Raw genomic sequence first — 144179 nt, 5'->3', positions numbered from 1 at the left:
ATATTGCACGTAGATTGGCATTTACCATATTTCTCCTCTTTAATTAGTTAGTAATTGAGTCCCCTGTCAGCCATTCCATTACTTTGCTCCAGATCAATTTCAGACTGACAGGACTGTAATTATCTAGGTCATTAAGTTTATCCTTCTTAAATATTAACACAACATAAGTTTTCCTGCAGCTTTCTGGAACTTTCCCAATTGTTCCAAGACTTGGCAGAAAGCTGTAATAACAATAGACGTTCCTTTGTCAGCTTTTTTAACAGCCATTGAATACAAGTTACCTGAAGTTTGCTATACAAATATTTCTTACTTCAGTAGCTCCTGGTTTCCTTTGAAGGCTTTTTTTGTTGCCTGGTAGTTCATCATCCTCATGGAGCATCACTAATTTTCTGTCTCTTTCTTAAATACTGAACACAAATGCTTATTGAACACTTCATTCTTGTCTTCATTACTCTTAACAAATCTTACACTTCAGTCTGATAAATAACTGGCACCATTGTCAGGATTCCTAACATATTTGAAAAGTATTGTCCTTAATTCTCTGGCCATAAATTTGTCTTTATAACTTGGCTATTTCTATTGAAGAAATTATTTATGTAATTCCTTAATTCCACTCTACATGCAGTGTTACCAATTTTCTTTCATTTCATTGATTTACAATTATGTAGAGGCTTTCATTAACCCTTTGTGCTAGGTATTTTCTTAAACACATACCGCTTACTTTCCTAATCTTTTGGCTATTAAATACTTGTATTTTCTAGTTCTAGATCAGTTCTCTCTCCTAGCTGACTTCTTTACAATAATTTTCAGTATGTAAAAAGACTACATCATCTACTGCTTATGCTTCATTCTCATGATGTTCATAAAGAACAATCAAGCTATCATGATAGCCACCAGTGTTTAGCTCTCATATCAATTCCTCTGATCTCTTTTCATCATTTGTAAGATGACATAAAATTCTCACTTTTGGAGAGTTTTGGGTTTTTAGTTAAGAAATGTCCAAATATATAATGTTCAGGAAAATCTCCATTGGTTTTAGTACCAGCATCATGAAACTTCAGGCATATGTCAAGCAGGCACATAATAGTGCTGCAGTTTTGCTCCTACACATTACTGAAGGAGCAAAGGCATTCAGTCATACTGCCCTCTTCTGTGATTTGGTGATTTGCATGCAACAGCTACTATCCCATCTAGTGTTTTATCTGTTAGAGTATTGATCCATCACACTCAAGATAATTTGCTTCTGAGCCACCAGTGTCCTGAAAACAGACTATGTCTTTTTTTACTGTGGAGTTTCACTCTTCTTCCATTTCTCTCTACTTGATCTATTGAAAATAGGTTATAACCATTGATTTTAGTGTTCCAGTTATGCAGTTCTTCCCATCTTGTGTCAGTAATATCAGCTACGCTGAATTTATAAATAGGTAATTCTGATTCCTCTCCTTTTTACTCAGACTATTTAGCATTGGTTTATAGACAATCTATTACTTTTACATCCTTGATTAATTTTGTGGTCCTGATTTCATGCCTAATGAGGACTCGTACGGCTTTTTGTTTGTTTGGGTTTGTTGGGTTTTTTCCCATCAATTTCCCTTTCAGCATTCACTTTTAGCCTCCTTCCTAGCAGATTATTTGACTTTCTGCTGTACAGGAGACCACCCAAACTGTACCATCCTTTCACCTGCATCAAAATCAGATGCTCCATGTCCAGAATCTGTTGATTCACAAAATTGATTTATCAAAATCTGCATCTTTCTGTGGGAGAATTAAGTGCAATCAGCTGGCATTCTTCACTGGAAAAAGCAAAACATTCTACCAGAGAATTTCTGATTAACTCTTCTCCTGTCCAGAGGAGAGCTATCTAAATTAATTGCCTTTGACAGGTGAGGTCTGTCCTCATCTTGGCACAGGAGATAAGATAGTGGTTACAACACATCTGGGTAGACCTGCACAGCTTTTTAATTACAACAAAAGCACTTATCACAGTTGTCTTGTAAACAGTGTGTCAACAGAGTTTGGATTGCAGCTGCCTGGCCGTGGGATTTAATGGCTTACCTTTTTAATAGATACAGTGAAACATTATACTGCACTGCATTCTGTGACCAACTTTGCCTTCAACGTATTCTATAGACAATAGTTCATCAAGAGCTACTGCTCATGCCTTGAAATAAGGCTAATCAAATCCATTTGGTCTCACATTGCCTTTTTTGTCAGCACTTCAGGAATATGTTCAGTTCATTGTTCTGACACACTACAAGTTGCATTGCTTTATCATCTTAGCGACTTGATTGATGAAAGTCACTTGATGCATGATGAGGTCATCCACAAAAAGTCTGATCACTTCCTTGTCATATGCTAGTTCTGAAGAACTAGCACAAGAGTAAAATTTGGAAACTCCCCCAGCACTTAACTTTGTAAGATATGTCCACATGGCACAGCACAAGCCCATGCCATGCAGAGATGCTCTTGTTGGCTCCAAATGAACAAAACATGTCTGCACTCAAATGACATAGATTTTTTTACACTTTTGCAAGGAAAAAAAAAATGAGGGGAAAAAAATGACAGAGTACAGCATCACAGCTCTTCTTAAATATCTAGTTTCTATGGCCTGTGCTGTGAACAACAGATTGAGTTACTTGGAATTGTGAATCACTTTTGGTATTGTGCTGACGAATTCACACAGTCACATACACACATGAAATGCTATGGTAAAAATCTCACCCATTAAAACACCACAGATCATATCACTGCTGCACCTTTTCCCCCCCCCTGTAAATTCTGGAAGGAAGGGGAGACTACAGAGTTTATACTTGCTGAAAGTTGTATACAGTAAGCAACTTGAGATCTTCAAGCAATTGTGGGGGAAATTACCATGAACACTAAAATGAATTTATTTTTTGTTATCTCTTCCTGCTGTCTTGAAAAAAATAAAATTGCTTCTTTTCATCAGTACCTCCAAGATTTTTCAAAACAAAACTATGAAGCAGACTAACAAAGATGTTTTGAAGACGTTTTCAGTTACATGAAAGGAAGCAGTGGGAATTTAAGAAAGGCAGAGAAGAGAGTGAATATTTAAGCTAAGGACATCAAGCCATAACATCCCAGCGCTTTATGTGCTGCATTTCTCATTGGTATCAATGGGAGCGCATTCTTAAAGCTTAGTACAGGACTTGAGGTTCTTTTCTTTGTATCTGCTAATGGCTATAAAACACAGGGGGGAAAAGGCCAGTTGTTCTGCTGCTGAAGCCTTTGTATTATCTTTCATGATACTCGAAATGGCAGCCAGCTGTAGTGAGGATTCAAGCAAGTGTCAGACTACACTTTTTTCAGGAACAGCAGGGCCAGGGAGTCGAACTGCATCATTTTTCAAGAGCAGCTTTGCAATACTTGGGAATTTTAAAATATGGAAAGTATCCTATTAATTTGAGTATGTTGGTGGTGAATGGGATAATTTAATAGCACCTTCCGCTCTCAAGTATTTCTTTCCTTGAATAGATTATTAGACAGCAAGATTTGAGGATACATACCTGGAATCATGAAAGCATGTCTACATGCTGAAAAGTTATTGCAATGAATTATAAGCAGTGGTAATAGTTTGGGATCCAAAGGGCTGGTGACCTTTGCTTTTAAAAACATGCTTTAAACGTTATCATTCCACAGCACCATCTCCTCAACTCTTTATCTCCTAAATGCTTTTGGACACACAGACCATGGGATTAATTATATACTGCAAGCAACAATTCATGAATATTTAACACACTCATTTATACTTAATGAATAAATTTGCATTTTGACAGTGTTATTTAATGTGGTTTAAGGAAATACTACTCATTACCTTTCAATTTTGTAGATTAGGAGAGTGTAATTGGAATGATAAGGTAGGAGAGAGACCGCATGATTTCCATGCGATTGTTCACACGGTTTGTTTCCACAGGTTTTTGATCAAAACAGCTCTGTTTGCTTTGTTTGGGGGAAGTTTCTGTCTGTGTCACTTACTTCATCTCAGTCTGAGAAGCGATTAGGGAGCTGCATTCATGCCAAGAGGCTGAGGCATAAGTCATCAGCCTCAGCCCTACTCTGACATTGTCCCAGCCAGCTGACTTTGGGGTGGGACATTCCCCACCTGACAGAGAGGTAGCCTTTCATTGGAGAAGAGCAATGTCACTCTCCAAGGAAAGCAAAGGAGGCAAACCCCAAACAGTTCCTTTTCTCTTTTTACATTCTTAATTTTTAAGCCTATCTCCTAGTTTGCAGAAAGGGAAAGCAGTGGGGTTTTTTCCTGTCAGTAGTCCTGATATGACAACTCTCTTCCATTTAAATTTCTAGGATTTTTTTTTTTTCCTGGTTGATTTTAATAGGACTAAGAACTCAACCTTTGGCATCTTTTCTTTGCTTGTTAAGCACATATTTAAGCAACTCAAATGTTTCCTTAAGGCTAGACTTGCCTTTAAAGATTTCTTAACCAGTACAAATGAGAAGTCTAAAAAAAATCAGAAGTAAAAATAGAATTGACCAGAACTTGTCTCAAATATTTCTGTACCTGAACAGCACTGTGCACAACAAAATATCTCACAGGTTTCCTCTATTTAATACCAAGGGTTGATTTTGTAAAACAGTTTTAAAAATGGCTTACCATTTTCTTCTTTAACAAAATATATGCATTGCTTCCATTTGTCATTTTGAAGTGCCATATGGTGGCAGATACTAATCCACAATATGTTGCCATAGTTCTCTCTGATCACTCTTGAAAACAACATAATTACCCAAATGGAGACTTGACCTTTCATTCCATTTTAATGGACTGTTTTCTGAGCACATTTCTAATCAAAAAGAATTGCACAAAATGTTATTGTCAAAGTTGTCTACATATAAATCATCTAAGAGAGGAAAAAATTTCAGGTCAGAATAAAGCTACACACCAACTGTTCAGCACCCAGAGTAATGATGTCTTGATCCTCACAGAGGGGCTATGGAATAACTTTGATGTTAGGGAAAACAAAGGTTTGAAATCTAAAAAATTTGTTGAAATCCTCTCCTCTGGGCAGCCACAGATAAGCAAAGCTGGCCTGTCTTTGACATGCTCCTCCTCCTGTGGGAATAGTCCCACAGTATATTAAGAGAGGTACAGGTATCAGTCAAAGCTTAAATCTGTACTTCAGTATTCTTCTCCTTTAAACTTGTGCAGCTTGAAATCTTAGATACTGTTTTTACTGCATTCAGTGAGCTGAGAGGACTATAGTTTGCACTCTGTATTGCTGAACGATGGGATTCCAAGTAGAAACATGGGAAGGAAGGAAAGGCTCCCGATCATAATTTTCTACAAGGTTCCACCTGTGCTAAACTTCAAGAGATTCCTCTGCAAAAACATCAAGAGCATTTATCTTTGCTTAAATACAAACCATAACACAATACATTTATCTTTTGAACCCTGTCCATGGTGCCAGCATATGTATTGCTAATTGACAGGGTTAGCACAAGGGACACAGACATAAAGAAGTTATCTTTTACCTAAGCATAGAGCAATAAAAGAACAAGCAAAATAATAATACAGCAAAGGTAAAATACACCAAGGTAACACAACTAATCATTACTACAGTGTTTACAGAGTTTTATTCCTGTTTTGGTCACCCAAATAAATTAACATTCATTCTTTTGAGTACATTTTTTTTGACAAATATATTACCCTTTAGGTCTGGATTTCCCTTAAAGCAATTTTCTCTCTGGAACACAGCATAGATATGGGCTTAGCATACTGCCTTAACCATTCTACCAGTAGCACTAAATCCTAAAATTTCTGAGAACAGCAGGATTGAACCCTTAGTATATTTCCCAAGATATTTGTTGCTGTAAATGTGTGTTGCTTGTCTCCATTTTGATAAGGGATGAAAACAATAGAAGTCCTATCTTTAAAACTTTTCCCACTGGGAAATCTTGAATATAGTAACTGATTATATGCATCACAAAAACCCAAAAATGCATAATTGAACAGCAGCAACTGTCTGAAAATAATCTACTGTATCAGGCAGTTGAAGGCCCCAGTGTGACAAGTCTCCAAGTATTTAAACTCTCTTACTGTGATCAGTCTACATATTAACTAGATAAAAGATACTAGCTATGAAGACATGAAACAATCAGTTCAATTTCTCCCATGCCACACTTTTGAGTATTCTTAGAGCCATGTTTGATATGGGCACAGCAGGCATGTTGGGTATACTTTTTTACAATAGTAAAGGTTTGGGACAGATTAAGGAGTCTATAGTTTCTCCTGCATTTTATTCCAGAATTTTTTATTTTTATTGATCAAGTTTGCAAATTGTATTCAGATACTTGAGAAATCCATGAAGGTTGTTTGCTTTGGATTTTCCAAAGCAGTGGTGCTCGCATCCATGTCACACAAAATCAGTATATTCTTTTTATGCACACAGAATAGCTAATATCAAACTCTCTGGCTATAGGAATCAAGCCTGGGGGTAGTATTTAATTGAGCCATGTTTCTTCTGATGGCAAAGTGAGGTAACTTTTCTGAGGCACAGAAGTCACTCTCATTTTTATGCTGTGCCACAGATCTTTAAGCCCCATGGAAATCTTCCTCACTGGAGCATTATTCCTTCCGTTACTGTATTTCCTCTTAACAGGATATTGCTCTCATGCTATTAATGTCAGTGACAGCATTAAAATCTCTTAATAAAAAAATGTTTGAATTAATAAGAACTTTGCCATTGCTGTCTGGGTCAACCTGATTCCATATGCAGAGATTTCAGTTTTACAAATTCCTTTATTAGTCCTTGCCAAGGATCCTCTGGAAACCCTATGTTTTCAGGGAATAGCATGAATACTGTAAACATTCTACCAGTAAATTCTGTATATTATTTCAACCTAAAAATGTGGATATCTGAACAGAGGAAGTGCTGATAAACTCATTTATAATGAATTAACTAGACTTGTCTGAGCTGTTGAAGGTTATGGAACTGCTTTTATTGATCTCATTTCACTGATACCAATAAAAGATGAAGCTTTTTGTTACCCCATAAGACCATTCATGCCATTGTCTTCCCAATTCATTTGAAGCTGTTGACTTTGATTCAGGAAATTTATTAATCTGAGTGAATCCTTAGAAGCTCTGTCTGATACAGTTGCTGTACTTATTGCCAATAAAGGTGTATAAGCCATAGGCTTATTACTAGTGCTGGGAGTAATGAAATCTGGTTAGCAATGGATTTGTCCTTAATGGTCTTAATTTCTCCATTGATTTAGGTCCAGATTCCCCCATGTCCCTTAAAAATCCTCATAATCTGGGATATCTCTATGTTCTCTGTCTTTTTCCACACTACCTCTATCCTTTTCTTGTGTCCTCAGATGCACTTTCTGCTGCAGTAGCTTTTGAGGTTACAGTGACTTCACAGAGCTCCTTACTATATTCTCTACCTGTCTCTGCCCTGTCTTCTGGTCAAAAGAAAACATTCTTTATTCTAAAGTTATGTGTAGGCTTCTTATCCACTGAATAAATGTGTGATGGCTCACCTGTTCACCAGTTCCTCCCAGCCTCTGGACAAAATGAACAGAAGAGAGACAATTTAACTGTTCCTGCCCTTCTGTCAGAGTGATAGTAGAGGCTCTCTCCTGTTATCTGGCTGCTGAGCTTCATGAAACTCATGTCTATACTTGAGACTTTTTTGTTCCTCTGTGAAATTAATTTTAAATTATCAAGTGAAATCCAGAGACGTCATGCAGGGGCAGACAGATTTGCAGAGCAGAGTGCCTGTGATCAAGTAAGTTTTGAATGCATTGAGATGTTAAACAAGAAAGAGTGGGAAGACGGATGCAGCAATTCACCATTTCTATGGACATCTTTAAGTTTCAAGCTCAGTTGTGAGACAGTTGCTTGTATCCCCCTTGGTCACAGAGATAGATGGGCTAAGAGGAGTCTGCAAGAGAAATTTGGTGAAATTGTTTGAGGGGTGTATTGCATTTTGCTTTAGGTGGGTTTTATTGTTCATTTCTGACAATAGGGCAAGTGTTAGTTATTTGTTTTTTAAGAGGTTGTCTAGGTGCCTAATTTTTGATGTATTAGTACTAGAACAAAAAAAAAAATATATATAACTAAAGCATGCAGGGAGATATTGGGCAATATAAAACTATGGGAAGAGATTCAAAGAAGTCTGGACTGCCAGCTGATCTGTAGGAGAGGCATGAAAAGAGCAGCCTGACCTTTCTGTGCTGGCCTTATAAGAGGTCAAAGGAACGAGACAATAATGGCAGCCTTCAGTCTTGAAAAGGGCAGCAGGAAGAGAAGGGCAGCAGCAGAACTCTGCTATAGCTGTATATTCAATTAACATTTGCTGCCCACAATCCCATAATTTTTCACTGAGTAGGAGCCAGGATAAAAGCCATCTTACTTAGTGTCCATTTCACAAAGTGAAATCTAATTAGTGAAATGTTTAAAAGTTAATGAAGAATACACAAATGTCAGAAAATATGTTCTAATCAAGTGCAGTGCTCTAATACAAGCACTTGTGCTGTCATAAACTCTTATTATGTAAGTAAGGTCTTGGTGTTGATGCTAATAAACCACAGTAAATACAGGGGCAGGAGGAGGGGTATGCAGAATGTCTAGCCAAGTCTCTTTAAAAGTTCAGCTTTAATGCTAAGGAAGACTCCCTGTAGACACTTCCATGAAAGTGAAAGGATTTTACTAGTTTTGAGGGGTTGCCTGCCATTCATATCTGTGGCTGCAGAACTGTGGGCAATAAACCTATACAGATGTTTTATCTAGGCATGTGGGATGAAAGCACTATTTTACTTTTGAACTGCTGTTTTTACATAGGTGAGGTCTGGTTTGAGATACTTCCCCCAGAAATTCCCAGAACTCTTTTTTTTTCTTTTTTTTTAATTTCCCTGAGAATTGCCTGATGAGCTCCAGATATCACTGGAGTTCCTGAGGGGTCCAGCTGACAGAGCATTTATCTGGCAGTTGAATACTTGATGCTTGAGTACAGAAGCTGGAATATTGAGTTTTGGGTGCTGTAATATCTTGAGATGCATATCTCTGATATGAGACTAAAATTCAATATTATATAATGCAATATTTTACCCCTACACAGTGAAATTTCAGCACAGTCATCTCTGTAAGAGCTTCCAGGGAATATTATGCATCTGCAGGAGATGCATCAGAAAGGAAATGGCTGTTGAAGGCCTTTGAGCTTGCTCATGGAGTCTGAATCAAAAATTGTCAAGCAAAGAGTTCATTGGTTGCATTTTAGCATTATGAGCATAGATGATTGTTTTTAAATAAAGAAAAGCTGCTTGAATATTAAAAAAAAAAATAATCCTTTAATCAGATGAAGGTAAATCTGTAAAAATAAACAGAAAAGAAAAACCAACAAAAAACAACCAAACAAACAAAAAAACCCCACCACCACAACAACAAAAACTTACTGGGTGTAACAGCACCACAGAGAACAAGGCCAGACTGTGTGTGAGAATATGTCAGCATTGCTCCATTGAAGCCAAACAGGGGATCTGGCCCTGAATGCTGAGTCCTGCAGAGATCTTAGGTAATTTCTTTCTGAGGCTCTGTTCTGCTGTAGTCAAGCTGGTTGATTGCACCTTAATAGAATCTAAATATTAGCATTTCGGTGTGTCTTCTTCCTGCAGCAAATATTGTTCAAAGCTCATTTCAAGCTCTTGTTAAGTCCAAACCTAAATACAAATAATATCCATCTAGGACACAGCAAAAGTATAGTGATAATCCGTTTCTCATTATTTATCTATCAGAAACACTCTTAAAAAAAGCTGCAGTAAGAAAGACATTGTCTGCTATTTTGATCTATGAGTAATTATATAAAATGGAAGGGTTTTCAGAGGGAGCTGCAGAATGGTAGTTGTGTGACTTGAAGATAAAGGAACAAAAGGTTGTAGTTGGAAAAATTACATTCCTTTTGAAGAAATAAAAAAAGACAGAAAAGAATCAAACTGCAACAAAGGAACTAGACGTGGTTAGAAGAAAATATTATAAAAGTGATCCCTAAAGAGAGGAAAGTAGAAGCAGCTCATCTGAGAGGTGTCTGAAAGGTAGGGAAAAGAATCATCTACCAGATTTCTCTAGAGGAGATATCCATAGCAAAATGCTGAAGAAAAATTAATAGAGACTTGCTGTGTAGTATGTATCCAGGCTCAGATAAATATTCACATTTCACAGGCTTTCCAAGAGTAGGTCCAGTGAAGATTTTACCACTAACCTGGTGTTCACTTCTATCAGATAACACTGTGAATTTATTTCATACTCTCTGGCTGGGTTTGAGTTTTTTTAATTTAAACTGGCAGCTGTGGTTAGGGTGAAAATCCTGGTAAATTAATTAGGAATACCTCCTACTTCAAATACAGTTGAGTGGGTTTACCAGTAGGATAAAATATTATGGCAGATTTTGATTTAAATTTCATACCCTTTTTTGCTAAGTAGTTTATCAGAATCAGACCATGTACTATGAGGTGGAGCCCAGTTTGGTGAGAATCCTGTGTTAAGGTGTTTGCATTCTCACCAGTCCTTCACCCTAGGGCAAGATCCTGTATTTTAGCAAGGATTTCCACAGCAACATTTGGCTAAAACTGCTGTCTGCAGTGTTGGGCTGGCAGTGAGCAGAGGGTTTGAGCGCTGAGCTACAACTTGTTGCTCTCAGCTGAGTTAAATGGGAGCAGAACTAAACCATTCTGTAAATGAGTCCTTGTATTTGAGTACCTGACAAATTTTATACTACCTCTACATGCCTAAGTAGCAGTAATGGCAGATCTGTGGCATTAGATGGAGAACCAGACAAGGTTTAGGAAATCATTAAACAGTTAAAATCTGAATCACCTTCTTTTTGGTTGGTTGGATCTGGAGAAGCATGACATATGCAAGTAATGCAGCTGTGCACCATGCCTAGGAATAGACTGCATTTGATAAGAAAGAACAAGATTTCAGAACCCTTTCTTAGTTTTAAAACTTTTAGGTTGAGTCACTTGGGGGGGGGGGTGTTGACAGTCTTAATGCTACAGTTCACAAAGACTGACAGAACACTACTTGTAAACCCTGGATGTTTGTGGCATTTTTTCTGCTGTACTAAGCTCAGTGCCATTTATGTGAGGTTTAAACCTTGGCCAGTCAAGTATTTTGAGCAGTTTTACCATTCGGGTAGGATAGGAAATTGGGAGAGGAGAAACTGGCTGAAGGTGGCTCCTTTCATTGTTGACAACTCCCTACCTCCCAGGGTCACAGGATGTTAGGGGCTGGAACGGACCCCCAAAGATCATCAAGTCCACCCCCCCTGCCAGAGCAGGACCATAGAATCCATCACAGGTCTCACAGGAACACATCCAGATGAGTCTTGAAAGTCTCCAGAGAAGGAGACTCCACAAACACTCTGGGTAGCCTGTTCCAGTGCTCTGCAACCCTCACAGTGAAGAAGTTCCTCCTCATGCTGATGTGGAGATTCCTGTGCTGTAGTTTATGTCCATTACCCCTCATCCCTCCCTCCACACCCTCCTCTTTCTTCCCTCTGTCAAATCAGGTAAATATCCTTTGTTAGTACATTTATTGTTAAGGTATTGTTAACACATTTTCACGTGGACTTTTCGCTGTGAATTATTAGCATTTGAATAGTGTGAATGGATCACTAAATAACATGGTGTTATCCTTGTTCCTTGAGTGGATAGCCACAATACTTTCAATAGGAAAGTTAACTTTGATAGGGTCTATTAGGGGGTTTATTGCCTTAAAAAATAATAAAAAAAAATTTTAAAAAGAGACAACTGTTTAAAAGAGAAGGATAGCCAAAAATACACAGGCAAAAGCTGCAAATGGAAGAGCTCTCAGCACAATATTCTGCTTGTATTCCTGATTACTAGATAGGAAATAGCAATCTGGCTACTTACTCTCATTTTTAGCTATATAGTACTTGTATTTAGTTGACAGATATTTATCTTTAATTGTTCTCTCTCCAGTGCCCCTCCAAGCTCCTCTTAGCACTTCTTACAGAGGGTATCATAGGTGGCTACATAAGCTTTTGTGACATACTATGTATTTGTGTGTGAATAGACTTAGAGGGTGTCCATGAATACTAGTGTGAATGAGACTACATTTGCACATACACAGAAATACTTATCAGAAGAGGAAAGCAAGAAGACATTTTACTTTATCCCTTGTTTCTGAGGGAGGATGAGCACACTAAGGAGAGCCATGACAAGTGCACTTCTAAAATCTTTTTGCAGCAGGCAATTCATTCTTAAGGGTAGAGTCTCATTTGGTGTAAACCATGTACTTCATTCGTTAATTTTACCATGCTGATTTTTCACTGAGAATCTTCTCTGTAATTTTTAGAGGGTTGCCCTGTATGTTTCTCGCCTGGATTACTGTCTCACAGGATGGTCAGATTTGATGACAATGCCTATGGTATAAATAGACAGAGACAGATCTCTGTAGGGATCATTTTGAAAGAGCCAGATGGCAACAACCACTTCTTTTTTTTTTCCCAGTGTCACAAATATGTTTTGCAGTAGGGCTGTGCCTTTTCATTCCAAATGAACCCAAACAAAACCCCATGCATCTTTTCTACATACATTTCAATTCTTCTGGGAGGCATCTGTGGCCCAAATTATACAAAATCCAAGCATCATTTTACAGACATACCATCCAGGAAATGCAATGACATAACCAGATTGCTTACAATTGTGGGGCTTTAACTGGCTTCCTGAAACATTAAAAAACAAACAAAAAAAAAAAAAACAAACAGTGAGAAGAAGAGTTACTGATAAAAGGCCCCATGCATACCACTGCTGTGGATGAATAAGCCTCTGGTTAATTCTGAGGTCCATGTACACATCTTAGTCACCCCAAAAATATAAACAGCATTTCGGTATTCAAACTAACATCTGCAACACTCATTTAGTAGTACTTTGCTTTCTACTTTCCTCTCTTATATTCCTTCAGCTTCTCTGACAAATTTTCCATTCTATCTTGGTGTCATTCCTAAATTCAGGCTTTCTCCTTGATATTTCTTGTGTACAGAAAACAATACCTTCCATGTAACTGAAAGCAGGGTTTTTTTTCCCTTTACTGTGTCTGTATAACCAACTGAAAACACTTCTGTCTGTAGTGGAGGTAACACTATGCAATCAAGAGTACGTGTACTTTTGGCAGTAAGGAGTGTAAAAGCATCAGCTGAATCAAGAGCCTCATTAACTAAGAGGTAACCATCTTCTATATCAAATTATGAGTGTCTAAACTTCATACTAGACACAGGACCATACGTGTGCCTCTCCTGCTTTTGCCAAGTTTTCACTAATTATCTTTAAGAAAAGCAGCACAGTTAGAAACAGCATTTTTAGGGTAAGTGTCTACTAGTTTGCTTACATGAGAAAAAAAAAAAAAAAGTGATTTTTTTGGAGGGTTTTGTGTGTGTGTGCTATAAAGCAGCAGGGAGGAAATTTCCAGTCCCAGATTCCCACTAAAACAAAGCTCCTGTTTAGTACAGAAGATAGAGGAGATGAACCAGGTTCCTCTAGCCTGCCCTGTTCTGGTGGTTATTTACACTGACACTCAGGTGAGGATACACAGCTACCTTTCAGAATGAAGTTTAAGGATTACTCTCATCCAGTGTCTGCTGTGACAGCTGCCTCTCTGCTAATCTGGAAAGTATTTTGAAAGACGTAATCCCATTTAGGATGTTTGCTTCTCCCTTCCCGTTGCTGTGAATTCGCTTTCCTCTTTAATGAGGAGCTGTGCAGGCAGCCAGAAATGCTAAATGCAGCAAGATGATAGAGAAATCTGCATTTTGCCAAGAGGGTTTAACACACAGGCAGGTTCAATCTCAGACACTCTCTCTTTTAGGCTCAGAAATACAGGCTTTAGTGCTATCTTTGAGCCAACTCTGTCAGGTGATCACACTGTCAGCTATCTAATCTTTCAATATTTGATACTGGCCTGAATACAGTATGCAGTACACTGGAAAACAAAGAGAAATCCATTTCCTTTTATTTTCAAAGTGTTGTGTGAATGGGGAAGCAAGTGATTTGGGTGATTTTTTTTTTTTTTCAGTTTTATTTCTGCTTGGGGAAAGGTGAGGGCCATTTTTGCTCCAAGTCTCTCTTATATTGGGGAACAGTAAAATAAAGGGCGCGATAAACCTCTGTAAATACAATTTTCTGGAGTATGGTGGCAGTGGTACTGATTAGCAATAAGTGTGCTATTGTTCCTTGATATCTCTGTGAAGTGGAGGCACAAGCATTTTACTCCCTGGTGATCACTCACTTGGGGATAATGTTTGGTAGGAATTTATGCTCAGCTGTATTCTGCCCTATTTCCTGGTATTTCTGGTAAGTCAAACTGGCACCTTCAGCACATTTGCCTTTGTACTTAGAAGGGATTGTCACTTCAGAGATGACAAATCCTTTATACAAATTTGAAGAATAACAAACTCTGTGTGCCTTTTATATTCAAATTTGTTTACAGAATGATATTTGCAGATAACTATTTAAGTCACCCTTTTTTCTTTTTTTTTCTTTTTTTTTTTTTAATCTGATGATGCAGTCAGTAGTTTGTTCTGTGCTTGGAGGTATATTTCTTTCATTATGTTCATTATTCATGATGATTCTGTAGTTATTCCTGTGCTGTGGGGATCTGCTGCATTCATTAAATATCATTTCATAAAATTGATGGGCTGTGGCTGGCACAAGTTTATCTATCAGATTTTCAAAGAGAATATATCATGTAACCGGCTTGTAAGATAAGCTTATGAGTTTTACAAAGTATGCATATTCATTATGCATTTCCTCTCTGCCTTGCTGTGTCACCTCCATTACTGGAGGGAGCACATGCCTCCAAACCAAGCCTAGATGCCTAAAGATTCTTGAAGCTAGCACTTGATTCCGTTAGACTACTGAACAAGCTGCTGACATACAGCAAGCCCTCTAGGATTTCCTCTCCTGTGTGACCTCATGCTTAGTTTTTGGAAAAGTACAAAGTTTTCAATTGCTGTAACCATTGCATTCCAAGATAAATCCTTCTGCTAACTCTAGCAAGGGAAATGTCTTAGTTTCATGTCACAAATATTTTTGATGCAATTTCAGTGTTGCACTTACGGTTTAAAGGTGTATAGACACTACAGCATACAGAAAAAAAAAATACACATAGGTTTGAGATCCCTAGGGTTTCAGTTTTGTGTACATGTACAAAGTGAAAAAAAAAATTCTTGCTGAGATGCATTAAGAGGAGTGTGCTCAGCAGATCGAGGGACATTCTCCTCCCCCTCTAGTCTGCCCTGGTGAGGCCACACCTGGAATATTGTGTCCAGTTTTGGGCTCCCCAGTTCAAGAGGGACAGGGATCTACTCAAGAAAGTCCAACAGAGAGCTACCAGCATGACTGAGGGACTGAAGCATGTGTCCTATGAGGACAGGCTGAGAGACCTGGGGCTGTTTAGTCTGGAGAAGACTGAGAAGGGATTTAATAAATGTTCATAAATATCTGAGGGCTGAGTGTCAAGAGGGAGGGGACAGGCTCTCGCAGTTGCACCTTGAAATAGGATAAGGGGCAATGGATATAAACTACAGCACAGGAGGTTCCACATCAGCATGAGGAGGAACTTCACTGTGAGGGTCACAGAGCACTGGAACAGGCCTTCTCTGGAGACTTTAAAGACCCATCTGGATGCATACCTGTGTTAGCTTCTATGGTCCTGTTCTGGCAGGGAGGTTGGACTTGATGATCTTTGGAGGTTTCTTCCAATCCCTAACATCCTGTGATCTGTGGTAGCCTGAGAATACAGATAAGGCAAAGTTTTCAAGAAAAAGTCATATACGTTATTACAATAGCTATTTTATTGTTGAGGGGAAGAAAAACCCCTTGCCTGAAGAACAACTTGTGCTCAGAAAGCTGTTTGTCTTTGCAGCATTTGCTTCTACAATAAAAGATGTCAGCTCTCCCTAATGTGTCAAATTTACTTTTTTTTTTTTTTTTGTAAAAGTTGAATTTTCTTTTGTATTCAGCAAGTGAAATTTTCTCATAGTCAGCAGTTGTAATCATACTGTCCACAAAAACCACTATAGTAATGAATTAAAAACTACATAGCAAAGGAGATGTATATATATATTGTGGACAATACAATTGAAAGATGATTGTTTCTGCACCCATCCCTGTAAAGGTAAATCACAGATGGTGGGAAGTGCTGTGATCATCTGATTATATTAATGTGGTAGTACATTAGCTTAATGTATTGAAGATCAGGAAGTTTACATCTCAGTGGCACTGAACGGGAAATCTGCAAAATGTAATATAATCTAGCAACAGGTATTGTAATTGATTGTCATTAAGAACTTAATTTAGGAAATTAGAACTACTTCTAAGCAGTAGTGAAGAGCAGAAAACTATAGACCTGTATGCAATTTTACAATTGCTTTGTCTTGAGAAATGTTTTATTTGCCAGATGCTGCTCCTCCTGCAGGCACAGTTAGATCAGATTTCACTTACAAGTATTGGTCACGGACATCTATCCATGAAGAAATTGGATATAAAGGATCAGGGCAGTTGATTGAATATTGGTGATTGGTGTTTTGGTGCTTTGTATGATTTCTCATTTCATTCTGATTATTTTGTAGGTTGGGCTTGTATTTCCTAGATACATATAAGCATACATTAAGCAAACAGTGGCAGAAGAGCAGTACTTAGGTTGGCAGGCATGGTTCTGGAGATTTATAACCCCCACAGGAGTGTGGGTTTCCTGTCTCTTTGCCTAAAGGCTATTGCTGTTGTGATTCTACTTGTTTTCCAAACCTGGAGGAATTACAGTGTCTAGAAACACACTGTGGATTCTGTGCACACTCAAATTTACTTGACATTTCACAATGCTAGAATTTGTTAGGCTGTTCTTTGTTGGATGCAAATTGCCTTTGGTCACCTGTTCATGAACAGACACAAGAACATATAAAGCAAAGAACAGAATTTAATTCATTTGCTTTGCACTGAACAGCTAATGGACCAGAAGACACGGCAGAACCAGAGAACCTTGCAACTTCAGTATGTTCACGATATGGTACAGGGGCAATAATGACCAAAAAACACGCTTGGCAAAGCATTGCTTAATTCTAGGGTCATTTTTTCTCAGTGAGCTTAAAGCCCTGAATATTCCGAAAGCAAAATATTTCACTTTGATAGATCTTGCTTCACCTTTGATTCTCATTTTGCTTAGCACCCTTGGTCCAAAGAGATACCTCCTTCCTTTTCTTCTTCCAGCTAGTTCTGCTTATTAGCTGCAATAAAATGGCTTTTGCTTTTCAGACAGCTCCTTAAGCTAACTGTTCAGGGAGACAAACTGCTTCTTTCAGAGGAAACCACTGGAGAATTTCCCTTCTTTCCCATGCAGGTTTCTTTCAATTCAAAGACTTTACTATCAGGAAACTGTATTTCAGTGGGGAAGAGAGGTATACAGCTGAGATCTCACAGTGACTCTCAAGTTTGTAGTGGTTTATGTGACTTCTATCTCCTGGCACAGTACAGATGGTTTAGTCCTAAATGGAGCTTGTAACACAACAAACCAGTGACAAAACACTTGCCTTTAGCTTTCAGTACAGGGCTTTCATCTTTCAAAATGGACAAGTCAGAAATGCTGATCTCAATGTCAGAGCACTTCTGAATGTTTTTTTGCAGTTAGTAATACTTCTACTAAATTTCATTATTCTGCTTTAATGGCCCAGTGATTAAGAGAAATTTCATTCCATCCACTGTAATCTGAAATGTGTGACAGTCAACAAGGCTACAGGATTGCTCAGTTTATGACAGGTGAAGAATTTGACATTGTGGATACTGTGCAGTGCTTTTCCAGGATTTACAACTACATCATAAGTATCCAGTTATCATGTTGCAGTTAATTTCTGAACCAGTTTTGAGGTGCTCTGGAGAAGCTGAAATTCCATCTCATCAGTCCCAGCTTTTGTTGGTGTTTTAGTGGCTAAATTAGCAGCATGTAAAAAAATAGTGATTAGAAACATTTTGGAAGTACCTCATAGTTATGTAGTCTAGTAGTTTCTGAAACAAGATCTTAGGAGAATATATACCTGGGTTTTGGGTTTTTTCCCCCTCTTTCTTGTCTTCAGTCCAGAAGACGCTGTATTACTGGATGTTTAGTACATTATGTTTTGTAGGATAATGTTGCTTAGGAAGATCACAGGCAGTATAAATTCAATGAGAATATGCAAATGTCATGCAATATGACAGTTAAAGTGGAAGAACACAGACTGCAGATCTCAATTTTATAACAAGGTGGTTTGTTTTTTTAATAAGGCCATTGGGCAGAATAAAACGGGTGTGCCTTTATTTTCCCTCAATGCAAATGTATCTCTCTGATCTTTGTTATCCTCTTATCTTTGGATGAGCTACTTATAATAGGAGCCATCAGAGTGCTTTGTATTTCTTGAGCCTGCAATATTTTCACATCTGTCATCCGAGAAATCATCTTTCTTTTCTTATAACAGACTTTTGAACATAGCCAGAGCATTTATCTTCCTGGCCTGATAAACTGCTTTTTCAGATGTATTCTGTTTGTCCAGTAACCAACAGAGCTCAGTCTGTCACATTTCCCAGTAACTCTCTTACAGTCTGAAACACATCCTGCCTCAGAACTCATAATCCAGTGTGCAGACATTACCACCTGCTTCCCTATTTCATTACTCATTGACAATTACATGACTCATGCATGCAAATTAGGGATGAACAATTCTCATGAAATTTGAGTTTACCCAAACTTTCCAAACATTTTCTGATGTTTGTGGATGTACTTCAAGTTTGTAAGCCTTTGGGAGGCATGATTTTTTTTCTTTTATAACAACATCATCTTGATGCTAAATGTGATAGTACATTAGAGGTTAGAAGGGACCCCAAGAGATCATAGGGTCCAATCCCCCCTGCCAAAGCATGATCACTTAAGGTAGTCCACACAGGAATGGAGCCAGGTAGGTTTTGAAAGTCTCCAGAGAAGGAGACTCCACAACCTCTCTGGGCAGCCTGTTCCAGTGCTCTGTCACCCTCACTGTAAGGAAGTTTCTCCTCATGCTGAGGTGAAATCTTTTATGTTCAAGCCTGAACCTGTTGTTTCTTGACTTATTACTGTGCAGCACCAAAAAGAGCTTGGCCCTTTCCACTTGACACCCACTCTTCAGATATTTATACACATTGGTGAGATTCCCTCTCAATCTTCTCTTCTCAAGACTAAACAGTCCCAGGGATCTTAGTTTGTCTTCACAGGGGAGATGCTCATCCTTGAGACCTCAAATATGAAGATGCCAGTCCAGCTCTGGATTTCCAGAAGCTAAGCAAGTAATGTCTTATAAACAATATAAGCCTAGTCGTCCTCTCAAGAAATGTAACAGTGCTTAAAAATTTGCTCCTTACTGTCTGCAAGAAAAAGCACACATTAGAAATATGTGAGCTAATTGTTCATATTTATTTCCCCCATGTAGTCATAATTCAGGAGTTTATAAGTTATTTCAGTTATCAATTTGGTGACACAGTCTGGTGTCGGGGAATATTCAGCTTCTTATGGACCAGACCTGAGAGTGTCTGTCACACAGTCAGTACCATTTGAGCTGGTTTTTTTCCCACTCATTAAATAGGTAATGGCTTAGAGTGCTGTGGATATTCCACTCAGCCTATTTAAAGCATTGCTTCACTATGCACTGTGATCTTCCCAGGTACAGCTTTGGATGCATTTTTAGCTGTGTGGATGGAAACATCTTACTTTTTTTCCCTCAAGAGTTTTTGTCTTACAATTTAGAAACACCTACATGCACGTACACAAAGCAGCATGGATCTAGAACATCACATCCCCTCAGTATCACAGCAGGGATTCTCAGTTGGGTCACAGACCACTTGATCAACACCATTCTGCTTCCAGATGCAAATAACTACAGGCTACCAGCCTTCAATTGCCACTAATGTAGATCTGTCCTGTATCTCACTGCAAGACTTCACATGCCCCTATATAGTAAGCAGAATTTCTGTAGGTGTTTTTTTTTTTTGTTAAAAGACAATTTTCCTTTGAGAGGAACCTCTCAAGAAAACAGGGCAAACCCTTGGTCACCAAGCTCTTGTGTGCCACTAACATGTTTAATTTAAAAGGTTACTGTAGAAAGAAGGCTCTTGTAGACGTTCTACCACATAATATAACCATGTTTGAGGCAGAAAGACAGAGCTAAGTGAACCAGGTGAACATACAGCTCATTAAAAAAGGTCTGATGTAGCATGAGAATTTAAAAAAAAAAAATGGGGAAAAAAGGAAGCTTTATAGGATAATCATTTTCCTGTCCCTAGTGTATTGACTATCTGCATGGCAATTTTTAGAAATAAGGAAATCAATTATATCACCACATTTAAGATGATTCAAAACTATCCAGTCCAACTTTATCCTGCTGTAAAGGATTTCTTCACTTCTGACTTTCAGTATTATCTGAAAGTTAACTATACTGCAGAAAGCACACATATTGTAAGAACTTTCAGAAAGTGTAAGAGCATTCTCTCTAAAGAAGAATGAGCACAGAGGCACCCACATAAATATGTACAGCTTGTAGAGAAAAGCACAAACTTCTCTCAGCAATTTCTTAGGAACAAGTTAGTTAACGAGAAAGAGAAATTTTATATAAACAAACTGTCTCACTCATACAAATGCTGAATTAAAGCATTTAAAAGATGGCTCTGCATGTTAATGCTACTTCAAAGACGGTCTCTCTGTTCTTCTCTAGTCTCACACAATATGTTTCATCTCTCTGGAGCTGAGAAGTTTGAAAGGAGGTCTAAGCAATACTGCCCCTCCTTGTGCAATGAATTATTCCTTCCAGAGATAGTTAACTAATACTATCTGTTTGCCATAAACCAAATGATAGCCTAAACCTGATTGCAGTAGCAATGTGCTTTTCTGTAGCACCATTTCAAAGAGATGTTTATTTATTACTTGGTGAACAAATATATTCTCAGCAGATGACAAGTGAGGGTAATGTGCTGCTTTAATGGCAGCTTTTCCTGTTGTGTTTTTTTTCTTTTTCTTTTACCACTTACCTTCATATGCAGCTTCTTGGATTCTCTATTTGTTGCTAGTTTCTGATGCATGCATCAACACTAATTAAACAAGCTATGCTTTTAAAGCTGTGTTCTTAGTCATGCTTGGGTTAAATGTGTGAAAACACCACCTTTTGGGCCAGAGACACCACTGATAAAAAGCAGTCTAAAAAGAAGTTGAACAGTTTAGACACTGGTAAAACAGCCACTTGCACACCAAGAGACTTAAGCATAGCTTGCATGCTAGTGCAATATGCTGCCAGTGTATGTATGGTCTCAAAACTCTACAGGAGTGTCTTGGGCAAACATCGGGGAAACAAGGAGGGAGAGTTTGTGGCAAGAGAGACCTCATTTACAGTATGACGACATTTTGTCTGGCAGCCATGCATGAAGAGTGATGGTATAAGTGTAACTAACTTCAGTGTATATTTTAAAGTAAAAAGAATTCTTTTTTTTTCAAGGGAATTACTATACTGTATTTTCACACTCTAGCACCCTCAAGTCATATGTAAATTTATAGATATTTATGTAATTTGAGAAAAAAACAGCCTGCATTTCAGAAATAATGGAGTTCTGATTCTGGACAAGTAAGGTTATGTTTACCTCAGAACCCCTTTGTGGTCTTCTTTACTTCTGTCTCTGTAATGTGCTTTTCCATAGCCTACCTGGTTTCTACTCCTTAAGCTTCAAAAGCCTGTTTCCTCAAGACTGATACCTCTGGTGCCTTCCCAGTGATGTAGGGACTTATCTTAAGGAAATGAAACTTTCTGAGCACAGTCTATATGTATACTAATGAGTTAGTTCCACAGGGTAGCCAAGGTGTTTAACAAAGTACCAGCGTGCAAGGTGGATATTTGATACACGTTGTGAATAGCTTGAACCAACCTTTTTACGTCACTAGGTCAAATTCCAGCATCATCCCTTTCATTCTCAACTTAATTCTCACACCAGCAAACTGATAGCTGTAGCTCAAAGCCACTTTTCATACCCATGTTCCTGTAGTGGGCTTGGGCCTAAATGACTTATTGAATAACCTACAGCAAACTGGAATATTTTTTACGGTCCCTTACAGCCGCATCCCAGCTATTGTGAGCATCCATACATGTACAAATCGGTTGAAGCCAGTCCCAGAACCTGAAGCAAATACACACAGGTTGCTAATCATGCTGTTTAAGCCAAGAGTAAAACTATTGTACATACTAATTTCTGTGATGGAAGCAAACTTAGGGCAAAGTCCTTGAATTTTGCTTTTGCACATTGGTTTTGGTTATTTTAGTTCTTGGTTTTATGAAGTCACTCATAAGGCACTGTTTCATGTGTTTGAAGACTCTATTTCTTAATTAATTGTTATTTTCAACACCTTTTAAGGGCAAGTCTTCATTGTTTTCTGTTTGCACCAAATGATAAGATGCAGGCCCTGAGGTTCTTTCTTGACTTCCACTGACTGCCATCCAAATTTAGACCCATATTTAAGTTTTGAGATCTTTTGTGGGAACATTTAACTTTCCCCAGAGCTTAACGTAGAATCACCAGTTAAATCATCGATCTGGGCAAGGCTAACATAGCTATGCTCTGAATTTCTGCTGGATTGATAATTATGTGGGCAACCAACACATCCTGTGTCTTCTACTAGCACTTTGACAGATTTTCTACCATTAGTTGCTGACTCTGGCCACCTAAAGGAAACTGAAATTTTAAAAATTACATACTACTTTAATCAAATATTACACTTCCATACAAGATATCTGAGGCTTTCTTCTACAGTCTTCCTTCTTTCATCTGTGCCACACTTCGCTACTTTCCTTTCGCTTATATCTATGCCGGGATGAGTACAGCTGAAAAACGACGCAAGCCAAATAAATTATACCTGAATCCCAATGCAGGAATTTTGTAAGCGCCCTAATGTGTCTGGCAGCTAATCTGTCTTGATAAGAGATAACAAACATTTAACATTTCCATTCATGAAGAGTAGCTACTTAGACCACTTAGAGGGTACCTTAAATTTTTGTGTGGTATTTATTTTTCATTTATGTGTGTTCTCAAACATCTTCCTCTGTCCGCTTGTTGGCTGATAAATCTATCTGTTATAGTCTTAGTGTAGACATCATTTATACCTAGAAAAGCATATCTGAAAATGCATTACCTTTAAATAGTGGGATCCATCACATCTGAGCTCCCATGTCTGATAGCCAAAAAGCTCCATTTCATTTCAGAAGAAAAATTGCTTCTGTCAAGGTAAACAGAATGCATTATGCCCCTTTAATAACCATTTTTAAGCATGCTTCTGTATTACTATTTTTTCACAGCTGTATTGCAATAAGCCTTAGAGTAATTGCCAGTTCTTCTGTCTAATAGGTTCATTATTCTTTTGCCATAATTGCAGCCATTAAATGTCCAATTGTTAAATTTCCACTCCTACATTTACTTAGTGTTACATTTTTATAATGGGGTATGTCATTACAGCACCCCAGTGGCTACAGCTGTTGTTCAAAGTGTTTCTAAAAGTCAATGAGATCTATTTGAGATATGTCTGTATTCTTGATTTTTCACAGATTCTCCCTACTGCACTATGTGTGTCATCTTTTTTTAGGTTTTTTCAAAGGCAGCTGCATTTAGGTACCCTCTGCAGAAAGTTTAAGGACCTGACCTATTCAAGAAGACATAAAGCTGTGACTTTAATAATTCTAAAGCACCATTTTTTCACTTTTATGAAATGATTCATATATAGCAAGGTGATGGCGCAAAGATTTAACTAAGGGAAATTAACACTTATGGCTTAATAGCCTTCCAAGAGCCTTGATTTATCTTTTGTCATGTTAAATTTGTTGGGCTTTTTCTTTGTTGCAAAAGAAGGCCTGCTCCCAGTATTAGCTACAGTCATGGTAATAAAACAATTTAGGTAAATTACTAAGTATGCTAGGGTTTACTTCTTATTTATGGGAGAGGGACTTATTTGTTTGAATTTTTGACATCATATGCAAGATTTATTAAAAACAAGTAAAATCCTTTATAATTATCACTCTGCTTATAATAATTAGCAATTCTTTTTTGTTTGCTTTGGGGTTTTGTGGAGGTTTTGTTGTTGTTTTCTCATGAACTATACAGTTTGTGTGTAGCGTCTGGTCTCAGTTAGTCTTTTTATAATGACACTGAAAAATGGTTTTGAGACCTCTATATGAACACTTGCATTAGTTTATGTTGCTGGCAAGCATGGAAGAGCTGTTTTGGCCGTTGCTGTTACCAAAAAATTGTCAGCCAAAATCAATTTCCTGAGAAAGATGATAACCCATGCCCAATAACTCTGTTTGTGAGGGTATCCAGCCTCTTTTTAGGCTATAACTTCATGTCACTTTAAAACTCTCATAGGGATATGTAATTTTCATTACTTAGATTTCACACTCCTCCATAAGGGGTTCATAAAAACTGCATTTGAAATGTATACCACATAACATTTTTATATGTAACACATTTTCATTCTTAACCTCATTATCAAGCTATAATTTTTTCCCTGATTAACCTAAAATTGCAACATTCTGTATCAATATATACAAGATTTTATATCCTCATACACTATAACAAAAATAATATGGTATAGCACTGGAGATATTTGATGTATAAGATTCTATTTCTGTATTTTTAAAGAGAAACTTTTTTGTCATCCAAATTCCTTCCCATACTGTAGAGCATATACTGAAGATAAAAACAGAAAGAAAAGAGGCTTGTTTTTTTCTGTACAGAGGTAGACTTTCCACAGGCAAAGAAAAACCCTCATGATCTCTACTTCTAGAATGTGGATCAAATCCACATCACTATCAAAGCAGAAAGTTGTTACCACATCATGTCTGTGTACATGACATTTATCTGCTTGTTATAATCATGTTTTCAGTACTGAACTGAATTAATTAATTCAGTGTCTGGCACTAGATTACAGTTATACTAGATATGCCAAGGTGTTGAAGATGCCATTCAGATGTTCTGTTCTCTTGTGGGGGAGTTCTTTTTGAGCAAAGTAGATGTAGCAAATTTCAACTATAAATGTCAGTTTTACAGCCATAGAACAGGCTTCGCTTTCCTGGAGCTCCCTGGATTGTAAAACTCAAGGAGATACAAAAGCATAGAGAAAAAAAAAATACAGAGGTAGCAAACTTGAAGGAAAAACAAATATTGTTTACAATGTGATTAGTGTTAACATCAGCAAATAGATAGCAGAAAATGTGTGTTCCATTAATCTTACCATGTTTTCAGCTGTTTGGGGCATTGGATAAAAACAAACAAACAAACAAAAAAACCCCAAACCAACCACAAACCAGCAAACCCACCCCCTCCCCCCATTCTTCATTTGCAGTCCAAGCCAAAAGAGAATTTCACAGTCAACAGATTATCAGATTGTGAATTTCTGATCTTTCCACCACATGTAGGATTCACATCTAAATCATAAATCATTCTGCAAGCCACATAGTTAATAAATATAGTTTGTATTTCACACTGGCTAGAAATAATTCCCATTTACATTTTTCATTACCATAGTTACAGGTATCATCATCTTCTCTCTTATTCCCACAAAACATCATGGCCTCAACAGCGCTATTGTGTATAAATCATCTGTTCAATAATTTCATTCTTCTAGTGTGATCATAAAGTTTCATTAAATGGATATAGATTAAATAACTTTGTACAGAAGGCCTTCACTGTTGTAGTCATTAATAGTGTAATATTAACTGCAGTCAGCTGATCAATGTATTTTGATTTTTTACAAGTGTAATCCATTCTGGAAAATCAAGCCTTTGAGTACAGGCTTTTCTTTTATTATGCATCCCCACAAGCGACAGGAATGGAACTGAAATAAAAATCTGGAGCAAAGCAGAAATACAAGCTGAATATGCAGCTTTCAATCAAGAAAGCTGAGTGCAGTCAGATCTGACTCTAAAGGTCAAAATTTGAGGCTTCTTTCCTCCAACTCTCCACCTTTCCTCTGTGATGAAAGCCTGGAAAGCTGTACAGCTGGTAAAAGTTTAACTCTTGTTGATGTCCATTGAGGATGGCAATCTTCCTATGTTATCCACCAGGTAATGGCTATGAATGCTTCAAAAAAAGGGTAGCACTTTCCCAGTCCTTCATGGAATTACCTGCTTTGTTTCTTTAACTCTCAACAGAGTCAGATGCATGGTGAACTCAGCAGTGCTGTCAAGAACAGGGGGCACACACTGAAACTACTGCTGGCTAGTTGTGGAGGCCAGAAAACTCACCGTGCTCTTCAGGCTTTCCCTAAGATTGTAATAAGTGGTAGGTAGGGTTATGAGGTTGGGGGATTAGTTTCTAACATAATCTGAAAAGCATAGCAAGGCTTTCACACATTCTAGCTGTAAAATTATTAGTAATGGAGACACAAAGGACAGAAGAAACATAGTTTAACTTTCAGTTCTTGAATATGACACATGTTCACATTGCATTCATTTTAAATAAGGCCAAGCCCTACTTCTTCTGGACTGTTAGTTTAAAAAAACCCAACAAAACATCTCCTGTGGCTTGGGAGTTGAATGGCTTTGATACAGTATTATCACGGTAGACTTTCTAACTTGCAGTTGATCTGCTCTTGTTTGTATTGAAGTCATCCCAAAGTCATTGTTACAGTGACTTTTTCTGGCTGTGACTGTGCTTTCACTCCTTTTCTTTTCTCCCAACAGTACACCAACATATCAGCTTGAGCTTGAAATAATAATAACATTTTTGATAGTTTATGACACAGCCTTAACCTTCCTTAATAGCATTTTTATGTATTCAATATTCTGCTGCTCTATTTGGCTTGCAAGTCTTCCAGAAGCATTGGTCACTAAATAAAATAAAGTTCATCTTTATTGCTCCATGTAGTCTAAAAGCAATCCCTCAAAACAAGAATTATAAGATCTGCCATAGATGGAAATGTTTTTTATGACAGAAGTGGGCAAGGCCAATCTGTTATCATGAAGCACGGAGAAGAAAGGCCAGTGTTCTTGACTGTTTAGTAAATGCACTTATTTTCCTTTTTGCAATTTTCATTATGGCAAATTGGTTGACCTAGAAGGGAGACATCGTCTCAAGGCTGGGATCATATTGTTTTTCTAGTATAATTCCATCACAGTCAACAACAGACATAAATGTAAAAATGAGGGGGAAAGGTACGACAGTATTGGATAGTATGGTTTCAGATCAGTAATCAGTGTCTATTTAAAACAAAATAGAAATAAGTGGCATGAGATGCTTTTACTCCATTTTATTAAGGTGAAGTGAAGTTTTATTACTGCTGTTATGAAAAAATAAAGGGAAATAGAGATGGTGAGAGCTAAGCAAGCAGCTAAAAATCTGTTATATTAATCTAACAGTTCTTGACATTCTGTAATGTCACTGAGATGTGATTTTTTTCATCCACAGGAGGAAAAAAAAAAGAAGTTTCTGTGATAGTGTTAGTTAAATGAAAGCAGGATGGAAGTCCTGTGCAGTAGATGCATATAGCTGATTTTCTTTAGGGCAGCATAAAATAATAAAAATGTAAATTGTCTACTCTAAATTCTAGAGACTAAATAGCAAAACAGTAGCAAAAATAGTAAAAATCACTTGCAGAATAGTAACTCCTACAAACAGAAGCACTGCTTTTTCCATGGCCTTACCAAATCACTTTGGCAGTATTTAACTGAATATTTAACTTCCTTTTTTGGGTTTTGTTTTGTTGATATTTTAAGGTAATGAAAACATTGTGCCTAGTTCACCTTTTCTTGAATCTTTGTAAATTAATAAAGGTTATTTTGCAGGTTAAACCAGTATGTGAAGGAGCATCAGCTCTTCATTTATTGTTATACAACCAACTACTTGTACAGTGACACTGGGCCAAATTTAACATTCCTAAAGGAGGAAAATGGATGCAAATTGCTCTTGCAGCCTTCTAAAGACGTGGGCCACTTGCTCATGTCTGTAATTCCATGAATGTTAAACTGAGTTATTATACAGATAAGACCACATTTGTACATGCTGTCAGGTTCCAGTTAATAAAAGGCCTTACTCCTCTGTTATTTTCATGAACTATACAAGGAAGATGCTTATGTAGACTCTCCTTAAAATCTAAATAAGGTTTGCTAAGAGATGAGAGGGAAAAAAAACCAAAACACATCACCACACTAGTTAATCTGGCTTACTCTGGATCAAACTGCAAATATGTTTTCCTTTCTGAATTGTTTTAATTACATCATGAATTTATCTCTATATGGATATTGACATGCCTTGAGACTGTATTTATTAGCCACTTGAATAGGTACTGTCCTGATTTTTGTTGGGGCCTGATTCTAATTTAGATGAACACCTGTTGAAAGATGAAAAGGGGCCTGTAAAAAGATCTGCTTAGCTGAGATTTACAGCCCCATAACATGGTCAAAAGCAGGTACAGCTACTTTAGTGCATGTTAGAATCAGACCCAGTACTTCCACATAACTTTATTTTGGATCCTGGCATGGCAGGTATAAATGCATATGCATGTTAGAAGAGGGTGGACACTTAATGTAAACTTGTATTTTATATGCCAGTGATCTCTGCAATGAACCTCCAAAGTATACACATACATATGGACATACATAGACAGAGGACTGGGCTTTCAGCATATACAAGTACCTATTGGAATGTAATCAACATAGATGCACGAGGCTTATGATAACCCTCAGCAGCTTTGCCAGCTCATTTTTCAATACTCCTCAAGCATATGGCTCAGACACTCACAAACAGCCTAGACATAGTGCTTTGCTTCACATGACCTTTTTATCACAAGTGATTTGTCTTCCTGAGAAATGCTGAAGGAAGCTGTACTGCTCTGGAAGTCATTCTAGTCTTTAGTCTCGGTATCATCTGGATGTGCAAGGAGAGCAAAAAGGTATGATAAAAAGAGATCTGCCTTGCCATGTCATGTTCAGACATAACAGTAGTTTTGACTACTGCAATCTAGCTCAGAGAAACTGAAGGAAATACTGCTGTACCTTTTCTGTCAAATCCCTTGACTGATTTGTTTTTGTCTAGCTCTGCAGTCATAAAGAGTGAACATAAAGTGGAAATTAAGCAAAGACTTAATAATGTAAGGTTATTTTATTCAGTCACTGCTTGCCAGGATACTTCTTTAAAATAAGGAATCTTTATTTTAGTTACGCTTTTTAGAACAAGGTGAAGGCCTTTTGTTGTTGTTGTTGTTTGAGACTATGACAGTTTCTACTGTTTCACAATCTGGTTTTTAAAGATTTATTTCTGACTGACTTGTGAATTACAACTCAACTCAATGTTTTTATTCTTTGTTTCATTTTTGAGATATATTGATAGCGATGAGTCATATGAAAAAGAGCTCACATATGTAAGTGGTTACTGGAAGTGTTATAATGAATTCAGCAATGATTTGCCACAGCAATGGATTAAAAAAAACAACCACACACACACACAAAAATAAGTATTTATGGAAAAGGTTTGTGAGTGGAAGAGACAGCTGAAGAGACAGTAAAGAGTCTCTTGAAGTCTGCTGTAACTAATTTCTAGAAACAGTTGAAATCATTTGTAAAGATTCCATTTAGGAAAAAGGGTGAAGGCTTTTTTTTTTTCCATTTCAAAACACTGAAATTAACAGACTGGAATCTGGAATTTACTGAAGAAATATATTTAAGCTAGAATAAGAAAATATCAGTTCACATTTTCACTTTGTTTCAACCCTACTGACTTCAATGGGGATTAAAGAATAGAAAGATGATGATCCTGAAAACACACATACGCATGATCTCCTACCATTAGTTTACTACTGATCAGTCTATCTGAAGTCCAGATGTTGTCTGTATGATTCCTACCACCATTTTCTACATCTACTTGCTTTAAGTTTGATGTAAGCAAATAATAAATTGCAGGTACTCAGCTGGAGCCCTTAAATTCGAGAGATGTTGCTCACTTAGCTGTTTATGTATGAAGTACACTGCTTAACTGAAGTAAGAGCAGAATCACACTTACTGGGGTGGGTTTTCAGTGTTTGTTAGCCTGTAGATACTGTCAATATGCTTTTCCCAAATGTTAATGAAGGTTCCTTGCCATTTGCAATGGACATAATCCAGATGAATGTGTCCTTTGCTACTTTGCTATTATGCATTCCCATCAGAAATCATTCAGGGGAGTGAACATTCAGCCTATTAAGACCAATGGGCACAACCAGTTACTGACAGCATTTATCACAAATTTTAGGAGAAAACACAGTATCAAATGGAGTAATTAAGTGTGGCTTTTCCATATCTTACAACTTGTGCTGAAAGGTATTTATTTTTAAATCCAAAGTAAATTGAAATTACTGTATACATCTGACAATCCCTAATCTTAAACTTTCCAAAACTGGATTCAATTTTATCATCTTTTTAGGCTCCAAGAACAACATTATAGAAGCTGCTTAACATACTATCTTATCTTCATGATTGAGAGGCTTTTTTTGAATCAGATCAAATTCTTCAAAATGCATAGAAACTATGTGCGCAATAATTCTGTTTTGAGTGTAATTGGTAATTGTGACACAGTTGTGATAATTGTGTCGCAAGGAGTTGTGACTCTATAGGAATGGATGACAAAAGAATAGTTCCTACTTGCTGTTTAAGTTACCACTGAGAACAGATGAGCTGTCATATCTTTAAGTGACAAAAGTCACGTCCACGCTACTGAGATTCCAATTAGGCAGCTTTGAACACAGTCCATTTGTCAAATTTTTAGGTAGCTAACATTGCTGTTAGCTGGAAGCAAGAGACAATTCTCTACAGGGAAAGCTATTACTGGCATAACACATGGAAATATTCAATTGTTCTCTACAAGCTGTAGCTTTTGTTTCATCAGTAAGTATGGCAGAAAACCTGTCCAGGCTTCCTGCCTAACAATTGTAGCACAGCTTTCTTTCATCCGATTTTGATGTGTTCATCAGAGATGGGTAGCAGACTCTGGATTTTGATATTGACCACTTAATCTAACTATAGAATATCTTAAACAGATTAAAAGACTCTGATATATCACACCTTTTAATTTTTTCTTTATGTATTTTGTGACTATCCCAGGGCACAATATGAATATTAATAATAACACATAAGGTAATACGGATCTGTCTGACAAAACACACAATTTCCACTCTTCATCTGTGTTTTGCCTCCTCTATCAACAGTGGTTACTGAAGTACAGAAACAGACAGGTACCTAATCTTTCTCCAGGTTTGTCAGGAAAATGTCCACCAATAAGTTGTGTGAGTTACTACAGACTGAAAATGGTTATTTAAAACAAAATTTTAAAAATATTTGAAGTATAGGGGGTTTTAAGTCAATAAATATATGCAGACTGCAGTTCAGCCAAGTACTTAAATGTGTGAGTTTTCATTGTGTGATTTAGGTTTTAAAAACAGATTCAGACAGTATTTTTGAAACAACATGTTGTGGTAGAAATAAGGCAAATACTGGGAAGCGATTTCTTTCATTGAAAAAAATGTATCATGTTCATTAACTAAAAGGGTGCTATTTCTCTCTTGTTTAACCCTTTTATATATATTCTCTGAACCTCCATTTAAGTCCTGCATTGGTTACTTAAGTCACTGCAAAAGGCCAAATCTTGAGGGTAAGCAACACTTTCAAATGTTTTACTCTCAGCGAGTGTTGCCCAATGGGCTGCACCCTGTTACCCAGACTGAAATGACAGTGATAACAAATATATGCATACTCGTAGAGATTCCATTCTTTCACTTTTGAAAGTTGCTGTGGCAGAAACTGGGCTCTGTTGTGTTGTATCAGCTGTGGCATTTCTTTCTACGTAGCACCTCAAGCTGCTCTGCTAGAGATCATGTTAACACTTGCCACTAAGGACTGTTAGTTCCTTAGGTCTTGTCTTATTTGTTTACAAATCCCACCCCACTCGTAGTCATCAGTTGACTTCCATCTCACTTACAAGGCAGGATCATTTATGGCAGAAGGGACAGCCTCTTCTCACTTGCGCCCTGTGATAGGACAAGGAGCAATGGAGCAGCACAAGAGGTTCCACCTCAACATGAGAAAGAACTTCTTTACTGTGAGGGTCACAGAGTAGTGTAACAGGCTCCCAGAGCCATTGTGGAGTCTCTGGAGACTTTCCTGACCCATCTGGATGCATTCCTGTGCGACCTGTGCCAGATTCTATGGCCCTGCTCTGGCAGGGGGGTTGCACTTGAAGATCTTTAGAGGTCCCTTCCAACCTCTAACATCCTGTGATCTTGTGATTTACTTAGTAACATGTTCTTTATTTCAGATGAAGTGGGTGAGCTCACCTAATGTGAGTATAAACTTTTTTCTCTTCTGTGTGCAGCTACCTTTTGCAGCTTTTACCTCAATTGGAACATTTCACAAGCTGAATATAGAATTCTGTATGAACATAGAAATTCCAACAGATTTTAGTTCCACTGGCACAGGATGCTTGTTGACAGGATGAATTGTAGGTCCAGATAAATAAGATATTTTGAAAATAGGAAATCTCCTAAACTCTCAGTGAAGACTAAAAGACAGAATCCTTACTATAAGTGCAGCTGTGAGCCCTGATCTTTCTGTTTCTCAGTAATCTCACTGAATCTAATCTAATTTTATCATCCATGTGACCAGGATAGTCTTTTTTTTCCTTTACTAGCTTCTTCTGCTTGGTGGTCAGATGTTCAGACAAGAACAGAACTAAACATTCCATTTGTTCTTTAACAGCAGCAAGCAGTGATTGTTCATTAAGTCTGGGAGATATCTTTAATAGTGGTTTTGCCTAATTTAATCGTGTTTTGCTGCCTTCTGGATATAGTTAAGGAAGTTTAATGGAAGTTAGTTAATGCTCTGTCACATGCTGAGAAAGTTCATACAGGTGACATCCATTTCCTAGCTTTCATTGAGCTTCTCAAGGAAGTTATGCTACTGCTGACAAAGGGTGTTTCATTAATTCCCAGTACACACATACCTTGGACATGGAATTAGAAAGCTTCTCCTGGAATTCAGGTTATGTTTGCTTTTTTGCTTTCATTTTGTAGCTCATTATTATGATCCATTGTATAACTCCAAAAATTTTCACTTGTTCCTTGTCAAATATTTGTAGATATTATAGTACTCCCTGTAGTCATCCCTTAGCAATCTTAACTTAGTTATTTTAATTCTTCTTCAAAAGTATCCTATCCTATCTACACATAATCTGAGGGGGTTTTGATTAATTATGTGTAGTTCACTGACACCTTTACAGTATTAAAGTGCCAAAAACTGTATACAGAATTCTATATGCAGTCTCATCAAAGCTGCAAGGGGAAAGATCATCACCTCATTGGGCTGCGATACAGTATTTCTACAACCCAGAGTCAGTTGCTGTTTTGGCTGCTTCAGCTCTTCACTGTAAGCTTTAATTTGCCATGCTTGGCTGTCTCCTTGGACATTCCATTATGTCCTTTCTACAGAATTGCAGTGCTTCAAAGGATTATAAAGCACAACTGGTTTTTGAAGGAAGAATTTAATTCTTGTTATTTCTTCTTTCATTTCTAACAATTAAGAGTTTTTGGTGTAAGTTTTCTGTCTTTGACTAGAATAAAAAAGTGCCAAACTATGACATTATATAGAAATATACAAAATATGTCTTTTCTACTTCCTTTAAATTGTCTGTGTTGTAGATGAAGCCTGCTAGCCTCCTGCTTGTAGCAATTCTTGCATCCAGTTATTAAGACAGTGATAATATCCAAGATAATTTCAATACCTTTTTAATAAGATCTTGTGAGAGGTATTTTGCTACATCTGTTGGTATATCAAACTCTGAAGACTTAGTACATGGAATCCCACAAGAATCATTCCCATGTCTAGTTGTATAAGTATTTCACTATTGACTGAGATTCTGAAACAGAGGGTAAAAAAGAAATAGATGAGACCAAAAGGTTGGGAGGGTCTGCAAGGGGGATATTAGACCTGAAAATGGTGATGATAAATTGGGAAAACATTCTGAAATCAGTAAGGTGGCATCCAATATGGTCAGACCTCTAGATGGAAACACACACCCTGTGAAGTGATTAGCTATGCAGAATCACTGCAGATAATTATCTGGCTATAAACTGAATAGGAGTCACTGCACAAATGTGATGCTAGATGAAAAAAAGAAAATGCCAAAGGGAGTGTGATCTAATTATGCTGTGATTTTAGTGCTGCTGGGGTTCTCCAGGAGTACTGCACATCATGTGCAACCTCATAGTTAAACATGTGGACAATTCTGAGAAAGCCAAGAGAATGCCAACAAGAACAATACAAGGTATAGGAATGAAAGGTTGATAGAACTGATTGTTAAAGAAGGCAGCTGAGTGTAATAATCACCTGCAAGAAATATAATGGAGAGGACAGTGATAGTGGGTTGGGGGTTTGTTTTTTTTTTTATTTCTGTGTGTACTTAACAATGAAAAGGAAGAAATGGGTCTGTTTGAAACACATAGTGTGTTCTGATGTTAGGAAAACATTTTGATTTATAGTACAAAACATTGGGGAAAGGCTCCCTCTGGAAGGTTTGTGAGCTTTTCCCAAAGGATTTGGGAAAAGGAAAATAGGCTAATTATTCACAATTCTGTCACAGAGCAAGAAGAACTCCTCCTTGTCTAGCTTCATATGTTAGTGAAACACTGATGTAGTATTAAGAAGCAGACATTTCTTTGCTACAACACCAGGTGCATGGTGGTCATTCCACAAAGCAGACATGCCAGCGAGGATTTCCTGTAGCTATTAACATGTGAGTTTTGCAAAGTAATGCCTATCTGATACAATAATTCCTCCTACATATTACATATTCATGAAGCATGACTCAGCAAAGCATTTCCGTGCTGGTGTGCTTGTACTAGTGTGGTGGTCACTTGGGCAGGTACCTCTGTCCTTCCATTATACTTTTATGGTATTGAGGACACTTAAATGTTTATCTGACTTAACCAACTTCCTCTACAAGGATGTTCCTTAAACAACCACAGCTTCTTTCTTACCTAACAGTGGTTGCCATGGTTTAGTTGATTAGGTGGGTTGGATTGGTTGATAGGTTGGACACAATAATCTTGAAGGTCTCTTCCAACCTGGTCTATTCTATTCTATTCTCTATATATGACGCACATAGATAGTCTTTCAGCTGATTAACCACCTTGCTGTCTTATATTTCAAGACTAAAAGCTTCCTAACTAACTCCCTAGACAAATGTTAAAAATATTTGCAATGCCTTTTGTCATGGACAAAGAAACTACATAGTCATACATTGATTCAGTCAGAAAACCTAAGGCTTTGCACTTTGAAATGCAGCCTCAAGGTAACATTTTCCCCCTTGTGAGACTTCTTTATTTCATTAAGAGATCTCCACTTTTAACATATATATATATACACACACACACACTTCCTATTTCTTATTTCAGTCCCTAAAGTAGAACAATATACATGCACTGTATTATAACATATATACAAAGGTTAATAAAGCTATGATTACTAGTCTATTTAGTTACTTGAGTGGAGGGCCTAAATCAGGGATCCACAAAGTTAGCCAGTTCCAGACTTCTGAAAATCACCAGGTCATGTCAGCCTTTTGCACTTCATATGGAATCTTGGTTTGTTATTATATCTCATCAATATCTGAGGATATCCTGCTGCTCTGGTCTATATAAATACTTTGTATTGTGCTTTCTCCTTTTGGGGATAAGACCATGTCTAGAGCCATTGGATCCAGAGAGGCTCTTTCTGGTAACTGCCTTACCTCTTTCTGTAAAGCTAATAGGGTGTTTGCAACTTATTCCAAACCTTTCCTAAAATAGCAGAAATATTTAATGTCTCCTTTCATAATTCACTTCCTCCTAACCAAGGTACAAACCTTGTGAAAACAAATGAAAAGCCCTAGACTTTTCAATTAAATGATGTTCCATTTATATGTTTTCAGATATGATCATACCCAACTTTTAGTCTCTAACTTGTCAATCACAATCATGTTTGGAACTACTCCAGGAGTACAGATTTCTGACCAATTGGTCAGTAATATCTTTCTGGATTTGGTGACACATATCCAATACCATCCCTTTCCTTCTGGCGCTGGCCATCCTGTCTATTTGTTTCCTGCTATGCCAGTATTGACTGCATGATTGGATGCACACCCTGATTGTTTTCCCACGAAGGTGACCTTATTTCAGCAGTCAATTTTTGCTAGTCCTTTAGGAGCATTGCATCTTTGGATACATCTACAGTATTTTTTTTTCCTCTGGGCTGGGAACCTCCTCTATCTCCCTTTCCTGTGCTTCTAATTCCACATTGTCTTTAAAAGAAGTTTCTTTCCACAAATGTGTCCAAGATAATATTAGCAGGTATTGGAATGCAAAATAATGGCACTCCTTTCTTAGCACTCTCAGGGAAGTGGGTACATTCACAACAATTGCTCTTGTTAGCTATCTACATTGCCCTCTTCATCAACACATAATGTATATTTTCTTTCCAGAGGTTTCTTTTAAAGTTTACGTCCCACGGGGACTCCTGGTGGGATTTTAACTCTCTTTTCTCACTATCTCCTGTCAGGCATTCCTTCTCCTGTGTTAGTACTAGCAGGGACAATATTCATATAATTAAGAAGAATCCACTGTAAATTGTGGGTAAGCCTCAGATTAAAAAGAGGTAGTTTGCACAATGCATGTTTGCAAAACAGTACAAATCCTGCAATATTAAACTGAAAAACTGTCACGCTCCTTTTGATACAAGGGATATCCCAATATGAAATAACAAGGTTCCAGCTACAAATTATAAAGTGCATCTAATTCTTATTTCTCGTACAGCTTCAGCAACAAAATGAGGACCCCTGTCTGATGACATTCCTAGACTCCAGATCTAGGTGTTATCTCTTTCAAAATGGCTTTTACTACTTTCCAAGCTTTGTTGGTGAGTGGGAAAAGCCTCTGGCCACCCCAAAAACATGTATACAAGCAGCAGGAGATATTTACGCCCTTTCTTTCAGAGGCAGTTCATTAAAGTATACCTGCAAATAATTTCCTGGTGAACTTCTTTATCTAGTGGGGCCTAAATGGGGCCTTCTAAGGTTGGGGGGGTTATTTCTTTTAACAAGACTTTTGCTAATTCTGAATCTTAGTTGGTGTGACAGGGAAAGGCTTCAGGGAATCCTGAAAAAGTATCAACAATTACCAACAGCTATTTGTCACTATTCCCCAGGTGTGAATTCCCCTCTCCTGTGCAAGAGTTTTTTGGTTGGGTTTTTGGGTTTGCTTTTGTTTTGGAGGGGGGAAGGTGTTCTTTAATTTCTAGATTACATATTTAATACTTCTAGCAATTGGCATAATTCCAGTTCTTACTGCATATCTTCTGATTGTCTTCATTAAAGCTTCATCTCCCATGTGTGTACCTCTGTTAGTCTATTCCATTAATTCTTTACATTCTCCAATTAGAGTTCTATGTAGCTATTAGTCCTTTTTCCTTCTGATGATGAGTCCAAGGCTTGGGTCTGAACAATCAATGTGAGTGAGTGAGTGAATGTGTTTGCTGGTAATGGTCTCATCTTGATTTTGTCCTCCAGGGTGACCACAGTGTATCGGTCAAGTCTGTTCCCAGTTAGATCATCTACATATTGCAACAAGGCTGTAGTACTGTTCTTTCCTTGCCATTGCTTCGGTTCTTTTGCCAATACATTACTTTGAAGGAGTATTTTCCAGCATTCATTATTTTGGGAGGCATCTCCCTCTGAGCTTTCTTTTTTATTTTATTTTTCTTTATGCACAGTGCTGTTTCTGCTTCCCAGAATTAAAGCAATACAAACTGTCAGGGAGGTCTGACATGAGACAAACTCCTAATTTTATGCCCCAGCCAGGCCCAAGACCCCTCTTGAGAATGTTCATATAGCTTGCTGTAGAAATACAATGAAGTCAAACTTCATTGATAACAACAGTTCATTGAAAAGGTTTGGGTTCAGCAAGTTTTCCCTGAAGTGAAGGTAGGGATCTGGGGAAAACACACCTACCTTTGGGTGAGTATGCCCTAGGGAAGGGTGGTAAAAGGCAGCTCAGTCAACTTTTGAATCATTAGTAAGGTAATCCTCCTGAACATTTATTACCTCATCTAGTTTCTCATTAGTGTATTTTTTTTTCTTCTTGATGTCTTCAAATATTCATTTATTCACTGCTTCTTCTTTAACTAAAGTTACCTCAGTGCACATTTGCTTGGTCTTATCTTCATCCAGCTCTGCTCATTTGTATAGAATTCTTTCCATTTCCAAAACATTCTTGCTGCCCTCCATTCTTTGAGTAGGCATTTGGGAAGCTGTATCATCTGCCTGGTATTTCCCTTTCTTTATCAGCAGGATTAAATTGTATTCTGATACCTTTCAGGAGTCCAAGGGCTTCTTATATTTTTATGTCAGAAAGCATCCTTGAACTTCAATATCCACCGCTCTGCAAATCCATTCTTTAGCATGCACTAAAGAACTAACGGGCACTACCAGGGAGCATCTCTATTATTTAAAATCAGTTCATTGTATGAAAGATTGTAGTAATGAAAGCCAGAGCCATGATGAATATTCTTTGTCTAGAATTTTTACTTCTATGACTCATGATGATGTTTTCCATATAATTTAATTTTCAGATTAAGATTTAAACTCCATGAGACCAGCTTTTAAATTATTTTTCTAACTTGCAAATACAATGGAGCTATATCCAGGCCCTATGTAGCTTTCTATAGATATTCAAGAACTATCACCAAGCCCTAGAAAATATTCCCTGTATATAGGAAAGGTCAGGAGAGACATGTTCCAAAACCATACCTTAGCAGTTAAAGCAGTATGAAGAAGTAGCCCCCAGCCAGTTATCAAACAGGGAAACTGTGATCTGCACTTTGCATTTTTTCCATTGTGTTCCTCAAATGAACAGAAATCAGAGAACCAACTGGAGAACCAAGGCTGGTCAGTAATTTGCCCTAGTCATCCAGAATGTTTGGACAGCAGTGTTTATGTCTATGGTTACTATAACCCTCACTGCATGACTCCACTGATATTATAGAACTCACCTGAATTCTTTTGAGGCCACGTTCTAATAGTATCAGAATGCCTCACAGCCATTAAATCTCTCTGTCCACACACTGCTCCCATCAAGGCACTGTTACTTCTTTCCAAATAGGAAAATTGAGTGCCGGTTAAATGTCATGCTTAAAGTCATAAAGGCTTGCAGCAAATCCCAGGTCTGTAGCAACCAGACTAACAGTCACAAAGCAATGACATATCCAATACCTCTTATGTTGCTTCAGATTATTAAGAATTCAATACCCCTAGATGGAATTAGATTAAATCACTTTTTAATACAGAAACAAATTAATAATTGAATGTGGCCACTGTGTGTCCTACTTCTGTCCCCACAGGAAGCAGCAGATGACCTCCACTGATAATTGTAATGAAACTGAAAAATTAAGTTTGACAAAATCAACAGATTTTGAATGTCCTCCTCAACTTTGTTTTGCAACATCACCATTTTAGCATTTGCAGTCCTTTTAATGAAACAAAGACAGTCAGTTCTGCAGAAAAGATGATATACCAGTCCTAGCTAATAAAACCCAGAATTTGTTGGGTCAGTAGATATACAAGTTCACAACTCAGTGGTTTAGAAAGTAGTTTTTACTTGCCCTGAGGAGCCATGGAAAGAGAGGCAGCAAGAAAGGTAAAACCATAAGATGCGGAGGTATATGTCATCAGGTACTGATAGAGTCATGGATAAATGGAGCTGCTCTACTTCTAATTTAGAATAATTTAGTAATAGGGGGTTTTGTACACTTCTTACCACATTTGTATCTACCACTATACTATGGTCTGTGAACTGAAAACAGGTAGTACTTCTGGAAACTGGGATTTTATGGCTGCTGCAGCCTTCACTTGAAGGACAGTAGCCACATTTTTAACTTGTTGGTCTTTTGATTTACAGAATTTATGATGCTGTAGGAATGTAAATATACAGCCAAGGGGAAAACTAGGAACTGTATTACAATCTTGGTTTACAAAAGCAAAGAAAAGCTGGCAAACAGGACACGTAATTCCTTGTGTGTTGTCTTATAGGAAGATCCATGTGTTTTGGACAAAGGAAGTAATACCACATAGTCCACTTTCAAACTAGCTCTTAATGCAGCCAGAAAGAGCTATGCAGCCAGAAAGAGTTGTGTAGATGAACGCAGGAGATAGTGGGCAAGTGCTGACAAAGTCAGCTCATGAGCCATGACAGTCAGTGTTCAGAGAACAAAGCTGAGACATCCCAAATAGTTGTATGGAGTGAGGTGGACTTGCAATAATACAAACTGGTGTTTGTGACCTCCTATAAAACACCTCTTTCTTCAGATTATCAACTCGGCCCTACTGATAATTGTGTATGTAGAAAGAAAAGAGAGAAACTACTGTCTTTTGTCATATACCTAGGCATGAGGAAGTAACGGATATGTTTAAATGAACTATTGGATTTATTTTTCTTTGCATTGGGATGACACTTAGACCACTCAGTCAAGCCAGACATGAGTAGCTAATGGGAGCTGCAGATCTGCATTAGTCACATATTTTATCTGTTCAGTCATACATGTGACTGAAACACCAGGTGCCTGCAGATGAAAATTGATTCTTAGTATATTACAAATTCAGAATAATCTAAGGCTAAATGTAGACCCCATGGGCTCCTGTTGCTTTTAAATGAACATCATTTCAAGTCCAGTGACATGGGGAGCTAGTGCAGAGATCACCCTGAGCTTTGCACTGAAAGAGTAATGGGATACAGAACCACTTTCCATGAAGCTTTTCAGATGCTCAGGCTGCTACACATGAAGGATGGAACATGGACTCAGATTACATGTGGATTATTTCAGTATGGACACGGGGAATCCTATGCACCTAGGTTTAAGAAGTTCTTTTTCCTGTTCTTGTCTTACTGCTTCCCAAGCCTTAGGCTTCTGTCTCTGTTACAGCACTCTGCCTTAGCCATTCATTTTAGCTATTATCATTTTTGTATTCTCAGGACTGAAGTTGTTCAGCACACTGGAAAGAGACTGCAGGCAAAAACCAATTATTTATGAAAATATTAACTTACATTTCATTTCATGAAATTGGATGAAGAAGCTGAGTGGGAAAAGACACTTCTCTCTCTGTCCTTTGACCTGTTCTTTCCAGATCCTCAGCTCATGATCTCTGTAGATCACTCAGTGACTTGCTTCTAAGGAGCTAGGCTACATACCTTGCATCACCACTAGGTTTCCTTCCTGGGCCTGATAGCAGCTTCAGGTTGGGACTCAGATTGCAGAATTACCAAGGTGGATTAATAATAAAGCTAACTGCTTAGTCAGTTGATGAAGTTGCAATTAATTTATAGAAAAGTGGAAGATTCCTACTACAGGAATGAGCAAAATAGAAGACTCATTCCTGTACTAAAGCAAGATAAGTGTGAAGATAGATAACTTTATTTCCCAAATCTCTTGAGTGAACCCTAAATCAATCCTACTAAGCAGACAGTAAATACTGTAAGATTTGATTAATACATAAGCTGATGGCTTTATAACCTTAAAACTACTATAACACATCTCTATAGGTAGGAAGAGTGTGTTTTGACTTTTTCCTGGATTACAGTCTACAGTTACTAGAGAATGACTGACGGCTTAGAAAATCGAACCATCAAATTTTTGTACACATGTACATGTGTATGTACTGCAATCCATAAAACTTTGAAAAATTCAGGAGCAACTTGAGCACCATATTGATCAGCTTGTATGCAGGTTTTACTCAAGTAGAATTCCTTTTTGGTCCAGAAAAATAAATTGGGAAAAGATGACAAAGTCCTGTCTTAATCACCATAATAGCACTATAGCAATTTACATCCCTGGTTGGTCTGCATGCAAAACACTTATAGCCACATATGGGTCTGCTGAAGACTTTCACCAGGCTTGACTCTGAGCACAACAATTATCATTTAAACATAAACATATCTGCTAAATTAAAGGAAGTAAAATATGTATATTTGTCCTTGCAGGATGAGGGCTTTAAACCATGCGTGAAACTTCAGAAGTTGTTTTGTCACTGAATTGTTTTAAAAGACTTTGTGAAACACCTTCAAGTACCAAAACGAAATAATTTACAGCATATGTTAGTTGCAGGAAATGCAGGTCTTTACACAGGACTGTAAGACCTCAAAAACCTCTTAAATCAACTGGGTAAGGTGTAAAAAGGCTACAAAAACATTGCAACTCCATACCATTCTTCAGTTACTTTTAAGCTCATTATTATTGCTTTTTTTATAAAATCACTATAAATAGGTGTTTTTAATAGATCTGCAGATAGATCCTGAACCAGAATGACACAAATGCCACACTGTAATTAGACAGGAGGAGGGGGAATGAATTTGATGTTCTGCCAAAGCTCATTAGTACTGGTCATGCACTCTGGTGCACAGAATATTGCTGTTGACTGGTAACAGAGGAGGATACTACTAGCTGGACAGGAAGGAGAATGTGAAATTCTTTATCTAAAAACTGAGGGAAGTATTGGAGAGAACAGAGAAGTAAAAAGGAGAGTACATCTTCTTTTCAAGGACTGAGATATTGCTGTTCCTGACCATATGCCAGTAAAAAGAATGCCATTTAGCTTTGCCATTTATTAGCATGGCAAAGGTTTACTGCTCAGAGGTGCCAAGGCCAGAGTCAATGTCTGTATTGCCTAACCTGACTGGCATTTATTTGGCAAGCTGCACAAATTTTTTGGCAGATTTGGTGTTCCCCTTGCTAATCATGTGCTATATATTCCTGTGCGTGTATGTTTGATGGTATATAAAAAAACCGTGTGTGTTGCCTGGAGCTGCCATTTCTTATTAAAGCTGATGCAGGTTTAGAAAGCACTTGACTTTGGTATAACTTTTGTGCATCCTTATTCATCCTTGCTTTCTAATGGCCAGTTTCTGACCCTGAAGGATATTATTACTGTGTAGATAACACACATCACCACTTACTCCAGCCATGCCAAACAGAATGCAAATTGCTAACTGGCAGCTTTGGGTTTACTGTGTTTACTACAAATTACACCAAACTGGGTGGAATTTGTGATGTGCTCAAAGGTATACAAGCTCTAAAGAGGGATCTGGACAGGCTGGATTGATTGAACCAAGGTGCATCGTATGAACTTTAACAAGGCCAAATGCTGGGTCCTGCACTTGGGTCACAACCAATCCACGTAATACTCCAGGCTTGGGGGAGAGTGGCTAGAAAGCTGCCCACCAGAAAAGGACCTGGAGGTGCTGGTTGACAGCCAGCTAAACATGAGCCAGCAGTGTACTCAGGTGGCCAAGAAGGCCAACAGCATCCTGGATTGTGTCAGGAATAGTGTGGCCAGCAGGACAGGAACATGATTGTGCCCCTGTAGTACACACTAGTGAAGCTGCACCTTGAATATTGTGCTCACTTTGGGGCCCCTCATTACAAGAAAGATATTGTGTTGTTGGAGTGTGTCCAGAGAAGAGCAACAAAGCTGGTGAAGGGCCTGGAGAACAAGTCTTATGAGTAGTGGCTGAGGGAACTGGGATTATTTAGTCTGGAGAAGAGAAGGCTGAAGGAAGACCTTATTGCTCTCTACAACTACCTGAAATGAGGTTGTAGTGAGGTGAGGGTTGGTCTCTTCTTCCTAGTATCAGGTGGTAGAATGAGAGGAAATGGTCTGAAATTGTGTCAAGGGAGGTTTAGATTGAATATTAGGAAAATTGTCATTACTGAAAGAATGGTCAAGCACTGGAACAGACTATCCAGAGAGATCGTGGAGCCACCAGCCCTGGAGGTGTTAAAATAATGTGTAGCATGGCACGCTGGGACATGGTTTCATTGCCATGGTGGTGTTAGGTCAGTGGTTGGACTCAATGCTATTAGAGGCCTTTTCTAGCTGAAACAATTCTATGATTCTATGACTCTCTTCTATGACCATGCATGTTGTAGCATAAGAGAAGAGAAAAATATTGTTGAATGCAGCAACTCACCTGTGAAGTTTATTCTGAAAACAAATGTTCTGTAGTTCACAGAAAGGTAAAAAACAGTGAAGCTGGGGTGTATGCAGCAAAATAGCCTTAGGTGCATCAAATACACACTAAAAATATGATAGAAAATAAATACTGTATAAAACCCTAAGAAATGGTGATAAATGAGAGCAAATATAGACTTTAAAAGAAGGGTTAGGGTAAGCTATTTAATAACCAATTAACAAAATTACTGTAGTGAAGCTTTCTGCTAAATGGCAAGAATATTTCCTTTCTGCTGAGTCCCACCTAAGAGGAAGCTCTGAAGAGTTAGAAGATTATTGCAGTCATAGCATGCCAGGGCAGGAGGCAGAATTTCAGCACTGCTTCTGTGCAGGTCTTAAGGGGGAACATAGATCTTTAAAAGTCTAGCATGATCTATTAGATTCTTCTTTGGCTTTTGTAAACTTCTTCTTAGCCAGTATAAGGTATTATATAAAGCAGGTGAGAGTTGTTTTCTTCATTCAGATGCTAAATGTTTGGTTGAGCTGAAGAACTGAACACAAATTTCTTGAGTCTTCATTTGGTGTTCCTTAGTGAATGATGTTTCCCAGCAAACTAATTTTGGGATTTCTTGTTTAAATGCTGTTGTCATATCCTATGCACATATTGTGCCCATATTACTTGCTGGCCAGAGACAATAAAACTCCCTGAATCAAGGTCTGATTTCAGCTGTACTCCTATAAATTTAATGAAACAGCAAAGCTGATAGCTTTTTCTCGGTAGGAACCAGGGAATCCAGACTTGAACGCTTACCAGCTGCTCTGTTGCTTTATGGGTAAGTTGCCAATGTCTGCCTGTCTCAGGACCCAGGAGTTTTACTGGCACTTTTTGGCAAAATTAACATTTGCCTCTCCTTCAAGTGCCCCAATAAGAACTTGCTCTGACACAAGTTCAGAAAGTTAAAGCAATTAACTTCTTTAATTGCTCAAAGGGACAGATACAGCAGATTCAGGACTCCCTGTGATAAATGAACTAACTGCAAAATGATCTCAGGTTAATAAATCCTGGGTAACATCTGACACAGTCACAGTCAGAGATGCAAACCTTTGCAGTAGCTCTAACAGAAGAGAGAGGTTACCAAAAGTTCAGCCATGTATTGAAGTTGCAGTTATCACCAAGAAAGGTGTCCCTGTTTTGGGTGGAGAAGGAGCACAGTCCACCAACCATCCTTATGTCTGTCTTTTCCTCCCAAGTGCTGCTGCTGTCCCATGCTGCACCCCTCCTGCTGCCCCCTGCTGTACTCCTCTGCTGGTGCTGGTGCCCCTGCAAATTCGCTGGTGCAGCGCCCCCAGTCCACGCAAGAGAGACGTCCCTGTTGTGGGATTTATAACCTAAGCCCAGGCTGTCTCTGCCTTCTAGGTGATGTTTAGCAGATTTGGGAGGAAAGCTGAGTAACAGGGTCATATATGTGTAGCATGTACTTAATTTTCCTAATTTGCATATTGAGAAGTGTCAACTTTAATATTACAATTGCAGATAATTAGGCAAAAGTCTTCATTTGGGCACCCTGGTCCTCAAAATCTGCCTTAAAAATTGTCTCTGGCCATCAAGTAATAAACAGGGCTAATAAAGTTTGTGTTATTTTAGCCCTGCTTCATTACTCTTTTTTACCAAAACAGGGCAGTCTTATCTTCATAAGCCTCCCTTCCTCAGTTCTTTGTCAGTCCAGCTTTGCAGATCTTCATTTTACAGAACTACTTTCTGATTGCAGATGACCCTGGTCCCCAACCATACTAAACCTTCCTCCCTGTACAGTAGGCCAGGCAGTTTTCTCACACACTCCTAATCCAAATCATGAATAAATGACCACATACCATCATGCCAGTGTAAGATGATATACAGCAGAGATGAAGTACCAACCAAAATGCTGATGAGAAACAAGTCTCTCTTCTGGGAAAAGTAAAGAGTAGAATCTTCCCTAAGATTCACTTTGGTAGCTGCTTTAGAGGTGATGGCCCTATGTGGATTGACATTTGCTGAGAATCTGGGATTGAGGTTGTCTTGAATTTAGTAATTTGTGTCTGGGGGTTACAAACCAAGAAAACAATGGAAATTGGGGGCTATTTGGAAATGATAGTTTTCAGCCTCTCCGCTTTTACTGCTGTGTTATGTTCTCAACAAAGGTCACAAGTGCTTTCCCTCTATGCCAATGGTTGGACAAGCCTTGCAAAGAAATGAAAACATTCTCATGCCAAAAGCCAGGGAATAGCAGATGAAAGTCCTGGCAAAGGTGAATTTTCAGACTGTGAGGCATGTATACCTGATGACTAGTCTTTAATGAGTGGAACCTGCAGGTGCTATAGCTGGTTTGTACAGTGTATTTGGAAGCCTGGCACAATCTTTGTGTGATAAACATTTATCCACCTGAGTATTCGAGAGCTGCTAACTCCTAGGATGCTTGGTTGCACCTCTGTCCCACCTGGAACTACACTGTACAACCTTGAAGCCAACATGGCATGTGAGTATAAGTCTGGATAGAGGCAAGGAAATAAATATTTTCCTCTGCTGAAGTCAGAAATAATTTTGCCCTCAAATTCTGGAAAAAATATTTATCCAGTGTGAGTGACTCTGATTTCTTTTGATCAGAGGGCTCTCTTGAGATTAATTGCATGGCATGACCCACTCAGAAGCAAAGCGCTACTGATATGGGTGTCAGTTATTGTGATGATTTCCCAAGGTAAATTCCAAGCTCTGGATTCTTTTGTTAGCTTTTGGTCCTATACAGTGATTTTTGTTCCAGTTCTGGCACATTTAATATCAAAAAATGGTGTTTGTGAGACAGTTGGCATTAATACCAGAGTGAGTAGGAGCCTTACTGACCCTGACATTCGAAGAAGACTTCATCTACATACATAAATCAGCTTAGTTACTGTGTTGTGTTTATTTCTGAACAGTAACACAAGCCAGATACATCAGTAAAGTGAAAGAAAGAAAACATCAACAGGAATCTGAATGGAAACCAAATACTGCTGAGAATGAAACCTTATCACAGGATGCAGGAGTTGGCATTCCCTGCTGCCAACAGCTTTCACAAACCAAAGAAGTGAGAGAAATGTTTTATGAGAATTAAAAAGAAGTTAGGAGACCCCTTTAGATAACTACCCACCTACATGTAGCTGTCACTGAAAAACCAAACAGTGGGAATGAAAAACAATAAATGCTTATTCTTCTGTATGGCCAAGTGTCAGCCATGGGGCTCCAGTGAAATGAACGTGCTCTGTCTTGTGTAAATATATATATTAACGGCTTGGAGCTGCACTATCAAAGAAAAGCAGCTGAACAACAGAACAGCAAAACAAACTCTGAGGCCTTCCACTGCCTACAGCAATATGCAGCTGAAGTTGAATACTTTGCTCATTTCAATTCTGAGCTAAACTCCATCTTCAATGCCATCAATACCATCAGTGTCATTACTGCAACTGCTGTGTGACTTTGATGCAATAACTATTAATTAGACTATTTTGCCCTCTCTCAACAACAGCCCCAGTGCTTCAGTTCCTAATGGAGTTTATCTTATTGTATTTTGATTTTGTTCAGAGCAGCCTTTCTGAATTCTAAGTTACTGTAAGGTAATTGAATGTACAGCAAAGGTTATAGAACACCCTTCATACTTTAACAGCTCATCTGCTTCACAACATTACACATCAGCAGCATAAACAGCCAATTCAATAATGAACAATACTGACATAAAACTCGCGCCCTACAATCCACAGTCTTCTCACTCCTCTCTCAGAGGTCAGCAAGATGAACAAATTTGGGAACGTCAGATCAAAGCAAGAGAGTGCAAACCAGTGAAAACCATTCACTTTCACAAGCAAGAACTACTCATCCTTAAAACAACATTAGCTGTTCCATTTGTCTTGCATCACAATGGTTGTCCTATATACTTCTGATACTTTTGCATTAGTCTGAATCTAATGGTTTCTTTTGTCAGCCAATAGGTATAGTTAGCATGTTATCTAACGTGCTGGTGTCAGTCTTTCCACCGGTACATGAAACGGCAGTAAGTTAATATGCATTGTAGGAACTCAAGTTCATCATCACTCTACACAGGGAGCAATGCACATCTGCCTGTACTGACATTGCTGTGGCTCCTGCCTCCTTTAGTTACTGAGTAGAGAGAGGACAAAAAACGCATGTCTTTTCTTATCTACTTCTGTCTCACCTGTTCCTTTGTGTTTTCACAGTCCCCATCACAAAGTTGAGCTACTCTACTTAGCAAAATGAAAAAAGCTTGGGGTATCTTCTGAAAAGCTTCATCCTGTTGCAGGAGCTAGCCCCAAAATGTTGCAAAGATTTACTGATATTCCCAGTAACATTCAGCTAGGTCTCTTTACCTACACTATGAAATTGATCTGTTTCCTGCCTCTCGATTGGGGTATATTTTTAATGAAAGCACATGCAGGTCTAATTCCATTTCAGAAATTAGTGAGCTATATAGATTTGAGTTGTTTCTTTTTAATGGAAAAGAAAGTTAGATGGAACTTAAGGTTTTGAAACGCAAAATGCTAAGCCTCAAATTTGGTTTCAGTTTCTACTTTTGGGGTTTATCACAACCAGTGTGCCAAAATATAACTAGATAACATGCATCTAAGCCCCCAGTGACTCCCACTGACTTGAGGGAAGTTTCTTATTGCTACTGTTGATGAGTTTGAGTTCCTACCAGTGTGAAGCTTTAGGTCCTAAAGTGCTGAGAGGCTTAAAAATATCCATGAAAAGAGTTACTGATAATCAGTGTTGTTGAAATGTCAGAGAAGCAACTCAAAAGTGTCACAATGCAGTTTCCTTATCACTGAAGTTATCCCTGAAATGGAAAAGGACTACAGGGGCTTTCTTAATCTTTTTATAACATCATTATGGCCTCATCCCTTTAGAACACTTGATACTCTTGGCTCCCAGGAGTGGAGCACGAATGAATCGAGCACTGAGGATACTTGGCAGTATCACAGTTGCAGTCATGAAATCTTTGATTTTGAGGTTCAGTGCAAGTTTTGCCTGAGTGATTTGTGAGGTGGATGACAGGAAGGATGCTTGAGGATTTAGCCCTATATGTCTCTTTGGTTTGGTGTCATAGGTATCTAAAGCTCCATTATTGTTTTGGTAAAGCTGTGTAAGAATTTTCTGAAAACTCTGTCTCCCTAGATTCTTAATGTCTACAGAATATTCCTTATGATAAATATTAATAATTTGCAAGGACATGGATGAATGCACTTTTATAATTATCAAAAAACAGTCATCCTGGTTTAGTGTTTAAAATTAATTATAGTAAGGAAACTAGCATTCCATAAGGGAATTGCATGAACTCATCAGAGTGAGTTCATTTTGCCTTTCAATTTACCTTTGTTACAATTTATTTACTGACTTTGTGTTTAACTTCTAAGCACTTAGTGAAGTCTCACTTTTTTGTAACTAGAGGGCCTTATTCCTAAATATTTGAGTTTCTGTGTATTTAATTTATACAACTTGTTACAAGTCCATAAGAGGAGAACAAGAGTAACAAATATTTAAAAGTTCCTTCCATTGCAACGTTCTTTCTGGTGTGAGAATGGAAAATCAGTCTATAAGTATTTTAGATTGTAGATACTCAGTTTTTACCAGGCAATGGAAAGTCAAGTTTAACCAAGAACCAGTGGCAGTTAGAAATTGTTGATTTCAGGGACAACTAAATGTCTTATTACCTTCTCTGGTTCTCCTGTGTCCTACCATATCACTGGTATGCAGTAGGTACCACATCATAATGTGTGATCACGTTCCACCCAAGAGATGTACTTCCTTGGCTATACAATGTTATCTGCAATCTCTTTTTGTTGTTGTTGTTTTTGGATTGTTTTTTTGTAGTGGGAATAATGATCTGATCACACTTAATTGCAGAGACCTGAGATAAATTGTAACCAGCTGTTTAGATACCATCAAGCACCTCTCAGCATTTCACCTGTACTTTGATTTCTCTGTTGCCATAGGGACTAGCTCTAGTTTTCCAAATCTGTAGCAGTGAAACTGGTGTGGAGGTCACACTTCTAAGTGAGCTGGCAGTGGAAGGATCTTTGCCAAAACCTATCTGCAAAAGCTCCAACTTCATCTGGTGCATGACAGAATGAAAACAGCAGCTAGGTATGGGAAAGACTCAAGTAAGGTTTGATGTGTACTGGAAAGAACCAGTTTCAGAGCACATTCTCTCAGCATTGTTAATGTGAACATAGTGCAGGAAAGCAGTACAAGAAAAGTCTTGAGTCCTGAGATATCATAGAATAGGGTTTCAACATTTAACATGGTGGAAACAGAAAGCCAGGAAATGGAGGAAGAGCTTGCTTACCTGATGCTTGGTTTGACCGGAGGTATTCTCTTTCCGTTCGTAGAGGCAAAGGTTTATTCATTCTAATACTGCTAGTATAGTGTCTGACTCTTTCAGAGCACTGATGAAAAGTAATTAAAAATTGTATAGCCTTTTGAGGTTGCAGAAGCATTCTCACTTTTTCTTCATGGTGATATGCTTTACTGCAAGGGGAGGAGACACTTTTTTCTTCCATCACCCCAATGATTACAGCATAGGAGAACAATCTATAGTCTTTCTAAAGAATTCTTCCTTTATAGAATCATGTGAAAATCCAATTCTGGAATAAAACAGTTTTTCATTTGAAGCCCCACTGTACCCCCTGCAGGCCACTAAGAAGGTCCTCTGGCTTTTAAGTTTCAAATTTAATGAGTAGCAAGATACTAGTTCCACAGCTATCATCACTTCAGCTCCAAAATCTTTGACTGAATCCTAATCCACTGCATATTTTGGAATTTGTTTAGGAACTGTAGCTCCTTACAGAATCTGTTTTAAAGTCTCCAAAGGGTTACTACTGCGTAACAAAATGGGACACCATTTTAAGGGCAGTTCTGCAAATACAAGCTTTCATCTCTAATGCATTCTATTTTTGAGTCTCCACCCAATCTCCCTACTCTTTTAAAGACTGGTTTGCTTCCATTAGCAAAAATAGCATTGAAAGTGGGCACCCTTGGTTAGTCTCCCTCAAAAGCCAAAATTGAGATCGTATTGTGACATTAGTATGCATCCTTGCTCAGAGCAGTGTAACTGATGCAATACATTTACAGCAAATTTTTAAATTTCCATCTTAGTAAAGAGAAACTGCCATTCAATCCAGTGAAATGCTTTCTCAGCGTCAAAAGATGCTATTACCCCAGGACTGGCACCATCCTTCATCTTAAAGAGGATATTAAATAAGCACAGCAAATTCGTGCAGGTGAGCCTACTGTACTAAACATAAAATAAACCTACGCATTGTTCAGGATGAATTATTTTAATGCTTCTACTTTGAGTCGATTGGCCAATAACTTTCCCAATTTGTTAATATCTGCATTTAGGAATAAAATGGATCTATATAACCCATATTCCTCTATGTTTCAGACTGTTTCAATGTTGCCACACTCAGCACCCTGCAGTCTGCAAAGTATGGCTGGTCAGCACCTGGTTTGCATAATCTAGTGCTACAAAGACACAAAAAAGAGCCAGCATTAGCTGGGGCGGCGGGGGGGGGGGGGGGGGGGGGGGGGGGGGGGGGGGGGGGGGGGTGGGGTCTCTTTTAGAAATGTGAAGGCTAACCTTGTCTAATGATTGCAAGATTTATGAACTATTCAATAGCAATAGACTAGAAAAGTGAAAGGTCAGTCCATGTGTACACAAAGACTAAGCAGCTTTAGGAGAGATGAAAGATAAAATGAAGATCCAGCTTGGATTGTGAGATGTATTTCAAAGACAGAACAACATGATGAGGAGAATCCCTATACAGAAATATTGAGGTTTGAGTTTAGGAATATACTTTAATCACCCCAATTTTAATACACAATCCTGCTCCTTGTGGTTCTTGAGCCCAAAGCAGAGTGAGACAGCAATATTATGTCCCTTTACATCACTTGCTTCTATTATATTTGTTATGATTAAAGATCACGCATTGCATACCATGCTTTCTCTGTGTACCCTCTTCTACTTTATTTGCTAAATCCTAATTAGCTGGCTTAAAATGTCAGGAACCCAGGGCAACTTTTAGGCCCCAACCCTGTCTTTTCTTTTTGTGTGAGTGAAACCATGCAGATCAGACTTAATACTTTTCTTAATATCTCTTTTGACTTCTTAACTGTCTGTGATGGTATCTAAGGCCTTGTTTATCCCTGACATAACCCTCAAAGTGCTTCCCACTCTGCACTGTATCCATATTTGCTGCATATACTCTTTCTCCTGTATTATAATCTCTTCTTCTCTCACCTCCAAATGTGTAAAGCTGCAAATAGGGCACTCTTTCTTCTGCACGTTATTTAATAATACCCAGACTGTGGAAATACAGTCATACAGCTGCCTTTCTAATTAATCAAAAAGACATGCAGTAATAATATAGCTACAGATAAGTAGCTGAGCTAGCAATCACCCAGTGCTCTATTGAAAGGCGCCTTACTAAGTAGACCCATCATTAGCCAGTTACATCATGGACCGGTTAAGTATGTGGTGGAGTAGGTTGTAGGAAAGAATAATCAGGGAGAAACCAGTCCTACTACTCAATGACTGAACAGAAAAGAAAGAAAAATCTGTGAAAGTTGTTCTGGTTGAAGATGGAGAGTGGGTGGGTTTGAGAAAGATTTGTGGCAGGTGCTAGTGCAGATGTAATGTGTTGGGATAACGAGTACAGGGTAATTTGAAAGTATTGCAATGATCATGGGCTCCCGGACATTTTTGGATCAGCTCTGCATCATTCCTTGTAGGTCCTTCTGCCTTGCTGGCTGAAGAGGTGATGTGAAGCAAAAAGGGCTGAGCAAAGCCACAGAGGAAACCACCATTTGTATGGGGTCACTTTCCACCCAATTCTGTTTGAATCTTAACTATAGATTCAGATGGGAGGTGCTGCTACCACATCAATCTTCAGGTGGTGCCGAGAAATAAGAGAACTCTTGGGTTTGAGAAGCTATTAAAGTTCAGATTTCTAAAAGAGTCTTCAAACTTTCAATAAGTAAAATACTAAATATTTATAGGCATAAGGTGACAGCTGGAGTTGAGCGAGCAGCATTTCTTACCCTCACTACATAACAAGCTTCTGAATTGAAGCCATGTGTATTTTGTGACGACTAGTTACTGTGTAAACAACGCTTGAAGATGGACAGTGGTTAGGATAAAAAATGTTGAGGACCCTAAAGAAACTGACAGTCAATGGTTTTTTGATTTAAATAACTGAGCCAACCATACAAACAAGACTGGCTGATAATTCCTCCTCTCTTCACTTAAGAAAAAAGTTCCAGCACTATCCACACTTGCTTACCATCAGGGTATCATATTATATATGATATATATATATTTAGTGTGTCAGGTAGATGATCCTTGGGGTCCCTTCCAACCCTAACAATACTATGATTCTATATACAAAAAGAAATCTCAACATCAGTGACTGAACAAGCATTGAGTAACTCTATGTTATTTTATGATAATGTACCATGCCCATTGTTTCACTTTGCTGGTAAGCGTTTGTTCTTCTTTACTATTTGCCAGTTCTTGAACCACAACCCACAGTGCTTCAACTTATCAGACTGCTTTTGAGTTGTATCTGATGGGCAGATGGATCTGAGCTCTCTGCTGCACATGTTCCAAGCTGGGTGATGTAAGCCAGCTTTATCCCAGAAGGCTTTAGCCACAGTACTGCACTTCTGTGTCTGTGTTAATGTGCCAGTATGGACATGCTTTCAGATTCCAAGCTCTGCATTTTCTGCACTGATACTGCTTAGAAGCAGAGAAGGTCTCATTTATCAATGGACAGAAACAACCCGCCAAAATGGAGTAACAGTTGCTGGAGAGTGATTCAAGGTTGTGACAGAGATGGAGCAGTAGGAGTCTGAGTGGAGGAAACTCATACAATGAGCAAGAACAGCTTGTGTCACGTTACCACCTGTTCCTTTGACATCTGAATTTATGGTCTAAACCATAAATGGCCTAAGGCCTCATTTATTTGAACTTGGGACAGAAACAGCACATGCCCTACAGAGCTTAGCTTCACATTTCAAGTAATGATCACAAGAAAAATTGAATAAAACTCACAGAATTTGGGGGATTTTGGTAACAAACAAAAGCTATTGTAGAGAAAGAAGGTATCAAAATAATCCTAAATTGAAATAAATTGTTAAAAAAGAAAAAAAAAAAAGAAGAAAAGAAAAATAAAGCAGTTAGATAAATATGATTGTTTGATTAGAATGCCTTGGTCTTTGGAGAAATTCAGGAAAACAATAGGCTAAATTCAGTTATCACTAAGGAAATAATCAGAAGACAGTAGAAGAACTGCAGCAAAACTCATGTCAGTATGTTTCTTGGTGCTGTAGCTTATGGGAGGTAATATATACATGTTCATCAACTTGAATAAAATATTTACTGTGGCTGGAAAAAGTGTAGGATGTTTTTGAAGTTCTGCCACTTGAATGAAAAGCATGAGGCAGGTGGTGGTGACAAAGGCTAGGGAATATGATAACAAATATTAATAGCAGTTCAAAGAAAGGAGGCTACAGCTGCTGCAGAAATGTTGGATCCAGCTCTGCAGCTAAGCTGAACTTGGTCCTCTGCCCTGAAGTATAAGAAAGAAAAATGAGTGCATATAACCATGGATTTGCTCTAATCTATGATTTGAGGATGCCAGTAGACACACAAAATATCTATCCTGCACGAAACAAAGCAGACTTATTTTCTGTATTTGTTTAAGAGTGACAAATATCAATAATATGGCAGAAATGTTTAAACAAGGACACAGCACATTGCAAAGGAAGACAATTCATCTGTTTTAGCAGCTGGTTTGAAGCATTCTGTTAGCTATCCATTGCAGTGAAGAAACTCCCACAGTTGCAGTTCCTATAGTGCTTATTCATCCTGGCTAGAAGACTTGTCTAGGATAGTTTGCAGCAGCAGATTTGGACATAGGAAATAATTTTATAGCCATTCTTTACTCTCTTGTAGGTCCAGGTTTCATGTTCAATTGCAATTAATCAAGCTACATAAATGAGGTCACTGTCTCCATACCTTTAAAATGACTGGACCCTGAGCTCCCCATGATCTCTGATATCTCCTACAAGAAATCAATCTATCCCCAGATGAATTCATAAATTGCTAGTACTAATATTATCTTTAACAGGCAGCTCACTTGAATGAAGAGATGCCTTCTCAATTCCTGTTGACTTCCCTGGGAAACAAGTACTCAGGAACTCTCAGTAGGAAGCTCAGTACTTCATTCAGGTAGCTGTGTCTGGAGTATGCTGAGTAAATGGAAGATATTCTTACGTAACAAAGGTGGGCACTATGTAATTTCAGAAGCACACTGGACAGAAATGTGTAATTGCTATCTGTGATAGGAGCCACTGGCAACTACTCTCACACTGTACAATAATTGATTTATTGCTATGAATTTGCATATATGCTTATATAGGGATATACTTTATGAATAGTAAAGATGGTTTCTATAAAACCCTAAATAAGAACAGTAGCTATTACCAAAAAAAGGTAGATATATATAGCCTGGCTACTGAAGGACTTTACTTGATTTTGTGAGTGTGCCTTTTCAGTTTGATGGTAATGGATCCCCTTGTTGCTATAGTTGTTGTTCAGCCTGTCATCATAAGTGATGTTTGTGTTTGTGTTAGTAATAGCAGGAGAGTTTTCTATCGACTCGCTAATAATACATAAAGAACTGCAAACCAATCCATAATAAGCACTTATCTTTCTTTGCTTCCTTTCCCCCTCTAATGCTTAACTTCTGATATTTGATTCATAATTTTTTTAATTTATTTTTTAAGTTTATAAATTCTGTCCCATTTGACACTTTGGCTTTCTGAGGGTGTAGATCTTTTTTTTTTTTTTTCTCTGCAAAGGAACAGACATGCATACACTGAAAGTGAGCCATTCAGGATCCTGCTGAGAGCTCTTACACTATAGCAAAGGTAGCCAGAGTATTCATGTGCATTCAGTCTCTTACAAATTGTAGTAACTCTGTCCTCAGTTTCTTTAGTTCATATGCAAAATCTGTGCTATGCTTATAAAGATTATGTATGTCTTCCTTCTTTCATTTTGGTGATGAATGGTAAAACAAAACACCGTGAAGAACACTTTCTGGTCATGCCTGTTGGCTTCCTCGGGTGGTACTGGTTACCCTCCACCTGCAGGCTCCTGTGATAATTTCTTAACCTTCAAAGTTTCTGACTTTAGATATGGAATTTTGAGTATGCTGTGTATTGTAGGATGTCTCTTGTTTAACTTCTACCCTCTTCAAAATTATTAGAATAAAGCACAGTGTTTCACATGTGATCTTGCAGTAGCTGAGTCCATTCAGCTGAGCTAGAAAGATTGTTTCTGAAATATCAAATACCTTTATTTATGCTTCCTAGACTGAGGAGAAAATGAAGAAATAGAAAAGAAAGAAAGAAAGAAAGAAAACACAGCAGATTCAGCAGATCCAGCAGATCTTATCTCACTATTTTCCCTTTCTGTTTTCATTTGCACTTCTATTTCCATGCAATATTTCATTTTTTTATGCATCTATCACTGTTTGCTTCTGTCAAAAGTTCAAAGGCAGTCTACTTTCATAAAAGAGAGACAGTATTGACTGATCTATCATATTGCTTCTACCTTTTTTGACCAATTCTCAATGCATATTTCCAGTTTTGAAAAGCATTTCATGAATCACTGGACAGTTTGAAAAAATCCATACTGTAAGTTCATTACTTTGCTGGCTGCTGAATGTTTTCCATTGGCTGTGTTTGTGATGCAAAAGTGCAGCCCTTTCTCTCAGAAAAAAGAGGTTAAAATTTCATATACACATAAATAATAAAACAACATGGGGAAGTGATATCAGAGTGATGTATTTCATTTCTTATATACCTTTGACTGCCCCGCTGTCCATTAATTCACACACATTTTCAGCATATTTCAACCTCTTTAGCACCTTTAGTCTCATTTTTCTAGCTAGTCAGTCAAAAACCGATTACTTCTCCCCCATGAGAAGTGGCACTCCAAGTCATCTTCCCAAATGTCACTGGCTAGAGGCCCAGGACAAGCCATATTCTGTTCTGCACTAACAGTCATGGTTTAAGCTCACACCTCATGAGGCTGCAGATCTAGAAGTGGGAGCTTTAAACTTGCTGGTGAGCTCCTTGCCACAGCAAGATGAAGTATAAAAGATGTATCAGAGTTAATTTCAGTGGGGTTAGGATTTCACTCTTGAGGAGGCAGATCCAAGGCCTCACAGACCACAGAATACAATAGAAATGACAAAATGATGCCACTTTAAAAGGAGTAATTTTATATCTTTAACAAATATCTTTTAATGCTTAGCCACATATAGAATTTCATATTCTTCAATTCAAGAGGCATAAGAATATCAAAGTGGTCCTGATACAAATAAACTTCTTCCTCCAATCTATTTTAAACACTTCTATCACAAATATTATTCTGAAAAACATCTTCATACATACAGGAATGCAAGTGCTTTCATCATTCCTGCAGAATACCATGTAGAACTCAACTAGAGTTTAACTACTTGTATCACACTGGATCTCTTTTCCTCTCACTTTTTTGTGAAAAGTACTAGATAAACTCTCTTAGACCTGTGCCAATTTTAAAATCGGTTCTCTAAAATAGTCTATTTATTTTTTTTTTCAGCAAAAGAGCCACACTGCCATCAATGAGTCACAAAATAATTAAACATTAAAGACTGTCTGGGCTTTCATTCTGAGAAGGTGACAGGGCTGAAGAGTAGATGCAGCTTCCAGTTAAGCATTCCGTGCACCGCCTGCATCTGCAAACACCTTACCTCCAGTTATGTTGGAAAGGGGAGAGGGACAGCATAGTCCAGAACAGTATTTGCTGAAGTCACACACAGTTACACAGCCAGTGTGTTCAGGGAAAACATCCTGGCAAACAACATCTGGGTCATCAGCGGAAATACTGAGTGTTGCCCTCATCCTAAATTGCACTGAATATTTCATCTACCAGTTGCTGAGAAGCACTGTCAGAGATGACAAGGCTCCTCCTCTTGAATCCTCCAGGACAACCATAACGTAGAAAGTCTAACTGTTTATCATATTAAGGTGTCAACTATGCTATGTTCTTGCTATATGGACCTGAGGAAAGATCAGCCATGATTTAAAAGAGTGCTTCATAGCTATGTAAGGAAATATATGAAAGACAACCTGACTTAAATTGCATTATAAAAAGTTATGTCAATCTGACAGCTCAGGGAATGATGTTGAGTTGCTGGAACATGTCCAGAGAAGGGCAACAAAGCTGGGGACGGGTTTGGAGCACAAGCCCTGTGAGGAGAGGCTGAGGGAGCTGGGGTTGCTTAGCCTGGAGAAGAGGAGGCTCATAGGAGACCTTATTGCTCTTTACAACTACCTGAAGGGAGGTCGTAGCCAGGTGGGGGTTGGTCTCTTCTCCCAGGCAACCAGCACCAGAACAAGAGGACAAAGTCTCAAGCTGCACCAGGGGAAGTTTAGGCTGGATGTTAGGAAGAAGTTCTTCACAGAAAGAGAGATTGGCCGTTGGAATGGGCTGCCCAGGGAGGTGGTGGAGTCACCACCACTAGAGGTGTTTAAGAAGAGACTGGATGAGGCACTTGGTGCTGTGGTTTAGTTGATTGGATGGTGTTGGACTTGATGATCTCGAAGGTCTTTTCCAACCTGGTTGGTTCTATTCTATTCTATTCTATTCTATTCTGAAACTTCTGTTCAAGCAGTTGTACTCAGGAATCAGTAAAAGAGCTCTGCTGTTGCATGTCCATTTTCAGTTTGGAGAAGTTTGTATCTCTTTGCATCACTACTGCTTACATTACCTTCTTACTCTGCAAGGATTTTAATTTTGTCATTTTCGTCTTAGGTCCTCCTAAAGCTGCCACAAGCAGATTTTTATTTCATGTCATTGTTTTGTCAGCCTGTAGCTATCAGAAATGCGAAAGTGAGAAGGGTACAAGAGGGGAAGAGACAACAACTTAGTCCCTTCCATGCAGATGGAAAGCTCTCCTCAGTCAGACTTTACTGTAAAACCTAACTAGGCTCTGCCACTTTTTCTCCTGGGCTAGGGAATGCAGCTGTTGATGTTTTAATCTGTCTTTGCCCCTAGCTCTAAGGAGAAACAGTTTGGTATCTCTTGCATATTGAAAATAAATTGGTTGAAGCAGGAAATCAGATGGACTTTAAGATATTCTCTGTGTTGACTTGTTTCCAAGTTGATTAAATGCTTAGAGTTCAGCCTATGCTCTTATCCTCTTTGCAAGTTGGGTATACAGATGCCTATCTACATGTATGCAGATTTCAGCAGTGTTAAAAAACAAATATCCAAATAGCTACAACTATTAATTCATAGGAATTTAAAATTAAATTGAATAGCTGGGCTGTTTTCCAGATGATTTCTAAAGTTCCCATGCTTACACATAAAAACCTCCATAGGATTTACGTTACTCTACTGCATTTATTTCAGTGAGCATTTGACTGCCAAGAATACCATCTATGACCATCATGGCAATCTAATTAAATATTTGACGAGCAGAAAGCTGGAAATTATTCAAGCCAAGCATTAAATTAAAAAAATTTAGTTTGTCTCCTTTATCAGTAGATTTTTAAATCAGCCTATTCTACCAAAACCCATAAGTTTAATGAATTTGGTCTGTAACAGATGTCTAACACAGAGCCACGAGCCTAAATCATAAAGATGATGCTTCAGTTTGGCATGGCAAAATATATTAGAAAGGCTTAGAAAGGTCAGTCACCAGCAACCTGCTTGCTGATAGTTGAGAAATAGCACTGTAAAATGCATGAGCTGCCTTTTGTAGTCTCTTGCAGCAAGCCTTGGAGAGCCACAGATAATTTGCTTTCAATGATTCATCAAGTTGGCCCTTTGTTTCACTAATTTGAGTGTCAAGTGCAACCACATAATAAAGAATTACCAAGACCTGATAAGATTCTTCTTATATTGCTTCGTTTGTCTTAACAACCGCTACTCTTGAAACCAAACCCACAAACTGAATAAATGGCTAGCACCGTGCAATATGGCATTCTTCTCTAAAATGATAAAGACTGTTTGCTGTGCTGTCCGCTGATGTACCATACATCCTTGTTTCTGCTAACTTTCTTAAAAGGCACTAAATGCTGCGTGCTGTGCCAGGGCTAGAGATGGCACTTGTGTCACTGTTAGTCCTCCAATCAATTAGTAAAGACAAAAAATGGATTTCAATGGCAGTTCCAGCCTTGAAAAAGTTGCTACTGTGAGCACGGTTGAGTTGGTCTGCAGATAGTTTTCTCTTTAATGTAATCTTTAATGTTATATAGCTATAGGTTAGATGTGAACTGTATACTAGAACTATTATTTCCATTAGTAGTTTCAAGAGAAATATCTTCATGATTAGGAGATAATAATAAAAAAATGCAATGCTGTCAGTTTAATAACTTTGTAAGAAATCATCCTTAAAAGGGCTGGTGTTAAAGGGGTTCATTTATAAACGTGGAATTCCCAGAGCAAGAAATCTATGTGATTTGACGTCCGTTGCTAAAGTTTTCACAACTGAACTGTACAACCTCAACACAAAGAAAGAAATAATGATAAAATCTTCAGAAGGGTGCTTAGGAGAGTGGGAAAGTGTCCCTGCTCAGAAACCAAAAAGCCTGTGAGATTTACGTTAAAAAACGAAGAAAGGTTACATCAAAAGGTTCTGAAATCAGTTTTTAGGGCTTGGGAAAGATTGTCTGGGAGGGTGTTAGCGCCGCACAAGGAGTTGAGGGCGTCGACTTTTTTGTCAACGTGAATGTGAAGTATTGCCTGAACGCTCGCTGCCAGATTCAGGAAGCCCAGCTAGCGGTGGGAGAATGACGAGTTTTCTGCCAGGGAAAAACACAAATAACGCAACGTGAGGGTTGTGCCCCGCTGCTGTAGGCAGGACAGAAGCCTGGGCCGAGGGAGGTAGGGAGCCCCTGCCCGTTCGCCCGGCGCCCACCGCTGGCCGGGGGGGAAGCACCGCCCGCTGCCCGCCGGGACCGCGATGGACGCCACGCTGATCCCCGCCGTCCGCTACTCCCCCCCTACGCCGCGCCGGCGGAGCAGCGCGGCAGAGATAGAGGCAGAAGTTAACTTCCACCTGCCCTGAAGCCGCTGCTGCGCCGGCGGGAGGAGGCGGGGGCGGAGGCGGAGGCAGGCGGGGCAGCAGAGGACCCGGCTCTGGCAGCCTCCGAGGGTCCGGCTGGGTGCAATTCCCCCCTAATCCCCGCCACGGCGGCGCTTCTCTGGCCGAGCCATGTCTGCGGCTTCCCCGCCATGCCGAGCCTAGTGGAGAGCGGGAGGACTGGCGGCCGAGAGGCGCACAAAATGAAGACCCTGATGGTAAGCGCATTGTTGGCACTGCTCATCCCGGCGCGGCGGCGGGGAAGAGAGGAGCGGGGCTGCCCCGGGCACCGTGCACACGCTCCAGCGTTTCCCGGGCTGCAGCCCCGCGGTGATTCGGGATCGCGCGAAGCCGAGCAAAGCCCCGGCGGCAGCAGCGAAGAACTTTCCGCCTGCTTTTATTCGTGTTGCTCGTGGTTTGGGGGTTTCGTGTGTCTGTGTGCGTTTTCAGGAGCGTGTAGAAAACCTATTTGCTTAAAGGATGAGGCTGGAGGTAGCTAAGCGAGGGGGGAGCGCTACAATCCCCAACACTCCTTAAAATGCACGGATGAGGTTCCCGGGAGGGAATACGGCTGCTGGGAACTGAGAGGAGCGGGGGAGCGGGGCACACAGAGGGGAGAAGGGGCAAGTAAGCAGGTCTGGGGGAGAGGAAGGCAGGAAGGCAGGGTAGCGAGCTAGTAAGGGGGCCGGAGGAGGAAGGAGGGGGTTCCCCACTTCTCGCACTTTTGCTGTGTCTTTGGTGGCGTGAAACTCGCGGGCGTCACGAGTGCGGCGGCGGGGAGCGGTGCGCCCCACTGGGCCCCGCGGCGGGGGGAGCCCACTGCCCCGGGCGCTGAGCCGCCTCTCTCTGCCCCCCGCAGCGCCACGGGCTGGCCGTCTGCCTGGCTCTCACCACCATGTGTACCAGCTTGTTGCTCATGTACGGCGGCATCGGCGGCAGCGGGGGCCACCCGGAGCCGCGGCGGCGGCAGCAACAGCAGCGGGTGGCGGCGGTGCCCAGCCGCCCGCCGGGACGCGGCCAGGACCACCCGGCGATCCCCGTCGGGGCTGGTCTCCTGGAGGGCTACATCAGCGTCCTGGAGCACAAGGTGAGCCTCGGGCCGCGGGGCCGCCCGTCTCAGCCGGGCCTCGGGCCAGCCGGGGTCACCGCGCTGCCCCGTCCTCCCAAGGGACAGCCGAACAGGTACTTGCACCGCTCCATGCCCGCGATCTGACCGGTCCCCCTCGGCGAGATCGCCGTGTCCTGGTTGCCTCGTTGCCTGGGCTGTCTTTTGCAGGCTTGGGATGCAGTCGCTGCTGGCCCCGAGTGCGTGGGTTAATGGGGTCAGGACCCGGTGCCCTGCCTGAGGAGTGTCCTGTGAAGTGTTATTTCCTCCCTTACTCAGTAGACTATATAAGGTGAAGCATTTTGTTTCAGGGGATGGATGATAGAGGTACACTGCAAATGTATGTTTATAGCAATATCTGGAAGGGTTAAAGAATTAAGTTTAGTTACTGGAATGGAAAGTCAATAGGTAGGTGTTTATTCTTAGCTCTTTTCGTGTTGGGAAACAGAAGAGAAGTGTATCTCCTACACAGATGACCTTTTTATCTTCCTTCTCCTGGGAAGCAGAAGTTGTCAACCATAGTCTCTACTCTGGAAATTTGGGGCACATCTTTAATGGTGAACAAAATTATGTCCCTCCCCTTGCATCGGTGGATTGTCAGACTATAGTACCCATTTACCAGGGATAGGCAGAGTAAGCTTTGGTATCTCACAGGACAGATGTAATGACATAAAGTGAGCAAGGTGGCACATCCATGCTGAAGAGATACTCTGCTTCAGTAATTTTCTCAGAAGGCAGATTCCTCTTCTTGTGCAGTGTTCAGTTTGTTGCATTTACCTGGAAACTCCAAGGACCTCTGCCAAAACCAAAGATAATGTTTAGTACACACAATTCTTGCAGTAAAAATTTACTGTAAAAAATAAACAAGGGAAGAGTGGATTCTTAATTTTGTCATATTTTCACATCCAGACTGACAGCCTTTTGAAAGATATGCTGTCAAACAAGTTACTGGACTCCGTTTAGAGGCACTGTGTGGAGACTAGTGACCTTGATACACAAGAGATTTTTATTGCGCCTTCTGGCTTCACTTTCTATGCAAGAGTTATCTGTAGGGCTCTTAACAAAGAGAAATAGCTCCCGATGGTTCCTTGTGGGCTTTATTTGCTTTCTTACTTTTTTTTTTTTTTTAATTCTCAAATATAATGTCTGTATAGAAAAAGTAATTTTGGCCCTGGGGCTTCCTATTGTGTGAGGTATTCTCTTGTAATTCTTTTGTTCTTGAACATGACTGTAGTGATGGAGTGCAGATGTATGTGCATACAATTTTGTCAGCAGTAATAACTGAAAAGACATCTCTTGGGTTTTTTGGGTATATATGTGAGTAGCCCTCTGACACTGGTAACACTTTACATTGGTTTCTCCTGACTCCCAAACCCTTGTCATTAATAGAACATACTTTAAATTTCTATTTTATGTTGCCCTGTGTTTTGGAGAAAGCTGATGCTCTGGGTTTTTAAGGTATTGTAATATGGTCCAAACCCCACAGACGGTCCATTTCATATCACAATTCATTCATCCAATTTCATATCACATAGCTCATACCTCATAGTAATAATCTCTTGAAGGTTTAATAACTTTTTCACATACCTTCTGTAGGTCAAAAAAAAGAGTGTGCAGCCCCTGCCATGTTCCCAGCTTGCTTTGTTTTACTGTAATGCACACGAGATCATGCAGAGAGCTGTGCGAGTGTGGTATACAGAGCAGTGAGGACAGTATTACCCGTAAGGAGATGATGGGGGAGAGAAGGGCTTTGACTCTTAGTAGTGTATTTATTTTAGTAATTTAGAAGACCCATGGATTTACAATCCCAGAATACGTTGGTTTCCTGCAGAATAAACAAACAAAAAAGCAGGGAGAATGCAGAGGATCCCAAGCATTGATGGGTTGGAAGAAGAAGGATTCAGCATTGATGATGAGAATAGAGAGAGAGATTGCAAGAACAGAAAAATTGTGAAAAATTTTCAGAGAATATGTTCTTTGGGTGTGGGATACTGGAGACTGCAAAGAAGAGAGGTTGTATAGCAAGCAGCATAAAGTTCCAGCCCAAAGTGAGAGGAAAATGGAACAATCAGGAGGATTTAAGGAATATTAGAAGACTTTCAAGAAGAGATCAAGATAAAATTCTTTACCTGTGAGAATGACATGGTGTTTGAAGAGACAGGAAGGTCTATAAGGAGATGGAAAAGTAGCTATTTTATGAGGACAACAGTCTTGGAAAGGTAAGGGACGACTGACTTCAGCAATGCTACATGTTATTTTGATGGCACAGAGGTGACAGTGTGAAATGACAATGGGTAGTAGTTTTTTCACAATCCAACTTCCTTAATTTCCCATTTGGAATCTTGGGACCATCTGTCAGGATGACTGACCTAAAGCAGCGTGACCGTTATGCAGAGTTCATCCTTGGTGTGTGTCCATTCATGAATTGGCAGTCAGCAGTAGACTAAATGTCTAGATCATTTAGATCTAGGAGCTGAAACATGTTATTACCTTTATAAAGCCTTTGTTTCTGCATCCCATGGCTTTCTTTAGAAGGAAAATCTAGTTCCATGTTCATGGTGTGGTACCCATTTTGGTGCTTTTAATGATAGTAAGTGTGGACATATTTGTGGACGCTATATAAAGTATTGGAATTCTTAATCTATAATTACAATATAAGTACTGACACATACAGGAGGTGTTCTATGGTTACATGTTACATAGTAGCATAGACATTTTTCTTCAAGGATAAAATATAATACTTGTCCACACTGAAATACCTTGTATTGCAAATGTCTGTCAGTACTAGCAGCAGGACTCCTTCAGTAGTGCTGGATGATCATGCGTGAAGACTGCTTGCCAGAAAATCAAGGTACTTAGTAAAGTACCAATGATTTTGAAATGTAGCTTGCAATATTGTAATTACCAATTACTTTCCTCCTTTTTGTTTTACTTTTAGTAAGAAGAGTAATTCCTCACCCATTCTGTCAAGGCAGTCTCTGAGAATACAGCTAAAATACACAATATTCTTTTTACTGGTTTGAAGACCATTTTTGCAGGAATCTCATGTCACTTGGTCAGATTTGTAGTGTTTTGTTCTTAGTGCTTTGCCTTCATGGTTGCTGCAAGCCCATTTTTCCCAGAATCAAGCAGCAGAGCTCAAAACTGATGTTCTTAGCTTTAGTAACCTTGTGCAGTTTAGCAGTAGTGGTTTTGTTGGTTTAGTGGTTTTGTTGAATGGAACACTTAAAACCAGAAAAATCACAAATAGAGTGGATTTAGAGTGGTTCTTGGTGTTTCACCTCTGCATATCCCAGAGCAACAGCAGTTGACAGTTATTGTTGGAAATTAATTCATGATGCTCGGTTTTATTCCCAATAGTGAGATGTTTATATCCTAAAAACATTTGGGACACAAACAGGGTTTGCTGATAGTTGCTATTGAGAGGTCAGGGACTGAAATGAAGTATCAGCTACCTTTCTGCTTCAAGGAGCTGTTGCTTCCTACAGAGGCATATCAGAGGCATGTTGGCAGAGTGTAGCACCGCTTATCTATTGCATCTGTTCTGCCATTGGAAAGGACAGGAGTCTCAGGCTGCTGACTAACATCTTTCATGAATTCTTTGAATGTAATCCTGAAATTAAAGAGGTTTTCACACTGGCATCAAGGGAAGCAGAATTATTCTCTTCCACGGGGAGGCATGGGGATAAGACTTTCTGTTGATTTATCATAGTGCCAGCAAGAAATTACAATGCTAATATTTTTAAAGCAATTACTGCATACAAATAAGAGACTTTTAATGAAAGTAGAAAATCTAATAGTATTCCAGAACTTGCAAGAAATAAATATTTAACCATTATATTACTATTCTGAAATAGATGTGAGAACATGTCTCTGGATAGTTAAGAAGCTTTTTTTACCCAGTATTGTCTCAACAATTGGTATTACAAACAAAATACGAGTTTGTCATGTATGTAATTGAATAATATTTCAAGCCATCAAGGGTTTTGTTTCTTAGAAAATTTGGAAAAGAAACACCAAAAAGCAATTTTGTAGGCAGAATGCATGATTTATTAGAACCATGTTGAAATGCCTTGAGATCAACATGATAATTCAAGTGATCACAATGATCTCCTTATTTATGATAATGTAAATTATATGCAAAGAAATCTTTGTGATCCTTTTAAATTAATGCATATCTGAGAATAGTGTAGTTAATGAAGTGTTTGAGGAAGAGTCATTCTGCAAATAGTGCTATAGCTCCTTAATCTCTGAGATACAGTAAGTTGTTCTAGGACAAAACTATTTTTTCCTGGGATAGTAAACTTGGTGAAGTTCAGTAGAGGGTAATAAATATTAAACGGAAAGAGTTTGGTATTTGAACTTTTATCTAAATAGTTAAACCATTTACAGATCAGATCAGATATTTGGGGGGAGGGGAGTACTAAACCACCTTTCATAACTAACTTATGTGAGATGGAAAGAAATCAATTTGGAGGATTTTAGTGTCTTTCAAATTAATTTGTCACAGTATCACAAGGTATCTTTACAACCAAGTTGCTTCTCTTGCCTGAGGTGGGATCAAGCCCACCGAGTTGAAGTAAGCCTTGTCCCATGGTTTCAGTAGAGGTTTCAAAATTCTCACCTGTAAAGGAAGAAGCAGGGACTCTATTATGTGATTAAGCATTTGATGGAACTTTTGTATTTGAGAGATCCACAAGGGGGAGACTTTATTCTGGAATAACTTTGTTGGGGACACTTCCAGCTGTGGGAGATCTCCCAGGTCTAAGTGTTTTGTTGGTTTCTTGCCACTTTTTAAATTTTGAGGTGCTGTAGTTATCTTTTATGCTGTAGGTTCATTAAAGCCCTCATAAAGTTGACAGAGTTTAAAAAGAAAAGACCATGTTAGAGAATATAACTGAATATCCAACACACAGAGCAGAGACAATAGTTCTACCAGATTTACCCACCATTTAAATAATGACTGCCTTATGCTTTATGTTTTCTTGCTTTTGAGCTACTGCAGTAGTGTGCTTTTTCAGGCTAACAAATCATAATGTTGGATTTGTTCATTTTGGTGACCCTTGTCTAAAATCTTTAGCAGCTTTTATGTACACTAAATTGCAATACCTGGTGCGCAATACACAGCACACATCGATGATAGGTATATTTTCCTGTTTCCCATGTTGCTGGGCACCTGTGCAAAGAACTAGCAGTCCTAGCCTGGCACTGTTTCTACTCAGAGCGTCTTGAAATGTTTTCAAATGTTTACATTATAGGTATCAGTTATCTGTGCAGTTTATGCATTTGTTTTATGAAAAAGGCCATATTCTGTAGTTGGACAAATTGTTTGTAGGATTCTGAATCCAGTGTCTGCTTGAGAAAGAACACAAATATTGGCTATCAGGATAATCAAAACAAGAATTACTTTGCAGTTACCACCATAGCCTAATTCTTTGTAAGATAAGTGCTGGTAAAGATGAAACCTAACTAGTGGATGTAGTGACTCCAGACAGAGTTCAGGACCTGTTGCTTAAATGATTTGTCTAAAAAGAGTACAGGTGTTATTAAATACTCTGATATCCCTGAAAATTAAAAGATGTTTGGTATGCATTTAATCACAAGATCACACAGGATGTTAGGGGTTGGAGGGGACCTCCAAAGATCATTGAGTCCAACCCCACTGCCAGAGCAGGACCATAGAATCTAGCGCAGGTTGCACAGGAATTCATCCAGATGGGTCCTGAAAGTCTCCAGAGAAGGAGACTCCACAACCTCTCTGGGGAGCCTGTTCCAGTGCTCTGTGACCCTCACAGTGATGAAGTTCCTCTTCATGTTGAGGTGGAACCTCTAGTGCTGTAGTTTTCATCCATTACCCCTTGTCCTATCGCAGAGTGCAACTGAGCAGAGCCTGTTCCCGCCCTCTTGACACTGAGCCCTCAGATATTTATAAACATCTATTAAATCCCCTCTCAGTCTTTTCTTCTCCAGATTAAACAGCCCCAGGTCTCTCAGCCTGTCCTCATAGGGCACGTGCTCCAGTCCATCACTCATCCTGGTAGCTCTCTTTTGGACTCTCTCAAGTAGATTCCTGTCCCTCTTGAACTGGGGAGCCCAGAACTGGATGCAATAATCCAGGTGAGGTCTTGCCAGGGCAGAGTAGAGGGGGAGGAGAACCTCCCTCGATCTGCATGACAAATTCTTCTTAATGCACCCCAGGATTCCATTGGTCTCTTGGCCACAAGGGCACGTTGCTGTCCCATGGATTACTTGTCCACCAAGACTCCCAGGTCCTTCTCCACAAGGCTGCTCTCTAGCAGATCACCTCCTAATCTGTACTAGTGCAGTTTATTATTCCTTCCCAGGTGAAGGACTCTGCACTTATCCTTGTTGGTGTGTAGTGTTATTATGTTCATTCATGTCACATGATGCATAAAAACCTACCAGTCACAAACTAGCTGTGTTGTGATTATTTCTTGGTTATCGAAAAGATAAAGGAAAGTTAATGATTGTTGTTACACTGAAAACAGAGAAAGTATCAGAGTTTATACCAAGTGCAGGTCTTCTCCCATGTGATTTGTGACATTTGTGGTGTAGCTTTATTCTTTCATAGCAACTGAAGCAAAAACATTTATTTCTGAGACAGTATCGCAAAATCTTGGTGATTGATTTTAGTGCAAACATAAACAATAGGTAGATGGTCAGGTCAAGAGAGTTAATGCAGGATTGTGTTCTAATTTTCTCACATTTTAAAAAAGCCACATCTCACAGCAGTATCTGATACCATGAAATTGGCCACAATAAGTTACTTTGTTTTTACAACTGACTTAAGACAAAGGTCTTTTTATTGTTTTTTTGCTTTGCAGAAGAAAAATTGAAGAAGCATGGAGAGGTTGAAGATGTTTTTGTTTATTTTGCGCTTCTGTTTTCTGATTGCTTCTTGATTATAGTCTTTATCCTCAATCATTAAAAGTGAATAATGCTTTTTTCTGTTTTATGAATTTCCTGTGCATTATATTATAATATATATAATACGAGTAGGTGCTGTTTCCCTTGTCTGCTTCTGTGTGTTCTCATGTGAATATGCAAAATTCTTCATTCAGTGGATATGCAAAATACTTCAGGCAAGGGAATATGTGACACTTTTTCTGGTAGTGAGATTTGCCTGTCTCTCATGCAAAAATCCTCTTTTCTTTTTTTTTTTTTTTTTTTGGTTGGTCTTTTCATTTTCAACAGTAATTTCAATGACCACATTTGTATTTCTAGTATATACTGAGGAATATTACATTTGATGACCATTTAAAGTTACCATATCGTGTACTTTTTTTTCACACAGTCTTTCACTCTGAGAATTTTAGGCTATTTTCATCTTCCTGTGAAGACAAAGTGTTCTTTGGAAGGATTTTAATCCTTAGTGGAAGTGAGTCTGAACTAAATGAGATTTTCAATGACAGGAAATGTAATTTTTGTTCACAGCTGATGGATATCTCTCAATAGAGTTTCTTAAGTTCTCCCTTTCTGCCTGTCCTGGGGCATAAGTGGATATTGAGTGTCATCCTAACTATGTGATATCCTCAGAACAATAGACTGCAGTTAGTTTCTTTTTCCTGGTGACCTTCCCTTATTAGTTTAACCTGTATTGCTCAGTAATGCCCCATATGCACATCCTTGATGCTGAGGTGGCATTGATAGAAGAACTCAGTGTATTAATTGAACTTCTAATTAGGGCAATTATGATGAAATCAGCAGTCATTTGGTGCTGATATAAGCAGGTGTGACAGCACAAAGGCTACTTTGAAGGTGAGGTGAATCATTGTGCTGTTTCACCTCATTGTTTCACCTCATCCCTAAGCAATCTCTATTAGTCATCAATCTTTTACTCCAATAGTGAAAGCTTAGTGTTAAGACCATCTTAATTACTGACTTTTGCTATCAGCCAGAAAAGCAAATATTTTCAGTTTAGAAATTGCTATTATTTTTCTGCATTGTTATTCTGAAAGTATCAAAATACAGTTACAAGTAAGAGTCACATAGCAAGTAAGGACAAGTGAAGTCTGAAATCTTCTGTCTTCAGAGAGTCTGTTTTAATAACAGATAAATGGAGAAGTGGAGGTCTGAGGTGCTCCCTGGATGTGTTCCATGAAAGACAAGAGTTGGGCTTTGAGAAACATGTATACATTCCTGTAGATAATATACCACATCTGAACTGGTATCAGGCAAATCTGGGAACAGTGTCTGAACTGTATTCAGAGAAACATACAATGTAGGAGAAGCACAATGTGTATATTAAGTGCAATAATAAATACTGTATTCTTATTAGAAACATGCAAGAAAACTTCAGAATAAGACAGAAAACATGGAGAGGTCAAACTGATAAATTTAACAGATGACTAGAGTATTTTTTCACAATGGCAAAGTGAACTAGTGGAAAAATGTACATTGTCCAAGAAGAGGGAACTGCAGTGGGTTTATATGGTATACAGGCAGTATAGATCAGATTTTCATGCCTGAGATTTAATAATCTGGACAAGTAGCACAGAACAAAAATATGTAAATGTGTACTTTGTTGTTAAGAATTCATTACAGCTGTTGACAAATTTCCATTACAGACTGGATGTCTCATTAAGAAGAAAACTGGAAAAGAGGAGGAGAAAGTTTTTCAATAAACAGTCAATACATTTGGAATATGCATTTTTGTTTAGCAAACATTACAGTTTGATTTTTAGTATGTTATTAGCATTCTCAGGTATTGGGATGATGTTAATAGAATAGAATAGAACCTGAAGAGAGCTTATAGACCGGCGGGAGCTGGTCTCTTCTCCCAGGCAACCAGCACCAGAACAAGAGGACAGTCTCAAGCTGCCCCAGGGGAGGTTTAGACTGGATGTTAGGAAGAAATTCTTCATGGAGAGAGTGATTGGCCATTGGAATGGGCTGCCCAGGAAGGTGGTAGAGTCGCCATCATTGGAAGTGTTTAGGAGGAGAATTGATGGAGTGCTTGGTGCCATGGTTTAGTTGTTTAGATGGTGTTGGATGACGGGTTGGACACAATGATCTTGAAGGTCTCTTCCAACCTGGTTTATTGTTGCAGAAACAAAATATTCTGCAATTTTAAATTTATTTTTTTTACTGTTGGACACTATTACATTAGAATATAACTTGCCCTCAGCTGTAGCAGGTCATTAGAGACAGATGTAATAATACTCAGCAAAGCATCAGTCCAGGAGTTACCTCTAAGGAAAAGAAAAATTCAGCAGTGCACGTTTGTGCAAATGTACATCTATACCAGGCTTTGTGCATGGGAATGGTAAAGGGACTTTTGTTATGCTTAAGAAATGGCTCACTGAGAAATAGGCTTCTGGAGACTGTATTCATCACCAAGTACATGCTGGTTTGCCTGCATGAAGTTAAAACCTTTTCTCCCAGACTGAGACACCAGGCTGAGTTTTGCAGATAGTGACATGAGTTACATTGAGTCTCATTACCTTCAAAACTTTCTTTCCTGCACTGCATTCTCTGTGGATAGACATTTTTATTCTGTTTCAATGAAATTCACCCTTGTGACTTGTATGAGACATAAGCATCTGAGGAAGCACATAATCGAGGCAACTGACAGAAAGGCAGCACATGGTTATGGGCTAATAAAGTGTGATAGGGAGATCCCAAAGCTAGGGGAGGCTGGGTCAGTAAGTCTAGGTAGTGTAGTTCGAGACAAGCTTGTTAGCCTGAGTTTGAAAGCGGAATAGTCACGCTGTATCTGAGCAAGTAAATCCTGACCTTTGGCAGGTACATTTCTTCTGGAGCTGGGCTGGCTCTGCACTGTGCTTTCTGGGGCACTCAGGGTCAGCATAGGCTGAAGCTGCACAGGGTACTTAGGGAATGGTGGTACAGACATGCCCAAAATGCATCTGGGTAGTTCTCAAGTGCAGTGCTAGGGGCTGGAAATGCATTTAGCTGTTAACTTTAGCCATCCAAACTATGTACACCTTGTACTCAAAGAAACTGCACGTCTTGCTGGAGCAAAGGTATGTTTAGAAAACATGATGATGTCTAAGACTTGGCCTGTGCGTTGTATGAGAAAGATTTTTGTCCAAGTGCATGAAGGAAGCAGTGCTTGCCCAACCTTATCCTCAGTCTTTATGCAGAGCACAGAGGCTCACAGGGAGCATGTGCTGTTGTACAGCAAGTGCTGTCCATTTCCTGCTCTGTTCTGACTTTTGGTGTGGCGTCTTTGGGTCAGTTTTTCAGACACTTGGCTAAATTTCATCCTTGGAGATTAGAATAATGAGAAACAAGCTTCTGAATTTTGTTGCTGTGCATTTTATTCCTAATGCTACAGTAAAAGGGTTAGTTTTACACATCTCAGCATATTGGCTGACTCTAAAGTAGGAACATAAAACCTCAAAATGCAGCCAGTGGCCTGACTGTAGCTGCCAGAGTGATGCAGAGTTAATATTGCCTGGCCTTTCTCAGCTCATCTGCCTGTGCCTGAACAACTGTAGGTGAACTCTTCTCTTTTAAAAGCAAAACATAATAAGACACTTTGTGTTTTATTCATGCAATTTCTTTCTTAATGCTTGCTTTCTGTAGAGTGGTGATTATTGATAGGATTGCTGGCTATAAATTCTTAGAAATTAAAAAACTCTGGCAAAATCACAGCTATTTCTATTTGTACGTCTGCTTTTGTTTTCTCTGTGTGATACTGCACCAGTTTTCTTTCTTTTTTTGATAGTAATTCATGAGCCTTACAGAGACTGAGAGTTTGTTATAGTATTGCTCACATTATCCATGAGAACTACCTTGGACATGAATGGAACTGTACCTAATAACCAGCACTTCAGTAAGGGTTTCCCCCTTGTGCTGAGTGCCAGCTGACATGGCGTCTAAGCATATGTCTAGATGGGATTTTGCCAGCAGGCGAGAGCGTGCTCTGCTTTCCTTTTAAGCTGGTTGGAGAGGCACCGTCTCTGCTTTGGCAGCTGAGTAGCTGCAGTTAGCATGTTGCTAAGCCAGAACTAATAAGCTTGACTGAGAAGCATGGTTTATTATCTTGGGCTCAGGCTCAGCCTCAGCCTCGTATCTAGCGTAGTTATGTAGCTTACAGCATAGAGTTCCTCTGTGTCCTACAATCTCAATGCACGGGCAGAGTTAGCGCATGGTTGGTTATACGGAGCATGGTCGCTATTTGCTTGCGTCTCCCTGCAAAAAAAAAACCTCTTAGTCCTTACCCTAATGATTTCTTAACCCTGCTCCAAGGGCATTTTCAGGCCTCTGTCATACCACCAAGTATTTCCTACCTCATGTGATTGGAGAATATATCTACTACCTGCAGGTTTACTGTACAGTTGTACAGTTCTCAGTGTTCAGTCTTACTTATGTACCTCACAGTACTTGCTACTTAAATTTTGGTCATTGGATTGCCACATATTTAATACTCAACAACCACAACAGACTATTTGCCAGCATTTCTCTTTCATACAGAAACCTAATACAACAGATGATGTTGTGGATCAGATATTCAAAGTTTGAAATGAGACCCTAAATTAAGTTCACAGAGCATGATTTAGTCCTCTAAATCCCCATTTATGACAAAATCTGCTGTTTTCACTGGGCACATGGTTATCAAAGAAAATACTTTAATTGCTTTGTTTTAGAACCTCATCTGAGAATGAAGCTAAGAGGGTTTTAGCTTGGAGTCGCCGTCATTGGTGGTTTTCAGGAGGAGACTTGATGGGGTGATTGGTGCCATGGGTTAGTTGTTTCGGTGGGTTGGATTGGTTGATGGATTGGACACGATGATCTTGAAGGTCTCTTCCAACCCGGTCTGGCCTGGTCTATTCTATTCTATTCTATTGATATATATGCAGGTTATTTAATTTGTAAGGTTATTTCATTTGTAGTATAATGTGTTTTCATTTATGTTTTCTGATATTCTTACCACGTGACTCTCTGTGTCTTAATTTTGGTCAATGAAGAATTTTTGCTGGTAGGATATTTAGTAATATCTTCATTAACAGTAGACTGCTGAGCCTTAATGCTACTCTTTCCATATCTGATTATCATATTAATAGATTTAATTTTAATTTATCTTTTCATTTTTATGAATAGCCAAAAGCTGCTGCTTTTTTTTTTTTTTTTTTTTTTTGTGGAATCAGAACTGGAGCTAAAATCTTTATTTTTGCTTTATCTCCTTTATGTCTCAGTAGCAGTGCAAAGAAGCAGTGAACCTAGTTATAGATATGCTGAATATTCTTCCTCAAGTGTAGTGTTGGTGTATTCCTGATGGTTTTAAGGCGTAAATGAAGTACTTTGTGCAGCTGGTAGATGTGGAGGAGGGATATCAGGGCCAGGAGGGTATCTTTGGTATTAATGTGTCTTGATTTCTTCCAGCACAGTGATCCCTTTTGATCTGCAGTAATTTGTGCAGTACAGCACAGCTTTCAGGGTATCTTTAATTATGCCTGTGGATATTTTAGCTTGGAAAGTGAAACGAGGCTTTAGAATCACCTTTTACTCTCAGCTGTGCTGTTTTGAAACTTCTGGCGGCTTGTTGCCCACCTCTAAGGGTAGGGATCATGCTTCTACTCTTGAGTGATGCTGAATGTGCAGCATCCTGGGCTTCAGTAAAAGGTGCAGAAGCCTCTCAGTCTTTCTGCCAGAGCTCTCAGTGCTGTCAGGATGGAAGAGCAACATATCTTGTACATGCATATATATAACCTGTGATAGCACGTATTTTAAGATCAGAGCTAGGTTTGAGACAATTCACAGGTTCTGAAAACCTGTCTTTGAGGTTTCATATTGATATGGAATACAGTAAAAAAACTGCATTATCTTAGCAGTAGAGTTTATGCTAAAAACAGACAAAGCCATTATGCTTACATCAGTGCTCTCAGACATATAGAATAAATTGATTGATGATAAGAGGCATCAGCTTTATTAAAATTTCTCAGAAATGATTTTTTTATAATTATGCCACTTCCTAGGGATATTTTTCACCGTGTTATGGAGATGATATGTCCTATTTGTAGTGCATAATGTGAAAAAAATCACTTTAACATGACAATTAATGTCCTAACATTTGAACTTTCAGGTATGATGGTTAAATTTCATGGTCTATAGCAAATAAAAAAGAAGATTAATTTCACTTGAAGGTACAAGAGGTGATCTGTGCCGTGTCATAGTAAGTCCAAAGACCAACACTTAATTTAAGTTCTCAAGACTTTTAAGAATTGACTGCATTGCTCACAGGAAGCACAAGAAGACCTTGTGACTGAGATCACCTGTAACAGAGCCCTGTGTAAGCCATTTTAGCTGAAATTGTAGTCCCCTCTCCACTTGATCATTAATGATGAGATTGCATCTCATTGTCTTTATTTTATTGGAATTGCTCTTTTACATACTGGTATGTACACAAAGCACCAAGTCTGTGAGATTCAAAGTAAAAGTAATCTTTAAAAAACCAGTAAGTTTTCTAGACATGCTGAAGGGAAGGGATGCCATCCAGAGGGACCTGGACAGGCTGGAGAGGTGGGCACAGGCCAACCTCATGAGGTTCAACAAGACCAAGTGCAGGGTCCTGCATCTGGATCGAGGCAATCCCAGGCACAAATCCAGGCTGGGCAGTGACTGGCTGGAAAGCAGCCCTGAGGAGAGAGACTTGTGGGTGCTGGTAGACGAGAGGCTCAACATGAGCTCTCAGTGTGCACTTGCAGCCCGGAAAGCCAATCAGATCCTGGGCTGCATCAAGAGAAGTGTGGCCAGCAGGTCAAGGGAGGTGATTCTCCCCCTCTACTCAGCTCTGCTGAGACCCCCACCTGGAGTACTGCGTCCAGTTCTAGAGCCCCTAATTCAAGAGGGATATGGACATGCTGGAAGGTGTCCAGAGAAGGGCCGCGAGGATGATCAGAGGGCTGGAGCACCTCTCCTATGAGGACAGACTGAAGGAGTTGGGGCTGTTCAGTCTGGAGAAGAGAAGGCTCAGAGGTGACCTAATTGTGGCCTTCCAGTATCTGAAGGGGGCCTACAAGAAGGCTGGGGAGGGACTTCTCAGGATCTCAGGTAGTGATAAGACTAGGGGGAATGGAATGAAGCTGGAGGTGGGGAGATTCAGGCTGGATGTGAGGAGGAAGTTCTTCACCATGACAGTGGTGAAGCCCTGGAATGGGTTGTCCAGGGAGGTGGTTGGGGCGTCATCCCTGGAGGTGTTTAAGACCAGGCTGGACGAGGCTCTGGCCAGCGTGATCTAGTGTGGGGTGTCCCTGCCCATGGCAGGAGGGTTGGATCTAGATGATCCTTGTGGTCCCTTCCAACCCTGACTGATACTATGATAGTTCCTTTCTGTTTCTCTTGGAAAACAAATAGATCTGTCAATTTTGTTTTGTTTTGTTTCATATCCCATACTTTACATCAGTAAAACTACTGAAAATTACATTGCACTGTGTTTATTAAAGTTGTGCTGCTATGCAGTAATACACATAAGACATCTTACACTGCCTTAAGGATTAAGTTAAGCTCCTTTGTTGAGCCTTTGGTATGGCAGGACTGTTAATCTTTAACTGTCAGAGTCTGGCTAGATCCTTCTTTAGACTGAGGCTATGTCTAAGTGCAAAGATGTTAAAACAAATCAACTTGCCTAATATTTACGCCTTCATATATTTGCACGCAACAATCAATAAAAAGAGAAGCTGGGTTAGATATACATATTTCCATAAGAAGATTTAATTTCAAGCTCTTATTTAGCAGCATCATAAATTAGCTTTATGTTTATACTTGTGAAATACAGAGGCAGAGTTGACAGAAAATGTTCAAAATACTAAATTCTTGAAAATAAGCTGAGCAGTGGGTGAGAGCGCATTGAAAGGAGGACAGGGGAAATTTTGTGAACCTACATTTCCTAATTAAAATTCTGTGGAGTTGTCTACAGCATGTTCCTGTTTTATTACATCAGTAATTACTCTTTCATTTTCCTTTCAAATTACAACATTAAGTCACAAAAGAAAAAATGTGCTATAGTTACATCATATTTAGACAAGCCAAGATGACATAAAGCTACGAAAGGAATGGTGAAGCTGGGAGACAAAGTTCAGTTCATTGTGAGGGATAAAAGCTAGTATTTCTGCCCCAACTGCAGATAAAACTGGTAGCAAGGAACTACAGTGTTAAGCAGCAAAATTTACCTTTCTCTGTGGATGTTTTGTACTGTTTAGTTGATATTGTCCCATCTAAAACTTGTGAAGAAGACGTTTTAAATAATTATCTGGTAATAGCCAGCTAGTGCAATTTGTGCAAATATTTATTTGAAGCAGTAACGTAATTGTCCAATGAAGTGATACAGGTTGTAAACTGGAGCAGTAGGTAAAATACACTACTTCAAAAAAGCTTTTTAGTTTGGTAGATGCCTAAATGGTACTTTTCCAATCAGACTGTATTTTTTTTAAACAAAGAAACCTTCAACAAGTAACGATTGTCTCTCGCATTCTCCTTCAAATACAGTTTCAAGTGGCTGTTTTTATATTTCACACCCACACAACTTTCCCATTTTCTGAAAGAAGAGTTTTTTTCCTTCAACTCGTTAAATAGTAATACCTTTAACTTACATATCACCTTGCTTCTGAGGGTCTCCCAGTGCCACAGGAGTATTCAATGGAGACTCCTGATTTAAAGTACAGGAGTATTAATTCCTTATGACATAAGGGGATAGTAAAACAAAGAAGTTCAAAGTGTAGTTTTGACCTTGAATGTCCAGCAAGGAATTTAAGGTAGGAGTTTCGAAAGTGCTAAAATGTTGAAAACTGCGGGCGCACAACCTCAGGATAGGTGCACAAGAAATTGCTTGAGATAGCTGATTTTCATTCATGGCTTGGAAGTGAAATTTGAGGCCTTGTGTGTAACACTGAGATTATATATGGTGGGTTTGGAGAGTTATGCACATGAAATAAATTTGAGATACCTATTCTGCTATGTACAGATCTCCAATAGAAAATACTTCAGTGCATTTACAGTCCAGCCCTTCTGCTTGGAGAGGATCATGGTGGAGGATGGTTTAGTCCAGATAAAAAATAGAATGCAATTTATGGTCTTGAGTGGGCTATCTTCCATGGAAATGGTGTGTAAAGCTCCAGAAGGAAGCACATAAATTGATTACAGCATAAACTTGTAGCTTTCAAAGTGCTTTCTAACCTATTTTTAGTGAGTTGTGTAACTCCCTCAACTTCATCATATGTGGCAATGTCCTGTGAGGCTGCTAGTTTTAGCCCTTGTCAGATCATACTCACACACAGAGAAAGAGCAGTCCTTAAGTGCAGGTTTAGATAGTGGCTGAAAAAGGCTTTTGAAGACCACACTTCTGGTTTTGGCTTTCACATTCTGTCAAAGCATCATCCACTTTTTCTGAGACACTGAGATCTCACTCTGCATTATTACATAGGCACTTAAATAAATGACCTGATTTTCAGAGCATGTTGAACCACATATATTTTGCACCAACTCAGGTGACCAAGGGCAAGTTAACACTTTAAGCATGGTATTTGATGTGCACGGCCGGTCCGCATAGTGTTCTGGGTTCTGCTAAACTTTAATAGGGTGTGCAAATACAGGCACTGAAGAGTGTTAAATATACACCCTTGGGTCCTTAAGGAAAAGAGTGTCTTCATCATACTGGCACCAGCTGCTTGCAAAGTTCATTAATTTCTTATGCCTTAAAAATATTTAGTATGTATCTTATATTGTATTATGCACTTGCTCTCTATTATATGACATTTTGTTAAAAATATGTGCTGTCTGAAAATCAAATACATGGAATTTCTTTGATGGAGAGAAGAATTATGATAGCACGTCTCAGATTTCTTTTTGCATATTCAATTAATCTCATAATAGCTTAGTGTAAAGAAAAAAGAAGATCCCTGACAGACTGTAGGAGAAGACCAACAAATAAGTTGATTTAAGATATATTTGAATATTAATGTTGTGAAATACCGGACTGATAGTTTTGGAATGTGGAATCTTTCACAGTCCTGTGAAACAGGAGCAGTCAGGAAGAGTAGGAAAAATCTTGCCATATACCCATAAAGATCATCTTTAAGAGCAAAGGTAGGAGTATAAAGTACAAAAATTATAAATACAAGGATACAGATTTAAAAAGTTTTGATTATTTTCTGTATGGCAGTAGTGAGATATGAGCATCTGGGTAAAGAAATACAGGATTTATGGAGTATCATCTTTGAAAAAAACAAAGGTCTTTCAGACTTAATGTTATGTACCTGAAATCTAAATGACCTCAGTTTTCTTTGCTTACTATGGATAAGGATTTTTCCCTTCCCTTGCGAAGGGTGAAAATAAAGATAAGACAATTCTGTTTGTCTCATTTACATTAGGGAAGCTGGAGAACTGCAAGTGGTGAATCCTGTTATCATGGATAATAAAACTGCAATAAAAGCTGCACTGCACAGTTGCCAGAATGAAGCTGTACAAACCCAACTATTCTGATTAGACACTGAAATACACGTAGTCCTGCCACAGGGCTGTAGCTTGAGCTCAATACGTGACTCACAAATAGTGAACCCTGACAAATAATCTGTCACATGTTACTGAGACTCTGTCAGGAAAGAAGGCCTCAAAGAACACTTTTTAAAATTTATAATCCCATCACTTGTTGTGCATCTCCTAACCATTTTATATTGACAGACATTCTAATACCTTTCCCTCTCTTTGTATTTCTTGGGAGAACAAAAGCATAGCATCGGCTGAGTAAGGCCATTCCCACATGCTGATTTCTGGAGCTGGGAAGAGGTGCACAAGGTCAGAAAAATGCTGTGAATTAAGTTTGGTGGGTTGTTTTTTTGTTCAAAGAACCCAATCTTGCTTCTGCTAAAGGGCTGTGGAATTCTCCTCTTGAAATCGGTGGAAGCAGGATTAATACCCAGGTCAGCTGCCCAGTCAATTGTTATTAGCAGAGGCTGCCAGTATGGTGGGCACAGGCCTGTAAGATACTAAGCATCAGCTGCTGATCACCTAATAAGGCACTTCTCATGCTGATGCATAGACTGTTTCCTCGGTCTGCTTTGAACTGTTGAAATCTATACATCAATAAAATTTGAAGACAGAAGGGGCAAGTAACATGCAGGGCCAGGCCCTTGCTGTCAGATTCATATAGATTAGGGGAAAGAGTGGGAGGCTGCAGTCTAGAGCTAATAATTGTTAGGTGCCAAATGCTTCCTACACTGAATGACTCCAAAGTCTTTGTATATGGCTCTCATTTTTAAGGAGCACAAGAACTCGGAATACCGCAGAAAGAAATTGGAGCCATAATGTTAATGCAGAATCGGGATTGTGGAAACAATTGTGTTATTTAAAAACAACACTTGGTTTTCTATCAACAGGTCTAGATATTAATGAAGTACAGACTTTGGCAGTGCTTATTTAGTCTGGATGTTAGGAAGAAGTTCTTCATGGAAGGAGTGATTGCCCGTTGGAATGGGCTGCCCAGGGAGGTGGTGGAGTCACCATCACTGGAGGTGTTTAGGAGGAGACTGTATGGGGCGCTTGGTGCCGTGGTTTAGTTGATTAGATAGTGTTGGATCGTAGGTTGGACTCGATCTCAGAGGTCTTTTCCAACCTGGTTAGTTCTATTCGATTCTATTCTTTTATTGCCTGTGCAAGACCATTTGAAAGGAATTCCCATTTGAGGATTGATGTTTCAGTGGTCATCTTCAGATCTGAGAAAGGATGTATGGTGTTATGAGTGGTGGCAGGATTATACTATTGAGGGATGTTGAATCTGTCTTTTCATTCTTGAACTAGCACTGAACTCAAGTCCCAGTGGTGCCCTGAAAGGCCAGAACTTCCCTTCATAAACCACTGACCTTTCTTCTTGATTATCTTGGTGAACTGGTGCTGTCTTTGACTTAATAGAACTTCATAATCAGGGAGCTAAGAGCGATAAAATAGAAGTGTTAGTTTTTGCTGCTGCTTGGATGTTGATGAAACTCCTGAATGCCTTTTAAATGTTATTCTAAATATGAGGAAATAGAGAAGAGTTTTTTTATGTGTTAAATAGGCTAGGAAAACAAGCAAGCAAAAAAGCCCCATTTGTCTGATGAGATGGAAGGATGTGTCATGCAATTGGAAAATGAAGACACAGAAACTCTTTATGAATGCAAAAATGCAATGACTCAAACTTTTTTATGCTTTCTTGAGAGATTCACTGTTTTGAATATAAATTCTATTTGTGAATATTACTGCACTTCAACTGGCTTCTGGTTTAGTCCTACAGCTGAGACTGAAAGAGAAATACAAACATCAAAATATTTCTGGAACTGTATCACTCTTGGTCCCTGGTGAGTGTTAGAGCAGCTCCATGCTATCTCTAAATTTGTTCTCTTGTTTTGGTATTATCCTTTGTTACAGTAAACTAGTTGCTGTAGCCTATAATAAAAGCTGAGGGAAAGAACGGTGTGAAGCGATTCTTGGACACTTCACAACGTCTACCCCCTTGAACAGGCCTATATTGTATTTTAAAAATGTGAAATGGGCTCAGTATAAAATAGAACCAGGCTAACTAGTCTTAGTTTGAATTCTTTTATATGAAAACCTCCGAATTTCAAGGTGAATTTCTCTGTGTCCGGATGTGCCCGAGGTTTCAGAGAGGATGCTCTCTCTCCAGAAAATTAAGGCTCTAGATCCTAAGATGTTATAGTCTTTCCCAGAAGGTAGCTTTGTAGAAGACATTATCAGTATATTTAGGTGGTGAAACCTCCATGTTTCCTAACGTTTGCCCTACCTCCTGCTTGTAAACACTCAATTCCTACAGAGGCTGTTGAGAAACAGTGAAGATACAAAGCAAATGCTGTCAGCACCCTCATCTGACAACAAATTCAAGAACATCAAGAAGTGCATTTTTCTGTGTTAAATTGTTCCAACATTTTTCTAAACACACCCTGCAGATGTGTCTTCTAGGAGTGATGTTTTCTACAGGACATACTACCCATGAAATGGTGCTTACCTAATGCTTTGTATTGAAAGCAGCATTTAAAGAAGGCAAATTATAATTTGCCTTTAGCGAGTGATGTTTGACAGTTCATTTGCTTTCTTAATACAGAAATGAAAATAGTGTGACAGTATGTGAGAAATTGTTTATTCAGGCCACACAAGAAGTAGAATGCTACAAGCAGACCTTGCTGTAGCTCCTGGCAATGGACTAATTCCAAGGGCAGTGCAAACAGGACACAGTTACAAAATACGGTGTTTATTTATGTTAATGTTATTCCTTTAAGCCTTCTTGCAGAGCAGGCCCTGAAGTGCCAGGTGCTTTCAAATGTACTTAGCACTTGTCTAAAGTGCTTTGAGCACATAGGGTAAAGAATGGGTGTGGTAGTTTTAGGCTATGCCTTTAAAACTTTTCCCAGATCTTGAACAGAAAGTAGTAAAATGTAAACAAATCACTATTGGGTAGAAAAAGGAAAATAATGATAGTTCTAAACAATCCCATTAGGGAGATAAGGGACTTAAGATAGCAATGTAAACAATTTCTCTTCTCTGGCTTCTTTGCTCTGGGAGAGACTAACTCCCTTCTGCTTGACCTTGGCTGCATTGTTTTGGCTAAGTCTAACAAATGTCTCTCTGCACCTTTCTCTTGTTCCTTTTATGTACAGGGGGATAAGGGGGGACAGGGAAGGAGAAGCTATTAGCTTCCCCTGGTCTTTGACCAGGGGGTTCCTTGTGCTGTTCATTAATTGTAAATATCTGTAAGTATTATAAATACTGTAGATTTTTTATATATTCATTGCGTTTCATTCTAGTTTTGCTTGTACATGCAGCTTTCATTTGCTTACAACTGAGCTGGTCTGGCAAATTTAAAGTTGGGGGGAATTTTCAACCCATCACAATAGGTCAGTGTTATGACTCTCCTTTTAAAGATGAAATCCAGAGTGATAATTTCACTATAAACTAGGCAGTGTATGGGTTCAAAGTCATCCATAAGGCTGCTGCTTAGACTGGGAGGCAGCCTGCATTTTTTGCTTGGGGATTTTCTATTTCTTGGTCAGTTGCTGACCAGGAGGATCCTAACAGGTTATCCAGAGCTACAGCCTGGCTAGCCAAAATAAAACTCAGTTCATACCTGTACCCACACTTGGCTGGACCTGCTTCATGTCTGCTGTGTGTATTTGATGAAAGGCAGGAGGCTTGTTTAAGGAGTCTGACTTACAGCTATGAAATGGGATAGACACTGAAATCAGATGTTGTTTTTGATTTATATGGCAAGGGTTTGGTAGTGGAGAGGGCTTCAGAAGTGGTATTTGTGAGAGGCTGCTAGAAGCTTTGCCTATGTCTGACAGCCAGCTTGGTTCCAAAGTGGACCCACTGCTGGCCAAGAGCAAGTCATCAGTGACAGTGGTAGCACCTCTGTGTTAAAATACTTAAGAGGGGGGAAAAAGGTGCAACAAACTCCTGCTGGAGAAAGAGTATGTGAGAGAAACAGCTCTGTGAACACTTAAGGTCAGTGAAAATGGAGGGGGAGGAGGTCCTCCAGGTGTATTTCTCTGTAACCCCATGGGAAGCCCATGCTGGAGCCGACTCCTGGCAGAACCTTTGACCCTGCATGGGACTTATGTTTGAGCACTCTGTTCCTGAAGGACTACACTCTCTGGAACAGACCCATGCTGGAGCAGTTTGTGATGAACTCTAGCCCATGGGAAGGACTTGGGAGAAGTTTGCAGAGGACTCTTCTCTGTAGGAGGAACTCCATGCTGGAGTCCAGAATGTGTGTGAGGAGTCCTCCCACTTTGGTGCTTGCGGGTAGGAGGCAAGTTAAGCACAGGAATAAGGAAGAGCTGGGGGAAAGGTGTTCTAAGATTTTATGTTATTTCTCATTATCCTGCTCTGATTTGGTTGGTAATGAATTAAACTGATTTCTCCAAGTGGAGTCTGTTTTGCCTGTGATGGTAATTAGTGAATGATCTCTTCTATCTCTCTCTCTTTCTCTCTCCACCCCTGAGCCTTTCCTTACATTCTCCCTCCATTCCATCTGAGGAGGGGAGTGATGGAGTGGTTTTGATCAGGGTCAACCCACTGCAGATGTTTTCACTTTTATCTTAAACGTTTGCTCTACAAAGTCACTTAACTCAAGTGTTATGTGCTGAATCCAGGTGAGATGTCCCTGGAGAACTATACTTCGCAACCAGGTGTTTGTATTTTGTGTGCAATTCTAATGGCCTTTTTGTGGAGTGATTCAATGGTGTTAATTTTTTTTTTTTTACCCTGTGTAGCATATCTAACTGCAAAAGTAGCAGGTGTTCTTTGCTGCCTTTGCCATTTAATCCACTATAATCGAAATTGCCAGCTTTGAAGATATGAGGAAGGGGACACCAGATTTGGTATTTTCTCACTGATAAAGCATTTGGGAAGATTATTACAGCTTTTTTAATAGCTCAGCTGTGCCAGTTCAGATTTATGTTTCAGAATGGTTAATTTTCTTATTTGCAGTAGAAGTGAGGATATAGATGGGATGTGGAGTGTTGGGATATGGGATGGGATACAGATGGGATGTGTAAGTCTTCCATGGTGATACATTGTGGATTCAGTTTAAAAAGAGAAAATGTTTGTTCTTTGAAGTCCAATGATGACAACATAAATCAGCTTTTAGTTATTCTGAGATGTTAGTGCTAATGTGGAACATGGGGAAACATTGGTTCTCAAGTCTGGCTCAAAACTAGCTCCTTGGTCTTCTTTCTGTAAAGGATTAATCCAGTTGGTACTGCAAGAACAGTAGTCTCAAAATTGACAGTTGTTCTTTGTATATCACTTCAGTGTGATATTTTCTTAAAAGAGCTTTTTTCTGTGTATTATTTCCTCATTTCATTGCATTTCAGAGCAGTCCGTTGCTGTGCATTCAAATTAAATATACCATTAAGATACATAATACTGAAAGCTTCTGCTCTAAAGTCCAGTGAGACACATTTTCCCTTTTACTAGTAGACAGTGATAATGTTAAGTCTCTAATCTCATTAGTTTGAAAGAACCACCCTGTGGCACATGGGTGCTTTAAAGAGGCAAGAAGTAGAAGAGACATGATTGAATTTGTAGAAATTGGAAAGGAAATGTTTCTTCTGAGGGAACAACACACTTGGACTAGTTCAATATTAATGTTTTGGAAGACAACAGAGGAATCTTTAGTTCTGAAGTTGATAACACTTGTGTCCTGCATGAGAAAACTTAGTATTTTGCGTTAGCAGGTTGCAAAATGGTGCGTTGACAGTTAGCACTATTTGTAATTTGCCTTTCACTCAATATTCTTTATGCTATTTATCTTCCCACCCTCAGTGAGAGGATTTGGCAGCTCCATTTTGATTTTTAGCTACAGTCTTTATCATTCTTTTCAGGTATATGTTGTTACTCTTAGCAACTACAGAATCTATCAGCTCTGTGTGGACACGTTTAGTAAGTAGCATTATTGTTTTATTCAATCATCTAAATTTGACTGATGAGTTAATCTACAAGATTTTTGCAAAAGTCTTAAATCTGTAGATTTGTTTCATATTCTGATATAATTGCCTGTGCTTGTCTTAATGCTGTTTTCCAGAAGATTAAGCATATTCTATAGATTCTAAATTCCCTTTTTTGTTTTTTTTGAAGAAAAGTGCCAAAGATTTCAGTGTTTGATTTAGATAGAAAATTAAGCTTGATAGGGGACACATAAAAATCAAGTGGTAAGAAAACAAATGTTAGATATGCTGATCTTCATTTACCTGAGCAATTTTACTGTCTGTTTTGTAAGTTCATCCCATGCTTCTGGATGTCATACATCCTTTACTCCTTTGTGCTACTCTTAAATGTAAATGTAATCTCAATTTCCCCCCCCCCACACACCCTGTTTTGTTGAAAACATGGAAGAAGGCTAAAAGGTCAATCATATTTATCTTAGTTCAAATTATTTTCAGTAATTGTATTTTCACTCATCATTGATTCTAATGAGACATAATGTATTGTGTATGCTCTAAAATCGATATAAAACACAAAGTACTATTTATAGAATTAGAAGTTAAAAAGGGGGAAATGCTTGTTGTTATTATTCATGTAATGCTGTATATGTTTTACTGCTGCACAGTATAATTTATCAGATAGGGTACATTGAATCCCATTGAAATCAGTGAGAAATGGATATATGACTATTCACTACGCTCATTTGCTGTAATATTTTGGTTATTTAGAGCTGCTAAGGGTTTGTTACAAAAAATGTATTTTTTTGCATGTGTTGCAGTTACTTACCATGTGATTTTTAGCACTCAGAATGGAGTAACAGCTGTAGTAGCATTACTGATAGGTATATCATGCCATGTCATATCATATTTTTCCATCCCTTCCTGTCTCTCATTTTATCCTGTCATACATGTATGCATTCAGAGAGGGGTCGTGATGAGAAGGTTACATGTATATATTAACATAGGTTTGATCTACTAACTTAGAGTCTTGCTGTGGAGAAGAGCTCAGATGTTCTATAGGTAGTGAAACAACAGTCTTTAGAGCCCATGGCAGATAGTGTGAAGACTTAGTATACGTATGTCTTCAAAGAGATTTATGGTAGAAGATGAGGCATATTAAGAAATGAGAGGAAGGACAACCAGTAATTCTAGGTTTATAGTCCCTTCACCTTGAATTTTAAATAGGTATTGACTGTACAATCCTCTCCAGAAGGACAGATGTTTATTTAACATGTCCATCAGGTTATAGAGAATCGTCATTGCTTGGAGAGTTACAGTCTTAACCCTGCTCTTTCTCCTTGCCCTTCTCCTAAAGCTTTATCTTGTCACTCTGAAAAACTGTTGGCCTGTAGGTACCTTAGTTATTCACCTCTTTTGATAGGAATGCATATGGCACCTAACTCTGGCTCCATATTCTGGCCCCTTGATCTGCCTCTTGTGGGGTGGTTCTCTGAAATATCGTGCTTTTCCAAACTATCTCCTCAAACATATCCTTCAGTAACGGTTGTGACTTCTGGAATGTTAACGACTAAGTTCTTTCTTAGGGTTATCTTGATTTTCATCCTGAATGTCAGGAAGCCTGATGTGGTGAATACATTAGGCATTCCAAGAATGTAGACAGCACTTTCATCTTCTGCTTGGTTAGAATTTATTAAATGAAAATGTCTTGCATTGGATTCTGGTGTCCTGGAGTCAATACCAAATTCATCAATGAATTCATCTTAAGGAATAGTAATGAATACTGAAACATATTCTATGATAGTTTTCTATTCTTTTTTTGGGTTTGTCTAAAAAAAAAAAAGAAAAAATATCTTTACTTTGTAATAGGCTGTCTCTGTCTCGGGGAAGCTAGGAGACACATTTCCTTTGGCTTAATTTCCCAAGAAGTTCAAATTATGTACGACTGAAAGCCATAGTCCTGCCAGTATATATGCATAAATTCAGATGTTGAGCTGTTCCAATAGTTGTATCAGTATTTTGTTTAGCAATACGTGACAAACAAAAGAGCTTGTACTACAGACTGACAGGCTTAAAACCAGAGGATGCTGTAGTAGGAGGTAATAGGCTGAATTTGTCTACCTTGAGTTTTAGATATCACAGACTGATGCCTCTGGTTGAATGAATTTTCATTGCAGAGCTGTATGGGGATATACACATTATATGTGATCATAGAATACGTTACTGTAATTTTCACACTGTCAACTATTTTGGTTCCTGAAATAGGAGAAAACCTGAAATACAGAGGGACTTGTGTCATGAATCTTAATGCTCTAGTGTAGGGGTTCTTGATTTAGAAACTTGACTTGTTCATACACCATCTACCCATAGCTTTTAAGTGAATTGATTAAATGCAAAGTGCATTGCCTGTTTCCTATCCTATACCTGAATTAGCTCTGGCTCTGTTTGAAGCTTTGTAGTTCTCCTTCCTTTATGATATTTTCATTATTTTTTTCAAGATTTCAGTTTAAGTCTTAGTTTCTCTGAACACAGTCTAGTATCATTCAGTCTTTTGAACACTTCTACAACATTGCTCAAATGATTCCTGCTGTCTGCATGTGAGTAGAACTAACACAGTTCCCATTCTTTCCTCTGAGTTAAGTCTTTCACTTTGGTTGTAAGAAAAGTCCTTTTTGCATAGTCTTATGGATTCTCTGCAAAATTTCATTGTTATGCGTGTGAGTCTCTGAAGATGACACGCCCTTGCACTAACTTAGTTCTTGATATTTTTATCTCTCTGTATAGAAGTGTGATAAAGGGTCTGGTTTTATGAATGGGTTTGAGGAGCAGAATATAATCCAAGCACATTTAAATCAGTAAGTGTAGTTTACTTAGCTCTAATAGCTCATTTGCCCACTGATGTTTTTTGTTATGTAGATGATCGAGAGTGAATTTTTCCTCCCTGTAGCCCTAGGTTGAAAGCAGGTTGCAGCAGGTCAGCCTGTTTTAAGAAGTCCTTTGTGCTTATCATCAGAGCATGGACTGTTGTGTTGCAGTTCACCATGGAGCTATCCTGTGTTAGTGTGACCTGGCCCACTTCCCTCAGGCGCTGTCTCTCCCATAAGCATTGGCATTATATTATCTGGTTGGCTGGCAGGTGGAGTGTGCTTTTGAACACCTTCATTCCTTAACCAGGTTTTGATGTTAGGAAGAAGGTTGATGAGTTCTTTTTCCTCATCCTCTCTGAATACCAATTACATTGTAAGATGTGTTTGAGGGAGCATGAGTTGCATTCCCACTTACTAAAGGCATTTTCTTTAAAAATTATCCTATGTCATTATTTTATTTTCTAGAACTCTCTTTAAGGCTTTTTACTATTCCATAAGTGTAGGTTTATTCTTTCCAGTTATGAAATTCCACATTTTCTTGCCTTTCTTTGCTTTCCTCTTTCTGTTTCCTGCTTGCTAGTTAATCCTGTTTCTTGTCTTGATTTACTTCTGCCTTTCAGTTTTCCCAGATTTCAGCTACATCTTTGCACTAAGTACCTCTTGGCGGCTTATGATGCTTGGTTTTGCTTATTACATATAATAAGGTTCAATACCACAGGTTGATTCCACCTCAGACTTCCATGTCTTTAAACAGGAATTAGGTTTGACCCACATAACTCTAGCTAATGCTAGACATCATCTCCATAGTCAAACTACTGCAGACACCTAACCTGTTCAGAAACAGATGGAGATTTGGAGGACCATAGATGCTCCATCACCACTGTCAAGTTTCTTGATGCTCAGAGCTCAAAAAAGTGGTGCCTTTTTGGAATAAATCCAGTCAGGCATCCAGCCTAGAGATGTGCAGAATTTCGCAGTCATATTTAATTACACAGGTCTGTCTTTAAATGGTGCTTCTGCAGGTGCTTTTCTTTTGTCACAAACAGCCTTAATCATAAAAAAAGGCAGTCTGAATTTAAGCATTGAACAAATTTATGGTTAATTACCTCTCCAAACTACACTGTAATGAAAGTGAAGTTAAATTTGATACTGGGCACCAAAATTCTTATACTAGTTACTAAATAAAAGCTATCCTATCCAATCAGTTATTTACAGCTGTAAATATTCTTTGTTATGTGTCAGGTGTTTTTAATGATAGCTTGCCTGTTTGGATACAGCTGTAGATGTGTTCTGACAGCTGTGTACATCTTCTTTCCTATGCAGGTGACTGCATGTCTTCTAAAAGCCTAATGATATTCTGCAACATTCCTGATGCTCAATATAACAAATGTTATTCTAACTATTTGCACCTTTACATTTTTAATGGACATTCATAAATAACTTATGGGAGAGAGGAAGTCCTTGTAAGCATTGCTATATACTGTCCTGCAATGAGGCTGTGGTTTGGTAACTGGTTTGTGGAGGAATTAATGATACTGAGCGTACAAAATTAGTTTGTTGTGGAATCTATTTCCTTGTGTTTTGAAGATCAAAAAAAGCATAAACACGAAAACAAAATAGGATCTATATACTTATTTTGTTTTAAGATGAAAAGGAATCCCAAGGGAAATTAAATTTATTTTAATTATTGATTTAATATCAAATAATTTGCATGGTATGAGGGTGTTCTTCAGTTGTTTTTAACTGTATGGATCTGAACATGTTGCATATAGTTCATCTCCTTTATGTGCTTACCAGTGAGCCATATTATAATACTAATGAGAGGGTGAGTTTCTTTCACCATTCTCTCATACTATCCTGTATATAAAGGGACCAGCCTTAACAAAAACATACTTTGATAGCAGTATTCTTGCTTAGGGAAAGCCTACTAGAAAACAAAAGCTTTTTAGGAAAGACTTAGAAAGGATGATGATGATGATGGTGGTGATGATTGTTCCAGCTATTATTAATAATAATAATATTTCAATACCAGGTCTTATTTTATATGATGGCATTTTCATATCTGGACAACTTTATGATTATTTTTTTAAATTATGTTGCATTTAAAAAACGCAAACCTGAATTGTAGTAAAAACAAGTGAACCTAATTCTTTGAGGGAAAAACACTTTTCAGGAAGCACAGGGGATTTTTTTGAAAAGAAAATAAAACCAAACAGCCCAAACAACAAACAATCAAAAATCCAAAACAACTATCAAACCCCAAACAAAACCAATCAACCACCACCAACAAAAAACAAACCTAGCCAAAACCTAACAATGTCCAAACGCTGAAGTATTCTGACAGGTTTTCTATGAAGAGAATCTGTGTTCAAATTATGACCATCATCAACATTTTGTTTGTCTTCCAGAAGAATCAGTTAGTAATGCTTGTGATGGGCTGTTAGTTTGAGAGGTAAAGATGTGCTGTTAAGAACTTATAATTATCCTGCCAAATCATTCATTGCCTTTCACAGTGCTGCTACAAGGTTATAAGTTTGCCTGTTAAATATGTAAGGGAAATATTTACCTACCTCTGTAAATGTTTCAGGCCATGATTCATCTAGTTCCCCTGAAGCAATTCTCCTTCTCCCTCAGTTAATGCCTTTACTGTGCAACTTCAGATTTTTAAAACAAACCTCCAACCCCCCAAAACTTTCTTTATAGTCTGTAACATTCTTTTATGAGCAAACATCAGGTGTAGTAATTTAGGTTCCAACATCAGTGCTGTGTGCTGTGACATGTCAGGAGTTCAGTGAGGAATCAGGGCAAGTCACATTTCTCTGTAACTAACAAATCTGGTACTTACAGCTGTACCATACTTTTCAAACTTTATAAATGTTTAATGATGGCAGCGTTTAATAATGTGTTCAAATTCCAGTGATTGTGTTTATCATGAATTATTTACTAAGATGAAGATTTTATTCTTTTAGTTGTTGTTGTTGCTGTTTAGTATAGGAGATTTTTGAAAATGAGACTTAAGAGTTGGTTTTTATGTCTGTTTAATGCCTAACTCACTTTGGCTTTCTATGCTTCATAAGCCCTTGGGGAGGCATAATGTTTAATCAAATAATGTGTGCAACTGTATTTTAGAGCATCACTGCATTGACTATCTGAATACTTAGGGGTATCTCATGTGAGGGATAGAGCAGCTTGCAAGTACTAACACTGGTGATGCTGAGAAACTATTCAATGACTCTGATATTGAGGCCCCTTCCTCTCAGCTGCTGCTCTAAGTCTTATTCCGGAAATGTCCACACAGTTTGGAGACCATAATTACAGCTATGTTTCAGTGAGGTACTTAAGCTTGTGAGTTTGTCTGTTACATAGAATAGAAATAGAATAGAATAAACCAAGTTGGAAGAGATCTTTGAGAGCGTCGAGTCCAACCTATCATCCAACACTATCTAATCAACTAAACCATGGCACCAAGCACCCTATCAAGTCTCTTCCTAAATACCTCCAGTAATGGTGACTCCACCACCTCCCTGGGAAGCCCATTCCAGTGGCAAATAACTCTTTCTATGAAGAACTTCTTCCTAACATCCAGCCTAGTAAGAATAATTAAAGATTTAAGCACATGCTGAACTATTGCGGTAGTAAGGCTCTGTTGATTGGTGCTGAACTCCTGCTTATCCTAGTCGGATTCCAAGACAGAATTGGCTTCCCCCAGTGCATGTAAATAGTCAATGGGCTCAGGAAGTGACAGCCTCTCATGAGGTTATCAGGAGCTTTAGGAGTATCTGCGTGTGGGTAGCTTTTGTTTACTTACTGTCAACATGACATAATCCATACAAGTGGCGTTAGTGCTCTTGTATCCAGAACTGAAGCCCTTGGCATAAAAAGGGCTCTTTCCCCTCAGCTGTCAGATTAATGTTTTCCCGTAACAATATGAAAACGCATAGATTTTTTTGCGTTTGTGATCTGAGCCTGTTTGATCAAAATGAAGGACACTATCTGTTTGGTACTACCAGAGAGATCAGTTGTTACTCTGTGGAAGTCAGCATACACTCCACAAATCCTTGCAAAGTATAGATTATAGAGTGGGTTTTTTTTAAGGATGGTTAAATTCTGTTTAATACATTTTGCTGTGTAGGTCAGGCTGTGCTGAACTGTCCTTTCTTAGATGCAGTATTTTGGTGTGAGTGGAATGTACAAATCTACGTTGTCAGAGAACTAGAAAGAAATGAGCACTGAAGTGTTTTAGGTGAGTAGTGTCCCTAAGAAACTCCTGTAGAAAACCTTTCCTATTGCTGTTGTATTTATCTTAAGTCACAGGTAGGGAATCAAACCTAAATGTGCTGGGAACACTACAAACATGTAATAAATAGATCCATTCTCAGACCTAAAGAATTTGAGGATCAAGTGAAAGACAGTTAAGTGAGGCAAGAAGTTGCAAGGTTAAGCATAAAGTAACAATTATGTGTCTGTTAGAGTACACTTGCATCTTGAACTATGAGAAGTTTTTCAAGTGCTAGAAATGTTATAGGTACTGTTTATCTTGTATTGGTACAGTTATTTAAATAAGTAACGTAACTATCAAACACCAGAAGAAAGTCTAGAAGAAAGTTGAAGCATCACAGGATAAAGTAGGTAACTGAGTTACCTACAAATTTATGTTCTTCTTACAAATGCTCCTGCAGTGGAATGTTCCTCCAGGACTGCGAAATCCTTTGAAGGGTCCAAACTCCTGTGATCCAAAGTGATCTGTCTGTTGGTAGAGAGCATTCAGTACAAATGTGAGGATGTATGCCTCTGTGTGTCACTTTTGTTTAGGCTGAATGTGTGGTAAATAAACCAGAGCAAAATGTTTTAGTGTTTAAAAATACACCAAATGAGATTAAGAGTATTAACTACTTATTAGGCATCAGGAAGGTTGAAATATTTCTCTAGAGCACTGATAACCAAAACAACAGATCTGATGCATGTGAAACATCCACCATGGAGATTACCTCATATATCAGGTACATTGTTCAGTTAATATCTGTGCCTCTTGCTTTCTCATATCAGCCACCTTGTGCCCTTGTATTGGTTCTGATCCATTAAAAATACTAAAGGCCACATTTTTCTTATTACCCTGATGTCTGAGGAAGCATCACTGCAGGCACACAGTGAAAAGTAGGATATTTTTGAGTTTGCATTTAAGTTGTGGCATCTGAATATTAAAGAATTTTGGTATGATACAGTTTATTTTTGAAGTAACTTCTGAAGGAGAAAGCTTAATATTTGGTAGAATACATTTTGAAAGGAAGATTCAGCCTCATTTTGGTTTGCTGTTGTGACACTGCTCATCAGCTGTGTAACACTGTTAAAGTACTTCAGCATCTGTCAGACTTGTAATCTGATGAGCTATACTTGGAATAAACCTAAGTTGATGAAACAATCAGTGAGCCTCTGGCACTCTCCAAACTGATTAGTGAAAATCTAGCCAGTCTTTCTTTGCTCATGTGACACATAACACTGTGCTGTATATACAAAGGCTAAATCATTGAGATTTTCCACTGATACTGACCATTACTTAATGCTAATAGCTGCTAAAGGCATGACCATCTTATTCAGAGAGATTGTATATCTTTTTAAACATGGCAGAATTGTGATCATGTAGATACCTCAGTGTTTGTTGACCACCTCTGGTGGGGTTTCTTACTGACATTCCAGACAGCTCTGGTAATTTTTCCATAGATACCAGTAGTGCAGTGACTGTTAAATGCACAAAACAGATTGATTCAAATTTATGCGTGTTAATTTTCAGACTTTCCATCTAGACTCTGTAAAATTAACCAGTCATCCACTGAGATACAACTGAATTTTAAGGTACTGCTTGACAGACTCTATTGACAGTTCATGTGACACACCTCCACAAAGAGCGGCAGCTGCTAGTCGGTGTATGACACGTACGGTACCTGTTCGGAATGTAATATTCCATGCATTATGCCTGTAATAAATACACTTAACATGGTTCAGGGAAACAAGCGTGCACTTTTCTGTTTGAGAAGGATTTGTACAAACCAATTGATGTGATTACTCACATGTATCAGATTATGGGATTGGTCCTGATGTCTGTGGATTTGCTTGAAGGTACAGTCAAGGTTTGTGACCTTTGCCTGCAAGCGAGCAAGAGTGCTACAAAATAAACTGATTTGTGTAGCTATGCAGTGTTACAGTAAGTGATTTGAACCCAAATGTGTTTAATCATAATTCAGTGAAATTTGGGAATGTTTTTGGAGCTCTACATTAATAATTATCTCCAGCTAAGATAAAATTAGGGTCAAGACTGTTTCAGGCTATTAGAGCTGAAACATTGCTTGCTTTATTGAACATGTTAATTTAAAGCTGCATTAGGAAGAGATGGGGAAAAAACCCAAAATTGTCCAAAGTGAATTTCTTAGTGACTTTTTAAAAAAACTGGTCACAAGTTGGTTTTAGTAGTTACACCAGGGCTATTTGCAACTGACTGTGTGTTGGTTGGATGGGTACAAGCTGCCCTAAATGGATACTAGTTCACAGAATGCTAGGTGTTGGAAGAGACCTCAAAAGATCATTTACTCTAACCCCTTACCAGAGCAGGATCACCTAGAGTAGCTGACCATTTCTGGTGTTGAACTTGGCATCTCACATTTAAGGCACTTAAATGAAAAGATCTCAAACTCTTGTAATGACACTGGTTTGTAATTTGGCATTTCATAATACTCATCGGAATGATACGTGTGGGAGAAAGGTCATAGCCTGGTGTTTCACCCTGACATGCCTTAGACTGGTAAAATTGTAGATTATGTCACTTGGTTAGTGTGGCTTCACCTAGCCATGCTGTCATAGAATCATTGCATGTAGGAGTGCCAGTCATTGCCATCTAAATGTTTTGCCTGGTAACTGTAAATCTTACAAATACTCTCAATTCTGTTTGGCCTATCTATCTTTTCTCCAGTGACTAACTTCAGACCATTGGATCTGAAACTAACATTGCTGTGGACTGGTTACAGCAATGCAAAAAGATGCTGGGACCTTCCTTCCCAGCCTTTCCTTTATGACACGACCATTTCCCTGCACAGCTGTCATCTTGTCTGTGTTCTCAAAATCTACAGGTACCTTGCATGAGTTGCATAGCAGCTCTGCTTTTGTTCTGAAGGATGTGAACAGCTCTACCCACCAATCCTGTGGGCCCAGGAGCCCCATTTCAGCCCAGTCTGAGGCCATCAGACCCTGCCCCAGCAACACCAACATCAACAGAGCAGAGAGGAGGCAGTCCAGAAGATTCCTGGAACGAATGGAGGACTGCTTCCTGATGTAGCTGCTACGTGAGCCTACCAGGGGTCAGGCTCTGCTTGACCTGCTGTTCTCTAATAGAGAAGGGCTGGTGGGAGATGTGATCATGGGAGGCTGCCTAGGGTGCAGTGGCCACGAGATAGTGAAGTTTTCAATATGCAGGGAGATAGGGAGGACCACCAACAGAACCTTCACCTTGGACTTCCAGAGGGCAAACTTCAGCCTGTTTAAGAAACTTATTTGTAAAGTTCCCTGGGTATCAACCCTCAAGAACCGAGGGGTCCAAGAGGGTTGGACCTACTTCAAAAAGGAGCTCTTGAAGGCACAGGAACTGGTGGTTCCCATGTGCCGAAAGATGAGCCGGTGGGGAAGGCGACCGGCCTGGATGAGCAAGCAGCTCCTGGAGGAATTAAGGGAAAAAAAGAGGCTGTATCACCTTTGGAAGGAGGGGAAGGCTTCTCAAGGTATGTTTAAGGAAGTTATTAGATTATGTAGGAAAAAAATTAGAGAGGCAAAGGCCCAGTTGGAACTGAAGCTGGCCACCTCTGTGAAAGACAACAAAAAGCGTTTTTACAAATACATTAACACAAAAAAGAAGGGCAAGAAGAACCTCCACTCCGTATTGGACCTGGAGGGGAGCACTGTGACTGAAGACGAGGAAAAGGCTGAGGTCCTGAACACCTTCTTTGCCTCAATGTTTAACAGCAAGGCAGGAGTTCAGGATGAGTGGCCTCCTGAGCCGGGCGATGGGGTCAGGGAGCAGCGTAATGCCCTGGTAATCCATGAGGAATTAGTTCGGGACCTGCTGAGCCACTTGGACACTCACAAGTCCATGGGACCGGATGGGATCCATCCTAGAGTGCTGAGAGAGCTGGCAGATGAGCTGGCCAAGCTGCTCTCCATCATTTTCCTCCAGTCCTGGCTCACCAGTGAGGTCCCAGATGACTGGAAACTGGCCAGTGTGGTCCCCATCCACAAGAAGGGACGGATGGAGGAGCCCGGAAACACCAGGCCAGTCAGCCTGACCTCAGTGCCAGGGAAAGTGATGGAGCAGATTATCTTGGCAGCACTAACTGCACACCTGAAGGATGGCCAAGGGCTCGGGTCCAGCCAACATGGGTTTAGGAAGGGCAGGTCCTGCCTCTCCAACCTGATCTCCTTCTATGATCAGGTGACTACCTGGTGGACGTGGGGAGGCCTGTGGATGTAGTCTACCTGGACTTCAGCAAGGCCTTTGACACCGTCCCCCACAGCAAACTCCTGGCCAAGCTGTCAGCTCGTGGCTTGGACCGCAGCACTCTGTGCTGGGTTAGGAGCTGGCTGGAGGGCCGAGCCCAGAGAGTGGTGGTGAATGGTGCCACATCCAGCTGGCAGCCAGTCACCAGTGGCGTCCCCCAGGGATCAGTGCTGGGCCCCATCCTCTTTAACATCTTCATTGATGATCTGGATGAGGGGGTTGAGTCAGTCATCAGCAAGTTTGCAGATGACACCAAGTTAGGAGCAGATGTTGGTCACTTAGAGGGTGGAAGGGCTCTGCAGAGGGACCTCGACCAACTGGACAGATGGGCAGAGTCCAATGGGATGGCATTTAACAAGTCCAAGTGCCAGGTGCTGCACTTTGGCCACAGCAACCCCATGCAGAGCTACAGGCTGGGGTCAGAGTGGCTGGAGAGCTGCCAAACGAAGAGGGACCTGGGGGTGCTGATTGACAGCCACCTAAACATGAGCCAGCAGTGTGCCCAGGTGGGCAAGAGGGCCAATGGCATCCTGGCCTGCATTAAGAGTAGTGTGGCCAGCAGGAGCAGGGAGGTCATTGTGCCCCTGTACTCTGCATTGGTTAGGCCACACCTTGAGTCCTGTGTCCTGTTCTGGGCCCCTCAGTTTAAGAAGGACATCGAGACACTTGAATGTGTCCTGAGAAGGGAACAAGGCTGGTGAGAGGCCTTGAGCACAAGCCCTATGAGGAGAGGCTGAGGGAGCTGCGATTGTTTAGCCTGGAGAAGAGGAGGCTCAGGGGTGACCTCATTGCCCTCTACAACTACCTGAAAGGTGGTTGTAGACAGGAGGGGGTTGGTCTCTTCTCCCGGGCAACCAGCACCAGAACAAGGGGACAGAGTCTCCAGCTGCACAAGGGGAAGTTTAGGCTCGAGGTGAGGAGAAAGTTCTTCACCGAGCGAGTCGTTCGTCATTGGAATGTGCTGCCCAGGGAGGTGGTGGAGTCACCATCCCTGGAGGTGTTCAAGAGGAGATTGGACGTGGCACTTGGTGCCATGGTCTAGTCATGAGGTCTGTGGTGACAGGTTGGACTCCATGATCCTCGAGGTCTCTTCCAACCTTTGTGATACGGTGATACTGTAACATTGTTAGGAGTGCTCTGCCAGGCTGGAACCAACACATGGGCTGACAATCTGGTTTGGCCTCAGAGAGGTGCCTGATGCCCAGGGATGGGGCTGACCCCAGCTGTCCTACTTCCTAACTGGAATAGTGAGGCTCTGTCCTGCCATCTCTACTGCCCCTATATTCCAGGGAGCTGCTGGACCTCACTGGCCCACAGATGCCACAATAGCGTGGTACTGCTGATGCTTAGTAGTTTTAGTATAATTTGGTATTTTGTGGTTGTAGAACTCTGATCTTATAGTGATATCAGCATATTAGCCATTGCAGTAGGATGGCATTGGGCTGCCCAGAACAGTATTAGTGTTTCAAATAGTTTGAAAATATTCAAAATGTTAATATGAGATTATTTTCTTATGTGAGAAGGGTGCTGCAAACCTCATCTGACGGATTGTGTGACTAAGCCAATTTCTTTCCTATGTGCATGTGTTGACTCTTACGCTAATACCCTAAGAAATCCGCAGGGCAAATTCTTCAGAGGTAGTTAGATGAAAATTCTCATTCATTTAAAACAGATTCAAGTGTATATATGTTTTAAAGATACAGACCAAAATATTTTAAAATCCACACCATTAAATGGGGGTAATGGAAATTCTTTTGACTGTGACTCAGTTTTAGGTTAACTGTTCATCACTACTGTGGTTCTCACTTTACTCTTTAAATTAGTATTTGTTTGGAGGTTTGTTACAGCTAATCAGATTTTCATAATGGCCCCTGTATATCCAAACATAAAAATATATTCTGAGTTGTTTGTATTCCTTTCCTCCAGCACAAGAATAATGGTTTAAAGTATAAATTTGCATCAGAATAATTCATAAAGCAGAGTTTATTTCAGGGCTATTTATTTCCTCCCAAGCCCTCTCTACAAAGTAGCAATAGTAGAATTACAGATATTGTGATCTTTTTGCAAATTGCTTGTACAATTGCCCCAGGGAGGGCAACTCGATACTGGACCGTGGTTTAGTAGACTGTGGGTGCAAGATGCAGTTGCAGGAGGCATTGCCTAAGAATGCAGCTGGAGATAACAGTGCTCAGTGCTGGGGACAACACAAAGGTTAATACAAGTTTTCCACTTTGTAGAGCTGTTGAAGAAATCCAGGCAGAGTGAGGCAGCCTGTATGTTTGTCCTAGCACATCACATACTGGTTGGAAGCATACTGTATCAGCTGTGAATGGAAAAACTACGTCTCTGTAGATGTTTTGACTGAGTTGGTGTCCAGACTATATCTGGCCACAGTATATCAGCCCACAGAGGAAGATGTAGCTCTGGGCCCTTCAGTTCAAGAAAGATGTTGAGTTGCTTGAACGTGTCCAGAGAACTGCAACAAAACTGGTGAGGGGGTCTGGAACCACAAGCCCTATGAGGAGCGGATGAGGGAGCTGGAGTTGTTTGACCTGGAGAAGAGGAGGCTCAGGGGAGACCTTATTGCTGTCTACAACTACTTGAAGAGTGGTTGTGGCCAGGTGGGGGTAGGTCTCTTCTCCCAGGCAACCAATGACAGAATGAGCGGACACAGTCTCAAGCTGTGCCAGGGGAGGTTTAAGCTGGATGTTAGGAAGAAATTCTTCACAGAAAGAGAGATTGGCCATTGGAATGGGCTGCCCAGGGAGGTGGTGGAGTCACCATTCCTGGAAGTGTTTAAAAAAAGACTGGATGAGGCACTTAGTGCCATGTTTTCGTTGATTAGGTGGTGTTGGGTGATAGGTTGGAGTTGATGATCTCAAAAATTTTTCCCAACCTGGTTAATTCTGATTCTGTGTGATTTTTACATTAAAATAGTTTTGGTTGTACTCATGAGTTACTTTGGTATTTCAAAGGCACATTTCTGGTTAGTAGGTGGGATGGTTCTGTCAGTGTGAGACATTTCAGATTTACTAGTAGATATTCCTGTCTGGGCACCTGTCTTGCAGAGGTCTGTTGCTTTGCTTCTCACACAGTTTTATGTTGTAAACATTTTGGTTCTTATCCACCCTGTCAGGAAGCAGACAGTTTGCTGCTCTGTCTATACATTAGATTGTATTCTGACAATGGACATATTTGGAACACAAATGCTCTGAATAAATATTCCAAACAGCACAGTGAAACAAAGCAGCAAAAAGAATAAAAATACTAAGCTCAGGCTTGCAAAGTGATAACTGCATTGAAAGCACCTCATAACCATGTGTCTATTTACATCTTCTATTGTTACACTATGCGGAGAACTATTAGTGGAAAGTCTGTATGTGCAGACCCCCAGGAGGGCATCAATGAGAAGTAAAGTTTCCTTTGTGTTGATAATGGTGTGCCTTTGATGTACAAAGAGAAGAGAACTGCTTTCTATGCTTCTTTCTTTTTTTCCTTTTTTTTTTTTTTTAATCAAGAACTCCATTTTCCCCATTTCTGTTAAAATGTGCCCTCTCTTCTTGGGACTGGTCTATGTGCAGTTTTTTTTCTATTACATTCACATCCCTAATGGAAATAGTTGTCTGCTGCCATGGGATTAGATGTATAGTGTCAAGGTGCCTCATCCTAGAAATGCCTTTTATTCTTGTTCCCCAATACTACCTTATCATGGAACAAACACCATTATACCTCTAAGTCTGCATCCCCATTAAGGCAATTATAAAGCTTTAATTATACTTTTAAAATGATGTGACTTCTGCATGTGCACATTTCAGTGAACACACTGCTTTCAAACATTTTTTAAGATACCCCAACATACTCCTGGCATGTTTGGTATAATCCTACCACTCACTACCAGTAGTCTATTATGTGTAACTAAGTCACTGATGTTGCATTGTATCCTCAAGACATTTAGCCCTTTCTCTGTTCATAATGATACAACTGACCCCTCTGAAGCAATTCCTTGAACGGAGATAACAGTTTTTCCCCTGCCCTTGACCAGTGGGCTGACTGTTGTGCTCAGCTCTCCTGAGGACACTCTTCCATTTCCCTCAGGAATGTGAAAAAAGTAATTTTCCCAGATAACAGCCAAAAACCCAATTAAGCTAAGATTGAAGAAAAGAAGGATTTATTGGTATTTTAAGGAACAGAGAGAAAAGGAAAGAAAAGATAGGAGATATTAAATTGCCTGAAGTGGAGACACAGACTGCTCAGTTGCTAGCATTACTTCTCAGTTTACCGACTAATTGGTGGATTTTTAGCTGGTTTTAACCATATCACAGTAAAGCATTGGCTCTCCCACAGCCTAAAGCCATATCTGTCTTTCTGTCAGAGATGGGAAGACTGTGACGTTCTGTCTTTGAAACACTGTATGTGGTTGGAAAACTCCCTGGGTGACTTGATCTCTGAATTTGATGTGACAGTGTCAGTGGTTACAAAACATGCTTATTTTCCCAGTGGGATGCTAAAATACATGCAAATTGGGCCAAGTGTACAAGATTCTTATTCCCACTTTCCTAGTACATTCTATTTTAGCACCTGATTTTTTAATACTTCATGTACAATGCATTTCTCATCTTATTATGATCTTCCAGAGGATCTCTTGTCTTCTCATCACCTATTTAAATGGAATGCTAGGTATTTCCTAGCTTGAAACACAAGAAAACAAATTATTTGCATATCTAAAATTAACCCTCTCTTTGTGTACATTAAAATTGCCTTTAGTAACTGTCCAGTTTCTTGGGCAGTTGAATAAACAGTTTCTTGCATGCATTTCAATTACTACATTTTTGTATTGCTAATGAGACTAAGCAACAGTTTCTTGGAGGCAATCTTAATTTAGCAATTTCATTCACATTTTTATACAGGTACAGTGTTCCAGCTATGTAATTAATGGTGCTGTCTCAGCTTTAGAGGTGGATAGAGAATTAGAAATCAGCATGACAAATACATCAGGTATAATTCAAACTATGAAGCCATGTTGTAACTTAAATTATTTTCATACCACAGAGTCCCAAACTGCTTTCCAGGCTATGTGCAGAATATACAGACCATTCTGTCCTCAGAAGGCAGCAACCAACTGAACAGTATCTGACTTGGGAAGGTTTAGTCATGGACAGAACATGACTCTTGTGAATACGGCATGGCCATCTTCATTAGGATGCTTTCCTCTTGGCAAACTGAGTGAGTCTCACAAGGTGGAGGACTGAGCTCACAAATTCCTACACAAACCACTGTTTACATGTACAGTTGCAGATTTTGAAGTTTCAGCAGCATTCAGAACAGGCAAAGCTGTGTTGTCATGGACAGCTGCAAAAGCAGTGGGACAAACTGCAGTAGGATGGTTTGTAAATGCAGCTTAGGTGTTTTGCAGTTAGGCAGAGGAAACTTTATTAGAAATAATTTTCACCATATTATTAAAACTAGCATTCAGCTTTTTGCTCAGATTACCTCAAACAGGATTTTGGAGCTTTTGCACCAGGAAAGCAACCAGAGGTGCACCAGTGTCAAATGGTGAAACAGCATCAGGGAAGGTTAGATGGATGCATTTACAAGTCAAGACAACATTGAAGGGGATCTAATTATAGGCTTAATCGCTGAAGGTAATGACAATTCAAGCTACTATAATTAACATAGTCTGGATAGTAAAACTGTGTTCATGCAATAAATGAATCAACAAATCCAGAGCAAATTTTCAAGAAACGTTTAAAAAGGAATGGAAAGTCTTAGACCTGCTGAAGCCCAAGAGGACTTTCATCAGTCAGTCAAATTTTCTAGCAGAGCCCAGGTTTCACCCTATGTATAGGGCTGTGGCTTTGTTTCAGAAAATATCTTGAATGCCATTATTCATAAATTTCTAGTAAAGTATCATTTCATCTAGTAAAGTACCATTATCATTTTATTGGAGCAGTGCCCGTGATATGCCGTGCGGTTTAGAGATGGAAGTTGAGCCAGAATACTACAGTCATGTTACCAAATCCATCATTACTGGCTTGTGTAATGACTTTGGCTGAGGCACATGTGAATGTTTATGATTATTTGCTCCCAAGTTTCTCCATCTCTGAACTAAGTATATGTCTTTATAAAAAGCTTAAGCATCTATGATGAATAGTGATGTATAAGTGCAATAACTTGACGTTTTCAAGAGACAAACAAGGGCTGGTGGAAGAGTTGCCTTGGGTGGGTGAAGGTAGCTGTATTCTCTGCATTCCTACTTGTCCCTGTTTGTAGTTCACAAAAGCTGGAACAGTGTGGTATTAATTCATGGTCTATAAACAAAATCACATTTTTAGTCTTGTATTTCAATCGGCCTCATTTTTATGAACTTTGCAGTTGTGTTTCACTTGGGATGTATTTGGCTGCTTGACAAAGTGACTGGAGATTTATAATTCCTTATTAGTAACTCAGGGCTCTAAAGGGAATAGCAGAGTACTTATTTACTTTTCTAGGTCAGACTTATGATGTAGGAGTTTAATGAACTTCTGCTAAACAGGAATTAAAGCAGAATTAAAATCTCAGAGTCCATCTGTCCAGTAAGGTTATTCATCTTATTTTGTGTAAGTTAGATATTTCTTCCTTGGGCAGGGCTGCTACTGCTGTGCTTTCCAAGTAATCAGCCAAGAATATGAGATTTTCATATAGAACCTGTTATTAAAGTCAATGCACTGATGTGATTTTGCTCTGAAATTACATTATGTCAGATAATTGTATTTATGTATCTGTGTTTGGGGCAGTACAATCCTAGTTCAAATGTGCTGAAAAAAAAAGTGTATGATTCATGTTAGCAGCTAAACTATTGCTACAGTTTTGATGCTTCTCAGATACTGTTTGAATTAATAAGGTGACCACTGCTCTGTCAAGAACACCTTCAAATCTGTGATTAAGAGAAACAGTGCAGTTATCTGTGCTTCCCTCTGAATGTGAAGGGAATACAGTGCTTCATATTCTCACAGAGGATACACACTGAGATTTATTTGAAATTACAAGATTAGTGATGGAGATAAAGATACATAGAAAAAACCCACCAAAACATGTTACAGAACCTCAGCCATGCCTCATACTGGACTTGTGTTGCAAGGAATAACATTTCCTCGTTACTGAAAAGGAGTTTGTGTTACACTCAGAAATGTCTGTGAATCAAATATGAAAAACACAATAATATATTTGAAGGGCCTGAGTATTTCAATAAACACTGTTTAAGGCCTGGAGGCATAACAGTGTATTTATATTAAATGCCAAATCTTTGGGTTTATGCAGTATTTAGTAAATATATATCCATTAATGTATATTTAAGACAGTATATAATTATCTGGGAGAAAAAATACAAACCAAGAGATAATAGAAAACAGTGAGTGGTTAGGTCCTAAATACTCTATCTTCATGCTTCTCACGGCTCTGAAGAAACACCTTCCTTCATGCTGTCCTAAAGGCTGATCCACAAATAAGTTCTGCGTTTCCTCAGCCTTGATCTCTGACCTGAGTACCTTTTCACTGAGCGATTAATCCTCACTCAGGCAAGAAGGTTCTCTGCTTTGCCCTGAAGAGTAGCCAGTGATTAGAATGCTTATCTAGAATGCAGAAGACAAAACCTTCATGTCTTCCTTGGTTGGAGGTGATTTACAGTTCTTTCTGTAAGGATACAAGCCTAATCTCTGAACTACACTTAATATGTAGGTTAGAGTACTTTGTACTTCTTGTTGGAGCTATGCTTCTGTGACAGAGAACTGAGCAAGCAGGAGTGTGAATTGAGTGCTTGGCAGAGCTTGGTTCAACCTCAGCTTCTCTCACTGCGTGTTATCTAATGACCATTTTGCATAGAACTCGTGGAACTCCTCAGAGCATGACTAGCTTCTTTAGCCCTCAGGCAAGCATGTTGTACAGCCTCTGTTCACCATTTCTTCTCATTATTCACATTAGAATTTCTTTTTCTTTGACTGATTTCCACATTAAGTGAAGGAAAGGAGCATTGAACTTTGAATTCTTTCTCTGCTTTACTCCTTATCAACCAAGTTGCCAACAGAGTGCAGAATCCTAATTAATCTCTGTGGTACAAAAAAGGGAAAGAACCTAGCTTCACATTTGCATCCCAGCTGCTAAGAGGTACATGGGAGAAAAACAAGATGGCCTTTCTATTAAATGAATCTGATGTGGAAGAGAGGAGGGAGGGATTTCATATTTGTTTCTCTGGTTTTGACTGGAGATTACTTGGCTTAAGAGCAAGTAAAATACGATTATTCTTGCTTGTATAAAGTATTCAAGATGCAGGACTTCCAATAGTAAGATGAAATTCCTATTTAATAGTAAGCAAGCAAAGCTGTGCCCATGCAACAAATAAGCACAGAAGTGAACAAACTAAACTTTCAAAGTGTTACTGGTCAGTCTGATTTTGTAGTTGGTCAGTGAGAGGACAAGGTGTTTTGCCAAAATGGATAGGAATCTTTGGAGCTTTGGCAGGGATTGCCATGTCGAAATGGCAGTGAAGGTTGTTGGCTACTTTAGGATGTGGATAATACAAATAACTTTGTGCTACTGTTGATGGTGAAGGGAGGAAATTGAACACCAGACCTATGCTGAGGAGCCCTGTAGGTGTTGAGAGAGGAGAAAAGGTGTGGTCATGGACTGGCACAGTTGTTTTGGAAGAAACTGTAATGCAAAAGCACCTGCACCCATAAATCTGGTAGAATTTAGCTTGGGTCTGATGCAACTTTCCTATTGCAAAGCACTTCTCTCTTTCTCTTTGGGAGGGGTCAGTAGAGACAATAATGCAATAATAGCATTCCTGTCCTATTCATTGATAAGGATTCTTTTCCTCTAAGATATATGAACTGCCTGGAAAACTAGGTCAACCTAAATGCTGTTGCAGATGCTCATCACCAAACCTATATTGCTGTATACCTGTCACACTCAGCAGCTGGAACAAATTTCATGAAGAGACTGGGGTAAAAGGTGAGACTCAGCAGGATTATTGGCTGAAGGAATTACACTTTGACAGTTTGTCTGCTACAAAACAAAGGAAATGGGGAAAAATTGTGCTTAATATAGATAAACACAAGGAGTATTTGTCTTTTTGTTTTTAAACTGGTACTTTTTGTTAATCAAGTTTATTTGCATACTTTACATAAATGCAGTGTTGTTCCCATGGTGGACTTCTTTGCTGCTTAAGAGACTGAGCAAATTGCTTGGAACCCTTCAGGGGCTGAAAGTTCTTTAAATGGAGTTAGTGTCAGTGTAATAATGGGATTGTTTGTGATAAATTGCAGTACTACATATTTTCTGCTAAGCAAGGAAGAGCTTTTTATGGCAAAATGAAGGTCCATGATGAAAGCCATGATGTTCTGTCAGGGCATATATTTGCTCCAGCACCTCTTGATCATAGAATGGTCTGGGTGGGAAGGGACTTCCAAAGGTCATCTAATCCAACCCCCTCTGCAGCAAGCAGGGGCATCCTCAACTAGATCAGACTTCCCAGAGCCCAGTTGAGCTTCACTTTGAATATCTCCAGGGGTGGAGCCCTAACCACTTACCTGGGCAACCTGTTCCAGTGTTCCACCACCCTCATAGTAAAGAACCTGTTCCTAACATCCAATCTAAATCTGCTCTTCTCTAGTTTGAAGCCATTGCCCCTTGTCCTATCCCCACAGGCCTTTGTAAACAGTCTCTCCCCATCCTTCTTGTTGCCCCCCTTCAGGTACCAGAAGGTCACTGTTAGGTCTCACCGAAGCCGCCTCTTTTCCAGGTTGAACAACCCCTGCTTCCTCAGCCTGTCTTTGTAGCAAGGTGCTCCAACCCCCTGATCACCTTTGTGGCCCTCTTCTGGACCTGTTCCATCAGGTCCATGTCCTTCCTATATTGAGGGCTCCAGAGCTGGATGCAGTACTCCAGGTGAGGTCTCTCCAGAGCAGAGTAAAGTGGCAGAATCACCTCTCTGGATCTGATGGCAATGCATCTTTTGATGCAGCCCAGGATGCAATTTCAAGTCCAGTTTCTCATAGTTCACTGGAGAAAATTTAGGGTTTGTGCTGGAGAACAGCAGCATCTTGTCCTAGCTGTAGTGCTTGGGAAATAATAACATGTATGATTTATGTGCCCTTGTGTTGCATGTGAGTAGGTAGCTTGCCAGCCCGAAGAAAGCCAATGTCATGGCTCAAGCTTGTAGTTTCCTCACTTAACACAAGCTGAAAGAGTCATTTGAGACAGATCATAATCTTTTCTCTGTTGATAGGAAAGTGGTAGGGAGCAGTAGCTAAAGTTCAGACCAGCTCTGCAGCTAAAGTCTGCCCTAGAAGTAGGAAACTCTAATCTGCATCTATCTGTTCATTCCTTAGCTTTTTCACTGACAAGGATGCCAGAAGGCAGTGGTGTCTTTGTGATGCAAATTGCTCATGCCAAGTCTTACTTACTGAGAAGGTGACTCATTCTTTAGGGATCAGTTTTTAAGGCAGCCTGTTACATCTCTCATTTGGTGTGAAGGCTTTTGCTGGGCATTTCAATGAGACAGTCACAATCTCACTCAAAATCTGTTAAAAATAATTCTTTTCATTCACTTTGTCACTCAGAGTTGTGTGTGAGTGCCAGGAACTGGACAAACTGAAATGCAGCAAATGTGCTCTCCGAGGGTGAGCAGAGATTTTGACTGCAGGTATGAGTTGAAGAGTCACAGAATTTTTAATTCAGAGGAAGGCAAGAGCAGAGAGGACAACATTGGTCCAAGCAGCCTTACTGGTTTTACCAGCACATATGGCAGGGGATTCCTTTCAGATGAAACAGAGGGGAAGCAGCACAACAGTCTTTTGCTAAAGTAAGAAGAGTTTAAGGCAAACGGAGGCTCCAGTTTTGAGAGGGAAGGAGTAGGAACAGACCTGCTGAAACATGTGGCCTGTCCTGGAGTACAGGGATGGAGCCAGCAACAGGGTGGCCAAGCAGATAGAAGTTGGTGTGGTGCTGAAGGCACATTATGCTGCAGAAGCTTTACGTATACAATAAATTCTCAGGTTTTGCTGCAGAACTGATTTTGGGGAGCAGGATATGTTAGATGGAGGCAGAGGAAATGCTGGGGTTGCATAGTTGGGATATGTTAGATGGAGGCAGAGGAAATGCTGGGGTTGCATAGTTGGGATATGTTAGATGGAGGCAGAGGAAATGCTGGGGTTGCATAGTTGGAGGCAGGGCACCTGTAGGACTCTTCTGTAAACCCTGGGTGGGAATCCTGATACTTAACAAGCTTAAAAAGGAGAATATGCTGCAACAATTACCAGTTAGGACTACTCAAAACTTCTCAGGAGAGAATATATACAGAAGTGAGCAATCTGAAGTGAGCACAAATGACCATTCTTCATGTGTTCCCTAGATATCATGGCTCTGGACAATGCAAGTCAAAACAATCAGAAATTGCGTCCAACTAATACATTGATTTAAAAATTGTGACCTATAAATACTAATTCTGTGTTTCCAATTTATTTCTGTCTTTGCTTTTAGGGTTTCATACTTAAGACTACACTTTCCAGTTTCTCAGCTGCTCTGAGAAACTTGTTCTCTTCTAATCCCATTACTCTGGGAGCTGGAGATTTAAGAAATGCAGGCAGTATTATGAATTACATATTAAAATTGTAGCAATTCTTAATATGGTAAGAAGAGTAAACAGATCATCAGCCTAAGACTACTGTATGCAGTAATTCATCCTTAATTGATGATGTCAGAGTCAAGGAAAGCGTTATGTGTTTGCTAGAAAGAAGCTTGTCTACTAAAGTCCAGAGATGTTCTTAATTTTGTAGGTTTTAAGTCATAAGCAACCATCACTGTATGCCTGAGTGGAACAAAACCAAATCTAGAACATAGACCCTGGACTCATATATACTGAAGTTACCAAAATAAGCTTTATTAAAGTAATAGCCATATCTTCTTTAATGAGTGACAAATACATTCAGAAAACACATTTTATAAACTGTTCATAGGTTACAGTTTGTCCCTATGAAGCTATGATAACCCTATGCTGATAGTAAATACCAAAGAAACAGAAGAAAAATTAAAACCTATAGCCTGCCCCCTTGATTCCTATAATGTTCTAAACTTCATATTCACATCCTCAATTTTTTATGTGCTCCTTTCATCCTTCAAAGTGAATTTCAGGGATGTTTCAAATTCATTCTTAATTTACCATATATGCTTCATTTCTGTTGTATCACTCCAATGAGATTTTAGCCTAGAAAATAAAGGTATCCTGGGGAGTGAGCAACCATGAAATAAAGGCAAAAAGCACTGAAAAAATAGCGAATGGAGAAGCTTGGTGCAAAGGAAGCAGCCTGGATTAGAGAGAATTCCATGATGCTAGCCTGCCTTTGAAAGCTCACTGAAGTCTGTTAGACAGCTGGAAACAGAGTTGTAAAGGGGGAATTTAATCTTCTTAGAAGATGGCAAAATTTAACTGATGCTGGATAAAGGGGAACCTCCTGTGATGCTATATGGCTAATTTTCAGAGAAAATGTTTAATTCTTTCAGATATTGCAAGACTGTATTTACTGCTTTAGTAAATAGAAATTGCTGCTTGTGAAAATTCATTTAGCAAATGCTGTTTTGGAGGATGTTGGCATCTTGTGCAGTACTGGGGCTTCTTCATCCTTTTTTTTAACAGACCTGCTAAACAACCGCAACTTTTCCTTCATTCAGTAAGCTTTAGCTGAATTAGAACTCCTACCAATTCTTAATAAAATAATCAGATAAGAAAAGACATGGTATTAAGATGAATGCTTAATATGTGGGAAATTATTCAAGATAGGAATATTCTGCCTGCAGTTCTATTAATTTTATCAATGCATATACAGTGCATAGTTACAGTGTATAAGGATTATATACACCCGTGTGCAGTAGACGGCATGGTATCTACCAAATCTGTGCACTGTAAATAATTTACATTTAGTGCCAAGCAGAATCAGAATTTTCTAATCTCAGTGGAAAATAAAGTCTTGTCAATTCATCATGTTGTCCTTATTACTGAATGCCTAGGAACCATTTCAACAAATGTAACTGTCTAGACATCCTACCTCTTCTCAGATTAGATAAACTGATTGATTCCTGGAGCAGATTTGCTCAAGATGCAACTGTCTGTCTTGAACTTGATGTAGCATTTGCTCTGAGTAAGAAGAACAAAGAGAATGCTAGTACTTGTTTGTGCTTTGGGCTAATCTGCAAAGGGTAGAATATTTTATGTGCCCCCTGCTACTAGTCTTGCTAGCAGGGAGAAAGGAGGCGTTTTTCTACAGTGATACAGTGTTTAATTAATACTCACTAGAGCTAAGCCCTGTAGAAAACCACAGACCAGGTTTCTTGTCCTTGAAAAGAAGAGGCTGACCAACTACCAAGCCCCAGATTGCCATGGGTACCCCCGGAAATAATGCAGTTATTTGTGATGAAGATGGTGTGTTAATGGTTTGTCTGTCTGTGGGCTTGAGTTGATCATTTCAGTCTTTTACTCAGGGGGGACAAACGCATTGTAAAATAATGTTGGATAACTGGTCTTCAAATATGAGAACTCGGAACTTACGAGAGAAAGCTGTTTCAACATGCAAAATGCAGAGAACCAGATTGCTTCAGACTGCATTCATCTGAATATAGATGTAGTTCATATTTCCATAGTAAGAGTTTCCAGCACACTGCACAGAGCTTGCATAGCATACACTCAGGAGGAAATATGGCTTGCATTATGTTGCTCCTAAGGAACTGATGTCCATAGGATTGTTTCTTTGCTTCTAGGCCCCTGTTCCTTGTGTGAAGAGTATTGCTTCCTCCAGCTGTTGAAGTGTTAATGAGGGGGGGAAAATAATTTTAAAATACTGAATTAACTTTTAAATTGCCTGAAAGAGACTTTATATCTACAGCTAAGTATGTTTGGGCAAATAGTAGGAAAATAGTGTTGAAGCAATTCAGCGTCCATTGGTCCAGCTTGTGTCACTTCCCTAATTTGAAAATCCTGTAGAGAGTTGCACAAAAATATATAGTTTGCTTGTGATAGAAGTGCTGCCTCTGTAATGCAGATTTCCTCTCTTAAGAAATGATCACTTCAAAGTGTTATGCAAACTACTGCACTACAGCAGCAGCCATAGAAGTGTACTGCAGCTTGTCCTAGGTATTGCACACACCTGTCATGCACAGGGATTGAAACAAACCATCAGCCAGCAAGTGCTAGGAATCCACTGGTGTGGTATTTTTTTCCCCAGTTGAAAAATAGGATACCGTTGGTGTAATGTCCCAAAGAGGTCTTTTTCTGGATACCAAGCTACAGCATTATGCTTTTACCCTGCTGCCAGCCCAGAAGGAAAGATGAATCTTTGGATTATCTGAGGTGTCACTACCTGGCAAAGCCAAAATGTCTTCCATTTTTGTGTACTAAAGCGAGCACTAAGATGTGACTTTATTAGCTCTGGGAAACAGCTTTCCTATTCCTGTTTTAGCAAAGGCTAGGATTTATTACAACATAGTGTGGGAAGAAATTTGTTATCCATGATGTGGAGTAGGATTTTTTCTTTCACATGGTTTCTCTGTTTCTTCCGCCTTGTGAGCTGCTAGCACTTCCCTGCATGGTAGATGATGCAATTGCATTTTCAGTTTGTACATTTCTCTTCCTGCTTTTGATCTGAATTGGCAGATAAGAGAAGAATAGATACAAGAATTAGGGGAAAGGTGGTGAGTGTAGCCAACACTGCAGCAGAATGGTCTGCAGTGAAGTGGTGTATTTAGGCATTGCCATGGCGTCTGGATACTTCGGAACCACTAAACAGTGAAATGCCAAGGTACTTACAGAGGGCCCAGTTTACAAGTCGTAGGTTGTTTTTGCACTGAATAACTTGATTTGTGTTTGCACTTAACACCATTTGTGTCTGAGACAGAAAAGTACATGTAGTGACCCTGCTTGCTAGCAGCTCAGACTTGAGACTGTAATGTAAAGCATAATGTCGGGCAGTGCCTCGCCTAGTCTGATTTATGGCGTTGAAACAGCTTGTTATGCACCTAGTGTGGGACTGGGTGACAGGAGTAAAGAAACCCCCCACCTTTTCATGTGCCCTAACAGCAGATTGCCTAGTCTGCAGAGCTCTGCTGCATCAAAAGTAGATTAAGAATCACAGGGTGGTGATCATGCTCTTAAACAGTAGATGCTATTAAAATGTTCACGTTGCTGTCAGTCACCACCGAGCACCGTTTCCTCTGATACTGGGAATGGAAAATAGGTTGCAACTTAAAGTGAACTATTGTAAATAAGCAGCACAGATTTAATCCTTTCTGATACAGATTATTATCCATCTGTAAGATTAAATTGTATGTTGTGTTACTTCAAGGGTTGCACTGACCTCTAGATTTCGTGCTTCTGGATTTTACTACTTCTTCTGTACTGTTATGTTTCTATTCCATATTTTGGCAGTATCAAGCCTTAGTCATATATGTGCAGGAAAATGTAAAGTTACAGATTAAGTAGCAGTTGTCCGTTTTATAGAAACTTTAGGGCTTTTTCGTGTGAGCGTTGTGCAAAATGGCAGATACTGATATCGTAACTAATTAGTCAATCAAGGATTTGGCGGGTCAGTCAACGGGAATGATGTACAATGGACTAGACTTGATCACACTTCATTTCCCATCAATTGGCAGAGCAAATGGTGGTTCAGATGATAAGTTAGGATCATTGCCAGTCATTTTTGGGCTCGTGCCTTCCATTTTTTCTTTCTTCTCCTCTTCCAAACGAGGACCCCCAGACTATTTGATGATAGTGAATGTCCTCTGATGTTGGTGAATAAAGCGATGCAGAGTTTTTGTAGCCTCTGAGGGACATGAGACTATTTCTGGCTCCATAATTGATGCTGCTGCATAGTCCTGTAATCACTTAACCTTATTGAATTGTCCCCATGTGAAGATTTGATTTCAAATTTAGTAATCATTATACATCATTTATTTTCACATAGATTACAGGTTCATCTGTAAAGTGACAGAATTTCATCCCAGAGCTCTCTGAATGTTCAGTTCTTCACTTTTACTCCTTTTGGATATGCTTGTGACACTTCCAACTTTAGTGATTTACTTGCAATTAGTAGGCGTCCATGACAGATTTATTGTAGCCTTCCAAAGAGTGATGAATCAGGCATGTGGCTATGAAGAGGATGTTCCCTAGGACTTCTGTATAATAGAGGAACACAGAGTGAGATCCCATGAACAGCTTCACAGGACTTAACAAACTCTGCTCCTAAACCCAAATGTAAAATTCGCAGTCTAAAAAGATTTTTGCTTAGCTGCTGCCTAACTCTGAAAGCACAAAACCCAACTTGCTTGTTGTTTCCTCATTTGAATTTCAAGTGAACTGGATGCTGCACTTCTTTTTTTCTGCATCTGCCAGAGTCTTTGCCTGATTTCTCTATAAAAGCTGCTCAGGCACTGGAAATTAGAATTGCTTTTTCCTAAATGGTCTGTCTGGTTCAGCAAACCCACCCCACATTCACACAGCCAGCCGTGCCTCTAGAAACAGAGCTGGAAGGAATGATGCCATCTACCCACAGGAGCTGTTTCTACGTATCACACTGTTGGTTAGAGGGTAGTTCATTATTGGCATGAGGGGTTTTTATGCATTCCAGTTTTGGGGGTTGTGCTGTTTTGTTCCTGTCAAAAAGATAATATACTACGTAGCTTTTAGGATAGGGATTGATTCCTTTGGAAATGGTGAATATTTAAAAATAGTTTAGTTCTGACAGGATCAAATGTTTCCTCATTAACAAGCTTTCTTTTGAAAATACATTGATCTGTTCTTTTTATTTTGCTTTTCCAGATGTCTGTTGATTGAAAAAAAAACAATAATAGTTTCTGATCTGAAACCATCCACATGCTAAACAAATACATATTGAACCGAAATCCCCTATTTTAATAACTTTTTATAAAATTAAATGCAAATGTAGCATCCTTTGCAGTCTGTTAAAGCAAACAAAACCCCCAGCACATTTTAGCATGTTAACAAGATTTTTGCTGTGTTCAGTGTTACACCATAATTAAAAGGGAAACCAACTAAGCCTTCAGAACCTGTCCCCTTATACAAAATGTAATTAATTTCTGTTTAATTATAATAGCAGAGCTGTACTCTGATTATTTTTGAGAGGTAGAAATCCTGCACTGTTGCTGTTTCTTTTTGTATTTTGGGAAGCAGAGCACATGTTATAAAGGGAAAGATTTGAACCGCGCACCCACTGTAATTAATGCTGACACATGGAGTGGAGTTTGGCTGCTTGTTTCTTCAAATGTGGATTTCCAGAATGGAGGCTCCTCCCAGCTGAAATGTGCTACCAGGAGCAATTTGTTCTCCTGGGAGGATGTCTTGTTTTCTCCTCAGATGTGCAAGTCTGGGAAATAAGCAGGCCTGACATAGTGCATATGCTGGCGTGCTCAGGGTGACACTCTCAATTTGGTCACATTGGGGTTTGGGTGTCAGGGTACCAGCTGTCCTCAAGGGCTCTCCCTTGCCAGGAGTTTGGGCACTTGTGGTCTCACTGTGCCTGCAGCCAGACCCATCGACTCAGGACTATGCTCTCATGCCATCTCCTGGAAGATTGTCATAGTTTTTTGCCTCTGCCGTACTGTGTTCCTTCTGCTCCACCCTGTCTGATGCAGGTATTTGTCACAGGATGCCAACCCTGTGAGATTAGCATGAAAGCAATTGTGGCTGCAGGTGGCCTTGTGTGGGTATGGTGGGGAATTAGAGAGGACAGCACAGGGGCAGGGACACTGCACAGAGCCTGCTGGGGATGCTGCAGGCTGCAGGGGTCAGCTGTTAAACCTGCACAGGACCCATGCAGTAAGGTGGACGCAGCTGATGGGCTCTGAGGCCATGCTGAGTGTGAAACATCAAGCAGCTCCTGGGAACCACCACATGTGGGCAGCAATAAGGCTGCTGGTACCACCTTGCCCTGCCAGTGAGGCAGTAGGGTTTGGGCAGCTGCAGGCAGTCTCTTGTCCTGTTCTGCACCATGAAGCATCCCCTGAGGGCAACCTAAAGGCCATGCAGTAGAGACTAGATGAACCACCTGATCACTTTTTTGTTCAGTGGAGTGAAGCAGTTACACCTGATGAATAGCTGGCCTTCCTCTTATAATGTTCTTTACCAGAAAATTCCCATACCAAAAATAATTGGTGCTTCAGTGTTACTCCCATTCAAGAAGAAAATACCCTGCCATCTCACCTGAGAGTTGAAATTCTGGCTCTAGAGAGGTCTAGGTTTGTCAAAAATGCTGTTTAGGGAGTGGGCACTATTTGGAGCAGTAAAGCTGGAAACATGACCTACATGTCCAATGCAGAAAAAAATGCTTTAGAATACTCCTATTACTCTGAAGAAAAGATGTTCACTCACATGAAACAAAAATCCTGGGCTGCAATCAGGCTGCAATCAAACACTGCTTACAGAATGCAGAATTTCCTGCTGACAGGTATCAGTTGGATGTCCAGGTGTTCGGTAATGGTGATTTGAAACAGTGGAAGGTTAAGAGATACTTCGAAAAACCTCTGCAGCCTAGCACTTGGTCATGCTGCCCTCTTGCCCTCTTTATTCTTCCGTGACCACCAACACCGTTACACATTTTACGGTAGCATCTTGGGCTGAATTTTACGCACATCCGGTGCCACTAAACAAAGCAATGCTATCTGTCTATCTTCCCCCAACCTCCGCCACCTTGTTTTTACTTCTCTTCAGCTCCTGTTCCTACTGTGAAATGGACCCCAGGTGTGATCCAGTGAAATATACTTCCCCCTTCTTCCCCCTCAACCCAGGAAGAAGTGAGCAAGCAGGAATTATTTAATGTCGCTACCAGGTAAAATGCACTTCAAATGACACACTCATCACATCCAAGGAGTGTAATTCAGGACTAGTAACGGAAAATAAAAAGCAGATAAAGGGTATAAAGCACCCATAAGTCCCCAGGGACTCTGGTACTCTGCATTTCACCTCTTTGCAGGAAGGTTCCATCTGTGCTGCTCCTTACTAAGCAATGATTCCATTTTTTCATGATTTCTGTGGTATCTGTTCTTGAATCTACCTCTTGCCTCCTCCCTGTGGCATGCATGCCCTTCTACACTTCAAATTCTTTGACAAAATCTATTGGGTAGCTGTGGATTTAAAGTTACATCATTTCCCCAGTTATAGATAAGCTCCAACTTTTAAGCAAGGAATATTACTGAAGAGTGTAGGCAAGCATCTGGGAATCACACTTCCCTCCAATCAGTTGGTGGTGGAACATAAATGAAAGCATTTATGTGCCACAGCCACAAGAGATGGCACAGTTATAAATGCCTGTGAAATACATACGTAGACTTCACTCTATTCTTGCAAGGTCAATCACCCTCTCTCCCTGTAATTAACTGACTTCTTATCAGCTGTTTCCTAGCTCAGTTTTTCAAGGACTCCCTCTTCTCATTTTGCCTTGCAGCTCAGGGTACCTTCCTCCAAGAGAGAGCTTCCTTTCTCTCCAGACAGCCTTTTCCTCAGGTTCCCCCAGAGATTCCAGTCCACCTCATCCTTTTCACCAGATCTTGTTTACCCCTAACTTATTCAGAAGATAGTTTTGATGTTCTTGTAAGAATTGAAGAGCATCACTTTAGAGAAGCAATGCCATGCTGGCAGACAGAGATGCATTTCAGTGCTAAATGTTTGCATCCACCAAGTGTTTAATTTCATCTTAATCTGCACACTGACAAATAGACTTAATACAAACATCCTGATTGAATAAACATGTTTGTTTGTTTATTTTTGTCTCCTGATTGGGAATGTGGTAATAGTAAACAATGGGAGAGACATGTTTAGAACCTCAAAACTCAAAAGGGCTAAACCCTGAATTCAAAGGATTATTTTTCAGATTTAGTTGCAGTCCAAAACCAGTTAAAATTATAGCAATATATAGTTACAGATATAGGTACAGAGCTTTAAACATCTGTCCTTGAGATGTTTTCATGGTGTTTTAGTCCAAAACACACTCATTTTCTTCTCTATGTGAGTGCATGGGAGAAATTCCTGGTAACTTTCTGCATCCTGTAGCTATTGCCCATTTTTGCTGCCAGTGCCTGTTGCCAGAGTCTTCCCTCAGTGTTGATATGCTCATGACTATGGAGGCTACCTGCATCCATATCCTGCTGCAGAGGTGGTACAGCTTTCTGTATTGTTGAACCTGATAGATCCTCAGGAAAACATTTTGCACTCAGATGCAGGAAAATATTTTGACCTCAGATGCGGTATATCCTGGGGGAGAAAAATAATCTGCTTTAATTCTCTAATGTCTCGTGTGCTGTTAACTCAGATGGACAGCATAGAGAGCAGTGTGGGTTACTATAAAATAAGCTGATGAAAATTATGTAGAGCTAGCCACATAAAATTCAAAAGGCCTTAGAGGACACCATAAGGATGAGCATTTTTGTCATTCCTTTGAAATAAAGACCTCTGAACAATTTCTGAACAAAGATTTTTCAAGGGAATGAGGAGTCTTTATTTTTTGTTCCAGTCTTCTTCAAAAAGGTAAGAGAAATACAAGGCAAATTACATTTTGGAGAAAATTCTCTGTGGGGTCAGTAACTTTCTAATTAGATATTTGGTCTTAAATTTCATTTGGCCTGTTCTGGGGACTCTGTGCTGTGTTGGAGTTGTGTTAAAACTGGATGCCATTGGAATGGCTTGCCTGTGTCCTTGTAATTGCTATCACATTTTTGCCTTGTAGCAATAATAGCCATAGTGAGAGTTTAGATGCATTTGGATGTGCCAGATAGTGTCACAGAAAGAAGCAAGTCCTTGAATTTGAAAACTGAGGGACAGACTTTAGGATCACTGATGCTTAGCTTTAAACCTGGATTAGATCTAAAAAGTGACCCTGTAAAATTTAAATCTTAAAAAAAATAATAAAATCCTGCACAGCCATGACAGGTGCACTGAGAGCAGCTGAGGGCATATTTTTATGAAGCATTTAAACTGGAAAGAGTTGCCAAAGCACAGGAGAGAACCTGATGTGAAAACTTTCTGAAGCAAAAAATCCAAACTCTCCAATACCTTTTCTATAAACCATTGAAATAATTCCCATTTTTCTGACAGGGTGATAACAATTTGCATAGTTAAGACACCACACTTGTGGCTTTATTGCATTTTAGTGCAAGTACTTAAGCTGCAGAACTAAAGTAAAACAGTTTGATGTAATATGGATGTCTATTTGCACTCCTTTTAAGATAAACATTAGGCAATAACCATTTCTTTAGAGCCTGTATATTGTTCATATGATTCTCTCTCTTGTATAGCAGCTCATGTTCATCAACATGATACATTCCTGCCCAATTTTCCAGTTCTGTCTTTCATTGAAGATAGTCTTTTCTTTCTCTGATTGCTTTTTCTTCTTAGACCATTACTCTAGTTGATAGCTTCAGGTTATCATTGTATCCTATCTCCCTCTCCAATAAGCCTATGATTGATACTAATCTTCCTCATGGGACACATTTATAGGATGCCGGATGGAAGCTACGCTAAATCTTTGCTTTATATGTGCTGACAATTTGCAAGGTTGCACCTTATATTCACTTCAGGTGGCTTAGGGGAAAACATCAGCACCTAGTAATCATGCTTCCAAATAAGAAATGTGCTCCCTGTACTAGAAGTTTTATCTTCTTGTTCAGTCTCCTGTGCTGCTTCTGCTTGTATTTTATGTAACAAGAAAGGGCTCCGTTTCTATAGGTGGTCAATATCCTGTAACCAAACTCATGTCTGTTCTTTCCAGTGAGAGGAGCCATATTTTAATTAATCTAATGGAAGCTTTGACTAGCAGGCAGTCCCTGAAAAAGAGTTAATGTGCCGGAAAACACTTCACACAAGCAGAAGACTCTTCATTGACTAATGTGCTTAACTGTACTTTTTCTAAGAAAATTATCCCAGTGAAAGCTTTATGGAGTGCATTTGTTTTTCTGTTTTTCTTTTCATAATATAGCCTCATGTTTTGAAATTGAATTAGCTATGTCTGAGGACCTTTAGAAAACAAAATTACTATATTTTTACTACAGGTTTTGCAGATGCAATCAGTATTGAACCATGGAAAGCAAAAATATTCCTTGGAGGAATAAAACCTACAGTGGTCTGTTCACTAGTGTGAGGAATGAATTTGCTGAAGTTAGGCTATTTACTGTTTCTGTTTATCAAATATCTGATGGCAGAGTCCAGCTGTATAATTAACTCCAAAGAATCAATGGGAAATGAAGATGCTAATACATAACATTTGCATATTCAAGCTCCACAGACCAAGAAACAAAGAGAAGAAATTCATTTGTTTTATCTTTTATCTTTTTAAACAGGCATGCATTTATCTTTATGAACAGACTTGCCAGACCTTTTTTGAATTGCAAAGTTTTGCTGCAAATCCTTGTTGTTTGGATTTGCATAAGGATTGACAATGTTGGCCAAGTGGTATCTCCTAACCCTTTCTGTTTACTTGTGTGATATTGGTCACTGGGATACAGTTTTGAAGGCAATTGGTGCTTTTAGTTCAGTGGATTATGCAGTTTATTTTCAGGGCAGATTCCGCAACATTCCAAAAGTCTAGTTCAACAAAAGTTTTGAATGTATTTCCTTTGCCAGCATAAGGGTTAAGGAATGAAAATTAATGAAACTTGAAGGTCTGACCTGACTATAGAAATGAAACTACACTCCTTATCTGAACATGTGTGTGGAAATGTCATGGTCAAAACAAAACCATCTATTAAGTCAGAACTTGGCACCACAAAATGAAAGCTTGCAGACACTTGAAAAGGGGCACATACCACAGCAAACTGAGCTTGTTTGAAGTTCAAAACTCTCTACACACAGCAGTGTTTCAGTCTGAGGCAGGAAGGTCCAGCTTTTTATACACAGAAATGTTACCAAAAATATCCCAACAGGCTGAGTGATTTTTGTTGTTCAGAGACTCATTTCATAGTGTTTCAGGTAGACAGGACTTGGAAAATTATCAAGCAAACTCCTTGTGCTTGTATGGTTGGTGTTTGGTTTTTGTTTTTTTTTCCATTTTTGGTTCTTTTCATATTACTATGAAAGTACTGTTCTGACATCAATATATTACAAAGCAAAAATTATCAGTGAACTTGCATTGTTATCACAGGAGCATATCTCCCAGAGTTCTTGCACTGTGGAAATCACTTCTGAAGAGAACAGCTGTACTTCACTAATAAGACAGCTTGAGTCCCACAGCTTGTTGCATTGACTTAGAGAAGTCACTTCACAAATGTGAAGTTTCAGGCTTTCTGTTCTACTTTAAAGTAGATGCTAAGGTAGATTTGAAGGAAGGAAGCGCAGTGATAGAAACAATATGTACAGCTTGTTCACGAGGGATGGACATGGTGGTAAGAGAAGCTTTATACCTGGAGCAGTGCTGAGTGATGGGATTATGAGAGCTGGAGCAGCCATTTGTGATATGCCACCAGTGGGCTGGGAACGCCTGGAGCTTCTGCAGAGGTTGGGGTGCCCATTGTGACAGGGTGATCATTCTCAAAGTCTCGGGGAGAGGAGAACTGGGAAGGAATGGCTAATCTAGTTGGAGCAGTGGTCCTGAGCCAGCAGCTTCTGAGAAACCTCAAAACTGCTCAAAGCTACAAGGAAGTAAAAGGTTGGAACTAAAGCTGCCAGGACAAAATACTGTACTACTGGAAATGCATTGATTACTTGGTATTGTTGGCAGTGGCTGATGACCCAGCAAACAGGAACAAGCCGTAAGTAATAAATTACATTCAACATGGGGTGAACACAGGGTTCATTAACAGCATGTATGAAATGCTGATTAAGTTCTGTGCACAAGGCACGAAACATAAAAAGCAAGTAGGAGGTAACATACAGTGGGTGTCACAAGCTAGCTGTTGCGCTGAAGCTAAGTACAATGGGCAGTAAGATAGGGGAGACATGAACCTCCTACCAGTAGAATGATTTGCTTTATAACAAAAAAAGAAAGCCAGAGTGCCCTGCAATAAGCTTGCATGCTCCTGAACCAGTAGGAAATGTCTCTTGTAGTGTTTATGTGTGTTTTTTCAACCATTAATATAGCCCTGTACTGAATTAATTCAGTTGAAAACAGAAACCATTTTGCTTTCCTGTACATCAGTCTTCTTATTTCTGCCACTGCTTTTCTTTTAGCAGTCAGTTTGGAAGCTCTTGCAGAGAGGGTTGTTGGTTCAGTAATAAGGTTCAGGTAGTTAATACAGAGTGAAGAAACCTCATAGCTTTTCATTCCAGTTCAGACAGAAGACAAGCATGCTGGCTAACAAAATGCTGTAGAGGTGTTGCAATGCAAGAGGAAAACATAGCTGTCAAGAGCTTTATTGGTATTTTCACTTTCAGTCTCAAATGCTTTGCTTTGTTAAAGGTCATTCATCCAAAAGGAGTTTGGCTATCATTTAACAGTTCTTGGTTGCTCACAATACACTTTGAAGTAATCTGTATTATTTCCAGAAATGCCTACAAGGAATGCTGCTGTTCCTGAGCTGCCAGTTGGTTGTCTTCTGCTGAACTGGGTTTTTTGGGGGAGGTTAGTTTTCTTGGTTGGTTGGTTGGTTTTCTTGGTTGGTTGGTTGGTTTTCTTGGTTGGTTGGTTGGTTAGTTTTCTTGGTTGGTTGGATTTTTTGTTTGGTTTCATGGTTTTTTTGTTGGATAGGTCATCATTTATAGAAGAGAAACTTTTATGCTACTGATAATGGTGTGAGATGAACCCAGGAGTCTTGAAAATAGGTCATCAAGTACTCAGTATACATTTTCCAGTGTTGCTTGAGGGAATTGTTGTGGTTTTTAAATCTTGGCTTTAAAATCCAAAGACTTCTATAAGCCAGTTAAAAAAAAAAAAAAAAAAAAGGGAAAAAATAATTTAACTTCATCACAAAATTATTACATCTAAGAGTAACTTACTTTAAATCAGGAATAACATTTTTCCTTTTTTTTTTTTTTAATTCAAGCAATAACATGTCTGAAAATAACATTTTTCTGTCTTTGGACAAAATAGATTTTGAAGTCAATAACAGAACAGGTTGCCTCAAATTAGAAAGTACAGAAGTAACTGCAGCATTGTTGTTTGTTTCTGTTTGTCTGTTAGTTAGTATTAAGCTGTAATTCAGTATGATGTGAGTGAAAGTTACCAGGAGTCACTTTGGCCCACGATACAGAAATCACAGAAACATTCAGATTGGAAAAGACCCTCAGGATCACCAAGTCCAAGCGATAACCCTACTCTACAAAGTTCACCCCATACCATATCCCCAAGCACCACATCCAATCCACCTTTAGACACATCCAGGGTTGGTGACTCAACCACCTCCCTGGGCAGCACATTCCAATGCCTGATCACTTTTTCTGTGAAAGAATATTTCCTAATATCCAGTCTATACCTACCCTGTTGCAGCTTGAGGCCATTCCCTCTTCTTCTGTTTCTTATTACCTGTGAGAAAAGACCAGCACCAACGTCCTTTCAGGTAGTTGTAGAGAGTAATGAGGCTCCCCTCAGCCTCCTCTTTTTCAAACTAAACAGCCCCAGCTCCTTCAGTCACTCTTCACAAGATTTATTCTCCAGGCCCTTCACCAGGTTTGTTGCCCTCCTCTCCACTGGTTCTAGCACTTCCACATCTCTTGTGTTGAGGTGCCCAAAGCTGAACACAATACTCAAGGTGTGGCCAGAATCAAGTACAAGGGGACAATCACCTCCCTAGTCCTGCTGGACATAGCATTTCTAATCCAAGCCAGGATGCCATTGGCTTTCTTGGCTACCTGGGCACACTGCTTGCTTGTATTCAGTTGCTTGTCAATTAGAATCCCCAGGTCTGTTTGTGCCGGACAGCTTTCCAGCCACACTTGTAACAGTGCAAGGCTGCACTCCTGTTATGGCCACTGAGGTGCTGTCACTATAGTGAGAGGTGTATCTTAACCTAGGGGAGGTTCACCTGCTCCTTCGTTCCCATAGGACAGTTTATCCCAGAAAAGCACCATCTGTTTTTGCCATCTTCTGGGGTTCTAGCACTGTGAGCTTGCTGCCATGTAACCTCTATTCTCCCCCTCCCCATATGGGTGTTTAGGTGACTGGAACTGAGAAATAATTAGGACAACTTTTTTTGGCTATACTCAGCTTGTTCACTAAGCGCCCTGAGTATTCATATGACTGACTTATGTTGTAGATGTAGCCACATGCTCTGCCATGTTATGCAAGGTGCTGTGCGCGTAGCTTAGGTACACATGAAACCGTGGCTGCTTGTTGACAATAGGTACAATTGAATGTCAGCAGCTTTTACACCCACAATATCTTACATTTCAAAGTAATTAATACAGATGCCATAAAACTCAGCCTCCCTCTGACCCTGTCTGGGCATTTTGAAACAAGGCTTATGAAGTAAGGGTTGTATCACCTACCTAAAATGTAAGTCCCTATGTCATGGGTTTAGGTTTCTTTGGTTTGCTTTTTTGCCTTTTTTCTGGCTTTTTTTTTTTTTGGGCTCCCCCCCAATACCACTGTAATAATTACTGTAACAAAATGCTTTCTGTGCAGTTAATGTTCTTCTGGGTTAATGGCCCCTGGTTATTCTCAGGCCATCAACTTTTCCCAGCTGGTCATCAATCCCAAAGAACTGCCTTGTGCTTCCATTATTATTGCTTAAGTAGATGACATTTCTGGTGCAACCACTGCCTCCCAGTAAAATGACATTACAGCCAATAGCTTTTTTCACCCTTGCTTTCAACATTGTCAAAGCATTATAAACAGCTGGTATGAGAATGTCGTGGCTGTTGGCTGTGAATTCCTCTAATGATTTTTAGGTTCGAGTTTTGTAGACTTCAGCTGAAAGCATCTGAGTGAGGTGAGTGAAAATGACTTGCCCAGAGCAGCTGCGTGGCTGAGCCCCCATGAATCATGCAAGGAGCAGCTAGGCAATACCTGAATGTTACAGACGTTTTTTTCCCGGAAGGAACAGTTTTCAAACAAGATCTGGGACAGACGTTTTGGGGGTGCTAATGTCTATCATCAAATGTTGACATCATCCCATCCCTTACCCCACATCCCCAAGTTTCCACAGCTCCGCTGATGACCGCTCTTGTTTCCTAATAATTGATGGATCCTCTGGAAGACTTTTAAAAGAAACAAGTTGTAGCTCAGTAGGCCACAAACCAGCAGAGATTGTTTAGGTGAAAATGTCTTGCTATGTGGATATTGAAACCCATGTGAGTTAACATTGGTGCTGACTACATTTCCTTTAACCTCATTAGCACTTCATCTTGCTTTCCCAAGCATGATGGTGGAGCAGCTAGTTCACCTTAGAGCCTTTTGCTAGGTAATTCATCAAAGTGGCAGATGAAAGCTTAAAGGAAAATGAATGTAAATACTGCATTAGGAACCTTGGCTCATGAAGGCATGAACATTTCTACCCATATTGTTAGCTCTGCATTACAGTCCATCTATGTGAAAGAAAAGGGACTTTGTTGTTTGGGGAAGATGGAGATACAAAGCTTACTGCTTGTATCATTACACAAATTGTATAGTTCAGGTTTTTTTTTCTGTAATCAAAAAGCACTTCATCATTCATTAGCTTGTCTCATAGAGAAAGAAAAAAAAAAGCAGCCACTTTACCTTCAGAATTAAATACAAGTTACTTAAGTAAAACACTCCCCTCAAATACTAGGGACCAAAGTATTTTAAAGCAGAGGATTGAGATTATCTCAAAACCAGATTATGTCTTCTTTTCAGTTTTAGCATTTTAAACTGTGCCTCACTGCACACTGATTTAGTAATTTGATTTCTATATCCTTATGGCTGATACTAAGTGTAATTACATGCAGCCATAACTTCTAAATGCCAGTAAACCCACCAGGTTATACCTGGAGACATGCTAGCTGTGTTTGTAATGGTGTGAACAACAAACTGCCAAGGAGAGCCACAGAGTTTGAGCTCAAGGTGCCAGAGATGGGGTTAGGTTGCTAGTGCTCATCAGAGCCAATGAATACTGTCACCTGCTCGGTATGCTACAGGATCAGGCCAGTGCCACAATACAGGAGACAATTGCTCTCAGCATGGTGTGTCTTATTTGGAACCTCTGAAATTAAACAAGTTACTCACCAGGAAGGTATTGGAATGCCATTCTTTATGAAACTAAATAAATAAAAGATGAAATGAACTATGAAATAAGTGAATTAAAAGGAATGATGAAAATTCTGATGGTCTAAAGATATAGATTAAAACGATCATGAACCAAAATGATCTTTCCTAGGAACCTCAGACCCACCCCGAGCCACCAGAGTTCAGTCTGTTTGCCTTTTTGTCTGAAAAGAAACAATAAGATACATATTTTTAATCTGATGTGACAGGTTTTAAATGCTTCAAGATACTGTTTCATGGAGAGTCACCAAGGCATGTCTTCAGATGGCCTTTACCTCTCAGTTTACTGCATTCTTGTTAGACAGTAGGACTTCAGGAATACTGTTAACCCTTTGCTCCTTTTTATTTCCCATGTTGAACAGCAGATACATACTCCCCTTACTAATCTGTGTGCTGGTGGCAGACTTCAGCAATGTAATATGATTTATCATGCACTTTCATGAAAATGAAAGTTTATTTTTCTCTCCTGATTCCATTAAGACAGCCACTTGCTGAACCTCCTGTTCCATTTCACAGTGTAACTTTTGAACATGACCTGACAAGCTAGAAAAAGTGCAGTGCACTAACTCACTGTCATGTAAAGTACACGTAGACGTTAATGCCCATCTCTGACTATTGAACCACAAAGGAGGTACAAGAGCACTACAGTGGTTATGACATCAACTTGGAAATTGTGTGGAAAGACAGGATGAAGGTAGAACTCTTCCCTTAACAAAATGTGCTGACCACAATGTTGAAAAGCTATTCACAACTTTGTTTATGAGGACCTACGATTGTTTTTTTTCTGGGTGGGGGGTGGGGGTGTGGGGGGGTGGGGGGTGGGGAGGAGAGGGCGAAAATGGAAGAGGAAGAATTAAAAAACACAATCCAATTATAGCTCATTTATATCAAGTAGAATCATAGAAGGGTCCAGGCCACAAGGGACCTCCAAAGGTCATGTTGTCCAACCTCTCTGCAGTCATCAGGGACATCCCCAACTACATCAGGCTGCCCAGGGCCTTGTCAAGCCTCACCTTGAATATCTCCAGGTAGATAGTAAATGTGCACTCCTAAGCACAGAAGCTGCTATGATTACTGTATATGAAGCAGCAGTGGAAAGGAGAGTTTAAACAGTGGACTTAACTCCACTGAGGAACTTTAAGGGTTTGCACACCTGTGCTGCATTTTCTCTATCTACAAAACGTAGTGATAATGTATCCCCAGATATTTGAGAAGAATGCTGGGAGAGATTTACATAAAGCCCTCTGAAATTTTTGCTGTAAAACATGTGATGTCTGTGTAAAATATAGTTATCATGTAGCAAATGGGGAGCTGTCTGCAGCTAATTTTGAAGCATATGTGTCTTTGCAGCCTTTAAAAATGCACTGCAAGAGTTGCGCATTGGTAACCAGCTCTGGACACCTGCTGGGAAGTAAACAAGGTGACAGAATTGACGAGACAGAGTGTGTAATACGAATGAATGATGCACCTACTCGAGGTTATGGCAGAGATGTTGGAAACAGAACAAGCCTTCGAGTCATCGCACACTCCAGCATTCAGAGGATCTTGCGAAACCGCAACGAACTCTTAAATATGAGCCATGGGGCCGTGTTCATCTTCTGGGGTCCCAGCAGCTACATGAGGAGAGATGGTAAAGGCTTGGTGTATAATAATCTGCAGCTGATGAATCAGATACTGCCTCAATTAAAAGCGTATATGATTTCCCGCCACAAGATGCTTCAATTTGATGACCTTTTTAAACGGGAAACTGGGAAAGACAGGTGAGAACTTACATTGGGGAGCTATCAAACAGTAGTAGAATAATGTACTTTATATATACCAATTTCAGATCTGCTCAGAGGTACCATCACACCCATTAAATCCTTTGCATTATGAGCTGTAATATGGCATGACATGCCAAATAACATCACTTGTAATATGGGTGAAAAAATAAGCATCGAAACAATTTGTATGGAATATTGCCTCATCAATACTGGAATCTGGATATACTGTTCATACAGCCAAGGAGGTAGGAACTGTTTAAATTTCACTTTGGGGTGATCTACTTGAAAGTATTTTTACTGGTTTTGAAAAATCAGAATGGATAAGTTATGTTTTCTTACAGAGGAAATGCCACCATTCAGTGAATTATAATAGCTCTTTATTGAGTTTAAGCATTCTAGGAACACTGCAGTTGTAAAACTTGTAAAACAAATAAACATTAGTCATACATTAGGTGCTTCAGAACAGTTAATCTCATATTTCCAACTGGGAAAAGGAAAGTTATTATGATAGTTACATCTTTATGAGACTGTTTATGACTCATAGGCTGATCTTCAAATCAAATTTTTAGTAAGTGACCCACTGCAAGACTGGGAAATTTTCACACATAATGTTTTAAACTGGGCATTTAAACCAAAGACTTCCTAGCAAGAAATACATTTATTTTTAACGAACTCCTCTATTTTTTACTTACTAAATATGCTGCTGTAAAAACGGAACAGTCTCCACTTAGGTACAAATGAAGAGGTAGGTTTATTGTGCAGTAACTCATGGTGAGATTTTCTAGCTTCACAAATAACTATACACATATACCAAAGCTTGGAGCTAGGCTCACTCCTGTTGTGGATAGGGAGGACTCAGGAGCACAGACTTAGTTTTCTGGGCTGCACAACAAAAGCAGAAACAGTGTTAGAGGAAATTGCTGTTATCCTCTTAGTGATGGCAACTGCATTTTTGGTGCCTTGTTTTACTCTACATCATTTGCTTGCAGAGCTCTGTTTAGTTACAGTGGATCAAACTACTCATCTGAGTTCTCGATTGACTCACACTAATACTAGAACACAGAGTAATGTGGTCAGTTTCTTGCCATTAAAGGTCCTTTTCTAGTCATCTTCTAGTTGGTGCTAGTGACTGCCAGACACTGCCTCTGCCAGAACAAGGAGAAAGGATAACAAGGGGAGATACCCTGCCAGTTCTGCTGTGTTTTGTTCTTTTCCAGGTTTGTCTACCCAGAGTAGAGCAAAGTGAGAAGGTGGATTAAGCATTCAGACCCTTCAAGAAAAATGCAAATGATTATCTGTATGCCCAGTACTTACAACAGCATGAAAGTAGGCAAAGCTGTAGTTGCACTGTAACACGGGCCACCATCACCCTAAGGGTCAGACCTCATACACAAAGGAATGTACCCTGTCCACCTCCTCTCTGGGATTGCTCTTTCAGTGTGAGACCCCATGCAGTGCCCAGATGTGAGGAACAGTTTACCTCCTCTGCTTCAGTCTGGCCAGTTCTGCTGTGAGGACCCAAGTCCCATCCCTTTCCTGACAATTGCTGTGCAGTTTCAGGCAAGCTGCCTGGTTCTGCATCACCCATCAGGAGTGAGAGGCCCATAGCTGTGCATGTGATGAAAGCTTTTCTTTTTTAATGTGCAGGCACCTGGCTCAGTCCTGGCTTCTGAAATATTCTTGAGACATTAATGACATTATAACAAGTTTATAGTGGACTCAGTCATGGGCACCTTGAACTCCCAGTGCAAATCAAGGGCATTTGGATGCTGGTAAATTCAGCCTCATGAACAGATCCTGTTGCTTTTAAGAAATTGCAGGCTCTGCTGTGTATGAACTGTGCCTTTAGAGGGCACATACAGCATAGTTGAAGGACTAAGAAGATTAAAATGGGAGATGAAAATGAATGAATAGGCAGCACAGAAAAAGAGAAGATGAAAAGCAGCACGAGTAGGAAGGAATTTGTAAGGGGAGAAAATGTATGTAGCTGTGGGGGCAGGTGCAGAACATTGTACAGCCCAGGATGTTGCTGTTTTCTGGGAGGTATCTGCTGAGCTCTTGACATTAGTGCCTGCAAAAAAAACAAGGGAGAGAGAGACAGAAGGCTGCAAGGCTGCAATAATCAAACCATTCATTTTTGTCTTAAAAATAATGGGGGAAAATTAAAAAGGTAATTGGATGTACTGTGCTGTTCAAAAAATCCCCACCTGATTTTGAAATTAAGGGAAACCTTCAGAAAACACTACCAGTTAAATACTCTGGTGAATGACAAAGGGTGCACAGCCGTATACTTGGTATTATAAAGTAACTGTACTTGAAAATAACTTTATAATTGAATAAGGGTACATTAAGAAAAAAAGATTCAGAACCAATATTATAGTAATTAGATAAAAGAAACATAAATGAAATAACTGCAGGAAGAGTATTTCCATAGAGATTATAAATGAGATTTTGGTGGAGTAAAAAGGCCTTTAATTGTAATTTAGTGTGCACTACAGAATTATCAGCACAGAGTGTTAGTTCATCATATAAAAGAATATCTGATAATTTTCCCTAATAAGCACATGACAGTTCTTCACAGTCTTTCATTACAACTGATTAGGTAAAAACCCAGTATTTTTTGTGGGACTCTTGCTCAGATCTTTTACGAGAAGGCAAGACAGTGTAGCCCTGTTTCTATATTGCTGTCCTACAGATATGGTATTTAAAGACACCAAAGTGGTACTTGAGTAAGTTTTTTTAATCTTTATTTCGTTGTGTGGCTTTACAACTGGTTTATTTAAATTCAGTTATTCTCCTATTATTGAAAACACCAAATTACAGCATAAGTGTGTGTAAGCAAAAAGAAAACCAATCCAGCAGCCAGCCTAGCTGGGTTACCTGACCTGTGCAAAGCTCAAGCCCCTTCAGTCTAGATATAATTACTCCCTCAGTTTTGGAAAGTGAAGTGTTAGGCACCTAAAACAGTAGCTTTGTGCAAGCTCCAAATTACTCTTAGCCTGAACATGTTCCTGAATTACCAAGCAATTCCTAGGGTCAGAAACTCTCAAGTGGCAGGGAAGTAGATTTTTCAGGCTTTTCCCTACCTTTCCCTTTCCTAATAATTTTGAATCAAAAAATATTATTTACCATTTTGTATTGTTGCGGTGCCTGAAGGTCTCTGCTGAGCTTATGACCCAGCTGTTACTTTGTGACAAATTGCACTCACCCCCCACAAAGCTTAAGTGTAAATTCAGAGAATAAATAAGGCCCTATAATTGGAACTAATGAGATGCTTGGATCCTGTTATTCTTCAAATGCTCGATTAGCCTGAAAGTCTCTATGTCAGGAGCGGTGAAAACAAATGTTTCGGGAGTTCATGTTACCAGGTGACCTACAAAGGACAGAACAAATTACCCAGGCTTCCCAACATCCTTCAGGCATTTTTGGTTAAATAAGTCCTTTATGTTTAGAAATGCCTTTTAAACAGCCAGCACTGATAACAACCACTTTCTTTTTTCTTTACAATAGTTTAATTCAATGAGGAAACAGGAAACTTCGGTAAAAGGCATCCCTCAGTCTGACAGTACTCAAAATGTTTCCCTTCTACCACACTGTAGTTGGGCTACTTGGAGCCAGCTTGGTCATCATTAGCTTGGGAAGCTGCATGGTGGGCTCTTGCCTCCTGAATTGCATATTAGTGATTGCTGACGCTTGTAGCGTCTGCTGTGGCTTCAGGTCCCTCTTTCCAAGACTTCCTCATTCCATTGTCACTGGGTAAACTGTAACAAAGATGGCCTTGGGAATAGGGTCAGGACCTGGGCTTCCCAGGTGACTGCTGAGAACCTGTGCTTTTTTTTCTTCCTTTTTTTTGGGGGGGGTGGGGGGATGTTGTCACAAAATTTCACAGGTATCAGGCAGATGCAGGTGTAGGGGAATGGGGTTTATGTAGGCTTCATATTAATACAACTTGGCACAGCACACAGCCATCCAAGTGATGGCACTGGTTTTCACATTGCCTCAGCTTTAGTAAGAGAGGAAAAGACAGCCGGCCACTGTGACAGGCTGTCATCAGGAATCTGAGGTCTTTTTGGGTCACAGATGACACAAGGTTGAACTTTTTCCTGCGGGACTTTTCTAGCTGAGTGAGGAGCTATTAGGGAGACCTGCTGTCTCCTTCTCTAACAGCATTTGAAAGGAGGCCTTTGAATGAACTTGTTCGCTCTGCAACAAATACCCAACTTTATGTGCCTCTATTTATAAGAGAGACGCCTGATGTGGTTGTGTAGAACTGCCCCTAAACAAGCCTCTATGATACCATAAGAAATGCTCCTCACTGGCATTTTACTGACCCTCCTGTTCCAAGACTGCCAGCTCTCCCCCAGCACATGGACAGTGCAGGAACTTAGCACAGGACTGGGATTTCCTGTGTATGTGCCAGTCAACCAGTAACCCTTACAGCACCCATTTTTTACACACTGAACAGCAATGGCAAGCAAATGTGAGGAAGAGGAAATGTTACTGTTGGCATTTTGCAGCAAAATTTAAGAACAGTTTGTAAATCTCTTACATCTGCGAACATATTACATGGAGATATCTCCTATTTTGCATAAATAATGCTGGAATCAGTTGTGTTCCTTTCAGAGATATATCCCAGCCTGCAGAAAAGGAGCTGCCCTAGAGGAATCCCTTGCAGAACTATTGTTCATATTCAAAGATCCCATTAGGCAGGGATAAGACTTGGGGCAAGCAGAGGGGCAGCATCTAGGATGAAAGTTTTCCAGGCTAAGAAACAGATCTAACTGCAGCTAAATAAGAGTTTCCTGCCAGTAGTCACAGTGACGGGGAGCTTCCAGAAAGCAAGCACTTGAGGCTCTAGCAAATAGGCTTCTCTGCGTGCTGGGGGAGGCAGGCACTTCATCCCCCATGATGCATCTTCCTGAGCACTTTGTGTGTAAGCTCCATTAAGTGATTACAGGTGTGTATAGATTTCTAACAGAAGAATATAAATACAGGGCATGAAGTTTCAGTCACTTAAAGGAAACTTACCAAAAGGTCAGGTAAATATTAACATTGCAGTTGCCCAAAATCAATTGCAGCAAGTGCAGTTTCTACTTAGATTAGTCCACTGACGGAAGACACTAGCGAAATTATTAAAAGATGAATGAGCAAAGTAGTCTTGGTTGTCCCAATTTTCATAACCTTTCACAAGAATGAAAAAAAAAAAAAACCCACCCAGAAATTGCTTCAGATATCTCAAGAAATACTTTTTTCAGCCTAGAAACTTAATTATGTTTTTTTGCTTTCAGGAAGATATCCAACACTTGGCTTAGCACGGGCTGGTTCACAATGACTATCGCATTAGAGCTCTGTGACAGGATAAATGTTTATGGCATGGTGCCACCGGATTTCTGCAGGTAGGATTTACTTTGGAACCATTATTAGCCAGCAAGGTTGAGTGTTACAGATAAATATCTGAATCTTTTAATTATTTTTTTTTTTTCTCCCTGCAACATGTCTTCAGTCCTCTTAAAGCAATTAATTAACATGTCCCAAGATCTGATTCTGAGCACAACAAACAGCATTTAATTATGTTCTATAAAATATTTAAAAATTTTTGTTTGTAGTGTGGGAGAATTAATCCGTCTTGTTGGTTTATTTTAGTCTGAATATTTATCAGCTAAAAGTAATGCAATAATTGGCATGAAATTAATCTGAAAAAAGGGGATTACTGGAAAATATTTTTTGTATTTAACATTTCCACTTAGTTAATGAGGAATGGAGAACTCACAGTCACTGGTTTCTCAATTAACTTTCTAAGCAACTTAATATTGTTGTATCTCTGTCACATGAATCTCAGTCCTCTAGTGAATTAGTTTCCACAAAACAAACAAACAGAATTTGGCCCCACAGAGTGGGTGATTGCTCCTGTGATGACCTATTTTGGTTATGCAGGGCCCCCCACCTCTGTGGGCCTGGTGGTGGTAGAAGCAGCACAGGAATTCCACCAGTGGAAGCTAGCTGTGTGACCCCTTAACACTGTTTTGTGATGTAACAGCTTGGGTACATTTTATGGCTCTGTTGTACCTCCAGTCATATTCAAGACTCCAGAACCAAGGTGCTGGCTAAGTTTTCCCACTGTGGATCAGTGATAGCAGGAAAGGAGTCTTCAGGACTTCTGATACTGGACCAAAATCTTGTTAGCCAGATGATGGAAACTACTGACTCAGTATAAATTGACGGGGTACTTGGTGCTGTGGGTTAGTTGCTTGGGCGGAGTTGGATTGGTTGATGGGTTGGACGCGATGATCTTGAAGGTCTCTTCCAACCTGGTTTATTCTATGTATTCTATTCTATGTATTCTATGTAAATTGATATAAATTTTACATCAGCAGTCTTTATGCTAACTCTGGCTTTTCAGAAGGATGCGGTGATGTGCCCACACCCAGTCCTGATCCCACTGGCACTGTCAGCAGTGCCCAGAGCTGGTACTGGCAGATTGGAATGATGGTATCAGGGCAACATTTCATCCTCTGTTCACCCATCCCTTTCATAAAAAGTACTTGCTTGAATTTTCTGTTGCAAACTCAGTAATCTCACTGGAGTAGGGTTCATTGACTAATTCAAGATGCTTTTCAGGGGCAAGGGGAGCAAAGCTGCAGTGACAGGTTAGCTCATCTATCAAATAACAGGACTAGCTTTGACTTTTTCGAGTACTGAAAAGAAGCATTCAGGAATCTGCTTTTGTGTCCTGGCCATGCAGTCGAAGTCCCTGAAGGAGTTAGAATACAAATTGTCAACACTAAATTCTGCTTTGTGAGAATGAGGCAGTTTAGGCTGGGTGCCTCCTGTTCCTGCCACACAAGCTACACCTCCAGTGTCCTGAGTGTCCAGCCCAGTAGGTGGTCACAGGAAATAGCGTTTTTCATACCCATAATAATCCTGCACCCTATAAATCCATCTGCAAAGTCTTTCTTGTCCTCTTTCTTCCCTCTCTGCTCCTCTCGGGAGATGCTCCCTATTGGGTAATGGTGGGGGAGTATCTCAAGGCCTCTGAAGCCTGGCTAGGCCTAATGCCAGGAGGAGAAGGGGGAGGGGCAGTCTCAGACCTGGCCAGCTTAGACTAGCCTAGCAGTGCAGGGGGAAGAGCGAGCCCTGGGAGGGGTCTTGGGTATACCTTCAGGTGGGGAGAAGGGAAGTGTTTGGGAGGCTTTTGGGTGTGCTGTAGGGGATTCTGTATGCTTTGGGATTTCTTTTGTCACTGCGCTTGAAGCTTCTGTAAAACACTTGCTGCCTTTCCATTTAAACTTTGCATCACTTTGCAATGCATTTGTGTGTCATTTTTTCGCCCCTCTGAGGGGCAGGAGAGGATCTGCCTGGCCTCAAACCAGAACAAATTATCAAAACACTGATGATAAATGCTGTGATGTACTGCCAGACTTCATCATGAATTCCCCAAGGAAAATAACATATTAGAACAGATATTCTAGAAACATAGCACAGCATTTCAGATCTTCTGTCATTTCAGTTGGCCAAGACATACTTCTTCAGTTTCTGTAAGTGGTCAATCTGTCTTTACTCCAGAAGTGGCTGTATTCATAGAATCATAGAATGGTCTAGATTGGAAGGGACCTCCAAAGGTCATCCAGTCATGTGCAGTAAGCAGGGCCATCCTCAACCAGATCAGGTTGCCCAGATATGCAATGGCACATGGAGGTAATTCTTGAACTGATGATCTAAAAATGCAAAACCAGCAGTTCACTGCAAAGAAATGCTCAATCCTAACTTTTCAGGCAGTTAGTTTAGATACATAATTTGGTTTTTAAAACCCACTGTTTTTAAGAGAGAATAAAATTGTCACTGAGATCATATGAAAGGCTTTCATAGAATGAAATTGAGTGGATATGATACTAAATTATAATGCAGGAAAAGCTGCAATCAATCCTGCCATTGATAGATGTAATAATGCTTACAGCCTGCATAAAAAAAATCTTGACATAAAGGTATGCTCACCTAGTCATAAAAAGGGAAAAGGTCATTTCTTAATCAAAAGAATATGAAGTGTCTTTACTTCACACCTGTTCCCTAGATGATGAAGGGGAAAACTGTACTTGCCATGCTTGGAAGAAGCGATCCACGAAGATCTATGAAAGGAACTTCTTGCCATACATACAATTAACCTTCTTAGTTTGTTCTTCAGCTGCTCATTAAGAAGTTAAACAGTGCTTCCTTTCAGAGAACTAAGACAACAAAATAGAATAGCAGAAAGAAAGAAATACTGTGTAATTTTAAGCCATATTTCCTAGTTTCAGACAGAAAAAATACCACCTACCATTTAAAATAGCTGTCTTGTGTGTGTGCAAGATGGTTCCAGGTATGCAACTAAGATATCATTAAAATTCAAAAAAGACAAAAGAACACTCTTACTTCTGTTCACAGTTAATAACACCAAATTTACAACTTCAGCAGATATCCATTATTTTTTAAGTATTAATTAGTGAAGTAAGTAATGACTGTGGGTGATCACTGCTGTGGAACTGAATTAGTATCACATCTGTAACATGAAGGACTTCTCAAAGGTATTCTGAATATCACACTGTTGATTCTGGTACAAATTATTAGCTTAAGATCATTAACGAAATTGCTTCCCACCCATGCAGGAAAAATAGTCCAGTGAAGGAGTCTGGAGTACCGGCTAAAAGACTTGCCATTATTAATTACAACAACGTGGTTTAGATTAATTTCTATTTACTTTCACTGGACACTGATTTTTATTTTTATGTTTTATAGCTGACCTGGAATTGGTAACCTGATTATTATAAATTTCTAGTACTTAAAAGCAAAGCTAAATGTAATGTTGAATCCCTTCGCTACAGATTTATACTGTAGCAAGAGTTACCAGCTTTGATACTTCTCTCATGCTGTTAAATTCATCTGACTTTCACATTCTAGAATAAGATGAAAGCTTGTGCTTCCATGCACAGTGCAAAGATATGGAGAACATGCACCTCTCACTCTTTTGTCAAAAGAAACACAAGCCCTTTTGCTGTATAATTTTTCCCAGTGGCTAGGCCTTGGTGAAGCAAACAAGCACCCCAGATGGGAAGCATTTTCCTTTATGAGCTCCCTTTGCAGCCTGCTGTATGCACAGGACTCACTCCTGTACTGGGCATTTTCCTCCTCTGTCAACATCTGCAGCCAGATTGTGGCACACATAGCACCACAATTCCTAAAGGCCCTGCAGTGCTACTCTTCTTTGTGGTTGCTCAGCAGATTCGGTGGGAAGGGCACAGACAAGCCTTAATGCAGTTTGCAGTAAGTCCAAGTCCCTGAAGTATCTGCATCAGTGAGAAGTTGGTTCCTTTCTGATATCCCTGGATAATCATATTCAGAGATATCACCCCATATGTGTGTGCATAAACAAGGAAAACTCAGTGAAGGGAACCCCCTTTAACCTCCTATCTCTTCATGGGCCTTCTAGAACTCACAGAAACTGAAAGCTTAATTCTGAGCCTTGCTAATATGAATAATTTTTGCTCCAGTCAGGGAGCCAGATCATTTTCCTGTAAGAATCCTCATTTAACTGCTAGGCCATTTCCCATCTGTGATAATTTGCTTGAAAATTGGCATTTGAAATCCTTTAATGTATTCCGTTGGGTACAGCTTTTAAATCTAGTGTTTTCTTGCCTTCCTCTCTCATTTCCTATGGCTTTAAATGCAAAGGAGTTGTTGCTAGTTATATTTCTGGGGCTTATGAGAGGCTTGATAGAAGAGGTGCTCACAGGATTGTAAACTGTACTGGAGACAGTAATGCCCTTTGGTCCATATGCCTGAATCTCACCTCGTTATCTTAATAACTTAATAACTAAATGTGTAAGTGGTTTGGAAAGCAGAGCTAGTGCAGAGCTCAATGAAATGGGATCCTGGGCAAAAAAATTACCCAGAAATCCTCATAGTGCTGGCACAACACCTTGCCCATCACTCAAGATATTAATGACATTTTAGTCGCCCTTCAAAACAATGAATTTTTTACAAAGCCTGTAAGTACATACAGTTTTAGTGGGTTGATTTATAATGGCTCTTCATTTTTAAAGGAAGAGGTTGACCATGATGCGATAGGGGATGGCCTTGTTCGTCTGCCTTGTTTCTTTTCAGACACTGCTGTATTTTCAGCTTTCACTGTGGGCGGATACCATCTGTGGGAAAATGTGCACTGAAGTGGCAAACAGTAGATGACTGACATTGGGTACAAGCACTTACACAGTTGCTGTGCTGGCAGGCTGTTAGGCAGGAAGAACAGTCTATTTGACAGAGGAACTTTCGTAGATTCCTCCCAGCTGTGATATTAATATGCATGCAAAGTCTGACAAAATACTGATTAATGTCCAGTATCAGTCAGTGATAAAACAGCATCTGTTTTAATGTTAACAAATGAGGTGGCAAGCAATTTCCGTATAGAAATTACTCATGCATTTCATTTGCTGGTGACACAAGCTAATTGCAGAGTTAGAAGATAACACAGTACAGTTAATTTGGGTTATGGTGTAGTCACTCAAGACAGAGTTCAAATCCAACCCTTACTGGCATGCAGTCTAGGGGGATCCAGAACTCCCACAAAAGCAGAAAGACTTCAGATACAATGTCCTAGGTATCTAACTGCCTTTTAGAGTTCCTAATCCAAAATACATTTGAAATTTCTCTTCAAAGCCTTAAATGGCTGCAGAGGAGTCTTGGAGAGAGGTCTTAAGTCACCAGCATTCTCATTATTGCATTGACTTCACCACCGGTTTTGCCAGTGGACCTGCACGCAAACCTTGACAGCACCCATCAGGGGATGCCTGTACTCAACATGGTGTCTGGGCTGCATTCTTCTGCCGCTTTCCTGTCAGACTCATGCAGCAGGTGTTTCTGCACTGTTTCTGATAGAATGTTGCACAAAACAGGTATGGACTTCAAAATGTTGTTTCAAAGAGGCAACAGTAGAGTGTAACCCAAGTAAATACTAAGATATCATAGACAGGGAGAAGGACCACCAATAAGCCTTCTCTCCTTCCTCACTCTGTCTGATCCCCCTGCCCTCTCTGTACCTCTCCACTCTTCTGATTAGTGTGGACAAAAATAAAAAAAGTGTCCAGCATTCGTGTTCTCCTCCATGAGAAATCTTATTCCAGTTACCACCATCAACCATGGCAAATTTCAGCACACAGCAAAGGAATAAGGAAGTGACATAAAGTGATTAACTTCCTGTCTTTTTACAGTAACATTTCATGTTCTACAAAGTCATTGACAAAAGGAGAGGGGTGAAGTGGGGCAGCTGAGAGAGGATCTCAACTAAATCTACCCACAGATACTGCGGTGAGCAGCCTTGTAGTCTCGCTTTGCAGTAGTGGGCCCTCAGCAGTTAACTTGTTTCCACTGTGACTGCATTTGTTCCAAGTCTGTTGGAGATACAGAATTTTAACTCTGCTAATCCTAACTTAAAAGCAGTAAATTTACAGCGAGAACACAAGAGTAAAATCAGCTTCAGTGCAGAAAGGAAGAGCAGTCTAAATGAGAGGCAGAGACCTATTTGTCTAGTTGTTCCTAAGGAAAAATAAATCACATGAAAATGTGTCCTGTTAGATTTACAGTAACCATATAAATGATTCATTTTAGAGATGATAATAAGAGGTCCAATGTATCAAAAATGTATGTGAAAAATTAATTGAGGATTGAGATCTACTAATTGTAATAATTAAAAAAAACACCCTTCATATAGAAATGTAATACTTTTAACATTGCAAATACACCTTCTGTACGTGAGGTATTGAAAGATTTCACTCCTATGTATTCTGATGAGAATACATACAGTAAATTTAGAATCCATCTTATTCTAGAAATGTAATTTTATTGTTACTCTGGTCTTGTAAGATTGATCATCATCTTGTGTTAGCAGGAAGCCAGATTGATTGACTTAAAACATTAATCTAAGGTATAAATGGAAAGCAGCAGCAGTATTATACATTACCACTGCATATACAATGTGGATAATGGTAAAATATGAAAAATTAGAGAACTGTGTAGGTGACAGAATTCCACAGTAAAAATAATGACCAAGACAGAATACTGACAGATTGTGGATGCATTCAATTGAAAGTGAGCTTAAAATATTAGCTCTTCAAAATGAAAATAATCGACTCTAGATTAGAGCTGACAGCCCTGAATCTGTGTGAGATTTCTTGTTCTGTACTAGCATCCTGTTCATCTCAGGCTTTAACACAGAGCAGTTCCAAGACTTCACTAATGGTGATATTAGGATTAACTTTTCTACCACTACAGAACAGTTTGCTGACAGTAACTGTGGAGGTTTGGGCTAACAATTGGGTTATTCTGTCTGGGGAAGCTGTCTCTCTTCCACTCTATGACACGGGGTTGCATAAAGTCATCAGCCCAAAATGCCTGTGCCCAAAGTGAAAACATAATGGGTACAGTTTAACATAGAGAATAAAACAAAAGAATTAATTTCTCTCTCTTTATTGTAATGCAAATGTGCCTTTTACAGAATGTGATATCAAAACATTGAGGTTAGAACTGCTAAAATGAACTTTATCCTAAACATCTTTGGCATATTCTATGTGTCACCGTTTGAGTGCTCTTCTCCTGCTGGTTAATGCTGATGGGCTCACAAGGTCAGAAGGATACCGTGGGTGAACTGGTTTAATTTTTAGCTTAGATACATGAAAAATGCCATTGTAAAATCAAAAAGAACTAATTTGTGCATCAGATGTTTGATTATAAACCCAGCAACAGTAGACTGTATCACTGACCTGGCAGGCAGGTACACTCATTGAAGTCATGCACTCAGAACCTCATACACCATGCTGGGAACGTTCAACTGAGATGATGTGACACAGATAACCACCTCCCCTCCGTCTTCCCCTTCTCTTTCTTCCCCCAGTTCAGTAATACCTCTTCAAGGCTCTTTACAAATCACCGTCTAGATATAAATCTCTTTTAAGCAGTTGGCTTCACATTTTAGAGCAGTAACACAGCCCTTCAGCACTCCCCCTTGTTTTTGAGCTACTGCTGTCCTTTTCTGAACCAGGAGGAAAGGATTAAAGGAGAGTAGTAGAAAGAGCTGAGAAACACCTTTGCCCTGTTCTGATATATTAAATATGCAAGAAAAATACAGCTACCTAGAAACTCGGTTTAACTAGGAGAAACAGTGGATTTGAGCCCATTAGCTTAAAGATAGCATCTTTTCAATCAGTAAAAAAGAACATCTCAGGCTTCCATCTATTTTCTTTCTTCCACAGGGATCCTAATCATCTTTCAGTACCTTACCATTATTACGAACCTCTGGGACCTGATGAATGCACAATGTACATTTCCCACGAGCGGGGCCGAAAGGGCAGCCACCATCGTTTCATCACAGAGAAACGAGTGTTCGAGAACTGGGCACGGACATTCAACATTCACTTCTTCCAACCAGACTGGAAACCAGAACCACTCACTGCAAATCACCCCGAGAGTAAACCCGTGGTCTGAGGGAGGAATGCACAAGACTGCGATCACAGTCACCTACTGTATCTGCCTTCGGGGGATGTTGGACCTTCTTGGACAGGAAGGCAGCCTTAAAGGAGAAGGGGAACAGGATTTGCAGCTGATGACTGAGACAATGGTCAGGAAGTTATGACAAAAGAATAGAGCAGCTCAAGAGTACTTTCTGTCAGACTGTGTATTAATCTAGTATAAAAGCCTTTTTTTGGCCTTCTGACTACTTCCTGTGCGTGTATGTGATTTGTGGAAAAAAGCAAACTTGAGTATCATTAATGGATGGTTAATTCATTACAGTTTTTTAAAGTACGATGCCACTGAATTTTCATAGTGAAAACTTAACGATATTTATTTAATGGAGGTTTTTATGCAACCTAGGCCAGTATTTTTCTAACTCACAGTCAATGTGGTGGTTTAACTTTCATAATCTTTCCAATTCAAAATGAATATTGCTGATGGTTTGAAAGGCCTAGCTTTTTATTTATAAAATTTGTTTGGGAAAATATGATTCTGTACAGCATGTAATTAATATTTGATCTGGAAATGTTGCATTTCTTTTAAAAATTTTGGGCTCTGTTCCAGCCTAAAGCCTTTAACAGCAAGAGTGGTCCCATGTGCAGAGCTGGCTAACTTTACATTTTGACATCTCATGCTAATATGAGAACAGTAGTGAAAATTCTGTTTGATATTAATGTGCATTGGCTGCTCTGCCATCAAGCTGCTGCTTTTTAATTAGGGGTGGGAGGAAGAAGGGCAAAGTTTATCCAAAAAATTCACTGCTTGTAGCAGCATGCTTTTCAGTGAAGAGATCAGGATCAGGCTGGAGGGCTTGTGTTCTGTTTTTGCTTCTCCTAGTCCTGTGAGAGGCTGAAGCAGCAAAAACCTCCTGAGCCAACAGACCACAAAGCAGGCAACAACTGCTCCAAACATGACCAGATTTCTGAAATCACGAAGACAAACTACCAGGTACTACACTATCAGCCATACTAGCTAAAAAGATACAAAAATCTCTGTCTTCCACTGTTCCAAAATCATCACAGATCTCAGAGATCCTGGATCACATTGAAGTTGGGATGTGGAAAGCGCTCTATGAGTACAAAATGGTCCCCTTGAAAAGAGCAAAGTCAGCAGTTTCTTCATGAAGTGCATGGCAAGTCCCTGTGAACCAAGGGGATGGACAATGCTGGTGCTGTACATGGAACCTCACAGTGTGAATTACTGGGTTACATTTGGCTTGTGAATAAAGAAGATTTCAGTTACACTATTATTTTTCCTTTTGCTTCACAAATACTAAATCTCCAATTTCTTCAGAGTAATTGCATGAACCATTATACCTCAGGTGTCAAAAGGTGTCCCTCATTTGAGACTCAAGAGGGCTCTGGGCAACCTGATCTAGTTGAGGATGCCCCTGCTTACTTGCAGAGGGGTTTGGACTAGATGACCTTCAGAGGTCACTTCCAACCCAGACCATTCTATGACTGTTACACAAATGCTAAAGCTAGAACAAAGATGTTGCTGTAAAACATCTAGATCTAAGAAGCTGAACCTCAGAGGCAATACGTAGAACTGGGACCAAACTCACTATCATTTAAACCCACTTAGAACTCATGGTCTTCCTCTTTCCAAAAATGCAGCAATAGCTGCATCTGCCCTGCAGGTACCTTGAATCTCTGGGGACAAAGTGAACTGCTCTGTCAGGGACAAAACAGTGTTACACCTGTAACACTGCTTGGACCCAAGAGCAGGCCTCCGAGAGCTACTCTCCTTGCTGCAGCCTTCCCTACAATCAGAGACCAAGAAACTTTAACCTACTTTGCCTTAAAAGGTTTTGGGTTTTTTTTTCATGTTTTTCCTGGTACACACCACTCAGCATACAAACTGAATGCAAAGCTCTACCCTTGCCAATTGCTTGTAACCGGTCTCTTGTCAGCTGGTGTTTAACTCCCCTCTTTCACTGATTGTGTTTTATTCCTTCCACTTGATTTCACAATGTTATAGAAAGAAATAGAATGGATTTTGAACTAATGGTGAACATCCCTTTCAGTATGTGTACTGGGGTGTGTTATTTTGAGCATATATTGCTCAAATTGATGGCCTCTACCAAATTTATTTACAGATCATTGCTAATGTGACTGCAAGAAAGGGTACAGTAGGTCCTCTGATGCCACCATCTTTTTGTTATTTTATTAATGGTACAATAATAAAAAAGATACTGTCATTCTAAAATAGAGCTCTTAGTTTTTCCATTAATTGAGAGCTGCAGGATGTGTATGCTAAATGTTTAGTTATGTTACTCTTAAAACCAGAGCATCTTAAGATAGATTACATTGACCTGCTTTTAGTGTTCAGCAGAAATATGGGAACTTGTCAGGCTCCATTGTGCTTGTTTCCTGCCTGCAAGACTGGCCCACACCAAGTAGATCAGAAGCAGCCTTTCAAATAGGAAGAGGAGACATGGGATAAACTGACCCTAAGTCTCCTCTAACTTCTAATAGTGACACTAAAGATTGCAAATACTCCTTCTTCCATTTCTGTTAATAACATCTAATAAGCTCTTGTTCCCCTTACACACATCTGGTCTCTAAAAACAATCCCAAAATTCTCACCAGCCTCCTGTGAAGTTTCAGCAAGTCTCCCCATCTAATTACAAACCTCATGAAGGAGTGTTTCCTAAGAGGACTTCCCATCTGTGTGCATAAAACTCACCTGCAAGAGGAAGCTTGATAATGCCGTGGAGACAGCAAGCTTTTAAATCAGACTGCTCACACAGATTTATATGGAACATCAATCCAGTCCAAACAGCACGTGCTACGAGAGTACAAAAGAAATGTAAATAATTTTTTAAGTGCTGCCATTTAAATTTGCAAATTACTGATATTTTTTCTGTAAAAGCACTGGTTTTGAACTACTGCTACATTTCAGCCTGCCTCAAGTTTTATGGCTTAGTTATAAACCAAACAGATTTATGATAGAAAATGCTGTCAGACCAGAGATAACTAGGCACTGCTGCCATTCTCTGGCTTATGCTGTCATCTTGCACTCTTCACTATAATTTGATCAATTCATGATCTTCCACACACATCATTTCACATATTAAAAACTGTTACAAAACAGTGTTTACAGACATCAGCAGTTTTAAGCTCTGTGTTAACTTTAGTTCTAAACTCCTTGCATACCTTACGCTTTTATATTTGGCTTCATCAGAGTAGCTATTTTTCATCTCGGAGAATCATAGCTCTTAGGCTGTGGTTTGCACAACTGGCATTGAGAATGATAGAGAAAAATATCTCTGCAACTAAGATGAGAAAAATGCAGCCACAGCCTCCTGTTATTTTGGCACAATGGCTGTCAGGTGCCCAGCTAACAGCATCACAATACAAAACAAAAACATGATGTGCTTTGATAAAATCTCCACCCAAGGCATCTCAGAATGACAAATTAATACTGCTTGTTTCTGGGTAGGAAAACTGGAGAATGGGAGGCTAAGAAACTTCCCCGGACCAAGGTGCAGCTT

The 144179-nt window shown here is 39.6% G+C and overlaps 1 protein-coding gene across 1 annotated transcript; it reads left to right on the top strand.

Moving 5' to 3' along the window:
• Positions 1-61219: 61219 nt before the first annotated feature.
• On the top strand, positions 61220-141926 carry ST6GALNAC5 (ST6 N-acetylgalactosaminide alpha-2,6-sialyltransferase 5). The gene is made up of 5 exons (XM_054165195.1): positions 61220-61508; positions 62150-62377; positions 126738-127147; positions 132439-132546; positions 140425-141926. Exons 1-5 carry the CDS (start codon positions 61443-61445, stop codon positions 140654-140656), a joined length of 1044 nt encoding a protein of 347 aa, XP_054021170.1. The 5' UTR covers positions 61220-61442; the 3' UTR covers positions 140657-141926.
• The last annotated feature ends 2253 nt before the right edge of the window (positions 141927-144179 follow it).

This window comes from Dryobates pubescens, chromosome 11 (assembly GCF_014839835.1).
Source record: "Dryobates pubescens isolate bDryPub1 chromosome 11, bDryPub1.pri, whole genome shotgun sequence".
Lineage (NCBI taxonomy): Eukaryota > Metazoa > Chordata > Aves > Piciformes > Picidae > Dryobates > Dryobates pubescens.
Note: the sequence above shows the minus strand (reverse complement) of the source record. Positions and strands in the feature narration are given on the sequence as shown.

Excerpts from the sequence above, each read along its gene's own strand:
- ST6GALNAC5 (XM_054165195.1), top strand. The coding sequence starts at position 61,443 with ATGCCGAGCCTAGTGGAGAGCGGGAGGACTGGCGGCCGAGAGGCGCAC. Across the intron at positions 61,509-62,149 it reads ACAAAATGAAGACCCTGATG|CGCCACGGGCTGGCCGTCTG; the intron begins GTAAGCGCATTG and ends TGCCCCCCGCAG. Across the intron at positions 132,547-140,424 it reads GTGCCACCGGATTTCTGCAG|GGATCCTAATCATCTTTCAG; the intron begins GTAGGATTTACT and ends TTTCTTCCACAG.